Here is a 124,721-nt window from a genome sequence, read left to right as displayed (position 1 = left end):
ACCCTTGGATTTAGCACGTGTTTTATTGTGCAATTACAGGACAATCATTGTAGGGCAGAGTGAATGTTAAGGAAGCTCCATTGTGTGATGAAGAATAAGATCGAGAAAGTGAATTTGAATGAAGAGAATTGGGGATATTTTTTTTCAAATATCGGTTGATAATTTGTATAAAAACTTGTTGATTGATATTGTTGATAGTTTTATGTCTTGACTTCTTCTGTATTAACAATTATGTCTACTAATTTGCTGCTGTGAGTCGTAATACAACATTTTAAAACCTACTATGCTATTGGAAAGCTATAGATAAAGCTTTGACAGTAACACGGTATATGGCCATAGTGAATGTAGACTAAAAAGTTTAATATTTCGTTCTGGTCAATCTATAAACCTTAAAAGATATCGATGAACATAGAAAGAATAAAATAACAGAAATCTAACCTTTGTTTTAAAGTATTTAAGATCTCTTTTCTTGTCATGAGACACACAACTTTACTTTGTCTCATAGTTGACATTTTTTTAAGAATAATTATACATTTCTTTCCTGTTACTGCCACACGATAACCATCAATAACCAAGTAATAATAATAATAATAATAATTTCTTTATTTCAGGTAACAATTGACCCATAAAACAATTCCTCTTAAACAATTCTTAAAACAACTAGAAAACTTAATGAATGTCACGACAATTTGTAAAATACAATAATAAAATAATAATATCACATTAATAATAAACAATACCTAATACAAATAAATAATTTTATCAATAATTTCATTATATTAAAAGTAAAACAACTAATTACAACAACACAATGTCAAATATGATATTTAATAAAATAGATGTGCATACATATAACGGACACGTAAATTTTACTATTTAAAAATAAAAACATGTACCCAATAAAAACATAATATAAATCTAATGTATTGTTCACATACAACACACACATTCACAGAAAACATCTTCCATCGAAAGTTTTTTTTATGTATATAGGTCGGAAAACAAGCGTACGGCTCACCTGATGGTAAGCATTTACCGTAGATTATAGACGCCTGCAACACCAGAAGCATCGCAAGCGCGTTGCTGACCATATCCCCAATTCCTTCAGGAGCTCTGGTCACCTTACTCACCAGCAGGAACAATATCTACTGCTTGAAAACAGTATTATTTAGCAGTGTAGTCTTCTGTAAGGTTGAGGTACTTCCCCAGTCGGGCTGCTCCATATTTTGAGTTGGAAATTTCTGCTGTGCCCTACCTCAGTTAAATATATTTCAAAAAGCGACACCTAATGCTTTAATCCATTTTATCCATTCCATTTTATTCATTTTATCTATTGTAGTTAATCCAGTTACGCAATTATTTTGAAGTTTTTTTTAAACGTGCTCGCTCAACCAGCGTCTGGATTGAGAAAATAAAGAATTTCCTGTACAATTGTATTGACATGCGAGCAGAGGAAACGGCCATTATGACACCTATACAATACATACACGTGCTCCGCTCTGTGAGAAAGGGGTTCGATAGTAATTCAGGTGTAGACGGATGAATTGTTATAAATTACTACTATTATTATAAAACTTATGAGTTTGTTGAACGTAATTGTAAGAATATGAATTTTGGAGCTAAAATAGTAAGATGAGAACTATGGGCTATAAAACATCATACTACGACTTACATAAGCGTAGTAATGAATTTGATCTACTGCTGACCCACGGTAAACCCGTCAACGTCGGGTCGTCAACGGTTGTACACTGTTGGTTTTAAGAGATTGGAGCTAAAGTCGCTTTTCTATGTGCTGATTAGCGAATAATACCTAGTGTATTGAACAACTAGGTACCTAGAATAAATGAAACGTGTTTTTCATTTTTCCTGTATCTTTATGTTGTCTTCACATCATGCTGAAACTATTGAATAAATTTGAATGAAATTATGCCCGAAATTAACAATAAAGTCGGAAACTTTTAATTCGAATTTTCAGTACGTTTCCCAAGAGACAAAAATCAAAACATGTAATCTTAGTAGAACTATATCACACAAAAATAATACAAAATCGAAATCATTCAAAAAAAATCATGATCAAAAATAACAACACGCATTACATTACTCGTCCTCTGTTACACGGAAGTCCACAACAAACGCTTTTATTATTATACCGTTTCCATAAAATTAACTATCGCTTCATATTTATAATAAAGAGTTTTACGAGTTTCTACATCGAACTGTACTATAAATATAATACATATTCACAGGATGCAGGACTAAATCTTTATTAGAACAATGTGTTATCTTTACAAAGAAACATCGTTAAACATATTCTATAGATGCACACTAAAGATTTGATTAATCGTACAGTTAAATCCTTTGCGTCTGAGCTAGTTTTATTTATTCCTCGATACTTAAAAGTTGTTAAGTCTAAGATGTGTGTACAATTTTGCATTACTACACTCGTACGTAATTTCACTTGCTTTTTGTCAATCTAAGAGTAAGAAAAGAGCGATGTTGCAAAAGCTAAAACGATAAGGCACTACGAAATTCACTACCACGCGTTTTTTTTTGTGGGTGCTTAGTCGATGACACTTGAAAAAAATTCCTTAGCCTTGTGCGGAAAAATAAATTAGGTGAATACTCACCATTGATACGATTGTGTGCTAAAATATTGCGGACAAATCGCAAAGCACGTTAATGACGGCTGACAAGCTAATAAGCTATATGTAGGTACAGATGTTGCGGACGCCGCGGGCGTATTCGCGACACAAAAAGTAGGGTAAGACCGGGATAGTTTGACAATTTTGAAAGAGCTTTACAGTTTTATATTTAATAATTTATTATGAATAATTTCTACAAATTTTTGGGGTACTTTTTATCTTACATCACTCATTTTTGTTGACCTAACAATACCATTAATAATATAATATAATATTTGTTTCAAGACAGGCACTAATCGGAAAATAGTTTTGTGAGCTCTTAATCAAGATTATTAAATAATAAGTGACTATCGCCGAGTTGCACGAAACAAAATTAAAATTTAAGTAGAGATTAAACTAATTTAATCACAAGAATTTCATACAATTCTTGCGATTAAATTAGTTTAATCATTACTTAAATTTTAATTTCTTTTCGTGCAACTCGGCGTAAGTTACCTTTCGTCAATTTGGACTTTTCAATATCTTTTTCCCATCGCCAACCCGCATTGGAGCAGCGTGGTGGATTAGGCTCTGATGCTTCTCCTACATGGGGAAAGAGGCCTATGCCTAGTAGTGGGATATTACAGGCTGAAGCGAAGCGAATATCTTTTTATGTTAAATCTAGAACATATATTTAAAACGGTGATTTTAAAATTCAAATATTATTCTTATATTCTTGTACATGTAGAAAGAGGCCTATGCCTATATATAAATCTATTTAAAATAAAATTTCCTTTGTGATAAAAATACGTTAAAATAAATATCTTATTTTAACACATACCGAACCTAAATCGCAACCAACATCTGTTATAATTAATCTATTCTAAATCAATCAAAACACAATACTAAACCAATATGTCAATCGATTTTTGTTCCGGCCGCCATTTTTCGATTTACAAACAAACAGACGTCGCTACTGGAACATGTTTACTGTTAACTGTCACTTTACCACCCGAATCTATAATTGAGGCGATATCACATCTATCTTTGTTTAGATTTAGTGTTGGCTAATTTAATGTTAGTGCCAAAATGTTTATGTCATTATTAGAATTTGTGTTATGTTCTTTCTTTGATCGTATGTTCTTTATCTGTTACAGGTAATTGCTGATAACGTAAAAAATATTGTAAGTCTAAAACTTAGTACAGTAATTTTTCAGAAATATCGTAAATGTTAAAAAAGATTAATATGATACCATTGTATTTACATCATATTATTATTACTTTTAAATTATATAAGATTAGTAATTGTTGAGACCATGTAGTAAATATCTAGAGACTACCCCGTATTTAATATATTTTCTAATTAATAAAACACACGATAACAATTTGCAACACGGTGGTCTCATCATTTACTTAGCCTTAGATATGCTCATCCGAGAACAGAGTTTAGTTCAAAATTAACAAGCTGAATGTATTCCAAAATCAAACTGCATTAATTAAAGTCCATATTGAATTACGGATGGCGCCTTTCGGGCAAACATCACAAAGCCATTTTGTCTCTGGTCAAGTGTTACCAGACGTCTGCCCAGCGATAGACAATAATATCTTTGTGGCAACGGCTGGCCGCATAAAGCCCATTGTGGCCGAATCAATTAAACCATAATGTGGCCATTGTGAAATGTGCGCGTAACATTGTCTTAATGTATCTCACTCGTGTATCGTAAAATAATTTTTATAGTTCTATTTATGGCTGAACTGAATTTATTGGTAAGATAAGTTTCAGTAGCTTTTCGGTTTAGAATTACTTATTCAGTTGCAGCGCCTGCACGATTTATTGATTTCGTTGTGGCCGTAAAAAGCACAACGATAATGCTTTACTCAGTGACGTGTACGAAGTTATTTTAGAGAATCACCTGATGTTCAATTAAGTGGAAAGTAAACAGGGCTCGACGTCACCTGTTGATAATGACATTACGAAAAGATTGATGCTGTATCGTATTCCACTAAAACCACCGATGGACATCAAAGTGAGGGAGAAGTACATTGACACCGTTTTAGAAATTAGAATTCTAAAACATGTATTATAATGGATGCTCAAGATATGAGAAACTTTGAAGAGGCAGTCATTATTGTGAAGTAACCTAAAACCGACACATGTGTCACATATCGTCCAGGATTGCGATGCCATATGTGAAGTGAAAAAAAAGACAAAAATCTGTTGTCACTACTCCCTAAGGTACGAACAATGCCGCTTTTAAATCCAGAACATCTCGACATATTAATTTAGACTCTAAATACTCTCAGTTAAAATATTATATTGAGCAACCGTGTTTGGAATTACGGATGATTTCACAGGAACACGTCTCGCTTAAAGACGTTTTTTTGTACAACCTTCCGTAACCTTTAGCCTGTGACATGGATTGTAGATTAGGCATATTGTTGACCTTTTTGCTTCCATTTCTGTTGCACGTGGTTTTAACTTTTTGCTAATAACCATTGCAAGAGGGTCTTTGTTTTTATCGAAGATTGTACAAGATTTTGCATATGTTTAGAACGGTTGTCTAAATAACAGCCGATAGTGAGGATGTCGTTTGCGAATGTCAATTTATTTTCTCTTTAAATTCTCAGCTTGTCGACGTAGACGCGGTTGGAGATTAAGTATTAGATTTATCGGACGGCGACATTTTCTTGTCGTAATGGCAACGGAAGTTCTAATATTGGAGTATCGCATTCAGCCATGGAGGCCGTTGACAAAATTAATGTTTTATTATGAAACAATGAACAGAATGGTGTTTCTGATAAATAATGCGTTGCGGCTCGACTGAAAGATGTCCCCGGTCATAATGGCGACATCAGTCTATCGCTGACTACTGAAATGTAAACTAAAACACGTGTTTCCCAGTTAACAAATTACAGACAATGCTTGAAAAGATTCTTGTTTTGATTTTAAAAACTGAATAAACGTGGCTTTGACTATAAGTGTAAGCAATTAATAGATTTCATTAACTGCTCGTGTTCACACTCACACAGTAAGAAAATATTTTATTGACCTATTTGAATTGTCTAGATTTAAAAAAATCTGACGTCAAACTTTAATCACGTGAATCATAATTGAATAACGATATTCCTAGAAAACGTGTTCAATAACGCGTGTACATTTAAATAAACACGAATTATAATATTCGTATGTTAAATTAATACAAAATCCTATACTAATTGGGTGTGAAATATTCCATGTTCTAGGAATCATATCCATATCGGAGGATGTCTCAGATTTATGGGCAAATCTCTGAGATGTGTTACGAATAAAAATAATAGAATTGTCGTGTCTAATAATATATCGGCCGTTTCCGTTCGGCTTTTAGTTTATTTTGGTATAGACGCGAATATTATAACTCTCATTCACGAGAGTTAAGCGCGTGATTTTAATATGAAACCTCGAATTATAGTTAGTATTATCGTGTGACACAATTAGTTTCGCTAATGTTTCCATTCGATTTATTTCTTAATGGCCCCTGATTTATGAATATATTTTTGTTTCATTAAACAATATGATATATTTATGATTTTATACTAATGTGTTATCTAAAATTTGAGATCTAACTAATGTTCATGTCATTTGATTTGGTACTTCTGGAGGTACTCGTCGTAACTGAGTTATCGCAACCATTGTGAATGTGTAGACTCTGTCTTATAACTATATATATAACTATGGAAATAGCTAAAATATATTAAGCGTGCAGTTGCAACGTCGGTCAGTTGTCGTACTTTTCTAACTAAATCTGTCTAAATCTGTCTTAATATATATATATATATATATACATATATATATATATATATATATATATATATATATATATATATATATATATATATATATATATATATATTATTTAGTTAATATCGTATTGTTTGCAATAGTGAAACATTAGAACAATTAGATATTCAGGTAGTTTATACCTTGTATATTAAGCACAACAAACAATGCAAGATAATGCTTTCGATCTCGGACTACAAATACATCGATGAATTGTAACCTGAAGTGGCTTCACAGGTATTAATTCACATTCACAGGAGTATTTATTATTGTATATTACATTTTATAAATACAATATATTCAAAGTAAAATAATAAATATGTTTACGACTCTTTTTGTTTCATTTTTCTGAAGGGCTCTTATATTGTGTACTATAGTTCTACTCTTGTAAGAGTCTGTCTTGTATATCGGAATAGCAGTAAACTACAAAAGCTAATCGGAGTTTACAACCACATATCAAGTTGTATCTCAGGCTCAGTATGAGAGATTGACATAAGTCCGAACCATTTGTTGTAGTGTTAGCACAATGGTCACAGAAATGTATTCTTTTTGTTGTTTGTGTTAATTATTTTTGTTGGAAAGGAGATATCCCCGGTGTGGTACCATGGTAAGGAAACCAGTATCTGATGATGGGATCCCAGAGGAATCTAGGGAAACTCGAAAATCTGAAATAACTTTTTACTGAGTGTACCGATTTTGATGATTTTTAATTTAAACGAAAGCCGATATTTATCATGTGGTCACATTTAAATTTCATCGAGATCTGTAATACTCTGTGTGATATACCTTTTGGAGTAATCTTTGATAACGCGTATTTACTTGACTATTTTTTCGTCTACCTACGTTGTATTACTTGTCGATATAATTGAAGTCGGTTTTTTTTTTCGTTTGCCTGCAAACACAATTATTAACATTACAAAATATTTTATATTCAAATAGAGCTCTGTCATTATATCGCTGTACCTACATTTTTTTTTTTAAATTTTCATTTGAAAAATTCTTTGTGCATTTACTCTTATTTCTTGTTACTGTGCAAATAAATCTCATAATAACAACGCGGCAACATGATAAATGCTATCAGTCTACGCTCAAAAGACAAAAATCTCCGGTGTAGACTATAATTCATAAAAAAAACCAGACATAATTATCTTGGACATTGTTACTCTGATTTAGAAACAGAGTTTAATCTCGCTAGGCAAAATTTATTTCAGTTATTTTGTCATTCTAATGTTCCACGTATGAGATGTAATTGATTATCTTTTACTAATTATAAGTACCTACTAAAAGCGAAAACAGAAAAATTAACAAAATTAAACTTGAAAAGTAAATAAAAGGAATGATGAGATAAATTATATTAATGTAGAAGTTATTATAAAATCGTCAGTTGGTAATGTCACACAAAAGATGATCATTTTCAATAACATTTGATTTAAAATCGTAAATGTGAGAAAAAATGTCAAATTACCATTCTCAATCAGTCGGTCTTATCAAAACTAAGCTACTTACCATTTCATGGCCTATATTTTTACCACAAGTTTTGAGATTGGTAAAAGTTTTCTGTTTGAGGATGAGTATCCGGTGATTTGATCTGTAAAAGTAGCAGCAATGATATAATGATATTGAATTGTTAATGAGTTGGACATTGAATCTGAAATACGCTCGTAATGTTAATTTCTTTCAAGACTTTTTTGTCTATTCTTATACTCTATTGTAAAACAGTAAAGTACAATATTCAATTAAGTACATATTGGCCTAACGATGTTACATTTTATTGTATTAAAAACAAAACTTTTTAGAAAAATTATTTCTAATTAATAATTTCTAAATTGTTTGTGATAAAATGATCAAAACTCGTATTTTATCGTTTTAGAAATTAAGCAGCACGCGCAATAAAAACTTCATCCTCTAAGAATATAGGCACTTTCGCCACTGAAGCGAGATCCGAAGTGGAGTGTTTTATTGTTGGAGCAATATTTTATGGCTGGATTGTGTACAGATTTAGAATATAATGGTGCCTTCTCTCTTACGAAAGGTCGAATCGTTTTGTAAAAATTAATTTGAATTATAAATATACATTTAATAAGTATATGTTATTATATCACAGCACTGGAAAACATAGAAATCGATAACTTCTGAAGTTAATTTCGTTAAAAGTTCTTAACGAAAAAGAAATGTTTCTTACGAGAAGTAATATTTCTACTTTTTTTTAAAACGATCGTAGAAAATTTGCACAACAGTAAAAAAACAGTAGCTCTTTTTTACAATTTATATGAGTAGGTTAGGTACTATTATTCTGTCTGAAAACTATGTAAAATCATCCTTAGTATTGAAGTAGTACATGCGCGTTTCATGCGTAGTATTCAATCACACGACTGTTCTGCTATCTTTGAGATTATAACGAAACTTTTAAAGAATGGAACGTTGTTCCTCAACAGAAACGCTATTTAATGTTATTCTATCTGGATAATATTAAAATCTTAAATTAAACAAAACAAAACTGAACGTAATTTCCACACATTTGTCGTATTAATATTATAATAATTGCTAAAGATTATAATACGCTTCTTGTTTATATGATATTTGGTCATTTTTCTTTAGGGTAGCGGCTTCTGGTGTTGTCCAATGAACTCACAAAGATCAAACAGATCGACGTTTGGCTTATCCATGTGTATTTAAACACTAATTAATACCCAATCACCTATTCGAGATGCTCAATTCGACGTCATGTTTATTAGGCGTATATTTTATTAACAAGTATTCAAGTCGTCTCACGCAATTTATTTGACATCCATTATTATTTTTATTGTTGTTAAAGTATCGAATCGGACAGAGACCAACTAAATATAATGACGTTGTATATTTCGTATAAAAAACTAATAAATAAGCTTACACAACAATGACTATTGTGCTGCCGGTTGCAATCATTAGTATTGATGACGCAAATATTACAAATTTCAAAACAGACGATGAAAAAACATTAAGAGCCAATCAAGAAGCAGGGGCCTACAATGCGTCGTCCATTAAAGAAGATGTATACAAGTCGTGTAGCGTAATAAAGGGGGGAGCGGACAAAGGTGGTAAGGAACGTAATGATTCGGAAGAGAGTGGATGTACGAAGTCGTGAATGTGAGGAACGAAGCATGAATATTACAGGCGAGGCTCAATCGCAGCCGCTCCTTTGTGTCGGACAATGTGAAATGGTCAAGGACTTGATTGCGACAACAAAGGGTTGCGAGGCGTGGTAAAAATTCCAACGCCGAATTGAAATTTTGATTTACGCTGCGGTAACGTGAGATAAACAAACATTTCACGCCAGTGATCCGTGGATTACAATACCAATTATGTTGGCGGTAATATTTTACGTATAAATTTATTAAAATTTCTTGAATATAACAACAAATCTATTACAAAAATAAAATAAAACTTATCTATAGACTTCGCAAAATACGATACGTAAATTTAGTTAAAGAGAATGCTACTCTCGCCGCTAGTATCACACTTGTAAGACATTGTAGTTTATCCCAAAATATATTACCGATATAATGCGAAATCTGCTTTGTATAAACCTGACTCACACGGTTAGAGCATTGAGCGCGAGTTTAGAAGCATCAAAGTGAGATCAACGAGAATAAAGGCATCGAAGCTGGACGAGCCAAAGGGGTAGCACAATGTCGGCGAGGTCCAAACAAAAACTGACAACACAATACGGAGTGGTCTTACAACAGTGGCCGCTCATAAATCAACCTCTGACAAAAGTAACAATGGTATTGAGGGTACCTTATAAGAGATCTTAGCATTGTGTTTATTCTTTGATGTTCACTAATAAAACCTTTGATTAATATCGTATAGACGGAACCAGTTGGTATGCAAATAATAGATATAAAAGGTGGAATTCCTCGGTAGTCGTAACACACGTGCTTGGGTATGGACAAAGAGACTAATGCTTTAAATTCAAAAATATTTTGTTACACTAAATTCTTATAAGAATACGGTCACTATCGCGATATACTTATAATAGTTTGTAGTGAATATTTTTATTTTAGTTTTATTAGATTTTTACTTTGGTAAAGCTTTAGATTAGGTAAAACCGAATTTCGGGACCGTGGGGGGATGGGGGGGAGAGGGTGGGGAACGCTTCCCCTGGTACCACTATCACACCTCGGAACCCCATGGTTATGGAGATATCCATGGTTAAAGTTTTGAGGTTAGAAGAAGAATTTCGAATTTTAGAGGAACGCTTGGCTCCGGCGCTGCGGGAAGTGCAGCCCTTCCGCCCTTGCGTGCGAAAGCACGCTCACTCATGCTCCGCTCCGCAGCGGAGCCGCGGCCGCTCCTCTACGCATTCGTTCGCGCGCTTTCGCACGGCGGGCGAGGGCTGCCCTCCCTCCGCGCCTCCGCGGCACAAAAAAAACACTCTAGGGGTAGGACAGACTCAAAACTTTAACCATGGATATCTCCATAACCATGGGGTTTTGAGGTGTGACAGTGTTACCTTGTATAGATTCCCCTACACCCTCCACCCTCCACACCCAAAAACCCCATAATTCGGTTTTTCTAATTCGGTTTTACCTAATCTAGATCTTAGCCTTTACTTTTTTAACCGACTTCAAAAAAGGAGGAGTTTTCTCAATTCTATATATATTTATGTATGTTCGCGGATAACTTCGTCGCTTATGAACCTATTTTGATATATTTTTTTTTTGTTATAAAGGAAATATCCCAAGGGTGGTACCATATTATGGAAACCAGGATTTGATGATGGCATCCCAGAAAAATCGAGGGGAACCTTCGAAAATCATAGTGACGACTAGTGCGTTTGGTAGTTTTTTTGTCTACTTACGTTGTATTAGGTACTTGTCGGTGTAATTGAAGTCGTTTTTTTCTTGTTTTATGGCAAACACAATTATCAACTTATCTTTTAAAATAATTCCAGTTTTATAAAATGCCGTCTTATGCACACTAACGGTAATTGTATAAATTAAAGTAAGTTAAGTTTTATTTGCAGCTGACGTCACGTCAAATTCGACATCACGACGACAGATCTCCGTTTTGACGAAAAATTGGGAGATCTATCAGTCAATAGTAAGTTAGATGGATGCAATACTGATTTCATTCATGACAATGTGTGTAGGTGCTACCTCACGCATATCACAAAGCTTAAATATCTAATTTTTATTCTAATATATAAAAACATTGACGGTTTTATTATATGTTATATTAAGTTAAATAAATTGCACGCATGTTGTTTGCCAAAAATGACAAAAAAAAAATTAAAGTGATAAACGACGCAGGCATCTATCTACACTGTCTCAATTTAACTATGATGTGGGTCAGACGGTAGTCGATCCCTGACCTAAAGATTATATGTTATTTTTACGCCTGAACCGTTTTATTGTTTTCAATTCGTGGATATTATCTATTGAATTGTGTCTGGTAATTTAGGTTACGTTGATAAATCCGGCAAACAATATTTTATTTGGTTATAAGAAGATACTGTTGCCACCTAACCTCATTGATGTGACAAACTATTCTTACATTTATCTTTCAAATTCATATGCAACTGTAACATTATAACGACAAATTAGGGAAAAAGAAAAAACATATCTATATTGAGATTCAAACTTTTTTATTAAAACATTTTTGTGAAGGTATCGATATAAAAAATGCTTTTGCATGACAACAGTTAGTATTATCTTATAATTTATTAACAACGTCGATAACCATTCGAAAATTGGTAACTGATACCTATGTAAACAACTTTGTACTGATACACATGTAGATAATAATATACATAACATAATATCAAGGCAATTCGTCTTAATGTTATTGGATTTTTTCAATAATTTCGTTATGATATTTTAGTAGTGTTAATAATTAATAATACTTATTGGGATGTGACATAACAAAATTTTATCGATAAAACTTAAAAAAAATCTTTGATTTTTTTTTTAAATATATTTGTAGATTTTCATAAATGAACGTTATAATGAATAATAGTATTATAATTTTGATTACCTATGTAACAGAATAACTTTAATTTAACAATTTCCATATTAGCTATGATAACAATGGTCATCATTCTTCCGAATTTCTAGGTTATCGTCAATCTCCTTATTTATTTAAAAATAAACTGTTGTGTAAAGTTATCTGTCGTTAGTTTATCATATAAATATTTTGTGTTCATTATTTGTAAACTTCTCTCATTCGTAATTTTCATAACAGTAGCCTTTTGTTTTATTATCACTGTAATTCCTGTTGTTACTAGTTATTGTAATTTTATTGATAGCAACTAATACTTTGACAGTTGAAATATTGTCTCAATTTAGAATAGAATAATTTGTCTCATCGTTTGAAAATTTTCATTCATCATTCCGTACGATTCTAGGTACTTATTCCATTTCATTCTTAGATCAAAAATCAGTAATAAATATTTAGAGATATTTAACATCTAATATTCCGATAGTTTTATCTCGAACATCTGGTGATTTTTATTAAGTTCTTTTATCATTAACATGAAACAACATCCGTTTCCTCTTGCTGTGAAATCTGTCTGTTTTCTGAAATAACAGAAGAATTTGCGTTACAAACAATATTTTGATAAGCACCTTGAAATTATTTATTTTATTTTACTAGACGCTTACAATATTTAGACAAATAAAGAAACAAATTTTAATGATTTGATATTCGTTGCAATAAAGTTAAATTCCTAGACAATACTTATTCAGAAATCTTTTGATAATTTCTTCAATTTACGCTTCTATTTTGATGCATATACATAAACGTCAGATAACCTTAACGATTAAGTTCAAAGTGAATTTGGTAATCAACAAATTATTTTCTTCAAGTTGTGTCACTCAAACACAATACAAGCACAACAATTCTTGGCGAAGACTCACCAGATGACTTTTCGGCGAAACCTTCACCTAAACAAAAGATATATCCCCATCTCATTATGTAATCAACAATGTACACCCACGCGTCATATACTAGCACAATGTATGATAATGTCACTATGTAGCGTGTAGGCAATAATTTTGTTTGTCATTCGCTTTGTTTCCTCTGAAGAGCGTGCCAACATCTCGGTCTATTTGTATTTGATAATGCTAACGTTACATCAAAATTTACTAAGAGATATGAAAGTTTTCTATGGCTATAAAAATAAAGATAAAAGAATTTTTAGGTGATTATCAGCGCATGATAATATATAATATCTCTTAAAGCGCTTAAGACGAATGCCCGAATGTTTCTTTAAAATAATAAACTTCACGAGAAACGAACTTTATACGACGAATTTTATATTAATATATCTTTTAATTTACTATACTTTCAGTAATGGTTTTTAATGTGCACACAAAAAAAGTCTTCTTAAAACCCATACGTCATAATATTTCGTCTGCAAATATTGTTAAAAGATTTACTTCTTCATAAAAAACAAAAAGTATAACGAACTGTCAGCGGTAAATCACTCGGTAATAAGACATAATAAAAATAAATAATATTACTTCAATTTGGCTGCTTTGCGTTTTCTCAGTTGATTTGTTGCATTGTTTCACTGCACTTTACTCAATTGTTTCCTTTGATCTTGGACACGTTTGTGCGTAATAAAAAAAAAAAACGTTAGTAAAAATATTTTGAAATCAGAACGTTATTTTTTTTCTGAAACAAGCACAATAATACACTCAAAAATAACACGCTGTTTTTACTTATTAGTGCTTACTTTTTTGATACTCAAATCATAAACTATCTTCATTATATTAAATTAATGTATTACATCTATCAAACATTTGAAAATACGCATTAAAGCGAATGAATGTATAGAAAAATTAATGGTAATATCATTATTAGAGGTCACACAATGGCCCCCCGGTCCTTTGATGTGACAAGAGAACTAATCAATGGTTAGCAGAAAACATATTTATTTATAAGATTCTTTTTGATGTTGAAAAACCCAAATGCGGAGGCCGTGTTATCATAATTTCTAGTTATTAAATGTATCCGTTACGACTGTCAAAGAAAAATATCAATACTGAAAAAAAAACACTAATATGCATTTTAATTTAATAGAGAATAAATATTTACCTATATCAATATTAAAAATGACAGTAATTTAAATAAATTATAGAAATATAAATATAATTATTAATTATTGTCTTTAGCAAAGATAAATAAAATACTTATAACTGTTCAATTATGATAAAAAAATACTTATTTAATGTAAAATTTAATCAAAATGAGTGCGAGAATACATTCTAAGAATTAAAAAAAGAAAAATAGTTTTAAAGTAAACCTGAGTAACAATCCTAATAAGTATCTATCGAGTTGTATCGATGAATTGTGACGGATTACAGTAGAGCCCTCTTGTTTGTCGAGTCGATTATTCCGCTTCATCTCCCACTTATTGGGTCCAAACATGATCCAGTACCCCCATTCTAAAAGATATTGCACGCATTCAAAAGTCACAGTCGAAAACAGAGGTTAAAGCTCATATTAGAATCCTAATTCAAGCGTATAGCTGAAATAAAAACTACTATGGAATAATGTGCGAAAGGCTAATAAATAAATTTTAATTGAAACAGCGCTTTGATAAAATTTAATATCCTGTGACAAACACATTGAGACATTGATAAAGCGATATTCGGTCACAATTTTGCGTATTATAGGTAAAATTTGAATACATTTGGCCTCCAAGCGTAGACTAAAGCGAAAGTTCATTGTTCTATGCACAATCGGTAATGTGGAGGTGACACTTTATTTATGGCACTTGCGAAATTACACGTCACGTGTTCATTGTTTAGTTTGAATAGTGCCTTAATGTGAATGGTAAACTAGATGTTACTGTACGGTTCAAGAAAATTAATAACCGCCACCATTTGCCGCTTTACTTGCGTAACTGGGTTTGGTTGGAAATGTATGAGAGCATAGTGTGATATTTTAGTTAAGTCAATAAGAAATTACGTTAAAGTTAAATAATACATGAATATTAGAAATAACATTGGTAAACAGATACTAGATAACCTAAAGAAAACACCCTAATGATCAATACAAAGTTAATAATAAGTGTCATTTCGAAATCTCTTCATGTGAAGTACTAGTCAAAGATCCACGACCATACAAGTAACAGTTAACGATATTAACAAAACACAAAACGGTTCGTGAGAACGACAATTTAAACGTTAATAAATCCTATCTGAGCAAACACATCAAGCATTGTGCCGAGTCAATTACCATCATAAAGACCGCAACAGTTAGCACAAAAACATTAAGAGATTTAACCCAAAACGTTGTCACAAACGATGTTTAGTGAAATGTCTCAGAATTACCGCACGGCTCGACAAATAACCGCAAATTGTGATTGTGACTCCTTGAAAGGGTTAATAATGACCTGACGGCGTGGGATTGTGCTGAGACTGAATGTAATTCAGTTAGAAAGCGTAGATTGAGCTATTGTGAGTTCGTAAACAAGGTTGCGTGTGTGACACATTAATATTCAATTGTTTGTTCTGTGGAACATCATCCTTCTGATTCTGTTCTAATTATTTCTAATGTATTATAAATTGTTGACAACACTATCAATACCGTATAACTTAAATCGTATTTCTTATTACATTTTATAGCAACACCGTGATACTATCAAGGATTTCTATAATGTTCGTTTACCATTCAATGATATTTTATGGGGTAAAGACCGCGGCCCTAGCAAAGATAATACGTGTCTGACATCTAAATTATTCACAAAGGTGTAGTGGCTTTGCCGGCGACCTTATGAATTATATATCCAACATTCGATATTATTCGAAGCAAACTTTTGCTGTTTACATCTGGCAGAATATCGGCTTTCACATGAATTATTACAAAACTGTACAATTTTGACTATTTGTAGCAGTGAACAGCTATGTACTTATCTTTTATTTCTTATGACATAACATTTTCGGAGACAAAAAATATAATATATAAATAAAACATATTCATATTTGTTTATACTCGTAGTATTTAATTATGCATGACAAACAGTCGGATCTTTAATGCAGTTTTGTTCAATCTTAATTAATTACAAAACTTAAACAATTAGAATTAATTTAATAAATATTTCCATTAGTTTGTCCGGAATATCGATAAGCACGTTCTAATAAATCAAGTTTTTATTCAGTATAATGCAATCCGATTATACCATCGATTATACGTTTCCATTATTGTGTGAACTTTTTGCGTTGTTATATAAATAAAAAACAACCTTCATTATTTTCTCGAAACTTTTAAAAACCTACGAACCGTAGTATTAATTATACGTGATTAATAAAAATTAGTCATCATTCGATTTTTAAATAAATTTTAATATGAAAACGAAATAGTTATAGGAAATGAAGCAAATATAAATGACATTTTTTACATATTCTCTCAAATATTTTCTTCTTAGTAGTGAGATTTACTATGAGAAATTTCATCATGACCTTCGTAATAATTTAAACCAAAACATTACATTTTGTTTAACACATTAATAAAGCCAAGAATTCCTGTTTGCTAATAAAATATTTAACATTAAATAAACACTAATAAATGGAATCTTTTTTAATCTATTTTCTATTTTAATTTTTTTTAAGGTTTGCTGTGGTTTGGTAAAAATTCATTTTGCAAGGGTATGATAATATTAAAAAAAAAACTTTTAATACGTTATCTGTCGTATGTACGAAACTATAAATATTAAATATCGAAACATAAAGATAAGTATAGTTATGCAGCAGTAAACTAAGATGTTACAGTCAGACCCAGTTGTCGTTACGCAACAATAAGTGACCGACAACAAGGGTATACTTGATCCCCAAATTCATCTTAACCATTCCGCTTTTGTGAGCTACGAATACACAGATATGCCTGCTTTGTGTAACTTTAACTTTATAGCTTCACTTTTTTTTCTTTTTTATTTTTTTTTTTTTTTTTTTAAGTAAAAAAGTTGTAACTATACCTACATTTCAAATTTATCAACATTTAAATTTTTTATAATTAATTATTATTTTATAATAAAGTACAAGTTATACAAATAATAGTTAATGGTAATAGTTTCCGTTTAAAAATAATTTTTACGTATAGATTATCTACATAATTTCAGAATATTTTCGAAGATGTGAGCATAGAACTCTTCCTAACTTTGGTCCGAGGGATCGACGTTCGGAACGCCCCTGAGATTTGACAATAATTCTCTGTAGCTTCTCCATTCTACCGCTTCCAATGAATACGGAATTGAGACGGCATCTTGCAACACGGACAACATATTTCAATTTAGATTATTGCTTCGTCGCTAAATGCATCTTAATATAAACTTCTTGGATTATTAAACGCCTCATCCGATGGGATTCGCAAAAAACGACCTTCATTCTCAAAACACCGATCGAATAAATCAAAACAGACATGAATAATAAGTTAAATGAAATCGTATTGTGTAATTCATTCATCGACCTCCCAAAATTAACAGAGATAACGCTCACAAAGGCTCTGATTGAAAAGGGCACCTTTCACTGATTCGCTACTCTTTAATCTTCCATCGAAACAAAACTCGGGATCGTAACAGGATTGTCTGTCCGTTCATTTACTTAGCAAATTATTCTTTGTCGAACGGAAGAGAAGGCTTTGAATCCATTAATTCCCTGATGGGGTCACAAAGAGGTGGTACGAATTAAAATAATGTATTCTACAACTTCAATGGATCCCTCCGTCCGGTTCTGTTATTACAAGAATAATGTATTTAAATCAAAGTCTGCTTTCAGATGAAGATGCCTCGCTTTGTGAGTCCACCGAATAAGTGATCACGTACGGTGCCATTAGGATGTGTTTTATGTGTAAATTATAGGCTTCCATTTTAAAACTCGAATTTCAACGTCCCTGTGAACAATTTAGCTTCGTTAGAAAAGTTTTACACGGTGTTTATTGTGTGTTCAGTACGTGTTCGTATGTGACATACACTAAAACAATCCTGTACATAGCATTAGTCATTATTAATTGCAAATCCCAACGCAGAGACAACCGTATGCACAAACAGCAAATTAATCCTCACTATCAAAAAGGGTTTCGGAAACTACCCTCGGTTACCAGATAATTTAGAATATGATCACCCCATTGCCGATTATTCCGGGGCAAACATTTCGATGTATTTATTTCGGTGTTTATTTTGAAGCGTAATATGTCGTGTTCCACTTTGATGTCGTTAAATCGCTTCTGTTCTTTGTCAGACGCTCAAGGATTTACATCTATGAAGATATTCATTTAATTTTGGATTTTAATGTTGTTCCGTTTTGGTTTAATTTCCTTTGTAACATGATAGGGAGTTAGTGCTACAGAGGATTTCGCTCGAACGTATAGAATTATTGCATATGGTTGGTTGGAGTTTGTTTGGCAGTATGAATGGTTCATTATACGTAGGGATACTTTGAGCAGGGCGCAGATAATATTTGCGATGTACACCATTGTTTATGATTTGGACAATTGTTTGTGTTGCTCTGTCAAAGGATGTGCACTTGTTTGTTTTATGAGACGACAGTTACGGAAGGGGAGTTATACGCAGTATTATAAACAATGAGACATGTTTAAAGATACTTTAAAGAAAGTTACTTCAGTTTAATTCTGAGTTATCTTCATCTTCAAAGAATGTTGTGCCGCGGCCTCATCATTTAGTGAAATACTGTTTCCTCATGCTGGATCGAGAAAAATCTTCAAGTACTGCTCAGAACAAAATTTCTCTATCGAAAGCTTTCCTTTGCGGGCAACTGTGCGGAAATGTAGTGGCATCTTGACTCGAACGCGGGTACTTACTTGTATTTTCATGCTCAACTATAAACCCGCCATTTTTATTTCCACTGTTTCATTCAGAAGTGTTTTGTGCATTTTGTAAGTGGATTGCATTTGTTTCGCAATAATTTTCATTCAAAAATGTCCCATCGTAACTGAATAGAAAAACTTCATATTTTAAGCTCTTTTGATATTAAATATATTAGTTTTTTTCTTACTGAACGTTTAAAATATAAATCCGCCGTTGTAGACTTCGTTGATTCTGTGTAAAGGTTTAAATTTTGTAGTTACTCTAAAGTATTTTTGCCGGCTTAAGCCAGTTAATATAACGTCGAAGAATAACAGCAGAGCGAATTATTTTACGACTTAATATTCGAATTAAAAGTTATTAGTTTATAAGAAATATAATTAAAAATTGTAATTGTAAATGTGTATAATTATTATGCCAAAATCATCATAGTTGTAAGACCGTCGATTTTCGTAGCGTATAACGATTGTCAAAACTAAGAACTAAACAAACAAGAAAACAAAATTGTAAGAAAAAAAAAATGCGACGTGCTTCACATTACGTATATAAAGAGGAACATTCTTAAACAAAATCATATACATTTACGAGAGAATTATTAGTGGCAGTAGCAAAATACTCTGGCTGGGAAGTCTCGACAATTATTCTAAACGAGAGGGTTGATGAGTGCATTGTGTCGCGTCCTTAGGTCACTGCTGTCGAAAAGAAGACCGAAGAATTATGAGAAGAGCAGACCTGCATGAAACAACCAAGATGAAAGGAATAAAAAACTTACATGAAAAGTATTTAACGTCGACGAAAACTGCACTTTCTTTTAGACGTAGCGGATAGTTTAGACGATTAACATTTAAGAACGTCCATTAGAAAAAGATGGTTTGAAAAGATGGATGTTTATTTCATTTTTATTTTTGAAGTGGCTTTTACTAAGTTAAAATTATGATAATGTATTAAATAATTATTTTGTTATTTCAATTAAACATTTCTCTCTCATTTTTAAATGTTATCTAAAACTAATTCTCTGTAACCAAGTTGCTCTGTTGTAAATGGGAGCTGGAAATTTTCTATCAACAAACACTGTTTTCTTCGTTCTTGTAAATATATTGGAGCATAAAATGTTATATTTGTAAAATTATCAACGTTCAATTTTCTTATATTTAAGAAGAGGGAACACAATAATGTTCGCCTAATCTTTACGGTGATTGGGCATTGTTCGAGCGACATTACCGGTATTGTTTGCTGCGTAATCATAATGTCTCTTATTACCCCAACGGCGAGGGTGGCTACTTATTATGGAAATGGTTCAATGAATTTTCATGTTTTAATTTTCATGCTATTTTATTAGCTAACATCTTTCGATCTTATCATCTATTCTCCTTTTAAGAGTAGATACAGAATATAATTTGGTGTTCTTTTTTAGGTTTAACTTAATAATCATCACAACTTGAAAATTTGTAAGTAGAATTAAATTAGCGTACATCAGCGCAGAATAAACGGTGCTGTAGGTACTAACTTGTACCTACAAACTTCCCACAGCTGTGTATAAGCGAGTTAAAGCCTATATTTGTAAGTTTCTGAATATTATAACTATAATGAAAACAAAATAAAACACGGAGTATTTCCTTTGAAAAGGAAGATTTTTAAGACAAATTTGTCTCCATACAACGTAGCCTACCTACTTAGGTGACGTTGTCGCGTGCCCAATGGATAATTTCCTCCATTGTCTGTCACAAGAAAATCTTGAGTACAAAGATATTCATTACATACTGGATGTGTTATGGTACAGAAAGAAATTCAAAGCGACATATTTTTAAGAACCGGCCTTTTTTAACAAAATAGGAAACAGAGAGTCTGAAAAGGTTATTCTTTTCATGGAAATTGTCGTTCAACCCGTAGTGAAGCAGATATTAAAATTAATGTTGCAAAAGTGATAGGTTTACAGGTATCATTATAGTTTATTTATATTGCAATTTTTTTTGCTAAACAGTATTAAAAATATAAATATTAACTTTAAATATATCATTACGCCTGATAAAATTTCAATAAAGTACCTACCGATAACACAATCTTTTCTACAAAAACAAATCTAAATTGCCCGTCTTAACGATTTGAATAAAACGATGAAAATAGCACATTGAAATTCTATTTACACAGAACGCTTGGAAAATTTATTCCGTTATTGTGAATAAACTTATTATAGAAAAGAATAATCCAGTTACTGGTCCAAGAGGAAAAATACTCCGGCATTTTTCTAAGGAAGCGAGAAAAATTCGCATTCGACATTGGATTAAGAGCGCTTCACAATATTTCTAATAAAGATTTTTATTTCTTATTGTAAAATGGAAAACCTGCTTTCATTTCATTCTATTTTTTCCAATTCCATTTACTGTTTGCTATTATATTTAATATATTGTCATCATTGGTATATTTCATTAAATACTCATGAACTTAATAAGAACAAAAATAAAATTGCATCTTGAGAGAGCAAATTGTAGAAAAGAAATAGTAGGTTACCGTAATTTGTACGTGAGTCAAAATTGAATTCTACAAATCAATATCCAAGATGTCCTATAGGAAACTTAGTGCTCTTGAGGACTTATTTAAGATAGGGCGGTAGCAATTTCCTTTAACTAATAGGTTGGATGCTGACTTGGTCCATCCGTCCATCTCATACTAATTCCTAAACGGATGCACATGTTAATATATAAATTATAGATAGGCTATGTTGTCATTCCTCCGATCCACTTAGGAGATGTCGAAGGCCTTTTGATAAGATGTTTCTAAGTTTTTACGATTACGACTTTCACTCACCTCAAATTTGTTAACAGCTAACAATATTTATAATGCTTTGTCAATCTCATCAGACTTTACTGAAAAAAACTATTCACGTATAGTTACAATAAGAAAAATAAACCAACAATCCAATTTTTCGCTAATTTAACTTTGTAACAAACCTGTCAATCAATGAAATCGTAAAAATCGCAACAGTATTTGAAAAGATGATTTCTCTAACACTTCGTAAAGGGTTAGCGGTTCGTTTAACAAAACAATTTATCGTCAATTTACTAACTTCATTGTTTTCGACGTTCCCCTCGCAAATTGAAATCAGCTGTGCCCTATTGAACTCTACCCTTGTATTTTTGTAGCACGTCACAATCATAAAATCGTCATAAATATGTCTTGTTATAGAATAATTAATTTTAAATATTAACCCTCGATAACAAGCCTAATAATAAAATTTATATATTTTAATAATTATAGATGTTAATCTTGACTCAGCATTGTTGCCATAAATATACAACACAATCTTCTTTATATTGTTGAAGTTCTCGTGAAATACTAAAATTTTCATTTACAAAATGCATTCAGTTTTTTTTAGATCTTTAAAGATTTTTCAATACTCGAATATTTTCCATACTAAATAATTTCTATGCAGAAGTACTACGTTATTACTCTGAGCAACACTTCAAAATCTGAAATTGGCAACAAAATTGACTTAACAGTTTTCGCGCCAAATCGCCATATTGTTCGCCCCGCGTGTTGTCATTGTACTGTTAATAGAAAGGAAATTAATAGTTACAAACATTTAACGTCTAATAGTTATGGAAACCGTGTTGTTTTCGCAATAAGGTCGATTTTTGTTTGTTTTATTAAATTTTAGGATTGTATTTCGAAAACACTATCGAGGGATGGAGTGAATACAATTGTATACAAGAGTAAATCTATTTCGTTGTATTTCCAGTCTATTATTGTCAAGTGCAGATTGTTTATTGAATTGATATTTAGATTGTTTTTGTTGTCAATAAATGTATCAATATTGTTTCGCACAGAAAAAAATTAGAAATTCAAAATTTTTTATTACTGTGGTTAGCATTATAACTAAAACTACTTAATACTTACTACTTATACTAAGTACTTAAATATATGAATGAGACACAAAATTAGGTAGATAAATTGCTGCGTTTACTTTTTAGCATTCGTTTACAAATACTTAATAATTTTGCATATTTTTTTTAAAGATTTATTTTAAATTCCGAAATAATTAAATATAAAAATATGTATATTTAACGAATTGTTTTCAAAGCATAGTGATTACGGTATAGAACATTAGTTTATATTGATTACGTTTTGTTTATACGGTACCTAGAGGAACTAGAGGACTATGTTACTCGAGAAGAAATATCAACTAAGTCACCTACAAAGCTGAAGGAGTATGCAGTTTCTACCCTCTTTCGTCGGCCAATAACACAATTTCTAGTGTCACTGTGCTAACGGGGCTTTATTTTATTAAGGGCGGTTGCCTTTCTTGAGACTCATCGATTTTCACCGTCCCAAGAGAAATTCAATAATATAGTACTTATCTATAGAAGTATTTCCTTTGATGACTTTTTTATTTTGAACGCCATTTTAAAACAAAAACCCATGGTGATTTAAAATTATATACGCGTTCAAAGTTGGTCTATTATAGTTATTAGTGTTATAAAAATATATGACGTCTGTCGTAAAATGTCAGTAAAATTAAATACGATGCACATAATCCAATTTTAAATTAGTATTTTATTATTAACTTTACGATTTTTTTCGGACATATACAGCATAAAGTAATATGTACTTATACTTTTGAAGTGAGCAACTTTAACAAAAGCCAAAATGTTTTTACACTTATATTAGAATACAAAATGAAATCGAAGAAAGATAACAAATTCAAACCACAACAGAAAAAAAAGAAAATATTGTTAATAAATTTGTGAGGACGTGATCGTCGATTCATTTTTGAAATATATATTTTCAAAATTAAATTCTTGATTTCAAAACTTAAATTAAAGCAAAGCTTAATAATTAAATGACTTGAAATTCGTTGCTTAATTAAGACAGTAAGCAAACTAACAGACATCAAAGGACGCCAGACAGTGTCTCAACAAGAAATACATTTGTTTGAACATCCAATAAGACGATTGGGATCCCTTATGTATTGATTGGGGTAATGGCAGCACGAAACACACACTTGTGTCTACGTGTGTGTAGACTATGTGTTATTATATAAATGGAATATTATTTGAGTTGAGTATCGCTGATAGCGATATAATCAGCTGTAAAGTCAATTTAAGGAATTTAAGCGTATCAATAGTAATTTCTCATACTTTGTCGTAATTAATCAAACAAGATGAGACAATTATTTGATCTAATATATTAAATTGAATACATAAACTTTCTTACTATGCTTTAAGTTTTAAAATTGCTAAAAATTTCTCATGCGTCAAATTTTAGCTGATCACAAATCAAAGTTCTATTTTATTTCCGACACTTCCGTGGTATCCATTTAACGGACACCTTAAGTCCAAAGGAGAAGCAATTAGTACAATTAGTAAAGCCCAATTAGGTGCTTTAACGAAGCGAGTTCGCAACTAGTCGGGAGTTGGTGACAAACACGCTGACGTCCAACCTGCGATACGGATCTGATATATTTGTGTTTGTTAACAAGCCTGACAAAATTACTGGATACCTCCTGATTCGTTCATAGTTTAAGTTTATATTTAGATAACCCTTAAGATGTTTAGTTACGACTTTAGGGTGATCGATTAAGGTTACCCGAAACTAATTCACAGTCTTACTCGAATGTATCGAATTTACTTGATCCGATTTATAATGGAACATTGTGTTTGTTTCTTTTGATGATGTTAGTTAATCACTTCCTATTGACTTTGTTTCAGTTTGTTTAAACTTGTTGGTAGTGATTTAAGAATTCGTAAATACGAGGCTAATTAACGATTTTATTTGCAGAAACATGTCATCTAAAAGAAAGTCGCCACCCTCGAAATTGCAAGAAGGAGCCGCCGACACAGAAAAATCGGAAGCCGGACCAGCGAACCTGGACTTCTCCGACAACCACGAGTCAGACGACACCGACCACCAGAACTTTTACAAATTCTCACCGAGCTCCTCACCCAGATCCTCGATCAGCGAAGAAGAAGCGTACGAAGACGAACAGCCGAGCAAAAAGCAACGATTCGACCAATCATTAGACATGACAAACAACCTTCTAGTCCCATCGTCCTTTTTAAGTCTTCACCAGGTCAACGACCTCCAAACGAGAAGACGTGGTTCCTCAGAATGCAGCAGTCCCGGTGCAGAAGCGAAAGTTTTGGGGCTGTGCAATAATAACAATTCATTGTTGAATCACAATAGCGCGTTGTCGCTCGCACCACCTCATAAGCGGTCGATGGATGATGTACTGAAGAGATTAACGTCCAAAATGAATAACAGCACGATTAAAGAAGAGAAAAGGCCTACGCCCTCTACGACGCCTGTTAAACAAAACAAGTGAGTTTATTAATTAATTTATTTTTTGCACGCTAAAATAATATCTAAATCTTCGAAACTCGATTTTAAAACAGTTTTTATATGACAAAAAATATTAATTTATATCTCGTTACCATAAAAAAATAAGCATAAATTAATAACATGGCAGCAAATGTTTACATATTATGTAAAAACCACGCGTCAGTTTTCCTGCATTCGTGAACTAATTTACATAATTTCCATATTAAGCTATATTATATTTTTTACCCGACAATATTATCACAATTATTGTTAGTAAAATAAAAAGCAGTGTTTATTTGATAACCTTAGTTTGAAACTATAATATTATTTGTATTGCAATATAATAATGGAGATAATCTTTAGCCACCTTTATTGGTAATTTCCGACATAATTGATTATCAGATGTTTTGCTTTGTTCTGTTTATAAAGTGATACGGAAATCATTATTATAATAAACTCTTTTATGCTTGTTATTGAAGATAAGTCTATATATAACAATAATTTGTTGGCAAAGGTATTTTTAAAGTCACCTTCGAACTTTTTCTATTCAGCGTCTTTGAGCTTCGATATCCATAAGTATATTATCCTTTCACTCACTTCACTCACTGTATCCTTTAGTAATAAAAAATCCTACACAATAAATTGCTAATAACAATAATTATTGTTTTAAATACTGATTACGTTTATGTAAAAACCGATTCGATTAATCGTGATTCACGAATCATTCTCAAATCTATACCAAATCTTGTTCGATGTTTGGCTTTTTATTTTTGAATAAATCATTACAAAATTTACTGTCACCTAAATCGTAATAAATGTCATCACGTGTAATTACGACGCCGTGACGTAACATTAGTACCATTTTAATTACAACCTTTTACTGTCGCAACGGAACCGAAATAAAGCAAGTGTTTGACTATTCGTGCTTGGTCGTTTTCATTTAATTAGCCGTATTATGATCCATTAAAAACAATGTTAGGACCACCGCTGGTCTCTGTAAAAGTATTAAACGCGGTTTTAACTAGCTCTTTACCGTTTATGCGTTTGTCATCGGCGATAACATTAACGTTATCGTTGCTTTTTTTATGTCGTTAACTAGTAAACGTTCTGTAGCTTTTTCTAAGAGAGTCTGTACTTTTTCGACTTCTCTTTATCGATTAATTAGTCGAATTTTTTTATTAAGGCTGAATAATAATTAATTTATATTTTTGTTGAGAGAGTTTCATTATTTTTATTTCTTACATTTATATGAATAAACACAATAAATTATAATAAAATCATCAATGCTCTTGTGGGTCACTGTCACTTCGTTATATCGGATTTTGTAAGATTCTAATTATTTCTTTTTTTTTAAACATACCTGTTTGTATTAAGATCGTGCAAGAGTTGCAATTAGTATACCTATTACAATATTAATTACATTATTAATAACATTTATAAGTCGTTTAGGTGTCCCAATCGCTACTCCGTCTTGATCTATAACTGATTCTGTAGGTAAATGTTCAGAGATGGCTTATTCAAAATCTATCTTGTCTTGTTGAGCCTATCTTCGTAATAAATGATCTACTTACAATAAAATTAGAAGCAGATAATTTAATAATAGGTGATGTAAAAGGTTAAGGCGCGGTCGAACGATCGATGTAAACAGTTGTATTTACTTAGCAATATCTAATGTATTATCTTTGTAATTAATGAAACGATAATAATTATTGTTTTCGCGGATGTTTTGGTTACTATGGAATACATTGTTATGTAAATTATATAAAATATTTTTAATTAATTGTGAAAAACATCGCCAACTTTCATCGTTATAAATCTTTGGCGTCGTTTTTGTCATATTTTATGTATTATTGTAAGTATTTATTTATAGTTAATGAATTTTAGGTAGGTACATTAAAACAAACTAAATTACGTATGTAGAATACAATTAGATACAAAAATCTTGTAGCTAATATAATAAAGGCTTTCGTTGACTTATTATTACGGCACGTTGTTCGGTGGCCGATTTGCAACATGCCATTGCCGAAATCAAAACGAATTTTCAAAAAAAAAAAGTAGTCCCTGTGTAAAACAAAATTAGAAACGTATTTTTTTTAATATTCATAATATTTAGTTTGTGTTCTATCCACTAAGATACCTTTTTTCTATTATTTTTCATCAGATTATTTTAAAACTAATTTGACTATGCTATTATTACAAGTTGCTGTAGTTACGTTAACAAAAGAAAGATTGCAAGTTAATTTAACAAGGTACGTTTCGGTATTAAGACAAATGCCCGCCTTTGTCCCGCGGGTATACACTAATTAAACGCAGTGCTAATCGCCTCAGATTAAGATGTTAGGCCATAATGTGTAACAATCCATCTACGTTATGATGTGGCCGTTTTGATTGTGGTACAAGTTGTGAGTAATAGGAAAATAAAAGTTATGTAAAAATAAAAGGAAATAGTCTACATGCATCTAAAACATACACGTGATACAATTGCATCAGTTTTTTTTTTTTTTTTTTAATTTATTTATTTTATAGAATCAAACAGTACATAGTAAATTTAAAATATAGCACAAATTTAAAAATCATTACGAAACCAGTATCAAATTTTATATTCATCTCACCATATTTAATATACAAATATTTATTAAAAAAATTAAGGCTTAAAGTTTTTATCAAACATTTTTCATCTTTAGATTTTCAATGGAGTTACTTTGATAGTATTTTTCAATAATTCCGTACCTAATTAATTTAAACTTCTTAGATTAATTATAGGTACTTTCTCATTTTATATTAGATTACCAATATTTGATTTAAAGTTAATAAAACGCTAAAAGCTTATAACATAAATAAAACAGTCCATTTCCAATAACTTATAACTTACACCATACCCCAAGGCCCAAACCTTAACAATAGGCCAAACGTAATTTGTAGTGATATATTTTGAGAGCACAATGAAAATGTTACGGATAAGAAAGGCATAACATTAGTTAATATGAACATTATATTAATGATTGTTCTAAGCGATCGTTCGCTTGCGGCGCTTTTTTATTTTTAAACAATGATTTTCGAGTTATTAAGATGTCATATACATATGTGTGCTCACATTTTATAATTATGCTTTGCTAACAATAAGTATAGTATAGTAGTATAGTATAACAATAAGTAATTCGAATTTTGAATTTGAATTAAAATTAAATTATCGTTTTTTTTTTTTCGTAAAATATTTAACAAAGTTTGTAACAAGGTTTGTTAATTATTTTAAAAGAAATTTTAAAAGTATACATATTTTTTTTATCTTTTTAATAGTTGCTAACTTTGACACATTACGTAATGTTAAGTGTTAACTAAATACATTTGTTTTTAAATAACTAGGTCGGCATACAAGCGTACGGCTCACCTGATGGTAAGCGATTACCGTAGTTTATAGACGCCGATACTAGAAGCATCGCAAGCGCGTTGCCGACCCTATCCCCCCCAGGAGCTCCGGTCACCTCACTTACCAACAGGAACACAATACTGCTTGAAAACAGTATTATTTAGCTGTGGTCTTCTGTAAGGTCAAGGTACTACCCCAGTCGGGTTGCTCCATATTTCAAGCAGGAAATTTCCTGCTATGCCCTACCTCAGTTACTTGGTAAATGCGGTAACGGTCGCGAGTTTGATATCCACTCTTGATAAGTATTCGTATAGGCCGTATTATTATAAATGTTTTTGTGTACATTTCACAAAATACAAAACTTCTTTTAAACAGTATGATACGAATCAGACACAAACAGACAGACGTCTAATTGTACTAAATGTAATACCGGGAGTTTTCTGTCGGTTGTGACTGTTTATAAAAAATATTCCAGTATTACCTTCTGTATCAATAAGATAAAGTTCTCTGATTTCAACGTGCATCTTTCATGATTTTACTGTACTTACATTTTAAATATCTTCATTATTTACACAAATATATTTTCAACTTTTCCTTCAAATACCAAAGCAATTTATTATACCTAATAATAACTTCAAACAAATTGAATACCTAATAGACAAGACGTCATACAAAACAATCGACAAGGCCTCGTGACAATGTGTCTTTGTGTTCCACAATACCTTCTTACATCGTTGACAAAGTGGCATTCTGCAAAGATTTCCTACGAACAATGCTGCTCATATAATTGTCTACTACAAATAGATGTTTATATTTATTGAATACGAGTTATGGCTCGTAATATAGATATAATAGCTTGTAATATGTTTTATTTACATATGGTGAGAAAAATTGTTTATTTCATTGTAAATGGTTACTACTTACCTTTGTATATCGATGCTTTTCTTTATGTTTATTTCTGTAACTTCTTTAATATGTTTTTAACATTTCTTATATGTAGGTAAACTATTTGAAATTTTTTTTTTATTTTTTGTAATTAGTAAACTCTAAACTTAACCAGTTGTGCTGTGTGGCTACGGCACTAAAGAATTTAGCCACCCCCTCTCTTCCCGTGGGTGTCGTAAGAGGCGACTAAGGGATAACAAGGTTCCACAACCACCTTGGAACTTAAGAAGCCGACCGATGGCGGGATAACCATCCAACTGCTGGCTTTGAAATACACAGGCCGAAGACGGGCAGCAGCGTCTTCGGTGCGACAAAGCCAGCACTGCGGTCACCAACCCGCCTGCCCAGCGTGGTGACTATGGGCAAAACACATGAGTTCACGTTATTTTTGGCGTAAACTTGTGGAGGCCTATGTCCAGCAGTGGACTGTATAGGCTGTAATGATGAAACTCTAAACTTAACCAGTTACAAAATTTCTTAAACTATCAGAAAGCTATATTGTACAAATATAACTGTATCTTCCTGATTACATATATAACAACTAATAGGTATAACCTACCTTCACAAGTAGCATAGAGGCGGATAATAAGTATTTTATGACTATAATTATTATTTATTGTGTCTAAACAAATGTTACTGATTATTTTCGTTTGTCCAAAAAATTTTGTATTTATATATTACACAGTGGCATGCAAACAAACAACAAACACGTATTATTATCTTACGTGTAAGTTGATAAAAACACATTTTCATTCCCATATTAATCAAGCTAGTAGGGAAGTAGCGTATAAAATACCGCGGTCTCCACAAAGGCTCGTTGTTATCCTGTTGTGTTTTTATAGTAATCTTCACGATTACGTCTAATTACTCTTTATGTGTTCAAGAACCGTTATATTAGTGAGCGAACTGTTATTCAATTTAATTACTACATTTAAAAATAACATATTAAACATCGCGTAGACCTTATTATCGTGTACTATTTTGTCATTCCTAGATTTTCCCCTATAAAATTTTCAAAAAAAAAAATTGAATCAGTGTATAAATAATTTTTATAATTATATTTTTAATAATCGATTTTCATACAAGGCCCCCGTTATGAAAAAAAAAATGAGGAGTAAAATCTATTGAACGAATGACCTCGTTACGTTTTTGTGCGCCATCTATCGATGGTGATGATGATGGCGTTATTTGATTCGTTTATTTACCATTTTATATGGTATTTATCTTTTTCTTTGACTTGTTAGCTTTTTGTGCCTATTTAGACAGTCGAAGAACCCATAATCCTTGACCTAGTTATGAAAGTACAATTATCTATTTCAACCTATTAGGTAATTATAATTAAACTACTAATCAATTCAAGCGAAAAATCATCAAATTGTACGTAAGTCAAGTTGTACGTAACGGTTATAATTAACCTCGATATGATTCGCAATACATTTGTATTCCACATCATAAGTCTGGATACTTACTACTCACAACTTCTTAAACCATCATTTTTCCTATAAATTATATAATATTAAATCATTGCGTAACGGTCACATTGCAAAATGTCAGCTACATTTTCCCGCCTTAATAATTTGAAATTGGAATGCAGCGTTAAGCGCAACGCAGTGATTGGCTCATACAATATTCAGAGCGGCCAATCGCAACGGTTCTGTGTTGCCAGTGCATCAAAAATTCCATCTGAATATACCAGTGTGGCGAGCACTAAAAATGATAATACCGACATGGCCAGCCATACAATTTGCAATGAAGAATTCATGTAACATTACGCCTTTACATTGAGTATGTACTTTTATTGAACATACAGAATCGAATCGTCCGGTCCATTTTATTTATTGGCAATGTATGCAGTACGTTTATAGGCGATTCTACTAAAACGACTTTTATTAGATGTCCGTAGCAGATGATGTTCCAGAGTGGCGATCAACTGGCATTATAATCGTAAGTCTCGGCTGTAAACCTGGTCTACACCTAACGATATTTTAAAACGTTTAGCATATAATGTTTTAGTAGGAACTTTATGTGGTCTTATAAATGTACTGATGTCTACGGGTTGTTTAAATAGTCATGACCTATGCAAAGGTTATTGAGTGTAATTAATCGCAGTCTAGGGCTTGTTTCAGCACTTGTGGATATCGCTATTTGACGGATGAACGATACAAATAGACTGTGACAGCGGGAGCGCGATGTCCATGTTTGAGTACTTTGCGAGTCTACGTTACCGTCACAAACAATTCTGACCTTAAACTTATTTAAAATGCATTTAAAAACCGCAAACAGTAGCGAGCCCTATAAAAACAGCGACGAATGACTGGACTACCTTTTAAAATAATAATGAGTGCATTGTTGGTGGAAAGGATAGTATGGATATTCCTTTGAAACTTTTACTAATAACTTTAATAAGTGTATAAATAACATCACAAGAAAAAAGTGATAGTTAATTTGAATTGCATTTATTACCTAAATTAACTACTTATTGAATTATAAAAAAAATCATTATTCACCAGCCTATTTACTTTTGAAATATCTAAAATTTGTAGATAATAGAAGCATTTTATACTCAAACGCGGTAGAAATACAAAAGGTGTAAAAATAAAGGTAAGTCCGTATAATGCTGTGATCTGTTACGAGGGGAGAAGAAGATGGATAGCGTTGAAGCTTGCCGTTGTCTGGCGTTAAGGGATTTTTTATTGTTGCCCGCAAATTGTGTCGGCGCGACAACCCTAGCGGTGCATACTTTATGCCCTTTCACGTACTTACGATCGCGGTATTTGTTTGAGTGGTGACAGAACTGGGAATACCTTTCTCTTACAAATATTTTCTTTTTTTTTGTAATATGAAAATGTATTTTATATGCTTTGTTTATATTAATATTGTAAGCAGGAAAGATTTTTTTTTGTTTCGTTGCACTATCTAAATTATTACGGGACATAATTTAAACATTGTTTTACCAGTAGAGTGTTGTATTAAGTACGTTATCACTGAGTGTCATAAGGTATATTTTAACGGAAGAAAATGAAAACAGTCAAAAACGCGGTCCACGCGGCGAAAAGTTAGCAAGTAATCTTAGGCAAATGTTACATACTGTAAATGTTTTATGTGATCAAAGTACCAAAATACCGAATTATGATATACATTGCTATTGTGTACAGAACATGTGGTGACATTACGTTTTCACAGTGGTCCTTGCAACTAACTATTGCGCTAGCGATGGCTTGTTCGATACATGCATAATACACATACAGATGTTTGTAGTGGTCTGGACGTTGTGTCTTTATATATATGCATATTGTGTACAAAATACAAGTGATTTTATAATGTCAAGCAATGAAAAAAATATAAATTTTTGCCTCAGAAACAAAACCGATCCCCGTATCATAATTAAAATATCATCATTATACAGTTTTACAATAATTAAAAACCTCACAAAAGATACGAATAATCTTCAATTCGAGATAATTAATTGCGTCCAACGAGAATCAGGGAAGCCTCGAAAATAATAGCTTTCGATCTCATTTACTTCTTAAAGAACCATCAAAGAAAGGTAATTTCGATCGAAAAATAATATCAAAGGGAAGTTTTAAAAAGAATGAACTTGTAAGACATGTTTTTTTTTTCACAATTATGACACCGTCAGATGGGCGTGACGGGTGATATTGGACGGAGTTATTCGAGAACTTTGCACAGGTTGCTTGAAATGAGGTTGTATATATTTCTTAAGTTTTTTTTTTTTTTCGATGAGTTTCCTTGTGATATTTTGTTTGGAAATTGTGAATCGACTTGTCAATTAGAGACTATTGCCAAGTTTTTAAGATATAAGGAAATGTGTTAGGAGTATTTGTTTTAGGATTTTTTCCTGTTAATGTTATAATATAAATATATGAGAAGTATTTTGGTAATGTTTTTGATATGAGTTCTCCTAAAAAATTAAATATTTTCATTCTTTATATGAAATACTCGTGGGTTTTAAAAACCATTTTGCTCATTTCGCGTAAGGTAAAGAAAACAAACATTAATGAAATTGACCACAGTGGCCGAGAATACAATCTTTGTAATTTTTTTAAGACTAGCAAAATATTCTAAACATTTTTGTAATAACATATAATGTCATGTCGTATAGATTTTGACTTTATCATACATGCATTACTTTATCATGCATACAGTTATAAAGAATCAGTTGATTGTGTAGTGTGTACTGTATGTCGAGTAACACTACACTACTTGACAAATGCTGCATTATTTTTATACCACAGTTCCAATATATTTTCAGTATACATGATGTTGTTACCAAACACTTAAAGTTTCTAGAACACGATGTATTACGTCAAAATTCATCTCGTCGACCCCTAGCATGCATTTTAATGACGTCATCCCGTCGGTACCCTTACGAGATTTCCTTGCGCAATACGTGCCTTTGTTATTCGCTATAGATTAAGTAGTTGACTATGATTTTGTTTATTTTACAAGTTTTATCAAAAGCTTAATTTTGTTTAGCCAAATCGTCTTTTTTTGTATTGTATCTTTGTGATTTGGGAATGGTTAAATTCACAAAACAATATTGTGTTTTTTTTTTAATTTTATTGTAGAGCTATACATTTTTAAGTAGAAGATTTTTTATTATTTATAAATATCGCGAAAGGCCGAAAGTATTAATATACTTAAAATATATTATTTCTATCTTAGGTAAGATATTAAGAAACTTAATATTTATACTTACTAAAATTATATAGAGAGACTTATTTAGTTCATAACATTCTGGAGTATTAACAAAATTTAGGTTATATGTCTTTCATGGCCTGGATTGTCTGTTTATTAGAAACATCTTCAACTTTATAAATATAAAAACTATTTTGTAAACGCAAAAAAAAAGAACCAAGTAGACTAAAATCGATTCTGCAGTAACTAAATTGATATAATCGAATCGATCTCGACGAAATGGTCGCTTTATTAGTCACCCTAGACTAATAGTGTTTCGGTAGGGTGGACTACAGTACCTACCTTTTGTTTTAGTGGAAAAAGTAATTGGATTGAATTAGTAGGTTTACTGTTTCCATCGGAAACTTGTACCTAATCGATTTTTAAGTATATGTAACTTTATAAGCGTATTTGTAAGTTATGTTTATGTAGAAGTGCGACAAATCATGATTACGAAGTGATACCTAAGTGTATATCATTCACGATGACAGTTGTGGTTTGAAACATATATTGGTAATTATGAATCTATATAAATATTAGTTTCTGATCTTAAAGTTTGACCTTGTGAATCTTCCCACCATACCTCAGAGAGACCTACCGTAGACCAGAGAGACCCGTACAATCAATCCAGATTATTATCACAACTACTAGTTAATGACATTAACTCTTAGTACATAAATTTTTGACCATCCTGCTACTTAGCTGATTTGGATTTAAGCTTGTTCTTATAACTTCTAACTCCATGATCTGCTTTTGCCTAGTAGTGAACCACATATGACTATGTATTAACATAAAGTCACAATATAAACACATAAAAAAAACAATAAACGCCCTACACTAAACGACCCTTGTTGACTTGTTATTGTTTCTGTAATGATTCCATATAAACGTGACATTAATTCTTTATTCATTAAAACATTTTATTACACTTCAAGAAATATATTGTAAAGAAGAGAACAATTAGATGAATGCACTTGACATTATTGATTACAATGTCACAGAGACAACAGAAACAAGTTAACTAGATACAAGGTTGCTTCGAACATGACCCTATGAGTTATTGTTGATGTAGTTTTATCCGACTTTAAAGGTGAGGTTCTAATTTCCTTTTTTTACTTTTTTAGCCGTATTAGTTTAGTTTTAGTAGCCGCCATGATTAGTTTTTTTAATTTCTTTTTTGTCTCATTATAAGTTCTACCAAATCGATTTTCAATAAATTGTAATTTTTTTAAGTCGTATTTAAAAAATATGATTCATCATTTGATATTAATTTTATCAGCTTGCTTATTTTACGATAAGCAATAAAGTTCCAAATATTTCAAACTAACATACAGTACAGAAAACTACAGATACAACCTCTTTTATCGAAAACTATTATGGATTTCCATTTAGTGTATTACATCGTATTAAATAAAATATAAAAAAGGAAAAGAAGTTAATTATTATTAACAGGACTGAAAACAAAATTAAGACAGATTTCAAAATAAATAATTTTTTCGCGTCATACAATTATAACACAACGAATGAAGCCATAAAACTCACATAATTTAACACAAAACTACCGCATTGAACCGCAATGCAAAAACAAGGCATTTTATTCGGAAGACAATAAATAACAAGTGGCGTTCCAGTGAACAGGAAAATAAAACATTGCTTTTGATCAGGTTGTTCGTTGGGCGAGGCGTTTGTAGCGAACGATTTTTGATTACGTATACGCTCATTTAGGGTGCGAATGCGTTTCGATATTATATTTATAACAGTATTTTTCCTTTTGCTCTGTAATATTTTTTTTTTATATCATAATGATGTTTTTGTAATATGCTCCTGCCATCATTATTATTTAGTTTCTTTTCGATATATATTTAATCCTTTGCGATAGATAAATAGGTGTTTAGAGGTAGTAGAATAAATCGAAAATAACTTCCGATTATATATCAATACAGGCAATTACAGTTGTGTGTTTGATATATAATAGAATTTTTCTTTACTAAAATAAGTTAATAATTCAATAACCTACTTACTATAAAGTATATTCTTTTTACGTAAGGTTCGGTGAGTTACTTAGGTAGGTATCTAATAAAATGTTTATCTCAATTTAAAAATAATATTATACACAATACTTGTTAATTATAAAATGTTTATCTCAATTTAAAAATAATATTATACACAATACTTGTTAATTGTTGTTATTCTATACAGCGCTATTAATATACATACAAACGAAAATTCGAACTTTTAATTGATCGTTATCGCTTCGACCCTGGTGTAACAAAAAAACAAGTATAGATGTTTAACTTTTGTTTTGAACATGATAATGCATGTATCTCTTGATCTCTTCACTCCCACACGTGTGACAAACAAAGATCGATGATTTAATCTAGAGTAAAATTATTTCAAGGTTATTTTTTTGTTTTGATTGTCTAAAATTACTTTGTCAATAAAATAATTAAAGATCGCAGAACTATAATGATACCATATCTTCTCAAATATATTTATTGTTATTGTTTTTGATTTCATAGCTTTATAACTTATTAAATTAAAAGTTTAAAAATAAATTAAATGTTATTGTTGTACAAAATATTTTATCAATCAATTCTTAAAATCTTCTAGATTATTTTTGTTTGTAATAATATCATAAATAAAAAAGTGTGTGTCAGCTCTGACGCACTACTGGAGTTTACTCCTTTAGATCGACTGTTTAAATCAGGGATATTCCGGTATGGGTTATTTACCTTTATAAAACGGTACTTATCGAATCAAAATAACGGTAAGAGAATCATTCGGTAACCGAATCATATCGGTAATACAGTATCGAAATAAACCGGTAGTAGGCATAACGTTCGCGTCTTAAGTTTAAGCGGGCAATTCCCGTTCTTGTAGCTGCGCTGCGCTAGCTCGGATTGCGGTCCGAACGTACACCATATCTCTATCTCATTCGCTCCTTACTTCGGTTTTACTTAAAACTTATTTATTTGTGATAGACGACAGGCCCCGGGCGTGGCGCGAGCAAGTTTTCATCTCTTTTTCGCGTTAATGTTTACATTGCATATAACGAATAATTCAAAACAAAAAACTTAATTACTTTCATAGTTAAAGAAGCCAGTCTTATGAAAAACCAAGCATTATCAATAAAAGCAAAGGAACATTACAGATTCTTCATTTCAAACGATGGCTCACAGATTTTGTCACCCTCTGTTACTTCTCCGAATCATTTAAAACCGAAATACATAACGTTATATTTCGGTATTACAGTTTAATCGGTAACCGTTTTATTACGGTTTTGGAACCGAAATAAAACGGTAACCTTTTCAATCGGTAACCGATTCATACGGTAACCGTTTCAAACGGTTACCTTTATGAATCGGTTTGGCGAACCCTGGTTTAAATAGGCACAAAAAACTTACTAGTCTCAGAAAAAAAAAAACAATACCATATCAAATGGTAAATAAACGAATCAAATAACGCCATCTATCGGAACCCTATTGAATTCCGATAGATGGCGTTAACAAAAACGTAACGAGGTCATTCGTTCAGTAGATTTTACTCCTCATTTTTTTTTTTATACCAGGGGCCTTATATGAAAATCGAATCTAAAGGAGTACACTCCAAAATTTAACCAACCCTGTAGTATAGAGTCCTGTACAGCCCAAACAAATATTTTCAAGAGCTGGAATTAAACCCGATTATTGTTCTAAAGAATGTTATAAAGTTTGTACAATATAAGTTAAGAAGCTACAGTACCCACTACACAATATACTCGTCATAATAAATGTTGCACATTCATCGTCCGTACACGTTGCAATCTGAACGATATTTTGATGGGTAGACCCTTAATACATTGTGACAAAAAATAAGTTTCTTAATTAGCCCTCGTTACGATAATGGTAATGATTGACGGACCTGCCACTCGTTACTGGACCAGCGAAAGTGGACCCATTGTCGCTCTGACCTAAAATTTACGAATAAATCATTATAATTATATTCTCTCGCGTGGGTGGGTATTGGGAAAGTTGTGTAAATGAGTTGATTTAACAGATTTAAATATTATTTATTGTAAATTAGCGTAACGGCAGATAATATCATGGTCCACTTGTAAGTGTAATAGTTTGTGAGATCGGATGAAAGGTGGACAATGCTTGTTTTCACGCAAAATTATTGAATCGAGTACATTTTAAAAAAATCTGAATACCTCACATAGATAATCGAAACGTACACGGTTAAAAGGGAAAAACAAATGTCCGTACCTATTATACTTATAAACATTTTATTTAACATAACAAAAAAAATTATAATAATGAACTCCCTTAAATTACAAGATTATCCTATTGAATACTTTAGTTGTAAAATATTATAGTCTACATTTGGCGATGATGAATCATTCAGTCAGTCGCGACGTGCGAGATGTTCCCAAAGTATGTCTGGAGTCTGGACAAATATTATTTTAAATTAAGTAAATGAAATAATTTAAAATCATTATCGCAAAAAAGAACTAAATACAGTATTATAATATTATGTAATTATTTATTTTCATTTTATGTAATTATCTTTTTTAATATATTAGTGTTTCGTAACTGGTTTATACAGTGTCAAAATATGGTTCAGATGCTGTTACTTAATGACGCAGTAGTCAAGGAAAGTACTTATCAACTTGTAAAAGTCGCACCACTGTGGCTCGTTTAATACTACACATGGGGGACTCGATAAATGTTAAGAAGCATTTAGGCATTTTTAAGATATTTTTCTCTCGTTACTTTTATCTGGAAATAATTCAGAACTAAATCAAAAATTTACCTGCGACTGTTTTTAACATGTTAACATGTTTTATCCTTTAGCTATTTTGGCTCACAAGGGTGGAACTTAAAGTAACAACCTTTGTTGGTCGACAACGCTCTGAAGTTAGCTTCTAATGAATTATTCACAGCTTTCTAACTGTATGCTGTAATTTTGACTAGAAATGTTTCCGTGTAGATCAAAGCTTAAACTTTGATTTAGCGTGTATCTAAATATATAATTTATTGTTCTAAATTAAACCCACGAATACCCTTGTATTAATAGCAACTATTAAATTAGGTAATAATAATATTCGATTACTAATTTGTGTCAATTTAGCGATATTTGTAATTCGAATTTGTATTCTTAACGTATTGTAAAAGTTTGAATATCGTGTTTTGAGATATTCGAATTTGGAATTTTCGAACACAAAAGATTTTATAAAGGCCTTAATGAAGCTGATATTTCTCGCGTCAGTTATTATGCCGTCTCACAATGCACGAAGGTAAAAGGAACGAACGAATTGCAATATTAATTGTTTCTGATGTTGCTCGTATCGCGGACTGGAATCAAGAATGCGTATTGTCCGGCTTTATACGTTTTACGTACCAATGATTGATATAATTTAAATTCATACAGACAAGTGGATTAAAAAATTATTTTTAACTAAAATTATTTAGTATTAAATTTGGGTTATATCATTTATTTTTGGTAATTAGTGATGCGAAAAAAATCGCAACGAAATAACAAATATGGTTTAGTTTTTGCAGGTCTGTCATATACATATTATTGTTTATTTTATTTTGTGCTTTATTGTACACCACAAATAAATTACAAACAGAACAAAGCATTACAACGACTTATGACTTAGGCATTTCTTCAAGACAACCCAGACATAAAAACGAAACTTTGTATCGAAATTGGATGGGCAAGTGGTTTAGTTGTATAATACACTACACCACCTAACCTACATAAAAATTTCGGCATTCTAATATTTATAGAAAATACATTTAAAAACTAAGTGTAAAAATATAAAATATATTATATATATATCATAAACTAATAAAGTGTGTAGTAAACAATAAATGTAAATTTAAGATAAAAGTTAAGTAAAATGATAAAAAAATAAACATATAAATAAAACGAAAAAAAAAACACAAAAGACATTGCACTTTATACCACTATTTAAATCGTCTCCGTTTTATGATAGTGGTGACCCTTATGTTGCTCTTAAAGTAATAATTATTTTAAAATCAACCAAACATTTATATTATTAAAATATTCAATTCTTTTGCAGTGATAGACGAGGCGTTTTAGACGCTGCAGCACTACAGGCATTAGCTGGTGAAAGCGTCCTGGAGAAGGAACGACAGCTGTCGGAGATGATCATGCAGCTCCAAATGGTTAGGGAGCAACTTCTAGCTCAACAGGAACATAACAAGGTAAATCTTAGATGCATATTTTAATCTAGATTCAAAGGTTGGTACTAGCGTATTGTACCGTATGATATTTCAAACATTGATTAAAGAACACATAATATGGTAGGGTACAGCAGGAGATATCCTGCTCAAAATCTGGAGCAACTCGATCGGGGAAGTACCTCGATTTTACAGAAGATTACAGCTAAATAATATCGGCAAAGCACTTGCGATCGTTCTGGTGTTGCTGGCGTCTATAAGCTACGGTAATCGCTTACCGTCAGCTAAGCCGTACGCTTGTCTGCCTACCTAATTGTTTACCTGTATATACTTATAAAAAAATATCATACAATATATGCATACGGGCGATATTAAACTCTACCTTATATAGGTATATATAGAAACTACACACCATTTGTAAGCTAGGTATATACAGAAATCTATGCAAAAAAAAAAAAACAATAGCTTAGACACAAAAATTTAAAAATTATTTCGAGAGACTTAATATTAAACTTTATTTAAAAAAATTGTATTTAATTATATCGTGCAACTATGTTTTTATTTTTTTACATGACTAGACGTTAAGTCTTACCATACGAAATGATACATGTTACTTTTTAGAAAGAAAACAAAAAGAAGTAAAATTATTTAAATTAAATTTAAAAAGAGTGCAACCCTATCCAAAGTTTTCCTGCAACAAAGTCTCTTACAACAGAACCGAGACGCGACAAAGTTAATTTGAGGAAAGGGTAGACAAAAACAGTTCGGAAATTAGAATTTCAAAAGACTTTTACTTTGTTTTATTTTCTTGTTTACTAATACACTTTTAAAAGACTTTGTTACCTTATTTTAACAAGCGATTTTTTCATTGATAATAATCTCATTTTTATAACATCGTATAAAATAAATATTAAATTATCCAGTTTTTTTTTTGTCAGGTATTTTGAATAATATTTACGTAAAGATTTTTAACAAAAAAATTCAGTGTCTTTTTATATTGATAGAATATTTAATAAATATCATATTAACAACAATTAAGGTCGCAACACTGCGAATATTAAAGTCTATCAGACGTAATAATCTTAACCATCAATTGAAAGAAATAACATAGCAAACCCATTTTTTGTTTGAATTACAGTTTAGTCACATATAACATAGAAATGTTAGCCCTTTTTCTTTGTAGCACATTTGTTTCGACCTTTACAAAGGGAAACTATTTCCATACAAGTGTCTACAAAAGGCAGCATCAATGGGGGTTGTATTCAAATCTTTGTCCGTGACCTTGCATTTTAAAGAGCCGTCTGGACATTGAGGGGAGCTTATCAGAGCTCGACAAGAAACAACAAGGTGTTTCTTGATATTCTTTACACCTGGTTGTTGCGACATCTTATTTTACTTGGAATTTTATCTAACTCTTATAAGATTATATTGGATTTTGGATGAATGTGATTATTTAGTAACACTATTTACACACCAATATAAAATAGTAAAAATAAATACAATTTAAAACAATGAATTTGCATCAATTTCAAAGGCTTATCGCTTACGTATCAGTATCTTCCATGCAACTAAAATTTAATAGTTAAAATTGAATTGCAGAGTTTAATAATTAAAATTTAATTCTTAATTGAGCAAGAAATTATTACTATTCACATTTTAATATACCTACCTGACTAATGATAATATACAATTATTGCATGTTACTTAAGATATTAAATCATCATATACTAATTATAAGATTACACTATGTTCACGAAAACGTATCGCAATATTCTATCATCGCAAAATAGTTACGCAACACACTGAAAGCCAATTTCTAATTTGCCGATTAATTTTAACAGATCACTTAGCTAAACGTGTTTTTAATCACCCAGTGTTTCATCACCACACAATCCGCATTGCAAAAAAAATATGTCTAAATAACGAATCATAGATTCATCAATTTAAACGCTACTCATGAAGCATAAAAGCCGGGTAAAAAAGGCTCATACAAAAATATCTGATTGCAAATAGTGCCTATTGATTTTGAGCACATTGAACGTGCAATTTGTCTTTAATTCGGATTCAGATACAATAGTAATGAAAATCCTTTCATCTCAAATCAATTTCATGAATACGTGTGTGTACGGTATGGTTGTGTTAGGGCGCCAGCCGACTGCAACAAAGACACTCTCATACTAATGAATCAGCGATAAAAACTCGAACAACTCTCGATCACATGCCCTCTATTATAGGGCTGCCGATAAGTGAAGTAGTTTTTGTATTACGCCGTAGATTAGATATTTTAATAGAATTTACTCACGACTTATTTTGTTGCTTCCAACTGGCTGTGTCTTTCGATAATACGGTGGTATTTTAAAATGTATTTGTAATTAAGTTCCATGTTATTAGGACTATCGTAGGTTTATGCTTGATTTAAGACTGTCTTCGATAAAAATTACTTGCAATTCTTATATATATGAACAAAATACAAACGCGTAGAGTCGATATTTAGGTAATAAGTGGGTAATTAATAATAAACCTACATAATTTAAGTATTAACATATTTTTGCTAGAAAATTCCTCAATGTGGATTAGTGATCGAGTCAGCCCTGCAATTGTTGACTGTACAGATTGAAGAGGCCCGCCATAGATGCGCAAATGGGTGCGGGTAATGGCTGCCTCGCGTTCGTATTCGCGCTTTTTTTTTTAAATACAGAACGTCCCTTTGTTGACTCCGTTCCGGATCCATTCCGAATAGGCGCGTTCGATACTGGCTGACTTTTTTTTCTTTTTCTCATCGACGTTTGTTGTTTTCTGTCTTTCTGCCAGACGGGTTTGTTTAGAAACATTCGATTGGGTTCGATTGGTTTGCGAATGACTCGTGTATATGATACACTATGCTTAATATTTTTTTTTTTAACTATATTATATAGCCTTCTGCAGAAAGCTAAGTTACATTTTATTTACAGACAATACGTTTTATTTGTCAGTTACAAAAATTAGCAAGTACATTTTACTTGCTAGGTAATAAATTTCAATTTTACATAAACAATTGATTTATTAACAACAAAGTTTTTAACACCGCGCTTAAAAAAAGTTTGGTTCATTTAACACGGACCGGCAAAGGTAATCTTACAACACTTCATCCATTCAAGTCAATGCACCCAAATACGGGCAATACCAAAACAGAAGTAACGATTTATTTTTATCCGTCTGCAAAGGCACTCATTCGAATTAAATATCCGTACATAAATAGAGTGCGTCGATAACATAAAACACCCCACATTATGCCTCCCTACAGACGGCCAGACAAACGGAAATATGAAAATGAAACGTCGAAACGGAAAAACGCATCAAACACCCGCAACGCTCGACAGCTGGACAAAAAGTGAACAGAGAAACACACGCTTAATTCGCAAAAAGCCCGTTTGATGTCGCTAATTGACAATCAGTCGAGGGATCCATCTCATTGGTCCGCTTCCTCGTTCCGTTTTTAAAAATTAAAGACAAAATAAATTAACGGGGTGGGCATTTTTTTCTTTGTTTTTAGTGATAGGTACATACGTATCGTTTGGATTTCAGTCTGCGGACGGATTTCGTTTTCAACAATGTGCACAGTAAAATTTCTGGACGAGTAAAATATATTTTGTAAATATATGACGAATCTCAAACAAGTAAATTAATCCAAAGTATTTAAAATTACTCTACATCCTATACCTACCTACGGGAGGAAAGAATTTTTCCATCAGTGGGATATTCTTAACTTATCAAGGTCAAGGCATTTCAAAAGGAAAAAATTACTTTCCGTGTTTATTACCTAATAAAGCTGAATCGTCTGCCAAGTAGGAGAATAGATTGTTCTATAAATTATGAATAGAACAATTGCTATAAAAAGTAGAAACCCATATATGTTCTAAGGAACAATAGTAGGTACAGCAGATTATAATATAGTTATCGTAGAGTATCTACTGAAGCAATTCTTCAAAATTACAACTAGGATATGATTAAAATGTACGAAAATATACCACGTACAAATAATCAAGGGATCAATCAAGTTCTTTTTACCGCTTTAAAGTTTGTGACTATTGTTTCACTGATAAATGTTGTAACGTAATTTTTTATAGCCTAATGTATAATCTTTCTGAATAAAAACACGTTAATAGAGAGACTCGTCTTAACTTAATATAAAACAATAATAAAACAAACAACTAATTTTCAAATTTGTAATATTATACGTACATTAGCGCTAATATATGGTCCTAATCTCTAACCTTGACAAGAAAATAAATTCTAATGCGACTGATACTTGGTTTTTATATCAAAGTAAGTTATAATTTTGACGATTAATAGTTAGTCGTTATAAAACTTGCATTATGGAAATATTAGAATAAGAAATACAACAAAAAATCATTAAGAGGCATATATAGGTAGGTATATGTACTTATATCGAAGGTGACGAAAAAAGTTAAAAAGCAGCTTAGGGATATAACTCCGCAGGTATTATCATACGTATTTCATCAGCCTTGCCTTAAAAGAGAGTCGTACCGACATAAATTAGTCCAAATACGCTCCGAGTTAGTTGAATATATAAACAAAAAAAAAAGTTAACATTTATACATTAAATTACATATTTCAACTCGAAAATGCATTTCCCTAAGTATGTTGATGTTAAAAAAATGTTGTAAAAAATCTTTTTAAGTCGGTAACCACTCGTAGTTCGTAATGTTGGTGATATTGACATAAAATAATTTTCCCAACGCATCCATACTTCGCGTCGCGGTGTCAAAACATAAGCGCACTACACTTAACCAACTTGTCACTTACATTAAAAGGTCCGCTAAAATCGTATATGTCAACGAGGTGCATTTAAATATTCCTCTGAAACGCAAAAAAAAACCAGGGGTAACCGCCAGACCAATTAGTTTGTGAAAGAAACCGACGGTCACGTGACAACGTTTTGATTTAAAAAACTTTAAATATTTAAAAAAATGGCATCCGCTTCGCAAACACGTGACGGCGACATCGGATTTGAATAATCTCTTTTTATGTCTAAATCTTTTGAATGTCTGAGCATAGTTGCATCATCTCAAATAGTTAAAAAAAGAAAATATATTTAATATGTAATATATAAATATATATAACTATATATAAATATATATTAGCGATAAATCATGTCGCGACAATTATAATCGCTTCCCTAATCATGCATCGAATGACCTATTTGAATCTAGACATGATCTCATATTCGCTGTTTGTAAATCAGGCCTACGCTTACACCAATCCATTTCCTATCCCGATCATAACTCTATTTATACCTACATTACTCGACCCATTGTTTTCCCAATGATAACAACCGAATCGAATTATTGGCTGCATTGTAGTAGATCCACGTTCACGGTAATATAGACTTTATAGCTAAAAAATCACGGGCGCTTACTGTGAAAATCGCACGAGTAACTTTCACTAGGGCAGTACAGTTTATCGTGGTGGGGATAACAATTGTCTATTGTCGATGCCTATCTCTTTTGCGCATCGCTAGCAAGCGTCTTTGTTAGACGGAGAAGCGAGTATATCCCGTCTCATTTTCACACAATGATCGGTGGAAATGGGCGCGCCTTTGTTGTCGAGTTTTCTTCTATTCGTTGAGTTTATCTGCGCATGTCTTTTAAATTATCGGAAACTAGTGGTTGTGTAAAGATAGGGTTTTTAACGGTTACAGAAGTGGATTTAACGATCTTTTATCGAACGATATCATTGAACTAACATAACTTGTTTTATTTTCATACTATTTCTAGGTTTTTCTCCGACTGGTTTGTCGAAGAACTTAGATTGCATTAAATTTTGCAATAAGCGTCTGCATTCTTCCGTATAAATTTCGCAGTTGCCTCAGCGGTAAGTGACGTATTATTTTATTCCAATTACTGCCTCGGTTTATTGAACTTAAAGAAACGCGTTTAAGTATGAGAAAGCATATATGGAGAAAAACTTATGTAATTTTTACAAAAAAAAAAATCTAAAAAATTAAATCGTGATCAGTATTATGTAGGTAGATACCTAGTATAGATTTAAAAAAAAAAACAACAATTAAAACTTACAAACACGTCCTCTCATAAAAAAGGAACAATAACTATTTCAATTCTATTCAAATTTAATACATTAAAATAAGCCAGTTTCTCGATATAACATTAAAAGAGATAGCGCACATCACTGTAAATTAACCTACCTATCTAGTAATAATATTTAATATTGGAACTCGTCTGCATTTAAAATTCTAGCTAAGATTAATCTTCAAATCGTGCTTTTAATTTGTGCAGAGCGTGTAAGTGGTTATTTTAAATACGTAAATATTGAATGATGTATGGTTTAGAGTGAACTGCATCGAATGGGAACAGGCCTAATAGTGCTGTCAAACAACTTGTCGCTATACCATTCGACCGTTCACAGTATGAGATTAATTATTATGTGGTACTCTAGTGACTTCGCATGTACTTAACGAGAGATGCTTGTATAACAGATTATATTATATAAATCTACTTTTTTAATCTGTGGATAATTGATTCGCTCTAACCATGAATAAACAAAAAAAGAAGATGATGAAAAAAGTTAGTAAATATTTGTGTATAATGATTGAGTAACAAACACTCATAACAATATTTTTTAAATGTTTATATGGTACCTACTTAATTTTACAGATTATGTTTTAAAACTTCTCAGGCCGATTTTTCAGTCAGTAAATATGTTTTAACACATAACATACTCGTGACCATACCAGAAGTGTCAGAGAAGTCATGTAGGCTAAATTAATTCTAAACGGTAGAATATTTTAATTGAACTTTTTATGATTACAGCAGAAGCATCGCAAGCGTGTCCTTGACCCTACCCCCAGTCCTCCTCAGGAGCTCTGGTCATCTTACTCACCACAGGAACACAACACTGCTTGAAAGCAGTACGTATTATTTAGCTGTGATCTTCTGTAAGATCGAGCAACTTCCCCAGTTGGGCTACTCCAGATTTTGAGGAGGATATTTCCTGCTGTGGCCTACCTCAGTTTAAGTACAGTAAATTAAATCATTTATGTAGCATCACGAGTATTTTAGTAAGAACGTTTTCGAATCTTAATAAATAGAAATTAATCACACAGTACGCGCGAATATATTAAAGAACATTGTTCTAAGTATAGCGATACTATTTTTAAATGATCTGTTTCAATGAAACGTCGACGTGGGCCGCTCTATAAATACCTACACACAGCAATTTCTAATAGCTAGTTACGAAGCAAATCTTGGACTTCCTTTACGATTTCACCTTTGTCGCTAACTGCTAAGTTAATGGGCTCTAATCTATACGAGCTATGCCTTGTGATTGCATTCCATAGGACTTTTGAAATTATAAATGTTTTTATATCTCTCAACGTCTGTAATGCTTTTAATAAACCTTTTTAGTATATTGATTCGCGTTTCTAGTTTTAGTTCGGGTTGTTTACTTACACGTACGCAGTCTTAAGTGTGCTTTATATTGGGAATAGGTAAGCATATCGAAACAGTTGTAAAAAGTAAATTGACTTTGAGGGTTTTAAGTTTTATCTATTAATGCTATGGTTTTTTTTAAAAATAAAGCATTGAAATTGTGATGATTGTATAATCTTTGTTAAGAAAAAAAATGAAATAGAAAAGACTTCTCAAAGCTTTGGACAGGACTTGGGAAAGCTTAGGACAGAGGCGTCAGACATCAGGAACCGCGTTCTTTGCAAATGTAATTCTTATTGCAGGTAGTGAAGGAGACCTTTAAGAAAATCATATTTCTGCCTCTTTGTGGGGGCAGGTGTGGGGCGGGAGTTTCATAATTAAATAGTATACGCTTAGTTACGCGGACAAGTCGTGAAAAGTTTTGTAAGGAAAATTCCGAATCGCGCTACGAGTAACGTCATAGCTATTACTAATTTAACAGTTTGTTTTATTATTTCAAAGCTAATTAAGAGCATCTCGAAGTATGACTCGAATATTTAAATACTAGATTGATTAACTGTTCTATAGACATAGTTTCAATTTGACAACCTATTTTCTTTGACCTACCTTTTTCGTTGTTTCGTGAATTTCTTCAGACTACGTCACGTATGGAAAGAATAAAAACAAATATAATATGCTTCTGTGTAGAATATTAATGAGGCATCTGAAAAATCCTTTCACGTCGAGGGTAGGCAACAAAAACCGAAGTTGGAAAGCAAATTAACCTTTCCACAGAACGAAACTCATTTACCGATACAAAACAAGCCGAACCAATAGAGTTGCCTGAATCGGAAAATAGGTACCGGATGAAAAGAAAATCTGAAACCGGTACCAAATCAACACTGAAACCCGGTTCTTTGTCAGTATTCAGAGAGCACACAAATGCTTTTCTTGGCCGGCTTTCACAGTTTTCTATGGGGGCAATAAATGTTCCCACGGACACAATGAGCCGGGAAGGCAAGGAGGACGGTGAAAAGATGGGAATGTGGGCCGCGCTCCCGGGCAAGTAGGGATGATGCGGAATTTTCTTTTGTCGATTTTCTTAGACGAATTTTTTCTCTTTTAAGATTAGTCTTCTTCTCAATTTTTATATATAAATAAAGAAGTTAAGGAAAAGTAAATTATTAAATAAGAACAAAGATGACCTATATAACACAATATATATATTATTAATATTTTTAGTAACTTTACATTTACAACCTTATCAATCAGATTTTATATTTTACATCTATATTTTTATTAGAGTTAAAAGTTTAAGAAATGAATCGTGAAATCGTATTATATCAACAAAGATCATACATAAATGTGTAATTATATTTTTTTAAATACATTAACTAATTTGATATTTTTTTAAATAAAATTAAATTCGAATTTTGAATAATATAATTACACAATTCCAATTGATTTCTTATCTTAATAAACCGGTTAAAATAAATTCATAAATATGTTTTTATTTTATATAGCTTTATTTATTTTTTATTTTTATTTAATTCTTATGGGAAATAAGTACATCACTAGACTCCGTGCTACCGTCACTTTCCAATTATTTTGCGAGCTTTCTTCGCCACAATCCCCGTTGAAAGCGAAACAAAACAGAGTCTGGTTTTAAGGAATTATGTGCTTTGTCCGCGAGTAAATGAGAAGATCGCTTAGGTCTCCTTTTCTAACAACTTGCGATTAATTTATTTAATAAGTTGTTGCTGAATAGACCGCCAGCAGCGCTGGGATGAATCGTACTTTCAATTATCCTTTTTTATATATTTTTATATACAAAAGTTTTGTGTTTTGATCTCGACTTAAGTATTTTTCTTGTAGATTTTTTTTAAGGTATCTTGTAAAACGCGTTTAGAATTGAATAGCGTCATAACTAGAAATAGGGATTCTTAAAAGCTGTCAAAGTACTAAGCATAAAAATAATTTCAACACAAAATACGTATATATAAAATAAACTAAAATTACAAGCTTAACAAAATCTTAAGTAATGATTGTTTTGGTGTACTTTTTGTCAGTTATTCACGAACGGAATGAGTGAATGCCTAATCATTTCTTTTTCACAAATTCATCAAAATAATGCACGAAACGTGACCTCATGCAACGTCTCGGGACGAGCATTTGTCTTACGGTGATGTTCAACAAACTGATTTACAAACGTAAGACAAGACTATCATAAAATGAATTCTTAAAATACCTAATGAATAATACTTTACAAAAATGTAAATAACAACACTTCATTAATATAAAGTCATTATATTGCTTTATAAAATTTTGAATAAAGCAATTCTATTAAGAGAGTACGAAAACCAATCTTAAGTTTAGTTTTGAATTATTACGCAAAGTTTGTTCAAAATTAACGCAATAAACGTGTATTCGAAATAAAGTCGCGTAAGTATAAAACGTTGTTTCAACTTTATTCTTCATTTAACAAAAATATTACTCTAAAAGTTATATAATTAAACTCTTAGTATCAATCAAGTTTGTATTTAAAGAAAATGTAATTACAAAATAATATTTTCAATCAATCGAGCTTCTAAAAATTTGAATATTTATTATACTTTGACTTCTTGCACATAACCTACACCGTCAATATATCATCTCCTTTGCCCTAAGGTTGCCTGGAAGAGATTGCTCTTAAGCAATAAGGCCGCCTTTTGTACATTTTTTTTTTCTACAAATTATTGCTAATGTTGCTTGCTTATTTTATTTGTATGGTGTACAATAAAGTGTTAAATAAATAATAAATAAATAAATAAATCTGTTCAATAATGGTCAGTCGGGAAAAATCTATTTAAAAGACAAAATTGTCTTTAATGCGTATTTGTTATAATATTCACATAACATTTTTTTTTTATATTTTAATTATATTATATTACTTTAATATACATTAAATTTATAATTATTTTGAAAATAATGAAATGAGATATTTTTTAAAAGTACTTTTTGTAATTTTATTACTTAACATTGCTTAGTTACTTAAAAATTAACTTTGCCTTTGAATGTTTTCTTTTTAAACGTTGTTGTTTTTAATTAAATTATAATATTACGAAAGTTTTTTAAACATATCGCGGAACAATTGTTTTCAACTAACCTTAAGATTAATTTATATTTATTAAAAGAATGTACTTCGGAACTTTAACATTGACCGCGTTTAAAGTTAAAAATTAATTATGAAATAATTTATTTAAGATATGTTGTTTTTATTTATGTTTAAATAAAACTTAAGTCACGTAGACTGCGTGTTATTTTAACTTGTCGTATCCAGATATGGTAACCATGTGTATGCACTAGACGATACTACAAAACACTGCGATATAAACAATTTTTTAAAGAAGATTAAATTTCTCATTTCTTCCTAGTACATTCTTAAATCTTAACTCAGGTGGTAACTGTACAGTAACTATAATACATTTTTCTGAATGACGTTTCAAAAATGCTTTTGAAGCCTACTAAAAGAAAAGAATAAAGAAAATTTTATTGTTTTTTCTTCATAGTAATAGTGATAGTAACTCTATAAAATGTAAGTTAAATTTTTGTTTTAATATAGTCAATGTTAAAGCGAAAAGCTCTGTATGAATCACTAGCATACACTCTGCTTCTATTTCCAAAACAAACAAAAAAATAAATAAATAGTAATCAACTGTTTTTCGTTTTGTCCAAACAACGTTCATAGTTTTAGAGCTCAGGTGCAATGACTAAAGGACTAAGCGGTCGGTCTACTATGTGTGTATTCATACTCCTGTGTATGTGTCCATCGTTCTGTATGTGTATTGGATTGTGTGTTTGTGTACAATGTATTCTACAAGTTCAGGACTACAAAAAGTACCCAGTCTACTGTGTTCGTATGCACGTATTGTATGAGCGCAATGCTAGAAATCACTGAAAACAAAAAGCGTATATACTCGTAAGGGGTACTTATATTGATGTTCTAGACTGGAAAGGCTTTTTTAAATTTTTTCGCCTTATTCATTCGATAACATTAAAATGTTTAAAATTTGTTTGTTTTTAACAATTGATCATATTATGTGTATGATAACAAGATTAACATTCAAAATTTCTTCGTTAAAATTACTTTTGAGTCGTCGTTTTACAAAAGATAATGTAAAGTTACCGTCCGTTCGGAATATAGATTATCCTGAGAAGAATCGGTAGAGTACTCAACTGTTAGGTACTGTTTAAAAATTGTCAATACTGTACTTAAGTACACATTAGCCAGTCATACGTTTAGTATGACTTATATCAATATGATTTTATTATGTACATATTCCTATAACATAATCTTACATTAATTATGTCTGAAAATATACTTAATTAGGGGGGAGATTTTAGACTAAAAGATAGGTCTATTCACAAGAGCAAAGCGGTGATCGTTCTACAGATATAATTGCACGATGTTTGATGCATTTAAAGAAAATATCTTACGAATATCAATGCTAAGAAATACATGCAAGGTCACGGACAATACATGAAATTTAAATGTATGTTATATGTTTTAAATACACATACGAATAATATGGTATATATAAAAAAACAACGATATTTAAATTTCGTGTCGGTCTTGTAACATAAATTTTTATTGCCAGACTGAAAAATGAATACCAATACACGAAAAAAACTAGCAATAAATAGTCTGCACGCATTTATTGCACTTAATGTAAAGTAAGATATTAATATAAATTGTTCACACCAAATATCACATCAAAGTATGATATTTTGTTGAAAATATTATTGTTTTTTTTTTATTCGTTCGAAGCAGTCAATTCCTGTCAAATATTCACGTCCGGGAAAAATAAACTTGTCAGAAATGCTTCGTTACAAAGAGAACAACAGGTTCGAGTTAATGTGGGACATGCTACAAGCTGTCAGCGGCTAATGATCAATTATTTTTGAATTTTTACTCTTCACAATTTTTTTTTTATTTTGTTACATATTTTGCGGTGTCACCGCGGCATGTGTCATGAATACCTACAGTTGAAAAATATATAGGAATTAGAATTCTAGAGTCTACAGATTTCTTTGTCAAAGTATTTAGTTTTATACCTACTTAATATGTCAACAATTGTTCAAAGTCGACCGAGTAGCCCTAATTTGTATGGCTGTAGATACCTATCTACTTACAAAAAAAAACTACATAGGTACACATACCAAAATGAAATCCAAATATTATTGTTTAATAATACATTTTGAACATAATTTAATATTCACGACTGCTTGTAACACAACAAATAATTAAAACCGTAACAAAAGATAATTAAAAACAAAATTCAACAAACTCGTACTTACATAAATTTATTTAAATATAGTTTAGATTTAAATAAAATATTATCTGTTTGTTTAACATGTTTCTTAAAATATAAAAATATTAGAATCGCTATCCTTTTACCTCTCGGAGCACAATAGCGCCATTTGGCGGGTGAGCTCGTAGATCTGTCGTCAGTGGTCACTGAAATTTCCCCATACCGCGCCCATTAGCGTAATAGATGTCAGATGTGATCGGTAATCTGTGGTTATTCAGATGTTTTTGGTAAATTTATTGTAGCTTAGATTTTTATTCAATTATATTTTAATTTGTATTTATTATTATCGAGGCAATTTAAAAGCAATTGTTTTTATAAATACGAGAGAAACCGTTTGGATTTACTTAATATTCGATCAGATAGATTGTAATCTCGGTACACTCATATCTATCTTCGATATCTAAAATCCATTTAGTACCTACAAGCTAGTATCTACTAATTGGAAAGAATTAATTATTAATTATTTTTTATATTACCACATTACAAACTAGTCTACTCGTAATTAAATATGTCTTAAAAAGTTAATTAAAACGACAAAATTAAAAAAACCTAAGAGTACATTACAATTTAATATTAATGTAATGGAAAAATATAAATTAAATATAGCAAAAATCGTAAATAACTTCTTTTATCCCGACGTCGTCGCCTCAGCGTCAATAACCTTACGTTTGTCATCGCACCTATCCACTGCATACCAAAATTCTAAGAGAAATAGGTTTTTATACGCTCCGGACAGATTTATCGTTATCTCGGACTATTGTGACTGGAATATTATTATTACGTTTGTATCCCATTTGTTTTTAGAATTCCCAGTCGCCGCTCGCAATATGATATATTTTCATTAGACGCATTATGATTCGTGTCCCATTAATGTAATCGTGATTATAATTGTAATTACAATTGAATGTAGTATAACATTTTTTTTATCTTATGTAATGTGTATATGTTTAACTTTGTCTTACTAATACATTATGATCCTCCATAATATTATATGCCTGATATTATTTTGAACTCATTTTACATTAAACTTAGCTTTTAATGTAAAATGAGTTCACATATCAATGAAAAAAAAAATGATAAGTTCTCTTTCGTCATCTGCCTCCTTTATAGTCTCTATAAAAATCCTTGTTTTATCTCAGCTACATGATATCCTAACGATCAGATATACCGTTACATTAATAGGCCTTACGTACAAAGTAATCCAGAAGATTAAATTCTCGTATTTCTGTTATCTCTTAACAAATCGAATGTCCGTTTACTTGGATAAACGTTTTTATAGGACGGTCCTTTGGCGTTTCGTTTTTATAACGTGTTTTATATAAACGTTACTATATTTTTATTTCTAAATGAAATAAAATAATGATCGTAAATTTATGTTTTGTTTGCATTTGATATCATTAAAATATATTTTGATGTTATTTATTAATGATAAATAAAATATGAAGCATTCGTTATTTATGTTATCACGATTAAGTCATTAAATATTTATTAAATTTCAATCAAAAGACATTTGAATTTTCGACGTTCGATTTAGATGCACAAGTCCGAACAGCTGCGGAATCTAGAAAAATATATGTGACGTAAACAAACAAAAATATACACCAATAAAAATAAATACAAACAAAATACACATAAATTAAAATTTAAGAATGAATTCAACATACGTACGTACACACTATCGAGATAAAAGCGTCAACGAAATTTTTACTTAACATTGAAAAATGCGATACCCTTTGCTGAAACCGTCTCTCGCGCAGTAAATTAAAAATGATAAAATCGTGATTTTTTTTATGGAAAAATAACCATAGAGGTTAAAATTGTCCTTTTATGTTGTATTATGTAATCCGATGATTCGTATTCTTATGTAACTTAACCTTTATGTGTATTTTTAACCCAGATATGTATGTGTAATTTTATGAGCTAATTATATGAGCTTTTTTTAACGAGAATTCGTAATGACTGCGGTTTATCAATGAAGTAAAAATAAGATACTTTATATATCTATATAATTTTGGAATTTTACAATACTATTACAATAAAAACACAAAAATTAAAACTTTATGAAGTAAGTGCTTATATATATACATACGCTTCAGCCTGTAATATCCCACTACTGGGCATAGGCCTCTTTCTCCATGTAGGAGAAGGATCAGAGCTTAATCCACCACGCTGCTCCAATGCGTGTTGGCGGATATATTCCCTACTGTGAGTAACGATCGCTATCAGGTGTACATGATATATATATAATTGTGGTATATATTTTTTTCTATATATTTAAATATGAAAATCCAGCTATACACTGTTCACATTCTAACCTTTACTTAAAAATTTATTGTTTAACATTGAATTCTTAAATTAGAAAAGGATACAAAGATCTCTAATAAAGTAATTTATGATTTTTAAAATAAATATTTGCGGTAAAAATTTTAAAATCTAAATGAAAATAAAAATGTAATTAATCATTAATTTTCTCGACAAGTCATTAAAGAGGAGACAGTGTGACGATACAATCAATATCCGCTGTTGACGCGGAGGTAGTCTAGAGATCTCATCATTACATTGTGTACGTCTAGAGGTGTGCCTTTGATCTCACCGGTGGAATAGGGTTGTCATTTTGTCATATGGATATTACTCGAATTATTGAATAATAAATTAATAATAAAAGAAGGTAGTTAAAAATCATATGTAATATAATAGTAAGAAATTAGAATTTTTATGTATTTTACAGAAACAGAGATATTTAATATTTGAAAGAAATCATTCGATTTTTGAAAATACATGTATTGATTTTTTGTACATGCAATTCGTTTTAAGCCATAAAAATGCGCTTCCTAACAAGTTACAACAACAATATTGTTTTTACTCAAAAACGGAAAAAAAACTGGCTCCAAGTTCATCGACAAAATTAAATTAATGTTTAAAATTAAAATTAATGATTCATTTTAATTTGTATAGACAACTTAAATAATTAGGTGAAAAAACAGTCAAGTAAATATTCGTTATTAAAGATCACTCTAAAAATAGTCATCAAGTCTCAATCAAATTTAAATGGGACCACAAAACAGGCATCAGCTTTCGATTAAAATAAGACACATCAAAAAATACGATTTGAGAACCTTCTCCTTTTTTAAAAGTCGGTTGATAACGACATAAGTTACTTTTAACTGACTTCAAAAAAGGAGGAGGTTACTCAATTCGACCGACGATTTTTTTTATGTATGTTCGGGGATACCTTCGTCTTTTATGGACCGATTTTGATAATTCTTTTTTTGTTGGAAAGGAGATATTCCTGGTGTAGTGCCATGATAAGGAAACCAGGATCTGGTGATGGGATCTCAGAGAAATTGAGGGAAACTCGAAAATCCATATAACTTTTTACTGGGTGTACTGATTTTGATAATTTTTAATGTAATTGAAAGCCGATGTTTATCATGTAGTTACATTTAAATTTCATCGAGATCTGATTACAACTTTTGGAGTAATCTTTGAGAATGCGTATTTACTTGATTAATTTTTCGTCTACCTACGTTGTATTACTTGTCGATATAATTGAAGGCGGTTTTTTTCGTTTGCCTGCAAACACAATTATTGTATGCAATTTTCATATTAATTAAATAGGTAATTATAATTACGTCTAACGCCATCCCTATCGCACACAGAGTAGCTTAACTCAGAGTTTACATAGCCATCATTCAAATGTATGAAGTCGCTATTTACGTTTGACCAGAGCACTCATTACGGATTGTTATTGGAATAATAAAGAGATACATATCCTCTAGATGTTAGATCGTAACGTATTTCCGAGTATTCCTTACGATTGCGAAACGCGATCGCTTTATTCTCGTTTCCGCGAACAGGCACTTCTGTTGTTGTTTACTTTTCTGTGTTTATGTGAACTAGTTTTGTATGAAGTTTTGATATGATGTTTGGATTTAGAATAAAAAAAGATATTTTTTAATTTTGATTATTATAACATGTAATAGGAACTTTCTATATTTATTAAGTACTTTCGATGTGTGTGTGTGTCTGTATGTGTATGTGTGTGTGTCTTTGGTTTATGCATAAATCGTGTACGTGTTTATTTTTATAACTTAATGGACTCAACAGACAGTCTTTCATGCAAACTGTGAAAAAAATTAAATAATCGTCACTTTTCCTGATTTTTTTTTTACCCAATTTGAAATAAAGTATGAGTAATCTAAAAAAAAATGCGAATCGGTCTAGCAGTTCTGGAGTTTCCCTCCTAACTACAAATTAATTATTCATTTTAATTTGTATAGATTATTTTAATTTTTCAATCATCAATCAATCAATAATTACAGCCTATACAGTCCACTGCTGGACATATGCCTCCACAAGTTTACGCCAAAAATAACGTGAACTCATGTGTTTTGCCCATAGTCACCACGCTGGGCAGGCGGGTTGGTGACCGCAGGGCTAGCTTTGTCGCACCAAAGACGCTGCTGCCCTTCTTCAGCCTTGTGTATTTCAAAGCCAGCAGTTCGATGGTTATCCCACCACCGATCGGTTTTTTAAGTTCCAAGGTGGTAGCGGAACTGTGTTATCCCTTAGTCGCCTCTTACGACACCCACGGGAAGAGAGGGGGTGGCTAAATTCTTTAGTACCGTAGCCACACAGTACAATTTAATTTTTAAATTTCATTCATTAATATTGTCATACAATAATAACAGGGCGATAAAATTTTATCGACAATAGCAAAAAACTGCTAATTGTGTAATCAGAACGAATATTATCATAAATCTGTTTCATCGCCATTTTCAATCAAACGTTTGCTTTCCGGCGACAAAGGACTACGTTTAATAAATTAAAACTGCACAAAACTGAATTATATTTAGTTTCAGACTTCAATAAAAATAAACCATTGAAGTTATTAAACAAAAGTTCAATTGAAATTGTTTTTATGTATTAAATTTAGTTAATTGAATATATAAACGATATTCCGAAATCTATACAAATATTATAAAGCTATAGAGTTTGTTTGTTTGAACTCGCTAATCTCAGGAACTACTGATTCAAAATGAAAAATTATTTTCGTGTTAAATAGTCTATTTACAGAAGAAGGCTATAGGCCATATACCTTAGTAGATTTTTTCCTGAAATTAACCCGGATAACACCTCAGGGCACAGCTAGTCATTAATATAAAACATAACGATTACATATTTAGCGATAAAAGAGAACATATGCGAGATAAAAAAGGAAAAACAAAATTAATAAACTACGACCATTAAATGAACACTATAAAAACTTTTTGAAGGCAACCTCCCGTTTGCTGCTTACATTTGAAAAGCAACTTCTGCCAAAAGAGCGGCGCCACGACAAAGTGCCTTAAATTTTTTAATTGCGAGTCGCCTTATGATTATTATGCGTCTTTGTGCATTCACAAGGCAACATGTGTGGAGGCTTTACTGAGTAATGCGCGAACAACCTTCGTCTGAGGTGCAAGACATAAGCGGAAGCGGACGATTTGATACACTTACTTAAAATAATTTTAAAATATTTATATTTAAATTATAATGTAGGTACTTTAGTTAAGAGATACATGATTACATCTATGAAGGAAAAAAATATGTGATGAAATAACATACTTTTAAAAAATAGATTTTAAAACTGTTTATTCAAAATTTATAAGCATGCTAAGTAAATTAACATATTTAATAATTCCACGTACTCACATTTATATATACAACGTACCTGTGCTTAAAAATTTAATAACAATTACAAAATCATCGCAACTTTGTACCACAAAAACCTCCTTTCAGTGTCTGTCATTATGAACGTTATCATTAAAAAAATATAATTATGATCTATTTATTTTTAATCTGTGTTTCCCGCAGCGTGCGCCGCCGGTCAGCGGTCTCACCCTAGCGTTAGAATTTAATAGCGTCGCTCCTTACACCCTGTATGTGGACGTAACAAGATGCTTTTGAGTCTACATAATATTATAATATTATGCTCATTAGTGGGCATTTATTCAAGTTTGTCCACAGACTCTTATTATGCGCTGTGCGACTTTTATTTCTGAATCGGTTGTAAAACGACTTTTAATGGTGAATTGCCGTGTTGCCGTTTCACGAGTTAGTTTACTTCGTTTAATGCATATATAAACAAATTATTAGGTAATTACAATTATTTATTTATTTATTTATTTTAATTCTACTAATATAAATAGCAACCCCTTTGCCAGTTCGATTCGCACTCGGGATGGATATTTGTGTTAGTAAAAATACTTCGTCCCCGCTTTGATGCCTTGTTGTCCTATGAGTAACATTGCCCCGATTGTTACTCATAGTAGGACATATCCACCAACCCGAAGTAAGCAGCGTGGTGAATTAAGCTCCAATCCTTCTCCTACATGGAGAATGAGGCATATGCCCAGCAGTAGGATATTACAGGTTGAATCGTAATATAAATGCAACGTCTTGTACTGTTTTTAATATTTTACGTAAAATGACTGAAACATTACAATGAAAATTAGTACCGTATTAGGCACATAGGGAGATGAAAATCCAGGAAAATACAAGGCTTATTGTTAATACGATGTTTATAAAATATCGAAGATCGGAAAGCGCAACAAAACATAATTTATATATCAATCGATGAATCCGTGACATATAAATGAACAGAATTTTTATTTGGCTAAATTCTATTAGTCATATTCTCATTAAAGTTCGTTAACAAAATATTAATTTTATTTTTATATATATATATATATATTTTTTTTTGTTTCAGACATAGTCCATATCTTAATGTTAGTATTACAAAAACAACTTATATCTAATGTTAGTAAATCAATATATCATTTATTCAAATAATCAATAAATCAATATATAAATTAATGTTAACTGACTGATTTATAAACAGATTAACCGTGTTAAGAGTCATATGTTTTAAAAAAGTTCCTTTATCGTATGAACCTCATTAGAGATAACATGATAATCAATATGAATTTTCTGAATTTTTATAGAACACTGATTGGATCCTATAAAGAGAATTTATTGCATTTTGTTTTTGTTTAGTGTTTTTTTATACAAAGGTTTAAAAAATATATTATAAATAGGTAAAAATCAAAAATCGCTTTTATTTAATGGTTAACGTTCGATATTTAATCGCAATGGAGTCATTTATGTTTTAGATTTTAATCATAAGCCAATACCTAAATATTCATGTTTATACAATAATAATTATAATAATGCGTGCTTTACTTAAAACACCTGTGACCTTGAACGTTATATTAAATAGATACATAACAGCATATGTGAATAAACACGTTGTCTAGCAGCTGTTCTGATGAAAAGGTGGTGCTGGAGATCGCCGTCAAAGTCCAAGGTGGTTATGTTCATGAAATGTCAAGTTCATTATTTCTAACAAATCATGGCAGGATAGAAACGACCATAAAAAATACATACAAACTTTTCATATAACAGTGTCCACTAGGATACTTTGTATACATGCCATATTAATAGTAAGTAGGTATTTGTCAGACCAAACCAGACCAAACATATGTCTAGGAAAAAAATTACCCTGTATGGCTTTCCAACCAGAAAGTTGTAGCGTAACAAACAGTTGCGACGTCTGTATCAACGCGTTATCATCTTATAAACAAAACAATACATTTATGACATCTCTTTAATGACAGTGAAGACTGGTGATTCCTTAAAAAAAAAATTGTAAACAAGTTATGATTATTAATTTATATTAATAATTTATAATTATAATAATAATTAATAATTTATGATTGTAATAATAATTAATAATTTATGATTATAATTGATAGCTTCATCCGTTAGTTTGTGGTTAAACGGATGTTTTAGAATTTCTCTAAAATGGCAGGTTTTTCCTAATCACCACAAATAGTAGAAATGATTGTAATTAATTTTGACGAACAACTGGCTAGTTTGCCTTGTAAGATAAAAAAATATAACATAGAAAATTCTAATAGTGGCTCACCTACTTTTACATCGTTCAATCTTTTAATGATTCTCATTTGTAATTGCTCTGAAGAATTGTGTAATTACTAACTGGAATTATGTGTACAACAGAGTCTAAGGAAACACATATACATAAATGTTATTTAGTCTTTAAATCTCGATTTAAAAGTGTCAATTAATCTGAGTAGGTACATTGGTATAAGAAATGTTATATAAATAAAAACAATTAGCCAAAATGTATTCAACATTTTTTTCTTCAAATTTCGTATATAATTTCCGAAAGACTGCACTAAACTGGATAATAATTATTTTTTGTATTCCTTATTATTAGGACAACCTTTGTGTGAAAGAAAATTAAAAAAAAAATTGAAATATTAACAAAAAACACTATCGAGTAAGGTTTGTAATCTTGAATAACACAAAAATTGAAATAAAGTAAAATAAAAAAAAAAACTAAAATAAAGTCCTGTAAATTATTGCCATGAAAACTACAGTTCAAACTGGCTAATCATAAAAATAATCCGATAAAATTGGGTCGGAGTATCTTCTAGACCAGTGCCCAATACGGATTGCCACAAACATAATACTGTAACGCATTCTAAGATATTTGACTCATTTGAAACTTTAATTACACCTGTTTCCATTCACTCTTTAAGGCAACTTATGATAATTTATACATATTACAATAAAATTAAAGCACTTGATTGTTGCCCCTGATAATCTTGGATTGGATTGATTACTTTTATTGCGTTAGAAAGCTTGCTTATTAAGAAAAGTTGTAGGCTATATTGTATCACGTAACGATTTATAAGACCGGAACAGCGGAAAAATAGTAGTAACGTTACATCGCAAATAATTTATATATACGAGTATATATATAATCAAGTATATTAATTAGCTTGTCACTTCGATGTTTAAAAACTCAAATCTTCCAAATTTGTAAGGACTCAATTAAAACCCTGATAATATAATCTAACCTTAGTAAAACTGAAAAATGCTTAAAGCGCTATAACATAAAGGTGTTATATAATAAAAAAGCTGTTTGTATTTTTAATCTCTTAATCGAAATAATTACTACTAATACATTATATAAATAATTAAGCATTATTAAAAATAAACTAAAATGTTATTGGATGTCCGAAATAAAAATAAAGATTAACAAAAATATAACGTGTAATGTTTACAATATCTCCAATAACACTAAACGTCATGTTATTTTATAAAACACTCTGCCTTTATTAAGGTAATTTCAATAAGCGTCTATCGTTAGATTTCTTTACACATCCAATTCTAATAAATAATATATTCAATCGCGACAAAATGTTAACGACTGACATCTGTAAAATATTATCATATTGACAACAAATCCAAGTATATTAGAACCGAAAATCTAATTACGAATTTATCTTCTTATAAAGGCGGACCTACTACAGCGTTATGACTATCAAAAAAGTATACACTATTCAATTTCAATTAACAATACACACCATATTGATCTTAGATTTATTTATTATAAGGTTCATAATTGTGTACTTGATTATTTTTAAGTGTGTCAATAAAATATTCAAATGGAGACAGTAAAAGAATAAACGTTAGTAATGACCCGTTCACACTAGACTGTCGCATGATCCCACACTTAGCATCACTATTGCATAGTTATGCTTCTTTCCACTTCATAATCTAATGAGCTATGCCCATTAATATCTACTAAAGATATGGAAAATATCCCATAAGTCATTGTATAATAAATTTTTTGTAATGTATCAGGTTGTTTTGTGTTGTGTCGTGCGGTTGGAACAGTTTGTTTCTTTGATTTATGTAATTATTATTAATGAATAATATTGTGTTATTGGTTCTGTCAATTTTAATTAAACAATTAAATATTTGCTTATGATTCTTACTTAATCACGATTTTAAATCATTAATCTACATATGTCTTACGGTATTCATATCATAAATACCTACTTTGATTTATTAAAATTTTTTATAAATTTAATTAATTTTTAAATAAAAATATTTATGTTTTCCACTAGATATTTAATTTATAAAATAAGCTTTAATCATAAGATGAACACAATGTATTTGGTTTATTTTTATTTACGACATAATGTAGAAAACGAAACTCTTACTGCTGTATCAGATAGAATTTGTAAATAAATTGCATATAAGCGTAAGTACAGTAACTTATTAGGTATCTATATCTATAATGAGAAGAAAATCACTGAAATATCGACGATGAAAATAATCATTGTCACGATGGCACTTAATACTGACAAAATAGCACTTATGTAAAATTGAATACAGTAAAAAGTATCAAGAGAAAGGGTATCAAGCTACTATTTACTCATATCACTGTCACATTACTTAAAATGTTTATTTTTATTACATCTTTTAAACATGTATTAAATTTACTATGTAAATTAATAGAATCAAAACAAAATATAATAGGTAAATTTGTAGTCAAATTATTGTCTTAATTGACATTTTATTTGTAATATAAACATAATAAGGATAAAAGAAAGAAAATAGCGATCAAGTTTTTAATTCCATTTGTTAATGTATAATTTCCATTACATATTAAATTAAAACCCATATTACGTAACCAACGCATATTATCTATAAGAATCTCAAGTAATATATCAGCCTATCCACCGTGAACCGTTTAAGTTAATGCCTCAAAGAACCCAAAAGAGATGTTATCACAAAAGCGGTAGTTTAAAAAAAATATCGTTAATAGACGCTGAAAAGAAATGTTTCCTATCACAATCAACGTTAAATACTAAAACGTGATTAATTGATATATTAACTATGAATTATTTGTGTACGTTTTTTAAATATCCACACCTGGTTTGAATAAATTAATTCTGTAGACGGACAAAGCCGGGTTAACCTCGCAGGTGACATACGGCAGGTGAAAATTGTTTTGAAATGGATTTTATTGTAATAGTTTTGTAATCGACTGAGCGTTTTGCACCTTATCTTTTTGAGTATTTTAAGAGGGATTAATTATATAATGAGTTTTAGGAGATCCGGTGTTTTAATTGACATTAAAAAGAGGTTTTCAATGTGATTTGCGAGGTGTTTTTTTTAATATGTATGTAGATAAATTAACGATGATGAAAATAGTGGATGAGAAAGTTTTTGTTTGTAGTTTTTATTTCTCGTATCGTACAAGAGATACTAATTTAGAACAAATATAAATTAAACTAAATATTAACTAATTAAATACTCCTAATTTTTAGTTATCACTCGCGTTACTACCAAATACACGATACAACAAAATATATACGGTCCAATTGAGTAACCTCCTCTGTTTTTGAAGTCAGCTAAAAAATTAAATTACTTTATATTTAACGCTCCTTTTTGTATATAAAAGCGGAAAACGATAATTAATATTTAACAAGATCGATACTAAGACAATTAGATTCTAATAACAAATACAATGTTACAATACAAACAGGGCATCGCTTTACATAATCTGTAAAACCATATTCAAAGGCTTTACATAAGTATTCAAAGGCTGTCTTTTCAGTTGTCCGTCCGTCTGTCAACAACAATAGGAAAGACAAAACATGGGATATTTTCCCATATGGGCGCACAATGAGTCTTTGTGAACGCGCATATCTTTACAAATCGCGGCGTATTCCGCTTTCATTATTGTTTTCTCTCGTCTTAGCCTTTTTAGATTTCCTTTGACTGATTGTTGACTACGATCAATTACCTACGACTTAGGTACTTCTTAATATATGGGATCTATATATCTACAGAATAAATTATATTACAAGTTATATAATAAGATTTGTTATCTATGTCAGTGGGTATTTACATAAAAGCGGAAATTTATATTATCGAATATAGATATTGATTGAATACTAAAATTCGCATTATGACGCGCCTTGTTTAATTTGAATGAAGCATAGCTCCTTAGAATTTTTTTGATAAAACGATACGAATGATACGGTAGATATAAGTGAATAGGTCTGGTCAGTTAAAATATTTCACATATAAAGAAAGATCCATATTATTTATACATAAGATTTACTATTAATAATTAGTGTGTATTTAGAAAAACAAATTAAAATCACACATGTACATAATCATGTTATAGCTTTTAAAAAGACATTAAAATATAACTGATTAAAATTATATAAATTATAGCTTCATTATAGCTTCATTAATAACGTTTAATATTAAAAAATCACTCATAGATAATAATTGAAAAATATATTTTAACATATGAAAGGGTTAACGGTTGGTAGGTGTTAAATTACGATTATATTCGTTCCTGTCGTAATTGACTTTTATAAACGGGTTTTAACATGAAATAAAAATAATTGTGAATCTTCTTTCGATATAATTAAGTTAATCGAAAACCGAGTTAATCTGTGGGTAGTGTTAATTGATTCTTATGGTGGTAACCTTACTTTAATTGATTCTTCAAGCTGCTTTTAATATCAGTGTCCATTTCATACTTTCGATGTACAATGTCTATATAATGTAGTTTTTATGTTCCATCGATTGTTCTGGAATAACAGTGTTTTTTGAATAAAGTCTAAAGTAAAAATAGCATTAATCATAAATTGTATCATCAATTTGTTATTGAGACATTCAAAATTATTTTCCAGAATTATTTTTTGACAAATTTAGTCACATTGCCAAGTCGTATCACAAAAATAAGAAAATAGAAATAATTAAACATATAATTTTTTTCCGAAACTTAGTGGTAATAATAGATTTAAATAAAACCCCAAATATAATTAATTATTTATCCAATAGGTACACGACATATGTAAAGATGAAGAAACTCGTATAACATACACTCGTTGTGCAGCCGGAGATGTGGATAACGCTATTTGACGGATGACAGTATCCAACAGATAAAAGTTTTGGACATATTTTTCTTTTTTGTCATCGAATCTAACATCCGTTGCTTATTAATTGAGGAGAAATAGGTCCTGATAGCCTATTGTACCTCCTGCTGTTAAAATCTGTTTGCAACTTATTTACAGGATAAACTTTATCCACAACATGTGGCAAATACCAAAATAAATTATTCTTTACTTCATCTATAGGTACCTAATTATACGTACAAGTTAAATCATTGTCATTTATCTTAGCCTCATGAGAATTTCGCAAATATTTGCAAAATGCTTTTTGTTCTTTTAAATACATTTAATGATTCCGCCGACGCCTGCCACAACAATGCGTTGCCATCGACAAAGCGAGCCGAGCGTAGACGAACGACCTTTTTGTCTCGACCATAGACAAAAGGGCTTTCATTCGCGAGACAATGACTCGTCTTTACCTCATTTATCATACAGGCAGGTTACTTTCATCGAGTAATTACAATGTCGTCGAGTCCTCGGACATAGAGACCTGGTGATATTAATTACAATCCTTGGCACTCATTTCTTCACCCGCAATAAAGTATTTATCATCAAAACTCCGTGGGCCGTTCCATTCCATAAACACAAATCTGCGTCAGTCCAACCGTCATAACTACTAAACAAAACATTAAATCAAGAATTATGGACGCGATCGAGTATCATGTAATGTTCTCGGGACTAGCGCTGGAATAATTAGTGGACGACGATGACATTTAAACGATAAAAGCCATTCTATTAATTCAAAAAAAGGAATGCCATTTAAAAAAGTAAGCGTTTGAAAAAGAACAAACACCACTGAAATAAGATCTCGAACCTTAGTTTTATTTTTGGTGTGTCGCGTTGTCTTCGAACCGGTTTCCGTTTCTGGGTCCCACATCATTCGAATTACGAGCTAACATTAAGTGGAGGAGACATTAGTGCGTCAAGATAATAATTCCTAGAATCACGTTACAAGCGTTACAAGGTGAGAAATGGTACAAAACTTGAAATTGGTAATTAGAGGTCCAGTTGTCCCATTCCGGCGAACGTAGAATGCGTCACTTGTTCACATATTTTTTAAGAATTTCCACAGTGTTCGGGTTTCATTATAGTAATAACTATTTCGGCTATTCCGTGGATATGTAAAACGATACAGGAATGATTTGTTCAATAAATTAAAGCGATTAAGTATAATTCTAAACTGTTTCTGTTGTCCAACTATTTCTGAGAACATCTCGGCCGAATAAGTGTCCGTAAGTTAATGAAAGTTATGGAGTGAACAAAAAAGAGGATTTATCTATTACATATGCAATGTAGATAGATAGCATATTACAGAAGCGAACGAGTCAAACATTTTTTTTAAATGGAATTCTACGTTTTATAATTGAAAAAACAAAAGATGGCGCACGAGGCGGCAAAGCAAAGGCAAAGGGATCTGCAGCGAGTCGGAAGCCGTTTAAAGCGATTGAAGCGCTCAAGCTGAGGGACGCTGTATTGCCGTTGTTCCTAGAGGGCACTTGTGCGCTAATTGTTTGCGGAAAGGGTTCGTCAAGTATTGTTTATGAGTTTATATGGTTAACAAAAATATTGCGCTGTCAATTTTATATTTTAATCAACTTTTAAAACGGTGGTTAACATAAATTCCGATGTAAAAGTTCAGAGCGGATTTAATCAGATATGAAGTCCTAAACCTTTTTTGACGTACTAAACATATTTAATATTAGTTATATATAGCGCTATATTTATTAACTCACACATCACACACACACACAAATCAGCCTATCGCAGTCCACTACTGGACATAGACCTCCACAAGTTCGAGCCAAAAATGGCGTGAACTGATGTGTTTTGCCCATAGTCACCACATTGGGCAGGCACCGCCCGGTTGGTAACCGCAGGGCTGGCTTTGTCGCACCGAAGACGCTGCTGCCCGTCTTCGGCCTGTGTATTTCAAAGCCATTTACTAACTAATACATAGGTATTTCAAAGAAAAATATAGATTTTACTTTGAAAACAACATACACTTCTAACTCAAAAATAACATCTAAAACCAAATATGTCGATCCTGAACGTTCTAGAGCCTTCAAAATTACCAAATTTAAAATTATTTGTAGCACTAGAAGATATTATAAAATATAAAAATAAAACTATTGAAATAATAAAATATTTTATTTTATCAATTAGGTAGGTTATTAATACTAAACAAATGACACAGCTGATTATAGATAAGAAACCATACTTCTTTATTTTTATCCCTATTGTATCTCAACAGGAATACGCATAGCACTTTGAGATTATAAATTTTTCTGCCAACTCTCCCCCAATGCGCATTTCATGCAATTTTTCTCTAATTAAAATTATTCCGATTGTCGTTCTGTACGCGTCTGTTGTGGTCCGCGACGCGTGCCATTTTGAGTCCACTCGTGCTTTTTAGTGCCCATGTTTACCCTTGCCTTACCCGTATAATAGAATTGACTTTACGAGAGAGGAATATTGTGGTTTTATATGCGTATGAAGTTTCACGATTTCAGATCATTTTCTTGAATTCTTAATTATGTTGTATTGTCTTTGTTCATTGACAAATTAAATTAAGCTACAATTTTTAATATCATATCAAAAATCGACCGTTCCACCAGGGATCGAACCTGCATCTCCGACTGACCGTGTTGGTGCTTAAGCTAATTAAGCTATGGAACGATAGATCGACATTTTTGATATGATGATTTTATATACGATTTTGATGTTTACAGTTTGGTAACTTTTAGAACGTCCTCTGAGATTTACTATTAAGTCTTCTCCTACGTGGTGAAAAGGCCTATGCCCAGCAATGGGATGTTACAGGCTGAAACTATACTATTAATTATTACTACTTTTCCACAAAAATACGTCTTCGAAGGGTATTTTTAAATTATCACCTATGACTCCGCATTATAATCATAAACATTTTCAGATTAGATACATTTTCCATATTTTTGTTTCAACGTTTTCAAAGTATAAGTTCTACCTTCTATTTCATACGGTTACGGAATGTAAATGACTTCGTCCAATAATCGATGGTTTCCTTAATTGCATAACTAGTGGCAAATATATAAAAAAATAAGCGTGTCATTTTTATATGCATTGAAGCCTTCTACACCTTTTTTAATATTTTGTGTCTTATATCACCTGTAAAACTAAATTTACTGTTAAGTTTTAATAACCAAAAATTGATTATTAGTAATTAGTTTCTTAATTGGGACATAAATATACCAATAAATATAAATTTAATTTTACAAAGAAAAATTGGTGTAAGTCCAACGATGATGTATTTATACAGAAAATAGATGAATATTAGTACATTCAGAAATATATCATTAATCTTAAAGAAGATTTACTTCATCGTTCACATATTAATTAAGCAAACTTGATAAACAAAATTTTCAAACAGAAAAAAAAAACTGCAAACCAAACATTCTCTTTGAAACCTTATCTATAACTTTCGTCACATTAGCGAAAAAAATATATTTCGCATATTGTATACGTGTGACGTCAGAAATCACAGATAAGATAGACAAATCGGGTCCGGATGACTGCGCGTTTCGCTAATGACGGAAAAAATCTTGCGTCAGAATGACGCGGGGAGACAAAAAGGGGACAAAAATGTTTTAAAAAAGGGGATGAAAGGACCCTTTGTGGCCAATCGTGCGGTCCGATGTTTTGTTTGATTTTTCTCACGTTGGGGTGTTTTGATGGTGAATTGATTGGGATTGATGATTGCTTGTTATATTTGACTATCGATTGTTGGAACTATAGTTTGTTAGTTTGTAAAGTTTTTGCGTGCTTATATGCTTATAAGTGCTAGACTAAAATTAATTAATATCTCCTTAAAATCGAAATGTTAGATTAAATAAAAAAATAATAATTATCTTTACATAGTAATTAATATATCTTTTAAACATTATATAACATTAGAAATGTTATAATATATACCTACTGTGTGTGTTAAGGCTTTTATAATTATTATTTTATATAATTATTGCTTTTAAAGAGGCTTATTGACAGGCATTAGCAATAAAACATTGCAGTTTCTAAATATCTATATATAGACTATATCGTAGATACATACATTTATAATAAAATTAAAGCTTAACGATAAATAAATATGCGAACAAAACCACATGGATTATGTAGTTAGTTTTAAATCAAACTTTCTATATTAGGAAAAAATATTCTTTGGACGTCTTTATGTCAAACAACTCAACGCCTGTCATGTAATAAAATATTTTAGATTTGTTTATTGAAGACTGTTTTATTAAAATCGTTACACTTAATAAATACACTTTATTAATTAATATAAAACGTCAGTATAATTAATTTAATAAGTCAAAATCGATTAGCATTTTAAACATCAACCGAGTTTATTTTAAATAATTTTCTAATTATAATAAGATTAACGGTTGCGGCCTGTCAAAAAGTTTAGCACCTTTGAAATTTGTAGCACTATATAGAGCTGTGTCAACTTTATACGTCTCTACTCGTAGGCTTGTTATTTAAACTACATGTAAGTAAAAACATTAATACATAACCTAAATCTGATAAATTAAATAAACTAAAGTTCGAAAGTTAGCTGAAAAAATGGAAGTGAAACTGTAAAAGCTTCGAAGCTTGATCAAATACATTAGTAAAACATGGATATGAAATTTGACCAATTTTAATAAATTTTAAATCTTAAAATATCAAAATATTACTGCGCAAGTGCCTAGAAGATAATAGACATCATATTATACTCATACTGGTGTATTATGTGACAGTCTTGTCACAATTTGTATACAACATTAATCCGCTTAAAGAATAACGCTACCTATCTCCGTTACTCCTCATAAAACATCACACGCGCGACAAGGACAGAGAAACGTGTTTATCAATAGGGGGTTAAAATCGTAGGCATCATCAAGCTTATTACCGTATTCCATTAACCATCCCCAAGCAAAAGGCAACAGAAGGAGCAGTTTTGTTTAAACAGATAAGAAATCTCTTTGACAATTTGTGCTTATTCAAATAAGCCAGCCCCCGACACATAATAGGTTAATTTTAACGAAACATAATATACGGTGCTATCTGCGCAAGGTTGATCTGTTTCACGCTTCACTGGATTGTTTGCCTTATAATTTAGCGTGTTGAGTCTTAACTCGAACTTTAGAAGGCTTTTGATCTTTTATGTAGAGGCGTTGCAGATGTAGTGTTTTATGTATGTTTATTATAATTGCGAAAATTTTGCTAAATTTAATTAAAAGATTTTTATTATTTTTACACGTAAAAAATTGAATCGTATTTGTTGTAACTGATAATTATCCGCCAACCCGCATGGGAGCAATGTGGTGCATTAAACACCGACCCTTTCCCTATATGGGGAAAGAGACCTATGCCCAGCAGTGGGATATTACAGGCTGAAGCGTAAGCGTTACTGATAATTACTTGATAAGATCTGAATTAAATCATTGACTAAACTTCATCTTAATCTTAAACTTATAAATATATCGTAGGTTACAAGATAAAAACCGCGTAGCACATCTAAAGCACTTATAAATAGTAGTAAATTTATCACTAATTATGTAAATATATGCAATAATAGAAGGTACCTCTACATGTCCGCTTTTGAAATATATGTTTTATCTTTGTATTAGATAACATCCGACCTGATAAGTATCAAAGTTCTAACACGTGCTAATATATCTCTAACTCTCTACTAATATTATTAATATATATTATATATTTTTATTTAAATATATTTTTTGAATGATTGTAATAGATAAACTTACTGGAGAGATTTAAAAAATTCTTTCACCAATAGAATTTACGTTATCATTGAGCGACATATAAAAATTATACAAAAAAAAATCTTAACAACCTCAGTCCTGCACCTAATAACCGCAAGCAAATATCTAAGAACATAATAAAGTTATATATCAAGTACATTTGCATTGAACATGCGACAATTGACTTTCCACCATTCCCAATGATCCATTTAAATTATAAGAGACAGCGCTCGGACCAACCGGGCTTAAATAAACAAGTGTTGGGGACGAAAAAGACCAACGAACTCAAAATTAACGAAACTGATTACATACCAGTTCCAAAGCGTCGGGGTCCTTGTTTGTGACCGATTCTTTTCATTTGTCTACCTATGTGTATGTATTTACTTTAAAATTTTAACCCTCCTGAATATTAAGTTGTGTTGTTTAACTCATGGTATATAGAGTATTGTGTACATACGTACATATGTACCTAATTAAATTCGTATTTTTTTATTTGATTACTCTAACAAATACTACTCGCTTTTATTATTTATTTTTATATAGGCTGAGCCGTATGCTTGTATGGTCGGCATAAAAGCATACGACTCACCTGATGGTAAGCGATTACCGTAGCGTATAGACGTGTGCAACATTAGAAGCATCGCAAGCACATTGCTGAACCTACCCCCAACTTTGCCCAGGAGCTCTAGTCACCTTACTCAGCACAGGAACACATCACTACTAGGAATCACTATAATTTAGCTGTGTCCTTCTATAAGGGTACGTCTCCAGTCAGGCTGCTTCAGATTTTGAGCAGGATGTTACCTACTGTGCCCTACTTCAAAAATATATCTGAATTTATCAACCACGAAAGGGGATTTAAAAATTAGAGAACTTTTGCGCATTAAAGATTTGTTTATTTAACCATGCTATTTAAAATGCATTTTTTTTTCACGAATTAAAACAGAAATTTACCGATGTGTTATATTTTAAAAATATATATTCAATAGAAAAAAATAGACACTTAATTGTACTTTATAATTCGTTGTCAATTCAAATAAAGAAAATGTTTTTAAGGTTAAAGTAAATTTACTCAAAAATTAAATAAAAAAGTTTCATTATGTTTATTTTTTAATAATTTTCATAAAACATAAATCTAAGTAACGTACCTATACATATTATACTTGTGTGTGTAAGTTGTAACATAAATACAAAGATATTCGTTATTAATTCCGAATTCAAATACAAATCGGCACGTAAGTCGATTCAAAGCGTTTGTCAAATTACCAAAACCCACCCCATGACTTGTTGGCAAATTCCAATTTCATCTTTAAAATCGCTACTGATTGTCTGTTTACATTTGCCTGCTTGTTTTGAATTTAAAGACGGGAACTTAGGCCTGTGATGTCTTTCTGTTGAGGTAAGGGCGCTTGTACATTAGCGACACTGCTGTTTTAATTAAAAAATATATTTTCAGTAAATAATCAAATATATGTAGTAATGTGTACATGATCGATTTCAAATACAATTAAATAAATGAACTAAATATTACTTTAAAATGTTTGATGTTCTTTTTATTATTTAATTTTATAAAAGGTTTTCATGGTCATAATAGCGTTTATTATTGAATTATTGGAAAGTCCTCTACCTATGTCTCTGTACTTGTAAATATCTTTTGCAGATTATTATTTTACATTATTTTACATATAAAATACATGTTTCAAATTCTTCCTATATAATTTCCAGCAATTCTTTTAGTTTACTAAAGATTGGCCAATTTCGTTAAAACATATGTAAATGTACATTTATAAGTATATGAAAAGAAAAATTAAGTTATATAAACAATACCAATTAGTACTTATCAATACTTCACCCAATTTGACTCAAAATAAGATATGTCTCACGTTTGTCAACTCCATATACAAAGTCGTATTGAATACAACTGAATCCAGAGACCATCATAAAATGGTTACATTATTAGCATACAGTAAATAATCGTTACTTGAATCAAAACGCGACGAAAATGTTCAGAACTGATTGCACAGATAAGTAGCTTTGCAAATTAGGCGGCCATGTTTATGTGTTATCTGTCAAACCGATTTTAAATTAAGGCTTTACTTTGAAATTTACTTTTTTTGCTATATTAAAATTTAAAAAAAATTGAATTTAAATTTCGAAAATGCTGAAATCGAATACGATCTCATTTTGTTTTTCGATACAAATCTGGGTGATAATTGTATGTTTTTTTAGCTTATATTGGGGTGACATTTTGAAGTGGTTTTAAATTAGCAAAGTAGTTTGGTAAAGATAAGATACTTAAAATACTTTAGTATAAGAAACTACTTAATAATAAAAGTATCAATTAGAAATAGAATAGTTCTAGTTATTGCAGCTATTGCCACAAGAAAACGGATCTAAAGATATCGTTTGATCACATTAGTAGATACTCCTAGATACTCATACCCCATTGACATTTATTTTTTTAAATTTGATTTGGACTCTTAAGTATTTACTTCATTATCTTCGTAAATAAAATACAAGCGACTTACACACCTTACATGGGTATATCTATCAAAATATCGTAGTAAAAATTTAACAAAAACGAAAAAAAAAACGGTATCAACAAAAACAGTCAATTTCTTAATTAATATATGGCCCAACATTTTCCCCGGTACGAAGACAACTTACTTGTATAAAGAAAATCACTTAAAGATTAAAGAACCCTCGATACGATGTCCACTTGCATAAATTATTGTACCGAAGTCTATCAAAGAGATAGACTCTTTTGTGAAGGAATGAATCGAGAAAATTAATTTGGGATATTTTTTTTTTTTTTTTGAGATCCATTATAAACGATATTATGAAAGATGATGAATCTGTATTGACATTTTTTTCTTTTGATGTTAAAATTTGAAATAATAACGTACCTATTTGTCTTTGAAATTGTGTCTTTACATTCCCTTTATTTTCATAATGGAGTATTAATTGATTTTTAAAAATAGGTCTCTTAGAAAACGATGTGTTATTTTTATTTGACATCTGTTTAAATGTGATCAATATTATTTGCTGTCATTTAAATATTTTAAGAATATTTTAGCATAATTTAATTATTATTATGTAAATGTAACTCTTGTTTGTTTTTTAATTAAGTTATTCACACCTACGTCTTCTTTATATCTCTTTAAACCCGAATGCACAAAAAAGAAGGTTGTGTTTTACTCTCTATTTACGAATAGGTATTAAATGTCCATCTCTTTGTTTTTTCATAAATCCTGAAAGAGAAAAATAAATACCGATAAACACAATAAATATGTTGGTATGGTCATTGAAACTTTAAAAATATTTTTTCTACCAAAGTTTAATGGGTTAAAAAATAGTAACTATTGTATTAGGTTAATTTAGAAATGAGATAATTAAAATTTAATAATCAACAATATCATTACATATAACCATAAAATGTCAACATTTATCTAATTGAAAGTCTACACTTTTGCTATTAATCCACTAATAATCCTCTCTGCGTATCAATGGTTCCACTACGCAGTCGGCGAGGCAAACACAATGGAGGTTACATAGCAATCCTGAAGGGATAATATGCTATACTGATTCAAATACAACGGTACTACGATGTACGCTATTTTCTGAGTTATTTATTTTAAGTTACTTTAATAGTTTATATATTTAACTCTAATATTTTGATCCTCAACAACATACTTATTTATTATAGTACACATAATATTTACACTGCTTAATACAAAAATGTGAATATCAATCAAAACAGGTCATTTTCGGAAGCATTTCACCCCAAAAGATGTGTTGATGACGCGTTGGCGCAACGGTCACTGCATGTTGCGCTAGCAGTCGTGGGTTCGATCCCCGCACTTGACAAACCTTCGTATTGGCTATACAGATGTTTGTCGTGGTCTGGGCATTTGTGCTTGTGTATTGTGTGTGTTTCCGGACCCCCGATACAGGAGAAAATCCTACTGGGGGCCGTTGAGTGTAGAGATTTTATTTATTTATAAAAAAAGGTTATTAAGCAAAAAAAAAAAACAGTATTTACTTATGATTTTAAAATAAATTTAAAGCTATAATTACTTTTAAATTTTGTAATAGGTAGATATCTTAGACATATTATATATTGTTTTGGTAAATTTTTTTGCTACCTCTTCATGTAAGCAATACAAATCGTTATTAAACTTAAATATGAGACAGCGAAGGTATATAATTATAACTCAATAATATAACCCATTATATGTATATGCAAAAATCATTATATTATATGCAAATGCTTGCAAATTGAAAGTAATCGGTTATTATAATCTAAAATTAACTGTTAATCTTCAAAGCGTATATCTGGAAAATAACATTTTAACTTTTCAATCGAGTTCCATAGAATCCGGTATTAATGATCCACAATGGATCTTCCATTGCGGTGCAAATTCAGTTACGCACAGAGACACGGGAAGAAAAGGTTTATATAAGTAATAATTTATTTAAAATACGACCTAAGTCACCTCCCATTAAGGTCGCATTCGCCTAACCCGTTCCCGACGGTTACATCAAAGACAGTTAACTCAGGATGTGGATTGGAATTCCTGATCTGACTAGTAATAAACTTGCTTCAACTTTAAAGAGATTTCAAAAGAACGAATAAAGAAAGCGAAGATGTTTTTATTAAAATCGCTCCGGACGGAAGAAAGGGGGAATTTTTTAAAGTGACACTCGTCCAATATCGTTTTTTTTTTTCACCAAAGATGGCCGACAAATCTCAATCTTTATTGGGTTTTAAATTTGGAAACGCCGTAATGATAGTACGCTTTGCATACATTGTACGATTGTTACCTCGTTCGCGAAATTAATGATATTAAAGACGGCATGTAACATTCGTTTAACGAGAATACATTAGCGGTGTCGTGTTTTTATTTGTAGCTTTCGATAATATATTTCGTATTTTACGATTCCATAGTCGTGATACGCAAATGTTCACGATGTATTTTGTCACAGGATGATTTTTCTTTTTTTTTTTTTCTTTTTTCCTGAACTTCTTAATTTCAATTGCTCATTTGTTTGCTAATCAGTGAAAACGTTTAAGGGGTAGTAATATCTATTAAATATAAATAAATTAGGTAATTTATAAACCACATGGATTTTTTGAAAATACTCTTAAGCGATTAAAAGATTTTTTTAATTTCTTGCTTATTTACAATTTTTCTTGATATCATCTTTTCCTGAAAATGTCCTGATATCATATCTGAATAATTTATTAAAATTACGAAAAAATACAAGAATATTTTAAATGTTATTATAATTTTTTTTATTATGCATATAAAGGCTACTAAATATTTAAAAATAAATAAATGGGATGAAAAAAAAAAAAAACTCCTGGAAAAGATACGACTCAAAAAATCCCCAACAATCCCACAATTCGTAGATGTTTCAACAAATACAAAAAAAAAGAATTTCTAATAGACAATGCGAATGTTTAGTTACAAAAGTATTTAGATCCGTCTTAACATTGAACAGCATACTGTGTTTGTTATTTCATTAAGTGTTCAGATACCGGTACATTTATTGTGATTCCCGCCAGTACATCACAAAGAATGTTTATATTAAAACCGAGTGGCGGGTTTTCGGTATTTTTCAGCCGTACCGTATAACCGTCTGTCTATTAGTTAAGTACTCGTACCTCTCGATTCGGGATTGTATTGAAATAAATATTTACGTTTGACCGAACATTGTTGCCAGTGAAATGTTAATATCTTTGTAAATAGACGCACGTGGCTGGTTCGTATTGTATCTTTATATAGATCATCGGTATCTATTAAATTAACGTTTCAATTTTCAACTCGAAATTATATTAGTAGCTTGTGTCCGCAGGTCCTCGTATTTCTTGATACTTACACTTGTAAGAAGCAAGAAAGCTTCCAGAACCAACATGTTTCTTTACAATCCTTAACGAAGATTATTAAGAGCAACTTATAATTTTGTTAGGTATCGTTTAACTGTACTACTCGTATTAATTATTTTAATATTCTTTTATTAGGAAGTTACGCTATCCATAGGCCGCATAATTATGCTGAATGAAATCCGCAAATATTCATAACAGCGGAGAGTAGCTTATGTCGTTTTTAATAACCTATCTCTGGTTTTGCTTACTATCGATAGGTTTTTGACACAGTTTGTATGAAGCGTACGTCAAAATTCTAGCAAGTAAATTTAGAGATAAATAGAATATCGAAACTGGTCGTTAAATATCAATATGGGTTGAAGCTCAAAATACGTCTAGTATTTTATAATATTAGCAATTTAATTTCAGCGGAAATTATAAAATCTACACAAATACGAAAAACATTTTCTATTTAAAAACACTAAAATTAGAATTTTCTTAAAAATTACGTATATACGTAAGAAGTTATACTTCATTGGCTAGCTAACTTCACTTTGCTAACTTCTTCTTCGTTGACTAGCTAACATCAGAGTGTCGGGTTTTTCATTATTTTTTCCTTACGCGCCCAAAGAATTGTAACTTAAAAAATCTACACATCACTCAGGCTTCTGATACAGAATTGTGTAACAGCACACATTGTATTCACTATTTCACCCTACTGGGAGCAGTTGAATATGAGGCGTTTAAGAGCAAGCCATTGCTTTAGTAATCCAAATGTACCTACGTAATATTTACAAATCGAGTCACTTTGCCTGAAAGCTCTTACTGGAGCTGAAGACAGACGGCTATCACAAAAAACTGTATCGACGTACATCAATCTGGCTTCACACTCATCTCGCTTTGTTTATAAGAGAAAATAATAACTTCGTCGATTGACAATGATGCTTTTATATAAAACCACTTAAAAGTTAAAAAAATTAAAATAGTTTTGTTAAAGATCATAGTAGGTAATTGGTGGTAAAGCTTTGATGGACTTGGTACTGTTCGTTTATTTTAACGTATTATTTCTATGTATATATATTCTATGTATATAGGTATACGTTTGTTTACCAAACAAAAAAAATGTGAAATAGAAACGTCAGTTGGTCTCTATTACTATAAAATAAATTATTTACCTACTTGATCTCTGACGGTACCTAATGTAGCCGTAACATTAAAAGATTCACCTAATAGATTTTAATATATTTAAAAGGTTTTTTTCAAAAATGTTTGAAAAACCTTGTTACCTAATAACGTTCTATCATGCGAGATACTTACATTAAAAGTTTAGAATTGATTTTAGCAAATGAGAATGTACAACACAACGCGAGTCTCATCAATTATAAATACAGTATATTTAGGAACACTGAATCCACTTTTAAAGTACGCTACTTTAAGAATTTTCATCGAAAAATTAAAAGTTGCGTTCCAGACAGTTTGAGCTATAATTGGAGGAGCCTCGAGTTAACCATCCGGACAAGGATAACAAGTTATCTGGGTAACAAGCAAGCTATCCGGGTAATAGCGAGCTGCCCGGGTAACAAGAGAGCTGTTATCCAGCTTGTAACGAGCCTAAGACGCATAACGATGCGACTGAGCAAAAGTGGAAGGCCTTTGTGATTTCAGTTAGGATTTTTCCATGAAATTAGTAACGGGGAGAGTTTGTTAAGCATGTAATAGGAATTTTGAGAAACATAAAGACAATTGCCCAGCTGTGGGTAACCTTGGTTGCATAAGATACATTTATAGGCACTGAAAGTTACTCTGCTTATATCGTACATATTAAGGCCTAAACTTATGAAATAGTGATTCTATTTATTTTTACGCTCTAAAAAAACTTCATTATAAAACTTTCTTTATAAAATATATGTTTACTATAGTAGGTAATATAAATATTTAGTACTACTACGAGTACAACTAAAATTTCGAATGAGTATGTAAGCCTTTGCATTTGAAACTTATCGTGTTCCGTACATTCTGATGAACTCGAAAAATCATTTGATGTAACGCAATTTTGGTAATTTTTTTTTTGCGAAATACTGAATTGAGTATATAATGCAGATTTTTTATTTCTGATACAAAACTATGTGATACCTATGTATGCCTGTAGCAGTTATTTTAGTATAACATACTTCAACTGTCTGTCTGAAAATTAAATATATTTTATTCGAAGTTAGCGAAAAACCACTGTCACTATTACTTTTCCCTTGTTACGTCTATTTCACAGGAGATTAGGACGTGTCCATTAGCGACAAAGGACAGGTGTTGCGTCGGTGTGCGCTAAGCTTTATTAATCTTTTCTCTTATGGAGGTTTCGCACTTTTGTGGAATCAGCTCTATTGATGTGGACAAAGCGGGAGAAATCTTAGTTTTATGTTTCACAGGGGTCGTTCTATTAATGTATTATACTTGTAAGAGGGAATGTAGTTTTAGTTTTGATTAGATGTATTTATAAATTAATCTTTAAAACGATTGTACACTACTGTTCTACAGCATCCAATTTGTAACAGTTGTTGTTGTTTGCAGATCGGAGATAGAGTAACACGACATTTAGTAACTAAAAATATTTGTAAATAAATGAAACTTTTACAAATATGTATAGGTATATCCCAATAAATAATTTCCTCTATGACAATTTTAAAAACGTAAAAATCGAATATTTCTAAAGTTTTCCGGAATAAAAAAAAACCTACCTACATTAAATACTCATATCATAACCACCAACTCGCACTGCCCAGCGTGTGACTATTGTCAACAGACATGAGTTCACGCCATTTTTGGCGCGAACTTGTAGAGGCCTATGGCCACCAGTGGACTGCGATGAAGTAAGAGTGTGAGTGAATGATCACAATATTACTTAAAAACAGAAATACAAATGTCTTTAGGTAATAGCTTGTGTTAATACCTCAATATAAAACCCGAATTTCAAAATCCATAGTTACAATGTTAATAACATCAATGCGCTCAAACCGCCAATTAAATAACGATACGCGTATAATTTCACGATCGACCCAAACAAAATAAATATAAATAAGCCTATTAGTTGTAAAAACAACGTAGCCGAGCGTATCAGGTTGAATAAATAAAGAGACGATAAACAAAGGCAACCCCAAAGCCGAAGGGACGCTTACAGACCAACTCCCGCGAGAAGGCAACCCCCTTCCTCAACCCACTTCCAGTAAACCCCGACCCCCGAGACCCCCTCCTGTCTTGCCTCTTTGGTTCTTACCAACCCGGATGCTCGTCCCACTTCAACTTTTCTTTTATTCCTTACGTACTCTTATGTTTATTTTTGTTTTCCGTTAGACAGCGGAAATAATAGCGTTGCTTTTGTACGGACAATTTTAATTTGTTTGGGTATTATATTTCGTTACGAAGATTACCTTAGACCTTGTGTATATCTGTTTTATTTAGAGGCAGGATGAGTTTATAAATTATATAAAAACGTTACTGCATTACCTATATAAAACATAAGAAAAAGACACGATTTTGTAACCAAAGATACTCGTATACCTAGTCATAATAAAACCTTAAAGAAGGAATGTTCATTTTAACAATACGAAAAATTCTTAAACTTTGATTTTATGTACGTATAATAAGACTTATCTTCTATATTTCTATTGTGAGTTAATCTAGCGTCGTCTCGAGTTATCCACATTACTCTTAACATTTTCAAGATTTGTTGGCGATGATGTTGGCGGGGCGTCATTATGTGTCTGCATTCAATCTTACAATTTACCTCGTTTTAGACAAACCAGCCTCGTTATAATGGAACCGCGGATCGCGAATGGGCACTCGTTTTTAATTATAAATCCTCTTTCCGAAGATGAAAATTATTTTTAAAGTCTACGAGTATTTATTACACGTGACGCATGCGTGATTTGTTATAATATTTTCGTTGTAAACACTTATTTTATTTAAATTATTATCGCTTTTGATCTTTAGCGAATGTGTTTGTATAATTGTTTGAAATACATCGTTCATTGCTAACTGACTTCAAAAAAAGTGCTTATGTGATTGACCCGTATATTTTTGAATGAGTTTCTATGTTACGTAAAAATTCTCAAAAACTATTAATCTCATTTGTATATAGTTTTCTGTTTGAGTTGTATCAAATTTATAACTTTTTTATTGTTAGGTACTTGTTCAGGAACTGTTATATTTTTATTTTTGTAATATTTTTAATAAAATGAATAGTGTTAGCAACTTGATTGAACATTTTTTTCTTTGTATATTTTTTACTAGCTCTATCCCGCGGTATCACCTGCGTTAATTTTAGGTAAAAAATGTACTTAAATATTTTGTAGACTATATATGTATATAAAGCCTTCCTCGGTAAATGCACTATCCAACACAAAAATAATTTTTTAATTCAAACCAGTAGTTCCTGAGATTAGCGTGTTCAAACAAACGAAACTCTTCAGCTTTATAATATCAGTATAGATTTAAAAACCCCTTATCTTTGGATATGATATGTCAGATATATGAGTGCCTAAGTATATCTAAAACTTTTATGAATTACCAGTATATAAATATAGTAAATTTGACCCAAATAATATAAAAAACTTCCAACAACTTCCTTTTGTTCGTAATAGACAATGTTGATCGTAAAGCCAAGGCCGGATGTTCGGAAATCTTCTGCTATTGATTATGACAGAACTATCGTTTGAAAGTTCCGTGTGATGTAGCGAGGGCTTAATTGTTGATTTACTGTTTGTCTTCACAGTCCACTGACAGGACAAGCGATAAAATTTACAAGAAAAAACGTCTTGGCGTGGCTAAAATACAATAATTTTATTAATTTGTTATTTATATTGAAATATATGTTTTTTTTTTTTATTACATGTATGATATTTTATTTTAAATCAGTATATTAAGCACTTTAAGTTTTTTTGTTAGTATAAAAATTTTATTTAAATTTTTGAAATATGTTCGTAATTTTTATAAAAATAAGAGTCATGTATCATCATGTTTATTTATAAGATAAAAAAAAATATATAAAGAAGAGTTAATTATTAGAAGTAGGGTCTTGTTATTACGCCCTTGTTAGTTCAAAAGTGCAAACAATCAAGTTTGAACACTCAAAAAGACAAAAGTTCCTACGGGCCATCGTTATTGTATTAAAAGGAAGGCTAGAAGTGGCATGGAACGTTTCTTATATGAAGTACTATATAACAAAAAAAAATTGTCATAATATTAAAAAAGAAATATTAAAAGTAAATAAATAAAAATTAAAGCTATACTTATGACACATATCTAGACAAAATTTTCTTAGTATTGTATCTTTCTGACTTAGACTATGTTTTATTTTAATAAGAATTAGTTATTGCCTGAGAGTTTAGGGAAATCCGATTTTTTCAGTGTCTTTATTCGAGCGATTAAAACACGTAAGTATAATAATAATAAATACCTACGTTAAACGACTACCTGAAGATTAATCTCCAATTAATTAAATTTACCTAAATACAATAAAAAGAAAAATCTGTATAGAAAGATCTATAATTTGCTTACATAGTACATACCTTAAAGATCAATGGCATTTTCACAAGACCTCATGATCTATGGTTGACTGACATTCAAAAATTGAGTAGCCCCCAACCGCGTGCGGTTATTTAGAATTAGCGTGGTGATTTCGCCGCACGACGCCCCGACACGTGCCAATGACTTTTGTATGACAGAAGTACTTCAAAGACACAAAAAGCTCAATAATATCCATTGATGAATAGAAAATTACATTCTTATAGGTATGGGGTTTGCGTCCTTAATAGTGATTTTGAGTTTGGAAGTTTGTTTTACTTTTATTAATTTGTGGGAGGAATTTATATTTGAATGATGAAGTTATATGTATGTTATTTATAACTTAATTATATTATATCCACTACTAAAAATTTACTGATATCAGTAACGTTATAGCATATGACCTCTCAGTACATAAAAGACCACGCGAAATTAGTCCAAAACAATAGCTATGTCTAATCACAACACGTCAATGCGAACAAAATTACAAAATTACAACAACCATGACATTCATGCGTCCATGTATCTTCCATTCAAGGCTTTCTATTTTATTCAAAATAAGACTTAATAAGCTCGATAAAACGTGGGGAGTCCTCACAATACCAGAACGCATAATCACCGGACCGATTCGCGATAAGATCGACTAAAAATCGCGAATCACCTCTCACAAAGTAAACTCCCGTGGCGATCCCGAGCTTGTTTGCGGACAAGTTGCACGATCGGTCTGACAGTTTAATTGGCGGTTGTCAAAATGTTTGTTGCAGTAACACTGATTGTTATTTTCACTGCTATCTTCTTGTTTATGAAATTTATTGTAATTATTGTTGTATTAGTATTTTTTGAAATATTGTTTTGGTTTATACTATTTTAATTTTATAATTTGTGATTTAAGAAGAAGCAATAAAGTAATTAAATTAAATTTGAGGTTTCATATCACGTCGAAACTCATAGTTAAAATTTATAGTTAGTCCTAAAGTCAATTGTTGTATCATTGAATTTAATTTCAAAATTTTATATAGCAATAAAATAGCTATTAGCTTTGCTTAGTAATAATTTATAACATATACGATATTGTATGTTTTGTAAGTGCAACGAATGCAGGTCTTTTGTAAAGGTATATCAAAACTTATCTCCCGATCCATCGAAGCTCAGATAAAAACAAGTCATGCTATTGCAAGTTGGCGAATGTAATAATTAATTCAAAGCATTATTGTGCAATCTGTTCTCGATATTAAAACGCATTTTAGAGTACGAATCGAAATGAATAGAGACGCTTTTTTAGTTCTTATAACAAATATTTTATTGGTATTTATATCTACATAATTGAAAAACTTACATAACTTTTGCGTCGTTATTTGTCAAATATAATGGATTTTTTTTTTAATAAAACTGTAATTACTTATAAATTTTTCAATGAGTATTTGTTGGAATTCATAATTTGGAAATCTTAGGATTGTGTCAAGCGTGTACTAAAGTACATTCCTTGAATTTACTTCATGTCTGGTTTAAGATTTCTGTAAGACAAGAATTATGTAAGTATCTAGAAATATTTTATTAAGTACGTTAAAAAAATCCACTTTTTTATTCTTACATTGCTGATAAAAAAGACAATATCTATTTTTTATTATGAGTTCGTATATTATATACTTTATTGCACTAAAAATAATGTACAGAAAAATTATGCATAAAGTTGATGGCAAAGGTGGACTTATCTCTAGAAGAGATCTCTTCCAGTCAACCAATGGTCATGAGAGAGAGTGTCATATAGCGGGGAACACAGTGCAAGAATTAATAACGTAATAGCTAAAGAACTGTAATTACATACTTACAGGTATAAATACATACACTTACATAGATACATATAGATATCATACATATACATATACACACACTACTTACATACATACATATATACACATACATACGTACACACATAAATACAAATATATGATATAATATTATAGGTAATTATATACTTACATATTCATTAAGTAGATGATTGTAAATTGAGTTGAGAAATAAAATGCTGCTTTAATTTACGTTTGAAGGAAACAAGGGAAGGACTCTTTTGTATGTATATATATATGTATTATATGTATGTATTGTATGTATGTATTGTATGTATATATATATATATATATGTATGTATATTCCCCAAACTAGGTTTAATTAAAATCATTTAGGCATTTATACGTAAAATATTACAAATAGATTTAATTTCACACCTACTACTACTTAGGTAAGAGATTTAATGTAACACAATTTATGTTTGTCGACCTACATTTCGAATGCATATAATAAAACGAAATACGAATCGCTACTCTAAAGGTTCCGTATCTCGGTCTGTGCATTAGCGGTTCAATTTGATATGTCATCATACCGCCTGCTCGCCGCTCCGCTGCGCTTTGTGCATCCCCGCGAGACAATTGTTATCCCCTTTATCGCCCTTTATTCAAATTATCAACACATCAACGTAATACGTATTAATGGTGCCGACCATAAATAAAACCATAATCCTCTTAACTGATGTTGTACATTTGTAATTCTTCCAAGATTTCAGGTTTTTATTCAACAAATCGTCGTATCCTACGAAAAAGGGCGCAATGGCGGTAATGGCTTTTTATTTTTATTGCTTATTTGAAAACTACGGCTCATTGTACACCAGATAGAGTTATTAAATCATAAAAACAAATGCTCTAAGTACTTACAATTATAAGTTTAAAAAAAAGACACAACTGCGTTTTCTAAAATTAACCGACGAAAAAGGTCACAAAGTTCACTGTGGCTTTTGTCGTCGTCAGAATTACGAGCGGGGAGAGAGCGGGGTGAGGCGTTCGCGCCAATGTGTCATTTTTGAGCGGACTAGCATCTCGTGAGCTCGCGCTTCACCTTTGTGTTTTATTGTAGTATAGAGAAAAGTTTAAAGACACTTTGTAGTCGTTTTAATAGTTGTTCACTATGAAAAGACGAGGTAAAACATTAGTGAATATAGCACTGAAAAAAAAAACCGCGTCTGTCAAGAAAATCGAGAAACATAAACAAAGTAAGTATATAAAACGTTTTCAAATCAATGTTGATATTCAAGTGTTTTAAACAAGCAATATTTATTTTTGGCTGTAAATAATGTACTTAACATAATTGAAAATCGAATAGTTTTTTGATTATGTTAGAAATTTGAGTTATTTATTATTCTATGTAAAACAAATTGTTGCTTTTTGCGGCGATAATTGTCATTCCGCCGAAAAAAGCCACTAATGCATTTATGTCTTTGTTCCACGGAATTGTCGTAGCTAAAATCTTAATCGCACCCCGTTTCTAAACGCTTTTGTGGCTTTATTCTTCAAACATATATATTTTTAAATTTATTTTTATTTTAACCTTTAGTTTGCATGAAATAAAAAGCCTTAGTTATAATAATCTACACTTATATTATAAAGAGGAAAGATTTGATTGTTTGTTTGTATGTTTTTTAGAATTTAATTGGTTCCGAAACTATTGGACCTATTTAATTCATAATTCTTTATTTGCCAGAAAACAGTCAAAAAATATTCTTTCACCTAGGTAAAGGAAGCAAATATTTTTCTTAGTAGCCTATTTTGTAAAATGCTTCGCTCGCATGAAATTTGGTTATACCGTGGCTAAAAAAGCTACCCTTCGCCAATATCAAGACATTGTTAATTCAAACTTTAATATTGCTTTCTATATTCCTAAGAAGGACCAGTGCGACAAATGTCACTCTTTTAAAAATATTAAAGAACCGACGGAGCAACAAAAAATTGATCATGAAAAGCATATAAAGTACAAAAATTTGGCGAGATCTCTAAAAGAAATTGATAAACGTGAAGCCGAAAATTCTGACGGCAAAACGCTTGCCGCTTGTTTTGATATGCAGAAAATATTGACTTGTCCACATGGTGATGTCAGCATTTTGTATTATAAGCGAAAATTAAACCTTTACAATTTCACAGTATATGATATGGCTCAAAAAGTTGGATTTTGTTACATGTGGACAGAAATAAATGACAAAAAGGGAGCCAATGAAATAAGTAGCGGACTTATGCTTTTTATCCAACCAATAATAAATAAGGGTACGAAACATTTTAAGTTTTGGTCAGACAACTACTCTGGGCAAAATCGGAACCGCGTTGTTTTTGCATTATATCAATATCTGGTGGCTTAATATGATATTGAAAGTATAACCCATAGATTTCTAGAAGTCGGACACACCCAAAATGAAGGTGATAGTGTTCATTCAGTGATTGAGGGCGTTACAAAGAAAAGGACAATATATATACACCTGATCAGTGGTTTAACCTAATAAGATGGGCAAAAACTACAGGAGAACCATATAGAGTCAAAGAAATGACAATAAATGATATAATAGACTGTCGTTCTTTGTTAAAAGGAAAAAAACTGGAAGAAAAACGATGACGGAGAAAAAGTTGAATGGACAAAAGTGAAAGGTATTTATGTGAGTAAAGAAAATATAAACGTCATAAAATATAAATATCAACTAGATGAAGAATATAAAGTCATTACAACAATAAAAAGAAAAGTAAGAGGGAAAGCTAATGATATGGCAAATAGTATAAAACCCGTAAATTCTGAAGTTTTAAAAATAAAGTGTGATAAATACACCGATTTAAAAAGCTTGTGTCAAAGTAACATAATACCGGAAGAATTTCAACAGTATTTTAAATCATTGCCTTAAAATCAATCGATAGATAATACAAACAAGAGCGATGATGATATCGATTCTGAACGTGACCAATAACTAATTTTATAATTAATTTTATGAGTATCAGATACCTCTTTGAAATGCTGTTGAATTTTATATCCAAGAAAGTTTTAATAAATTTGTAGTTAATTAGTAAATAAATACTTGATCTCAAATGTAATAATTGTTTTACTTTTTGTTTTTTGTCTGCAATTTTTTTCAAAAATATTAAATTTTATTAGGTACGTATTCAATCAGTTATTTTTAATTTATTTTAAAATTGTAAATCTAGAAATAACAAAAATTTTCTGTGTGTCCGTCTGTAAAATTTTCACGCACTTTTAAACTGCACAACCAATTTAAGATAAATTTTTAATGAATATTTTATAGGCAGTGCAATAATGTTACAAACATAATAAATAAAAACAAAATTTAATTTTGGAATTATTTATTTATTTATTTATTTGATTCATTTATGACGGCCTTATCGCTAAAGCAGCGATTTCTTCCAGGCAACCTTTGGGCAGAGGACTAGAATTGATTGTTATTGGGGATAGGGGCGCAAAATAAGTGCTATCAGTCATAAACATAAGTATATATTATATATATTCATACATACACATATACATACATATACATACAAATACACCTACACAAATACACACATATACACGTACACAAATACCTACATAAAGACATAATAATTTGATAACAAAGAAAAATACATACACAGAGAAAAAATTAATTGATAAACGAATAAATAAGTAAAAAATAAAAATAATATAATATTACGATGACAAGTACATTGCCTTAGTTAGCCTCTTGAATGATTCCAATGTTTGAGCTCGTCTTATAGTTAGCGGCAACGAATTCCAGAGACGACAGGCTTCAACAGTGAAAGATTTAGAGTAAAAGGTTGAAGAATTATATGGAATCTTTAGGATGAGGTTATTATCAGAGCGGAGAGATCTTTCGTGAGTATCACTAAGAAATTCGAAACGGGTTTTTAGATAGGAAGGTGTTAGAGGATTAAATAGGATTGAGTAAAGGAGAGACAGAATGTGAGTATTCCTGCGAAGTCGGATAGGTAGCCACTTGAGCTGTTTGCGAAATTCTGAAACATGGTCATATTTACGTAAACCAAATATGAACCGAATACAGAGATTTTGTAAGCGCTCAAGTTTATTTAATTGTTCTTCATTTAAATTAACAAAACTAGTATCAGCATAGTCAAGAATCGGTAAAAGGAGAGTCTGTGCAAGCATAATTTTAGTGGGAATGGGAAGAAAGTTGCTTAACCTTCTCAGAGACCCAATTGCTGCAAACAGTTTTTTGCTTATAAAGTTTATTTGGTGTATCCAAGATAGGTGTTTGTCAAAAAAAATACCAAGATTTTTCACTTGATCGCTTATCGGTATACGTATATTACATTATTATATTATTGCTTGATCGAAATTGTTAAAAAGCCACTAATGCTCTTACGACCTTGAATTTTCCCCCGAAAAAAGGCGTAACGTCCTTTAATTTTATTCCGTTACAATTTTATACCACGAATAAAGACATAACCAACAAATTTAGCTAAAATATTGAATATAGAGATTTGCAAGTAATTTTATAAGAATTATATATAATTTTCCTTGTATTTCAAATTCATATTTTTTTTACAATTGTATTGCTTTACAAATCAGACGATAAAAACCTCCTCCTGAAAAGTTAGCGTTTTGTAATTGTGTCTTTATTCGTAGGATACGACGAAATAATCAGCGTCGAGTACCTAATAATAATCAATCCGAACAAAATCGAAACGGTGGGCCAGAGTGATATATCTAGGAATGAGGACATGTCAACCAATGACAGTAAATATTATGATTTCATCCAAGATCTTGCATCTCTTACGTCAATGTGACGTCCGTTTTATTATACAGCGTTCGACGTATTTTCACCAAATCCGTTCCTTGAACAAAGCAGTTCGACCTAAATTCAATAGCAGTTAGGATTAAAATCGTTTTAGATGTACGAAAAAAATTAGTAACAACCCATTTTGATATTCTCGCTGGGTGTATAAATTATATCATGGCATTTCCGGTCTTCATCTCTGATCTCTTTGTCAGCTCCTACAACGACTTCACCTCCTTCAAGTAAAATGGGTTTGATCTATGTTTATAACAGAACTTCTATTTCATCTTAATCACCGACAAACGGCTTCACTGCTTTGACAATAGGTTAATAGCGATTTATTGGAAGCTCAAAATATTAGTGTACCATCTTGAAATGTTAGGAAGTGTAATCTCATAAGCGGTTGCATTATTGTACGAAACTCATGTTAGACTGCCAAGGACAAAATGACAGATGGTGTGTATTTGCCCAGGCTAATTATAGCAGTGGCCTTCTTTATTGATCGGATATCAGCGCATACGCTCAACACGTAACGTAAGATCATGGCTAATGAATTCCATCAATCGTTGATCCACGCGGAAATGATAACACTTAATCCTTAATGTGAACAAACTAACATTCGTGTATGTTTCAGTTCCCCACAGATCAGTCATTTCACCTGCGTATTGATTGTCGAACCACAGTTACTCAGCTCCATCAAAAATCGAACCTTTATATCATATCTTACATTAATAGCATTATCAAAATGTTGTCCAAACGATGAAACGACGGACCGCTATAAAACATAAGCATCAATTGCTAGGACATCTCCACGGAGCTATTAAATAAAAGTCTTTTCACATTAGATAAATCGCGTTCGTTATTCGGGAACATCTGTCCCTTGCCGATTACAGCCATACATTATGCTCGGTTTGTTGTTTTTAATAAAAAGTTTAATCCGTTCGGTTATGACGGCAATTTGTCTGGCAGATGGAAAAACTTGGTCGATTACCAGTGGCGCTCCGGCCTCCAGTATCGGTATCGGTAGCTATTACAACCGCATCACGCTTTTTATTTGCGTGATTATGTCATGCTTATTTATGTATACGCTTCTGTCTTCCATTAGCGCTTTTTCTTTTTATCTCCTTCGACTATATTTCACTTAAGCGCGTCGTGTCACAGGATCTTTTAAGCGAAATGAAAGTGCTTTGTAGTCTCCGATATCTTTCGTTGACTGTAATGTCGGAAATTCGAGTCATCGAGTAATTTCGATTTCATCACGTTATAATATTGTAGCCAACAATTCCAACCATTAACAATTCAATACTGTCTTAATGAAGAGCTGATAAAATGTATATTGTGATGTCCGTCAAGGGACATGAGTAATTAATCGCAGTTTTCTTTTTTCGGTACGGCTTTATGGTTTCAAAGATTTAGTGGGCGTCCCCCGGGTGATTTGTGCACACAACTTAGCACTCTTTGTCACGGCAGGCGCTTAAGCGTGTAATATATCTTGAGGGACAAATATCGCGAAGAAAGATCTCTCATTTAAGCGATGTTCAAAAGTATTGCGACTCGTAAACTGTTTATTCTTATAGTATTGTTACTTCGCTTTGAAGTGGATTTTTTTTTATTTTAAGGAATGAAAATACTAAAAATTTACGTACATATGTATTGAAGCCAATAACACTTTCTTGTAGATATTATTGTAATTCTTATATTATGTATTAAGCAATATCTTTAATCACAATTTTTTTTTCACAGAATATGGGCACGGTGTCAGCGGAAATGGAACTGCAGAGACTTCAGCAGGAACACCTCAGAAGACAGGAGATGGTGAGGCGTGGACACTCCTTATACCCTGGACCTCCACTTGGGCTTCTTCCACTATTAGAGCAGATGCGACCGCAACCACCCCCACCATCAAATGTAAGTAATTTTGAAAAAAGTAAAGTATAATATGAAAAGAAAGACATAGAAATAAAATAGATTTTTTTAAAAAATTAACTATTGCTAATAAAGCAATTTAAAGCGAGTGATATGTTTTTCATCTACAAATTAAATTGTACATAACTTAACAGCCATTGTATCAATTTATTTTAATAAAGAATAAGAAGGAGAATGTATTTTTGGAAGACTTTAATCCCCATAATAATGGAAGTTATTGACAAAGACAAGCACATCTATAGACGAATCTGTCTACTGTTGAGTCAAAGCACTATATTTGATACTTTGTAACTTCTTGATAATTGCGAAAGAATGGCTTCCTAAAGGCAAAAGCTTTGCGATAAAATAATTAAATTCTTTATAGTAGTTACATAGATTTATAAATTTCTTATTAATTAAATATTTGAGACAAAAAAAAATCTATCAGTTACGTAACTAAAATCGTGTTTTAGTTGAAAACGACTCCAATTACACGAGTAACGAAATAATTATTTGTAATTTGTTTCGTAAGCCGCTCTCATACATATATTGTATAGCCTTAAATGTCAAGAGTTCGTTTTATTCTATTGGTGCTTCGACAGTTAATATTTTGCTTATTTATCTTAAAATTAAAATTAAAATAGTCAATTATATTCCATTTTATGGGTAACTAGACAAGCTATCTGATTTAACACATTAGTGGTTGTCTATGATAAAACTATTATAAAACCTACCCTCCTAAACACAGGCTTTCTAACGAGAAAAAGAAGTTGGTTCAAACTAGTTAAAGTATAAATCAGGAGCTGATAGGTCTGAAAGTTTTTCATTCATACAATTAAATTCTTATGCATTTAGACGTCTAGGTAATAGGTACAATGTACATAGTGGTTTATCCTGCGATTCCACTTTACGTTTTGTTACGTCACATAGCTAAGCTGTCATCCAAAACTAAAGATCTATATAAAAATTCAAGTCAATCGGTTAAAGATATATGCTTCAAAATTGTGTCGCAAGATTCCAGTGTAATAAACATACATACTTACATACATTGCAAGCTTTTAATAAAACGTAACAAATAACAAAAAATTGCAACAGATCAGAATTGTTTTTTGTTGTTAACGCTAAAGTGTATTAGCAAATATCCTGTCCTCGTTTGACTTACAATTTATTAATATAAATGTTCTTTAAATGTTATTTTACATAATATAATAATATTATGTAAAATATTATATTCATAGTCACTCGTTCTAATTTAATTATATCATCGATCTTATTTAAATTAAAATTGTTTGAATTAAATTCGCTCATTTCAAACCATTGTAAAAAAATACCAAAATATGCAATTTGATAAACCTTAATTAAATATAGAAAAATTTCTAATTATACACAAGCTATAAACAAACTTAACGGTTTTAATATAACCGGTAATGAATTAAAACTTCCTGTGTACACACAATATATTATTATATTATTTAAAAAAAAAGATTTATCGATAACACCATGCGTAATACCATAAAAACGAAAATAATATTCTTTAAAACGAAAGTTGCTTCGAAGTTATTAAATAAAACCGGTGTATCTTATGTAAAATTATAATTAGAAGATTCGAAACGTCATGAATCATTTCTCATCCAGTTTTTGGATTGTAAACATTTCATTTGATGTTAATTGAGGCAATATCCGTAGCAATAATAAACTATTGCATTATCAAATAGACGATTCAAGCAAACATGTCAAGTACTTTACAACGTCGCTAGATGTAGATACTAATATTCGAATTTGAATGATTCAATTAAATTATACATACATATCTTATAATAAAAAATTTAGGTTTAATAAAAAATTAAAAATACAAAAAATAATAATTATAAATATTTACACAATTTAAAATACATGTATTATCATTTAACGAAAGCTATCAATGTTCCTTAATATTTAAATAGTATTTCATTCTATTTTTTACATAAAAATATTAAAAAAATAAAATAATTAAAACAATATTGATATTTAATATAATATATTTTATATAACATAAGCAATGCAATGTTTTTCGTATTCGAAATTCCTTCAACCCGCTTATGTTTATTTTAAAGTTTTAATGAAGCATCATAATTTTTGGCATCTCATTTATCATAAACATCTAGGTCAGTTTGCAAATTTTGGAGCCGGTTCAATTAAACAACTACTGTCAACAATTCCAACACCCACTGGATATTTCAAGTGTATTATCACTTTTACCACAAAATTCCATCACACATAATTATGCAACCCTTAAGAATTTATCAAGATTTTTTCCTCAATACTTATAACACATTGATCAAAATTACATTAGTGAGTTAGCATACAGCTATCATAATGGAATTTACGGCTTTTCCCGTTATTACAAATATTCCCATATATTTACGGTTGGTGTACCATTAAATGCCATACCATGCTTGTAATCTCAGTAATATTTATGATATTTAGTATATATCGTATGTTTACTTATATTATATTATTTTCAATTTCCCTTTTTAACCGACTTCAAAAAAGGAGGAGGTTACTCAATTCGACCGTATATATGTTTTTTTTATGTATGTTCGGGGATAACTCCGTCGTTTATGGACCGATTTCGATAATTCTTTTTTTGTTGGAAAGGAGATATCCCTAGTTTGGTACTCTGATAAGGAAACTAGTATCTGATGATGGAATCCCAGAGAAATCGAGGGAAACTCTCGAAAATCCGCATACCTTTTTACTGGGTTTACCGATTTTGATGATTTTTAATTTAATCGAAAGCCGATGTTTATCATATGGTCACATTTAAATTTCATCGAGATCTGATTACAACTTTTGGAGTAATCTTTGATAATGCGTATTTACTTGACTTTTTTTTTTTGTCTACCTAAGTTGTATTACTTGTCGATATAATTGAAGTCGGTTTTTCTTCGTTTGTCTGCAAACACAATTATCTTTGTACATTTCCTATTCGCTGCTACTATATCATGTCCGATGCCCAAAGGCTATCTAGAAGAAATTACTCTTGGGGTGATGAAACCTCTTTTGTGCATTTTTTTACGCATAATTACTGTTTACTTATAATGTGGTGTACAATAAATATTATTATTATTATTATTACTCATTGCTTCCAGGTACATAATTATTATAATTATTTACTCTTAAACCAATTTTTTTTTCATTAATATTTTAGGTGGTGCCAACGCCAACATGGCCGGCGACAGCTCAGCTCGCACAGCTGACAGCTAGCGCCCGGTCCTCCCCACCACAAGACCCCGATGCGCCTTTAAATCTTAGCAAGCAACGATCACCGTCACCCGCCCAACCCATGATGCTCCCGAGATTCGTACCATATCCGCCGATGGAAGACAATAGTCCATATATGAAGAAGGATGATGACTACAATTCACAGTGCAACTGTAAGTAGCTATAACTCATGAATATTGTAAAATAGACATATCTATAAATCTTGATTGACACAGTTTCATCCGCGTTAAAATTTAGGGCTTCTGTCCTCTACTGTACAATTAGAATTTACAATCATTGATTATGTTTTGTGTTTGTTTGTCTCATTGTAAGATTTTTTTAAAACATTCATACTTTTTAGATCAACGAGAGGTGAAGTTACAAACTAAATATTTACAGATTTTATTACCTGGACTAGCTGTGCCGGTGACTTCGTCCGCGTGGAATTTAACAAAAAGTTATTTTTCAGTTTGCAGAGTTATAAAATAAATAAATTTCTAAAATAAAAGTAGCCCAGGCTACTCCATATTACATCAGCTATCTGTTAGTCACAATCGGTCCAGCCGTTTCAGAGATTAGCCGAAAAAAACAGACAGACAGACAGACAAAAATTATAAAAATTGTTATTTTGGTATATGTACCGTGTATACATACAGACATAATTTATATGCATTTAGTAAAAAGCGGTTATTTTAATATTACAAACAGACACCTCAATTTTATTTATTCGTATAGATTTCACCTTAAAGTAATGATTAGTATTTTTAAGTACTTAATTGAAAAAGTAAGTTCGGTTTGAAGACGTCTACAAATGGTCTGCTTTATGAATCACGTAACGATCATTATTACGCTCGCTGACGTCACAGACGCGCAAACGATCCAAAAATATGGGGACGGCTGTATTATCAAATCATTTATTAACTATACGGATGGGCGTATACATATCTCCGTCAGAAATAAAAGTGGACAAGGTCTCGTGGATCAGACGTCTACTTATAATTCATAGCTAGAAAATCGCTGTCAACGATTGTGGCTTATACTTGAAAAACCGCATCATGCTTGTTGGTTGACGTTTATATGGTTACGGTTCCACGACTATCGGTAGCGACGTGAGGGCTTATAGCCTGATATCCGTGGGTTTAAGATATTATACAAATAAAATTGATACAAAGAAATGAGAACAGTTCAAAACCAAAGTTTAGAAGAAGTGTGTGTGTGTGTATGCAATTCACACACGGCAGAACTAAAACTTCTGAAAAGTAGCCTACAAGTTTTTTTTTTCACTGAGAATATAAAATACTGTGTAATGTATTCTATCTAATTCTCTTCTATACATTTGTGTTTGTTTTTTATCTTGACGCATTTTCGTTTCATCGAGTTTCAAATCACGACGATCATAACGAAGTTTCACTTCAATAACATACATTATCTACAAAAGTAAATAATTGAATTTCTGTAATTATAACCGATAATTATAAAAAATTGTAATCTAATGAATTACATTAATTTCAGTGTATTTACGATAGTAAAATCATTGTGAATTTGATGTCAATTGTACACAATTTAAACGTAAAATTTGTATGTATTTTGTGTCGTGTGGTACATGTACCTATAATTTATTGTGCATGTTATATATGGGTATTACACCTATGTGCACTTGGGCATATCTACACATAGCTACGATACAATTCGAACATAATAAAATTGCAAGTACATACAAGTGAGTGAGAACATATTGGTAATGCCTACAATAACAGTTCACAATTCGAAATTTCATAACATGACCGACTCGTAGCTCCAGTTGTCAACCTATCCATTGAATCAATATTAATATCACAAATTCGCAAAGCATTACGCAACTGTACGAACGAAAATAAACAAGGAATTAGATAAATAGTCGTTTTAGAAGCGAAATGTGAAAACTAAGAAATGTTCCGTGTCGCCGCCAAACATTTTGATAGTCAGAGTTTAATTGCTAAATATAATTAATCCAGATGCGACGTAAAACTGTTATGATGCGGGAAACAGTCTATGTAGGTCAGGTTGGTTGAGGGAAGACAGTTTCAAGCGACACCTGCTGATGCGCGGTCCACTACAACACGACATTGCTTAAGTGAAGTTTTGTTACACCGTGATGACACTACCGGTGTGTCAAAGCAAGGTATGTCGTAATATTGAAATGGCAGATATGTAGAAGATTTTATGATCCTTAAAGATATTTTTTCGTATATATTATATATTATGTAACCACTCAATAATTTATTGTGAGTACGTATGTAGTATAAAAACTAATTGTTTTTTTATTTAATTTTAATATTATAACTATCATTACGAATTTGCAAATAAAAAGAATAGTTAATACACTATATCTTAAAGTAATCACTTAATTTTACTCAATTTATAAAAATTAAATTTTATTCATAAATCACAAATATTCATTAAATAATAAAATCTATCATTAAAATTCGAAGGAGTTATTGATTTTAAATAACCTATACCTACATTAAATTAAATAAAACTACAAAGCCTTATAAAACCATTGTGAATAAGTATTTTGTACTTAAAATTACGGATAAAGCATTCTAAAGAGTTTTTGTATACTATTTAATGTAAATTATGATGCGAATAAATTTAATAGTGTACACTTTAAATAGTTGGCGATGTCCCAAACCAAGATGGTTACAAAGTGCGGTATCGTTTGGTTTCCTTTAAAACAAGAGAATTGCAAGAAATATGGAATAGATGGCGCTCGACGTAAGCTTCCGCCCTTCGTTGATCTCCGAGTGTACATGTACGTGAAAAAGTGTTATAAAAATATACATGCAAAAATATCACTTAATCAATTTCTTTCATGATACATTTATCGATGAAGTTCAGATCAAATTTCATAGATTTTAAATCATTTTCAAATAAAAAAAAAAAAAAAACATCGGTGTCATCCTATTTTTTTTTGATTTATCAAAATTTGATTTATCGGCCTATTTTATGAAAAAGATAATTTAAAAGAAAAAAAAAACACTTACAGCCAACCTATTTTGTGTCGAATTAATTTTATAACGGACTAGCTGTACCCTGCGCACGTTGCTACACTTTTTTATTTTATTTTTACTTTTTTTTATTTTTTCGATCTTACTAAATCAGAAACCTTTGTGCGCTCATGCACACAACTTTGCTGAAGATCATGACATGATCAAATGCATATTTTACGATTCTATAAAGGATATACAGACAAATATTCATTTTTATAGATATAGATATTTGCATACCTTATTAATTCGTTTTCAGTCAGTCGCATTAAATTATATAACAAAGAAAACGTGTCAAAGTAGAGACCGCATCCAACATATTTTCGCATTTACAAATCTCATTCATTTCACGCCAGTACATTATGTTTTGGAATCGTGTATCACGCGAATCGTCCAATGTAGGATGTTATAAATTATTTAACAGCGTGTCAAATTAATTCGAGGAATGCGTAGACTTTGAGAGGTCGAAGTTTCCGTACGACAGGGCTTATTAATTGTACGGACACTTGTTTGCGAATCCGTCAAGCGAAATGTTAAGCGGATGTGTCTTGTAATATGGCCTACATTGGCCTCTATTTTCGAACTAGGGTTTCTTTTATAACTTTTAATCGTGATTATTTAATTTAATCAAGTATGTTTTTATGGAGTAGTTAAATTTTACTTTTTCAAAGTTAACTTTTCAACTATCTAGATTCTAGTGCAAACGATATATGTATATAAATATATTTTTAAAAGTTACTTCGAATTTCGTTATTTACATAAACTAAGATCAGCATCGTTATTTAGAAAAACGTCAGGAAAAATAGTGATTTATGAGTTTTGTTCGTAAGAATGTTTGAGACAGTGACAGAATAATCCAGCTTAAAATGTAAAATGAAAATTCCATATCTCACTCGGCCCAACCGAAAAGCAACTAGTTCAGAATAGATCCATTCTTAATCTTTGTTTAACGATTGTTTTACAGCCGGCATTCACTGTTCGCGATAATTTACGACGTAGCTTAGCGAGGCATCCGATTGAATTCTTTGTAAGAGCCTGACGTCCACTATTACGTGTAACTTACTCCATTCAAAATAAGGACTAAAGTCCAATCACAAACGTGACCCTAAACAGTTTCTGCTACAATAGTTTGAGCTAAAATATAGTTAGGAAGTAAAATTTAAATTGTTTGTGTTGTTACCGTTTTATGATATCGTTCGTAAACTTTTGTAAATATTTTCGAAAGGCTTCCGTATTAAGCCATTAAGATAACTAAATAGTAATTGCTACATTTCTACGTTGTAGTTTTGCTAAATTTAGGTCAAATGTCATTCTTTAAATTTTATTCTGTAATGTTTACAAAACGTACTTATTGATTTTTTCTTTTCAGCTTCATCTTGGGCTCAGTCTCCTCCAGAAGAAGCAGAGAAGGCTAAACTGATCCGTCAGCCAAAGCGCGACGAAGCCGGTAAACCGCATATCAAAAGACCCATGAATGCTTTTATGGTTTGGGCAAAGGACGAGCGCCGTAAGATTCTAAAGGCTTGTCCAGATATGCATAACTCTAACATATCGAAGATTCTCGGTGCGAGATGGAAGGCCATGTCTAATGCAGAGAAACAGCCATATTATGAAGAACAGTCAAGACTATCAAAGCTACATATGGAAAAGCATCCTGATTATAGGTAAGGGTATTTAAGTTTCTTCAGTTTACTCGTGTATACGATGAATGATCCGTATCGATATAAGTTACTTACAAAAGTAGTACTAACAAGTGGACTGTAAGTCTTAAATAAATAAAATTATTATTATTATTATTATTATAAGTATGATAACGCACCTAGCGTCACTAACATGCCATGCGAACTATTTTTACGTAACTTGTAAATATTATTATTTTATTATCTAATTTCTACTTTAAAATTATTTCCAGGTACCGACCAAGACCGAAGCGAACATGCATAGTAGATGGGAAAAAGATGCGGATATCGGAATACAAGAATCTAATGCGTACACGCAGACAAGAGATGAGACAGCTTTGGTGCAGAGATGGGGGAAGCGAACTGAACTTTCTCCCCTCTTTGTCAAGTCCGGGGCCGTCTAACTCATCCCCTCCACCCAATGGTGGTAACTACATGAATCCAGGTTTCTCTCCTCCAATGTCACCAAGAGAGGAAGATTGAGGTACGGCGCGCGGCTGGCCCTACCCGCACGCCGCGCCCCTTCCCCTGCCCCCTTCTCACCACCCCTGGTAAACTTCAGAAACTTCTCGAATAAACGAGAAGAATAGAGGAATCTCATTAGTAGCGTGCGGACTAGACGTCTACTTTACATGAGATTTTAAAGGCTAATACCGACGTTCGATGCCAGTGTCGCTCAGATCTCTCGTTTATACAAATGTCTAATTATTATTGAGATTATTCCATTAGTGAATTAAGATCGAGTAATTTAATCATGTAAACGTTTCGGTTTTTGGATAAGTAGGTGGCGTTCAGAAATCGTTTGGACTGTGCCAGAATTGTATCTACTAGTGATTAGACGATTAGAAAAGTGTACATAATAAGTTATATTGTTATATTTCATCAAATTTCAATGTAAATATTTGATAAACCTTTGTAGATATGTATGCACGTAATCGATGTTCGGCTAAAGCTATCTGTAGTAGTTAAGTTCTAAATTAGAAATAGGTTTAACAGTTTTTAAGTATTAGAAACGGGAGTTTAATTTTGTGTGGCCATGTGTAAATCTTAGTTAAAATATCTTTTCGTAGTTTATATGTAAGATCTTAATTGTATCAAACCAAAAATTTGAAGCGGAATGCTTGAAAATTTAAGTGTTTTGAACACAAGCTGTCGCACAACCAGTGATAACTATGAAGCATAATAGAAGTATAAATAAAATAAATCATAATACTCATTAGCGGAAATTTGTACTTTAAACAACCTATATTTAGTGAGTAAAAAATATTATGTCACAACTTCGATGCTTTGTAACTCATAATAATTATCTATTAAAATATTTATGTAGTCTGTACCAACCAGTGTTGAAAACAAGATGGTTGTCAATTCGGAGATTGTCAATTTACTTTAAAAAAATAAAAAAGGTTTTATATAAATCTATATATTCCCAGTTTCTATTTCAAATAGACCCACCGAAATGTGGGGAAAATAAATATTATTAAAATCAAATATTCGCTTTATCAAATCGTGCAATTTATTAGTAGATGTAGGATAAGGTGTAGTTGACAGATATCTGCATAATATAGTTATAGAGAAACAAAGTTGTATAGATTTTAGTGTTAATACAGGTAGAAGGGAGCGATGTCGTTAATTGCCATTTTTTATTTGTTATTTATTTTTCTAATTGTATTTTCTTGTTTTCTTTTTTTGAACTGATGGCGAGTGCATACCTTTATTTTTTTTTCTACATATAGTCGTAATAATTTATTTATTACAATTTGACTGTTGCCATTTCTTTCCCGAATACTATCTTGAAAATTTTTGTACATACCCATTCTTAGAAATATGTGTGTGCTCGCCTTTATATTGTATGCCAGTAATATTATGTAATCGACGTGAATAGCTGTAGAGGAATAAGCGTAAATAAATTATTGTGTACGTGACTTAATCGAATATGTAGCGTGTACTTCTTAGTAAATGTGTAAGGGTTTAGAAAGTGACGTTAAATTATTTATTCTTATGTTGATTCCCATTGTACATACGCGATATATTGATGTGAACGTTAGTTTGTTTATTTTATAATGATCGATACTTAATATGCGAATCGCATAGATCTCGGTCGATTTTTTTTTATTTGTATTTATTATCTGTTTACAGACAAATTGAAAAAAATTCGGATCTGACATTTCGTTTTACGAATTAGTTTTTCTGTTTTACGAAGGTAACGTATATATTTTTTTAATTTTTATTGTACTTACTAAAAATTATGTGTTGTTATTATTTCTTATGGTTTTTTACCTAAATTATTTTTCACAATGAGATTATTTCGTTAAAGTTTTCACTAAGTACACAAATACGTAGATAGACTTAGGTTTTAATACCTAGTTGATATAAACCAGGACACATGATTCAAAAATTGTGCCAAAACCCAAAAGTTTAATAAAAAGTAATTATACAAAAATAAATCTTGTTTTATTTTTTTAATATCTTTTATTTTTAAGTCATATATTTTAAGACGTGGCGTAGCGCGGTATTTTTCATCAATTCATTTAATTTTTTACCAAATTAATGTAACACCATTGCAAGCATAATTTTCATTATCATCATTAACCGACTGTAATAAAGGTTCTCAGATATGCTGTATTCTTAATGTGTATTATATTGCGGACGCGGTTTAGAATTAGATATTTTCTTGTCAATTGAAAAAATATTATTTAATTAATTATCTAATTAATTTAATATATTATTTAATTTAAAAATTCTTGACCATCATTCAATTAAAAAAAAAATCATTTTACCAACACTCGATTTAAAAAAAATGGTGCACCCAATAAAGTTCTGAGGTAGCACATTAAAATTACATCGAATTGAGATCCTCCTCCTTTTGTGGAAGTCGCTTAAAAAGGACATTAGGTTTTAAACATTATATTAGTGTGTCCCTAGCTGGGGCAGAGGGCGTTCACAGTGGGCGTCCACATGTCCATCCCAAGCGGTCCAGAGCGTCTCGCTTGATCTCACTCCAGGTTTTACCGACGGGTCGCTACGTCAACGATTGTCCCTTTTAAACATTATGTTTGCAAAAAAAGAAAGATTTGAGCTTGTGATTGTTGAAATTTCGCCTGTTTTAGGCATTATAAAAAAACTTTTTTGGTGTACCTACCTAAATAAACTTTATTTTAATGGGTATTGTACCATGGAGAGATGTAAGTTAGGTTATAACCTTTTAACGTTGAGTTATAAATTATAAAATGAACTACGTATTAACACTACAGAAATAGCTAATTATAAATATTATTAGAAAATTTATAATTAGCTACCTATATATATTATTGATGACCATTTTACTCAATATCACACCAAGGTTATGATAGTCAAATGGCTCATAATACTTACTTTCGACGACGTTAGCACAGCACCGATTGGTTGCATTAGCGGTTGCGCGTTCGATCCCCACAAAAACATGCCATGATGTAAGAGTTTTTTTTTTATATAAACACCAGTCTCGGATGGCTAACATCTTTAATTATTAACTAAGTCGACGACGCGTTGGCGCAACAATCACTGTTTTGTAGCTGTTGCGGGTTCGATCCCCGCACACGACAAACATTTGTAGTGGCCATACAGATGTTTGTCGTGGTCTGGCTGTTTTTGCTGTCCTTGTGGGTCTCCCCGCCGTGCCTCGAAGAGCACGCTAAGCCATCGGTCCCGGTTGTTTTCATGTACACCTGATAGCGAATGTTACTCATAGTAGGCAATATATCCGCCACCCGCATTGGAGCAGCGTGGTGGATTTAGCTCTGATCCTTCTCCTACATGGGGAAAGAGGCCTGTGTCCAACCGTAGGATATTACCGGCTAAAGCGAGCGAAGCCAAGTTTCGAGTATTTCATACAAGTGACCTGAATTAACAGACTGCAAACGTGAATTTTTGAGTTCAGGTAAAAGCTAATACTTATAGGTTTAAATAAGCGCAAAAACGCATTGGAGCAACCTGAAGGTTTAAAATTTACAACGCCCAACGCTCAACAGCTTAATATTTACAACCAACCTTTACTTTAGTTAGTGCGGTTTGCCTGATGGTAAGCGGTTACCGTAGCCTGTTGACACCTCCAATGCCAATTTTTTTTTGCCAATCAATAGACGACTTTAAACCCTCGACAATCCCCAGTAATTATGGCTGCCCCACTCACTACAGGAACACAAAACTACTTGAGATAATTGTTATTAGTTGTGATCTTAGTTCAGAATTGATCGATGAAAATAAAACTTTGTTTTTTTATATAATGGTATAATAATAAATATTATATTAGCTGTTACAACTGATATGGCTACAATTTTCTATTATACATATTACAAAAATATAACATGTTTATTTACACACCGAACTTATGAGAAAATGTATCTAGTACGTTACTCTAATAAATCAGTTACAAGATTTTTTGGTACATGTCAATAATACAATTATTAAAATTCACATGATTTTTTACACATAGTACACGTGTCACGAGTATAATTAAACATAGAAAGATTTAGTTAGTCATATGCAAAAATACTGCATAGCTCTGCAATAATACAAAAATATACATATACTGATTGAGTTTAAGATTATAAGTTTTTTTTTTGGTTATAGTTAGCCAAACGTTGTATAGTTATAGACATTAGTTTACAAGCTTAAGTTTTAATTACATTACATTAGCGTTCGTTCTCATTATGTTTTACACAAAATGTATACAGTAAAATTTTACTCCAATGGATGTAAATCCTGGATATTTTTTTACACTTTCTATAATATTCAAAATTTACGATTTGTTCGAAATAGAGTTGAATTGTTTGTTACTCAACAAATGAAACTTATTTTTTTTAAATAACGAACACATACAAACAGACTCCTCCCACATTCATCATCAACCAATCACGAGCATTCGTTTCTGTTTCTTATCTTTCATGCAAAAGGTCTTGTTTCATTATTTGACAAAAAGCCAATAAAAACATTTAAAATAATGCGTGTCAATAATAAATTATGCGAATTATCGTTTATATTACTAGTATAGAACTAGTGTTCTTGTTTAGAAATTTGGTTCACAATTTTATAAATGTAAAAACATGATCTAACCTATTGTAAGATCACTTTTAATGGGGTTTTTTTTTAAATACATATTTAGCAATAAAGTGTGTTGTTGTTTTTTTTTTTATAAAGTTATTTTTAAAAAGATGATTTGGTCACAAAACTTCATTGCATAAATATCTTAAAACTATATGAATAATTTACTATCAATAACACTATTACAGAGATAAGTAAAACATAATTACAAGACTAATATTCTTATTGCTGAAATTTTTGTAGGTATATAAAAATGGTTTCATTTCGATTTCATTATAAACTGTTTTATTACCATTAAAAATACATTACAAAGCTGTCATACATAACCATTATGTTATCAATGACAATGACTGATCCTATAATAATGCGATCGCAATATAAACGCGATACTGGCAATAAAAAAAAAACACACTACACTAAAGGAATAACTATACAGTAGTATATATAAAAAAACAATATACCAGAATAACATTAAAACTTATTTGCACTATAGTTCTCCATTTCTAATAAAACTAAAAACATGAGTCAATGAGTCAGGACTTATAAAACTTATAAATTAATTAAAATTAAATATTACTTTACTATTTATAGTTTCAATAAAATTAAATACAAAAATAATTATTAAATAAGATTGTGCTAAATTCAATTTAGTTAAAAAAAATAATATTTGAAAATATTTTTATAAAATTATAAACTTAATAAATAAAAACGTAATGGCACATATTCAGCTGAATAAAAATTGTGTTTTGTTTTAATGAAAAAAATTTTCCTTAATAATATTATTTAACATTTTAAAAAACTACATAATTGCGCAATCATTATTATATCTAATTATCGCTAAAAGTTGTATGAAAAAGTATTCAATTTATAACAAACATTATATGAAAAAAAATGGTTCATCACATCAGGCAAAATCTATTTAAAAAAAAATACAATGCCTAATAATTGGTTGTTGGCACAACTTAAATTATATAAATAATAATTTCTTTTAAGTTTATTGGATCAAAGGCATAGTAAAAAGGTTGTTTAAAAATATTTAAAAAATTTGTGACAGATAACTTGTATTATCTTACGTTACTTTTTTTTTAAATAATTGTAGAAACGAAAAATGCATAATACACTACATGAAAAGTTAAATATCTAAGCTTGATTTCATTTTTAATCAGTGATAAATTTCTACGTCATTTCATTTTCCTTGAGATATACTTGTAATAGTTGAGTTACTAATACTGTCATCTAATTATTATTTATTAGTAATAAAGGAAGTATATACTGCCGCTGTTACATAAGCCATACATCTATTTATCGTAGTACAGGACCCTTATCCTTCCGTTAAGTGTAAGACGTTTATTATTATTTAATCGAAATGTTTTGAAATTTAAGTTAAAAAAAATGGCACTTGTAAATTCAGGCTCAACTCTTACTTCCAAAATTTTATGTTCAAGTTTTTCATTTGTTATGCAATGTTAATAATCGCAGGGTGGTCCAGCACAAAAATTTCGGGGTGAAATTTCACCCTTAAATGTATAAAAAGGATAGCTCAGTTAAAAAAAGGATAAGAACGAATTAATTTCTGTTGAATATAATAGTCCTATTGATTTTTATTTCAAAAAACCCAATAAATGAGATAGCATATATTGTTATTATATATAATTGTAACTTTTTTAAAAATTTAGACTAGATTAATAATTCGCAATAATTACATTAATACCATTTCATATAAATCAGTAAATATTTTACCAAACAATCCAAAATTGTATACACTGATAAAATAAATACTCACAGATGATGATGGATAATTAAGAAATCATTTAACCGAACACGAAGGGCACAGTTTAATTTTATTTAAATTTAAACAAGCACCATGGAAAATGTGGCCACACTTAAAAACCCATAAACCGCCATCTTCGATTAAAACTTCATTACGTAATGGTAACCCACAAAGTGAGCAGTCTGTTATGTCCGCCATTGTCAAAGACATTAAGATTTGGTTTAAAATTGTATTTTCTGTCAGTTCACATTCATTTGGAGAAAGTGTTTCGTATATTTCATTTAAGCCCCAATTCGGTGATAAAGCTGCGACATTTATGGGCAAAGCTGTATTTTTTATTGTTCCGTCTGATGCGCTAAGGAGTATTTTATTTATCTGTAAATTAAATTATATAAAATTATATTTTTACGGTATTAAACGATATTTTTGTAGTCGGGACAAATCAATTACATTACAATGTTAAATATAGGATTATTGGTGAAGTTAATATATATTGTATTTATTGGCACGTATATTGGGCGCTCGACGACAGAGTGGGGATCGCTATTCACAGGGGTCGCAAATAGAAATTATTATATAACGCATACAAAAATAAATAAAATGTGAAAATCTAAAGTATTTGCTGCTTCAGCCTATAATATCCCACTGCTGGGCATAAGCCTCTTTCCCCATGTAGGAGAAGCGTCAAAGCTTAATTCCACCACGCTGCTCCAATGCGGGTTGGCGGATATATTGCCTATATAGGCAATATATCAGGTGTACATGATAACAACCGGGACCAACAGTTTAACGTGCTCTCTGAGACACGGTGGGGAGACCCACAAGGACTGTAGAAACACCCAGACCACAGCAAGCATCTGTATGGCCAACCGCCAGTGCAATTGCCAAAGGATTTATTCTGTACTTATCATCCTCATCATCATTATCATTACAGCCTATCACAGTCCACTGCTGGACATAGGCAAGTGGCGTGAACTCATGTGTTTTTCCCATAGTCACCACGCTGGGCAGACGGGTTGGTGACCGCAAGGGCTGCCTTCGGTCTGTGTATTTCAAAGCCAACAGTTGGATGGATATCCCGCCATCGGTGAACTGAACTGGAACTGTGTTATCCCTTAATCGCCTCTTACGACACCCACGGGAAGAGAGGGGGTGGCTATATTCTTCATTGCCGTAACCACACAGCATTATTATATCCATACAATAATGAAGTAAAGTTGAAGAACAGCTCAATATCCGTGTGAAAAAATACGTAAAAACCAACTATTCAAATTAAGTTTTAAAATCGTATCTTCAAAATTGGTCAATATACCGTTGGGCGTTTTAATGTGTTTAAATATATATTTTCAGTAGAAACCATACATGTTTGAAGCTAATACGTATCAAACGAGTTTAATTGTTTTTAGTAAATAAAGAGACACAAACAAAATTTTTGGTCAATAAATTTTTTGCAACATAAATTATTAGCACCACGTTAACAGGTATAAGTTGTGTTCCAATCAGACACATTAAGACAATTCTACAATGGACTTCTACATTGGACTCTCATACCATTCAGATGGAATGAAAAAAATATATAAAAAATGCTCACCTCATCCCGGGTATCTTTGAAATCATAGGAACTGTAAATTGTGTCAACCAATGGGTTCGTTATGGTTCCATCACATTTCTCATACAGAACGACAAGCAAGCAGGAGTGATAAAACTTCATTGTCAAAGCACCCGTTTCGATCAAGTTCGCGTGCCTTTTCATTAATTTTATAGCATTTCTACCTCCAACCGACTTTATCACCATCGAACCTAAATTATCCCAACTTAGCATATCTTTAACAGATATGTGCTCAAACCTTTTGTTACAATTTAAACACATGTTAGCATATAATGTTGCATATAACTGTATGGCTCTCTCCCATGTTTCAAATGTGAATTGAGGTAGAAAAGAATGCAGGAGACTCTCATCTAGCATTTGTAAAAGTATTCTCAAAACGTTGATCAAGTCTTCATTTCTACGTAAGTACAATATTTTTCTCCACAAATAAGGCATTCGTTTGCAAACTTCATAACATTGATCCTTCGTCTGACTCGACCATTGCTGTTCTATAAATTCATCTATTAATTCAGAGAATACTGGCATCTGACTTGTTCTTATATACGGAAGCGGAAAACCACATTCACAACCTATATTCGAATGTTTCTGAGTTTTAATATTGACAGCGATACAAGAATCTACAAAGTATTTATATAATACTTCATCGTCTATTATTAAATTTATTAAATCGTATTTATTTTCCGAATTGTTAAGGTAAGTTAGAAATATGTTATTTGGTACGAATTTCGATTCATCTAAAGCCTCTATAGATATACAGTATTTTTCTAATAACAACATTAGGTCGTATATTTCGTTAATGTTTTTAGCGTAGTCGTCGATTATAGAGTTTAAATTTGTTTCAGTTTCTTTGTTAACTAGGCTCAGTCTAGAATATTGGTACAACATTTTGCATATTTTATCCCTTTCCAAATTATTATTGTCAATTTCTATAACGCTTTGACTAGATTCTCTGAAAATTATATCGTCCTCTATAACTAAAGGAGCATCGTCGATTTTAAAATCATCGCGTGGAATCCATTTTGGGTACTTTTCGTTTTCTTCTAAAGGGCTATCCTGTATTATTTCACTTTTGTCGATGCTTAAATGCTTCATTTTCTCTTCGAAATCTTCCCATTTCTCTCTCAATATTTTTTTACTTGAATTTAATTTATCCGATACCGTTTCACTGATACCTTTTAAAGTCTGTAAAGCTTCTGGCGTTATTTGTCCAAATAAATTATCATCACCACTTTTCGATTGAATGTTTTCGTCTAAAATAGTTTGAGTTTGATATGTGTTATCTACAACATAAATACCAGACTTTAATTGGGTAGCATCAGCCGATTTTAATTTATCGAATTTCTCTATAACATTTTCTAATACCATCATAGTATCATTATCAACTATTTTATCTCTTAAACCACCTAATATATGCAATTTAGGTGATAAATCATTTGTTAGAAGATATTCTTTAAAAAAGGCACACAGTTTAGCACACAACCGAAATTTACTATCTGCGTAGCATTTCACTAAAAACTTATCTAATTTCATAAACCTTAAGCTGACGAGAGTGCCGTTTGATAGCCAAACATACACCATATCGTTGTATATCCTACAATCAACAATATTGTTGTACGCATCATACCAAACTGTGTCATCTAGGCTTTGAACATTTAAGAAATATAAGGAGTTTCTACTGTAAGCGAATATAGCACCATTGAGGCTGTATATTCTAGAAAAGTTAATAGACTGTCCATCAACAGGATTATTTACACTTTCGAATTTGAAATTCTCGTTTTCATACATCTCTTGCGACATCAACGTCATAGGATTTTTAGCCAAAACTTGTTTAAACTGATGTGTTCTTCTAACCATACCATCAATCGTAGCTTCCCATAGCCTTGATGATGGCCGGGCACAATAAATAACAGTATTAGAAAATTCATCACCAACAACAAATCCAGCGTCATCATCGACAATGTTATATTTTTTAACTTCTGTAAAATCGTGCGTTGAATTTTCTACTGTACCATTACTGAGGGATTTCTGAATGTTGGCAAAGCATGCTCCAAATTCACCATCTCTTAGTTTATGCCCTATCTGTCTGTACTGTTCTTGTACTGTATTACAAATATAACATCTTGTTAAAGTTGATACTAATAGCATACATTCTTTCGCTTCGAGTTGACAGATACGTGAATCTAAGCTCATAATAATCTGGGTGGAACTCTGGAACATTCTTTTCGCCTGAAATTATTAGATGATTAAATAGTGTATCTGATATATATCTATAACCAATTATATAGTTGTTTATTTTTATAATCAATAGTAGTGTCAGAATAACAATTTCTTGACACGAAATAGTTTTTACTATATAAACTTATACTACTGTAAGTTAGGATCCTAGATCCAGTAAGAATCACGACAAAAATACGACATTAGTTTTAAAGTAAAACTTCTTTACTTTGGTGAATGCGTGACGAGAGCGTTACGAAAAGTGTGATCGGGCGAGGCGAACCGTAGTTGAGAGGAAGATATAAGTTAGTGAAGACAGAAAGAGAATTACGTTTCGTAAGTTTTACTTCAGTCGTGTGGTCTAAAGCACACAAGTTTTTTTCATAACAAGACTCATATCGTTTCTTATGATGTAAACTCTTACAAGTTATCTTCTTAGATACTACTATAAGGAAATAAAAGTACTCACAATAAAACTCTTTAATTGTAGAATAGAAACCTTTCCAGTATCGTCACCAGTGAATAGCATATTTCTACTCCACGTCATGGCTGTAACTTCGTTTCCTTGATGTTCCTTTGATGACGTTGTAGAATAACTACCACTCAACGATTGTTCACATTCTGTCACTGTGACAAATCCTTTCCCATTCGCAAAACCTATTTGTTTCTCATCTGAAGATATGGCCAAACGAGTGATTGGACCATCCTGAAATCAGTAAATAAATATTTATAGCATACAAACCCGGTTGTCTATTCCTAAGGTAAGCAACTTAATGCTTGTGTTAAAATAGGTAGAGATAAATAGCCAGCTGATACAGCTACATATTTTTTATTTCAATAAATACATATATCACACACAGACTTGAGTCGGGAATTGAACCCACAACCCGGAGCAGAAAACTTGCAAAATGCGCCAACGGACTAGTCATTACACATAGGCAATGCTATTTATTATTATTAAATTAAATATTAATTTAAATTCATGAAAAAGTATTTGTAGAAAGTTTATATTAATATTTTGAAGTTTATTTTACCTAAAAAACATACATGAATTAGTACACATATACTAATGTTATTTTATGTTTATATAGGTATTTTAAAGTGGACATGATATAACATTAAACTCCAACAATGCTTTTGAAACTCAACAAAAGGTGACATATAATTTTTTACATTATTATAATGCAAAAATCTTATTTATAAAAAACCTCACAAAAGGACAATTATATAACAATCTCAATGTTCGTTATAGACATTTCAATTGTATGCACTAAACAGAAAAACTCTAAGGGTCTATTTTACAGTGTTTGATAATCAATTCTGCACATAAGAATTGCCATTGAGAACACAAAAATTTCTTATATAAATTGGAATTTGACTGTGAAAAAGAGAAACAACATAAACTTTTATCTGTTGTTTATCGTCATACATTAGATATCTTTAACGTCAACGTTTTCTTATTTTCGCTATGAAAATATAATACTAACCTTGCTTGGTATAAGTTGTATAAATTCACAAGGCCATCTGTTAAACACATATATGCCTCCACTCGTTGCTCCAAATGCTATTAACGATTTTGATATATCAAAGCAGGTATACTGGAAAACATGAAATCAACAATTTCTCATAAAATAATTATAGTCTCTATATTATCTATCTCGATATTCTCCTGTATGTGTGGTCTGGAATAGTATACGTACAAATGCCCAGACCACGGCATACATCCGTATGGCCAATGCAAATGTTTGCCATATAAAAGCACTGGACCTGCAACTGCAGAGCAACAGATAGTATGCCATGTCTTACAAACCTGCGCCAAACCGTCGTCAATTTTTTGAATTTTAAAAGCTTATTATTTATTTGAGGCAACTATCCCTTTTGACTTAACTTGTCAAGTTTTAGGAATATGTATAAAAAAAACAATATGGTAGGCAAAAACAAAGTTTATTTTAATCTGAATGTACACTTCACACAATCACTTGGGGTTTGGGAATACATATTATGAGTAGCGATTGCTATCAAGTATCAGGCTTAACATGCTCTAGAAGGCACTGTCAGGAGACCAACATGGTAAGACACCCAGACCGGAAACAAATATTTGTACTAATAAACACCTCGATGCTGTGTTTCGGGTCTATATGGCACACTCACTACTATACCAGAATGGTTGTACAATTTTTATATGATTGTATTTATTAAAAACCTAATATGATCAAAGTGGTTCTCAGTTATAATATATGTAGGAATTCAAGATAATCATTATCTCATATTAAGAAGAAAATAAGTGACAATGCTGTGTGGTTACGGGAGTAAGAATATAGCAACCCCCTCTCTTCCTGTGGGGGTCATAAGAGGCGATTAAGGGATAACGGAGTGCTACTACCACCTTAGAACTTGAAAAGCCGACTGATGGCGGGATAACCATCCATCTGCTAGCTTTGAAATACACAGGCCGAAGACAGGCAGCAGCGTCTTCGGTGCGACAAAGCCAGCCCTGCGGTCACCAATTCGCCTGACCAACTTGGTGACTTATGGGCAAAACACATGAATTCACACCATTTTTGATGCCAACTTGTGGAGGCCTATGTCCAGCAGTGGACTGTATTATTTTTTCAAAATTACAATTTGACAAAGCAGTTTTAGTCAAAAGCATTAAAATCTTAATTAATAAAAGCGGGTTATTACGAAAATGCTATGTCACAACTTCATAACATATATTTGAAAATAAAAAATATTATTTAATTCTACACCAAGGAACTCTACAACTTTTAAACTTTTCTGAAACTTTTTAAGTACATTATGTGTTTAAGGGACAAAAGTAAATAGTAAGTTATATGATTTTTATATACAGATGGTGTCAGATGGTTTGATGTTCTCCTATAACACATAACATACCTTCTAGCTACCAGTTATAGAAATCAGGTTTTGTCATAAACAATATTACTACTTTACTTTTCATACTTATATGTTATTTAAGAATGTAAACCATGACTCACCCTTAGCACTATTACTATATTAGTACGAAAATGTGGTAATTGAAAGCTATATATAGACGACTACCAGAACGTGGGATCTATTATAATAAATCAGAAATGTATCGTTCTTAATAATTTTTCTTAGTTGAAATTCTAACATATTTCAAAATTAAAATAAGATTATAATTAATTATTGAATTATTATCATGAAAACAAAAATAAATTAACTTGATTACTTAAAACTTTCAATATAATAACTTAACTTTAATTTACATATAAATTAATGAACTTTAAATTAAAACATATATTCACTTTTAAATTGATTAGATTGGGTTATGTTCGCATTATTTACGTACAATATTTCATAAATAATACGAATAAAAATATTTTGAATAGGTGCCAAATATTTCATTAAAACTAACCTTTATGCGTTGTATATTTTTGATGGGATAATTTATTGTTTCAGTAATGTCAGCTACCTGTTGTAACATATACGGCGGTATTGTGAGACAAGACATCTTAAAAGCACATCTTATGAAACAGTTACTATCACAAAAATAGTCTGCTTTTACGCTGCTCTCACAAAATAAACATTGAGGACTGAATGAATGAATCTGACTTTGATTTATTGATTTGACAGTGATGTGCAGAAATGTCAATTGAAAAATACACAGACTACGGAGAATAGAGAAAAAGAGAACCATCTTTGAATAGTTTTAATGACGGTCGAAACGCGTCCATAAAAGTTACGATAATAATATAATAGCTAAAGATGAATTTAAAGTTATATTTCTATAACAGGTGATGCATTAGCAAAGTAATTAATTAAACAAAAATAATTTAAATTAAAAAAAGTAAAGCTTCGCAACATAAAAAAAACTTTTGTTGTAGTACTAAAATTTTTGTAAATTTAAAACGTCAGCTATTTTAAAAACTCAAAAATTGAAAAAAAATTGCAAATAAATTTTAAACATTTGAACTCAGCACGCTAATTGCGTTGACAACAACTAATTCCATAATATCGTAGTTATTCTTTCGCCATTCTACTTTTTCATCTAATTATGTTTTTTGTTCATATAGGTATGTGAGGCGTTTATTTATTTATGTTTAACTAGCGCCCCGCCCTGGTTTCGCACGGGTGCAATGCTGATCCTAAATTTAATACAGAATGTCTTTATTTATAGTGTGAAGCTAGCTTATGACATGGTTATTAACATAATAACAACAACATTCAAATATGCGTCGTTTGATTACACGTTGTTACAGAATGCGTTGAAGAAATAAAGGTTCACTGCTCGTTTCCCGTGGTAGCGTAATAATATGTAGCCTCTATGTTGACCCGACTTCTTAATAATATTCGTGAGAGTCCCAACACCGTTGTTCTTACAACACACACTCAGACACACAACACACAAACACAAATAGAACAAAACCGTGTCCAACAAGTCACTCAGCGGGACAACATCACAGCTCCGCGGATGTCTCCTGGCCGAACTCTTCTGGGCCAAATAACTAGGACCATGTCTTCCTCACTGCAGAACCTATTCACGAATAGAGCCAACCAAAATGCACCTCCGCAACCGACTCAGAGCAGGATGACACAATCCTCGCCCAGAGAAGTGGATGAAAGTGGAGAAGTTGGTATTAGGACCAGATGCGTGGATTATTCATGGACAGCGAAACGGAGAGGATGGGGATAAGCTTCTGTCGCTCCGAAGAACGCAATCAGCTGGCGATTTCGCCGGGGCTCGCCTTACTGATAAACGGTAGCACCCAAAAGACAAGCATAAAGCGCACAAAAATCACAGCGCTAGCGTTAAGAGCAGGAGGGCGACCCGACCTATCGTTTACTGAGGTTGAAAAACAAAGAGATCGCACTTTTTGAATAGGGAGAGACGTCCGCCTTCGCGCAGTCCAACTTGTGGCTACAGCGGTTGGGCGAGATCTCCGGGGGAATCCCCGGAAGAATCAGTGTCGACTCGATGAGAGTCGGTTATGATAGAGGCAACGTATCGGATAGGTACGGTTGCCTAATGGCTTCTCAGAACAGTGAGGTCATTGTTTACGAAGACAGGGGGGAGGATCTTGGTTACTTAAGACCGAAATCCAAAACACCTTCATCCCCTGCATTGCCGACTGTCAGCTAACCCGGACCTAGCGGCTCGGAGCGCCTACAACTAAAGATCGAGAGCTAGAAGGTTGAAGAACGCAAGGCAAGGGCCGCACCTGAGTCTAAGCTGAGCTCGATGTCATTGGCGACCTTTATCCATGCAACCATCTCTCCGAAGCAAGGTAAGCTCCCGCATCACCCCTCTCCCAAAAAGGCTGGACAGGGATAGCGACTATCGGGGGCGCTGAGCGGGTTCACCAAAGACGACAGTCCGAGGCACCCGGAGGCGTCACAGGCCGCTCGAACTAGGGCCGACATGGGATAAGTAGAACCACCAAGACTTCGACCTGCGTCCACACCGTTTCAACATGCGGAGAACGCCCTAATTGAGTTCCTGACCATAATAAAGGCAAACCGCGAGGTAAGCCTGGCCACCTGCAAAAATATCATGCAGGCCTACCAGTACGATCACCAAAAGTTACTGGAGGTGGAACTCGAGGAAGCCGAAGCAGCCATATACAACAGCGAAATCCGACAAATACTTAAGGGCAAGATGTCGAGTAGGTATATGGCTGCATATAACATCACAGCAGGTTTCGTGAGCGCGATCGAGTCTGAGGGGAGTGACGAGGAGCAACAAACCTTCGACACACCTGAAGGGGACCCAGTGGTGGTAGTGGCCAGATGCACGAAAGTAATGCTAGGGGACCGGATGCTGCGGATGGCGAAAACCATCTCGGGCGACCGGGAAGCCGGTTTACCGTCCGTTACCTAGGGTCTACCATCGCTGGAGTGGATAAACGGTGTACCGGGATGCGGCAAGACAACTCGCATAGTCAGGGACTTCGATGAGGACATGGAGGTCGTGATTACGACCACAGTCGAGGTGGCCAAAGACCTAAAGGAAAAACTGGCACACCGCTATGGCAACAAGGCCAAGCAAAAGGTGCGGCACTATGGCATCCGTGCTGGTAAATGGTTTCCGTAAAGGCTCAAAAATCAAACCCCTAACGGTGGACGAAGCCCTCATGAACCATTTTGGAGCCATAGTAATGGCCGCCCAACAATCAGGAGCAGAGAAGGTAGTCCTCATTGGAGATATAAATCAGCTGCCGTACATCGACAGGGACAACCTGTTCGAAATGCGATACCGCAGACCAACCCTGTTAACAACCATCTCATGTGAGTTGTCATGTACGCATCGTAACCCCAAAGACGTCGCTTTTGCCATCAGTGAGGTTTACAAGACCGTGTACAGCTCAAGCACAAAGATCCGATCTTTGCAAGTAGAGAGCCTCACGGGCGCGCGCATTCCTGTAGGAAGAGACCGGACCTTGTACCTGGTCTTTACGCAAGAGGAGAAGAGATTGCTGACTGACCAGGGATACGGGTCCGGCGAGGGATCGCGCGTCTTAACGATCCATGAGGCGCAGAGCCAGACCTAGGAGTGTACATGTCATAATAACTTCTCCCAATTATTTTATTTATTTTTGATAAATTTTGTATATTTAAAATAACTAGCTTAGTTTAAATAAGTAGTAATTTACTCGAAGTGCCAAATTTGTAATAAGTATTCATAAAAGGAATACCCAAAAGATAAATTGTGTTCGTCGGCTGTCATCGTACAGGTAACGAACTCGAGATTTAAATTGTATCTTTGTCATTGTAATTTCTTTCCTTGATCTTTTCATAGATTGTTGAGTATAATACATTGTCCACACAACCTGTACATACGTTAGAGATTGTTACATTTATCTAAATTCTTAAACATAAAAAATAAAAATGATGACTCGTGGATCCAAGGCGCGCCAGGCGGAGGAACAACTCCAGCTGGCGCTCCAGGAGCTAAAGACATACAGGGTACAGTGTGAGCAATTACTAAGGGAGAGAGACGAAAATGAGAAGGAGTTGGAGAAGATTTTCAAAAAAAATACAGAATTAAAAAAACAAATGTCACAAATGTATACTGAATATACTAATGTAAAAAATGAAAATGAAAATCTTCTCAAAATAGTCAATGGGTTTGACCAGTGCAGAGATGAGTATGAGGAAACCCTCAAATTCAACAGTGAATTGAAACATCAGCTGCATGAGGCAAATAAACAAGTTATTCAGCTTAAAAATATAAACCATAGTCTAACAGCCTCTCAAACCCAGTGTCTATACAATGAATTGGTTGAAAACGCACCAAACTTAGTGTCTTCTGTCTCAAACTTGAAAAATAATATTAGTGTAATAGATTTAACCAGTGATGACTCGAACACTACCATCCCTATGCCAAGTAAAAATAAATTAAAAAAATATATCAAAATTAATAAACTCATCAAAAAATGTCACAAATTCTTAAAAACAAAAAATATTTATAAAAAGTATAATAATATTTGTAAAGAGAAAATAGAAATTAAAACAAAAATGATATCATACTGTCAAGAAATTAATATATTAAAAAAAGACTATGAGGCGGATGTTAGCTCACTGCAGTCTGAGATTGGAAATTTAAAGCATAGTTTAGAAATATTAACATCTAAATACAGTACTGCTCAGAAAGAAATTGCTGAACACATATCTGCCATGGATGACCTGGTGAAACTTGGCAACAATAACCTCGAGCGTTTTGACTCTTTTATTAATTATCATAATTGCGAATGCCACATTTCAGCCTCCGGTCCAACAGGGCAGATAGATACTAGCTTAACTAGTGAATCCCTTACTCGGCCTGCGGGGACTCACACCGACCCCAAATATTATAATGTACAACTACCTGTACATTCCATATCTATTCCTGAGGAAAAAAATAAAATAAAAATTTACAGTGATGAGTTAGGAAAAGGTATGGGAGTATTATTGAGTGATTTTTGTGTGGGCCAGCGAGTAATCAATCATTGCATGCCCGGAGCCACTTATAATCAAATAGTAAATAGCATTTTGAGTGAGGCTCACTGTCCCAACACAACTATTATTTTATTAATTGGGAGAAGGGGTAATGTAAACAAACACCTAATGGAAAACATTTTAAATAGATTGAATCAGTTAAATATAAATAAAATTTTATTGTTTACACTACCTTATTTAGCTAAATTGCCACAGGAAAATAGGTTAAGATATGACATTAATAATCTAATGCACACAATAACTACTTGTAAGTATTTAAATGTAAATATTAAAAAAAGTAACAAAATTGATGTTATTGACATAAATAATTTATGGAACAATAATAATTATATGTTGACATATAGTAGGCTGAGCCTACCATTTTTCTTTAAACGACAGATAGCATCTGTGCTATCATATTATATACAAACAGACATAGCCAATAATCTGGTTACTTTGATATCTGCTCATATTGAGCAAAACTGTAATATGACATTTTCTGACGTGGAATCCGTTCCAAATAATAATTTAAATTAATTATTAAGACAACAGAGGAAACCTCTAGCATATTAATAATCCATGACATTAAATCAGATAAATGTCATAATAATTTGGTAAGGAAAGCCCACAGTTGTAAAAATTTATATACTGTAAACCTGGTGCACCAAAATATACAGGGCATGCTAGGTAAAGATCTTGAACTGGAGTTATTTATGAATGGTGAAAATATCAATATTTTATGTTTAACAGAACACTGGCTCTCTATTTCCCAGTCCATATTTAACTTCAGCGGTCACCAGGTAGCTAGTATGTTCAACAGAGAAAAAGCTATACGCGGTGGCTCTTTAATAATTGTAAGTAAACTTTTTAAATATAAAGAACGTAAAGACATTGTGAGCCTCTCTGTTGAGCAAACTATTGAATTAGCCTGCGTAGAGCTTGAGCACTTCATTGTTGTATGCGTATACAGACCTCCTAGTGGGTTATATGAGTACTTTGAGAAAGTATTGGAAGAAGTTTTGTTAAAATCAAATAATTCTAATAAGGCTATTGTTGTATGTGGGGATTTTAATATTGATTTATTAGATAATTCTAATATAAGTCTGAGATTTAAGTCTATGCTTCTATCATATAACCTACATAACTTATTTACTGAACCCACTAGAATCACTGCTACTAGTGCTACATGTATTGACAACATATTTACAAACTGTAAACCTTATTCTAAAGCTATTATTAATAAGTTAAGCTCAGACCATTGTGGCCAGTTAGCTTCCTTTTCTTATTCTTTAAATGTCAACAAAAATATTTTAAAAAAGACCTTTGTACCTATAAGTGCTACACGTGTGGAGAAGTTTAGAGGTAGTATTGTGGCAAAACTTCCTTATTTATCATACATTAATGACCCTAACTACTTATATAACTCTTTATTTAAATTAGTAAAAACTGAATTTTCTACAATATTCACTTCAAAAACAGTCAATTCAGGGGGTCTCTTGACATTTGGTGAATGGGCAACTACTGGCATATACAAGAGCAGGCAAAGGCTTTATGAATTGTACAGTGAAAAAGCCTATAATCATAGTGTATCGTTTGCTTCTTTTGTAAGTGCCTACTCAAAAATGTTTAGAAGAGTATGTTCCATGGCAAAATCCTTGTATATTAAAGACAAAATAAGAAATGCGCATAATAAAATTAAAATGACATGGAACATAATTGCTTGTGAAAGTGGAAGAGTCACAGATCGCAGCTTCGATTTTAAGTTAAATGTCAATGATAAATTTGTTACCTCAGACCGAGAAGTTGCATCTGAGTTTGAAAAATTTTTCACTGACATTCCGCTTTCTACAACGCAATCACTTAATTCGTCTCCAGGCATTGCCGAATTTTTGCTAAAGAAAAACGTTAAAGAATGTAATGTAATATTTACATTTAAACCTGTAAACCCCAAAGATATAATAATAGCCTTCAGAAGCCTGGACGTCAAGAAAACAGCTGATCTATGGGGTTTATCTGTAAAAGTCGTTAGTTCGATAATTGATGTTGTCGCACCTCATCTAGCTACTATATTTAATGGCTGTATAGAACATGGTGTGTTTCCTGATCTAATGAAACACAGTAAAGTAATTCCTATTTTTAAATCAGGCAGTACCCTAGATCCTAATAATTTCAGACCAATTTCAGTACTCCCAACATTTAGTAAAATTTTTGAAAAAATCATCCTCGGGCAAATGTTATCGCATTTTAATGCACACAATCTACTACATAAGAAACAGTTTGGTTTTACAAAAGGTCGCTCCACAACAGATGCTAGTGTTGAGCTAATTAAAAATATTTTTGAGGCATGGGAGAGGTCGCAGGATGCTCTTGGGATATTCTGTGACTTATCCAAGGCCTTTGATTGTGTGCACCATGAGACGTTGATCAGGAAACTGCATCATTATGGGATTAGAGATAAGGCACTCGACCTCCTGAATTCCTATTTGAATAATAGAATACAGAGGGTTGATATAAATGGTAAGAGATCTCCTGGGGCTCCTCTGGATATGGGGGTTCCACAGGGCTCTATCCTTGGCCCATTTCTCTTCCTTATTTACATAAATGATTTGCCATTTTTTGTACAGGACAAGCATGAGATAGTATTGTTCGCTGATGACACTTCACTTATTTTTAAGGTGAAACGTAATTTACTTATATACGACGATGTAAACGATGCTCTCTCAAAGGTTGTCTACTGGTTTGATTCAAATAATTTATTATTAAATAAAAAAAAAACAAAATTAATAAAATTCACGACACCTAATGTTAAACTTGTTGATAATGGTGTAGAATTGGGAGGAGAGATGTTAAAACCGGTGGAGTCCACTAAATTCCTAGGCATCACTATAGATTCGAAATTGCGGTGGGATCTTCATATTGAGGGGATAGCGAATAGGCTCAGCTCTGCAGCGTTCGCGGTTAAAAAAATTAGACTTATTACTGACGTAGATACAGCTCGCGTAGTATATTTTAGTTATTTCCATAGCATTATGTCATATGGAATCTTATTATGGGGAAATGCAGCTACTGTCAATACTATTTTTGTCCTGCAGAAAAGAGCTATTCGTGCAATTTATAGTTTAGGCCCTAGAGTATCATTAAGAGATAAGTTTAAAGAAATAAAAATATTGACTGTTGCTTCTCAATATGTGTACGAAAATGTTATGTATGTTCATAAAAATATACACGAATTTCCCAGGAATTGCGACATGCATAGCATTAATACTAGGAACAAACATAAACTTGCAGTGCCTGTAACTCGCTTACGCCGAGTCAGTAATTCCTTTTATGGACAATGTATACGCTTATACAACAGGCTCCCAGAAAACGTTCAAAAAGCTTCTATTGCTAAATTTAAAAAAATTGTGAAAAAACGATTGTGTAGTAAAGGATATTATTCGATTAATGATTTTCTAGAAGACAGTACGCCTTGGGAATGATGTGATCGCTTCCAGGCTATTTCAACTTATAAAATTATTGTTCAATTCGATTTGCTTTGGGAAAAAAAAAAAAAACATTACTGTAAAAAAAAAAAAATATGATATTAGTCCCGCTGAGTTTCTTCCGCCAGTTCTTCTCAGGTCAGAGGCTTCTTCTTTCCGAACTGGTAGTAGACTCATGACGTTCAGTAAGAAATTGTAATAATTTTATGCTGAATAAAATATTTTGAATTTGAATTTGAATTTGAATATGAGGACGTCATTGTCCTCCAGACGAAGACAAGGAGGCTCAAGATCCACAACAGCGTCTCGCACGCTGTTGTCGCGGTGACTAGGCACACCAACACCTGTGTCTATTACACCGACGACCGTGACGACGCAATTGGTCGCTTTGTGGCGAAGGCAGCGGAAATTACTAAAAAAGACATCCCGAGCACAGCCTCAGGATGGCGATTCACCACAGGGATGCCGCCGTCATTGAGGGTATGCTCGAAATGTTAAAACGTGTTGAGGTGTGAAGACAACACTACAGAATTAGTATATTATAATAAATTGTAGCACACCTTATTTGTAAGAATAAATTGTAATTTAGGTAAGGAAAAAACATAGGACAAAGGAAAAAAGTTACTAGTAATGACTATAAGTGTACATATATTATAGATAGCAAGTAATTATATAAACATAGATAATAATAATAATAATAATAATGACAATAATAATTAAAGTAAGGCGCAATATAATTCTATGTCTTTTTGCGTGTAAGATATCAATTAAGTTTAGCATAATTTTGGTCGGTGGACTCACGTCTGCATTAGGGATACTACGAATAAGATTGAATAATTAGTTCTCTAATGTAAGCTGCAGTAGTGTAACAAGTAAACGATCAGTGATAAAACTAAAAATCGGAATAACAAAAGCACGGGCACTATAAGCCTGTGGACATAACTTTATATATTAAAAAAAAATCGAAGTAAATCCATGCGGTACTTTTTGAGTTTAACCCGGACTTACATACAGACAAACAAACAAAAATTCTAAAAACTATATTTTTGGCTTCGGTATCGACTGTAGATCACACCCCAAGTATTCTTTAAAAAAATATTCAATTTACAGTTTTGACTTTCCTACCATTTAATTATATGTATAGATTATGGCTTTCAGTCTTGGTAAGTCACACAAAAAAGTGTGTGTGTCAGCTCCGACACCCGACTGAAGTTTACTCCTTCAGATCTACTGTCTAAATAGGCACAAAATAAGCTTATTAGTCTAAGAAAACGATTGATAGCACATAAATTAAATGGTAAATAAATGAATAAAATAACGCCATCTATCGATGATACGTTACGACATGATGGCGTTATAAGAAAATGCCATTACGCCTTTAGACTTTACGCGATAAATGGAGTTACGAAAAACGTAACGAGGTCATATGTTCAGTAGGTAGATTTTACTCCTTATATTTTTTTCATACCGGGGGCATTATATGAAAATCGATTCTTAAGAAGTAAACTCCAATAAACTCCAATTATTCGAATCGGTAAAGTAAATGCTAAATGGAATCGGGAATCGGTATAGTAAATGGTAAAATAGTATTCTCAGCGTCATTGAGCGTCGGCGTCTCTGAGCATCAGCGTCAGTTATTTCGCCCGATTTCACTCTCCATATTATTATTTTTTTCACTGTCACAGGCCATTTCGTTTTCCAAAGATTCAAACATTAAATTTCATTATCGTTTTTGATAATAATGATTCATATTAGTATTTGAAAAAGTATTTAAGCATAATATTAACATAATTTTATACAGGATCGGGTTAACGGCTTCTCTATCTTCTTATGCTTATTTTATATCATCTAAGGCTGCAAGGATTGTAAAATGTACAAAAATGTCCATTTATTCAATTAACAATATAAGGTTAATCAAAACTTATTTCGTCAAATTTTATGTGTTTGAATCTCGAATTCCTAAGAATCTTGGGAATCATTCGACTTGAGTACATTTAATTCAGTTTTATTAAATATATATTAAATAATAATGATTACAAATATTGACTTAACATATAGTTTTAATGACATTAGTTAAAATTTATGTAATTATGAAGTAAATGTTAAATTTGAATAACTCAAACTGTAGTCGACAGTAAATGTAATTATTGTTGTTGTTCAAATCACTACGTATTTAAAATAATAATATTTTTTTATAAATATTTTTATAATAAAAATAATACATTAATGTTATAATACGTTAGTGTTAAAATAATTACATATTAAAATATTATAATAAAAAAAGCATTAAAATAATTATAAATTAAACTTTTTAAAATTTAATATGTAATTCTTAAAAAATAATAATGTTGATCTCTGTATTTTTTTTACATAATTATTAAAAATTATTTTTATCAATTTTTAATATTTTTCTTAAATTGTTGTTAAGGTACATTATGTAAGCATAATTGGTTAAAACAAGTATTTACCTACTATTCCAATTAAACTAAAGCCACAACAAAAATTATTTAGATGACAAGGACAATAATGATAAAATTAATTTAGGTAGGATAATGAATTATTAATGATTAATGAA

At 31.6% G+C, this 124,721-nt stretch overlaps 2 protein-coding genes across 2 annotated transcripts; one reads left to right on the top strand and one right to left on the bottom strand.

Moving 5' to 3' along the window:
- Positions 1-25,022: 25,022 nt before the first annotated feature.
- Positions 25,023-100,518, top strand: LOC123662928 (transcription factor Sox-6). Its single transcript, XM_045597695.1, has 6 exons — positions 25,023-25,558; positions 40,636-40,780; positions 91,926-92,090; positions 95,278-95,503; positions 99,726-100,020; positions 100,269-100,518. The coding sequence occupies exons 1-6, from the start codon at positions 25,023-25,025 to the stop codon at positions 100,516-100,518; spliced, it is 1,617 nt and encodes a 538-aa protein (XP_045453651.1).
- A 6,162-nt stretch (positions 100,519-106,680) lies between these two features.
- Positions 106,681-114,318, bottom strand: LOC123662830 (Hermansky-Pudlak syndrome 5 protein homolog). Its single transcript, XM_045597623.1, has 5 exons — positions 114,106-114,318; positions 112,196-112,306; positions 111,178-111,414; positions 108,477-110,720; positions 106,681-107,260 (listed from the first exon to the last, which is right to left on the bottom strand). The coding sequence occupies exons 1-5, from the start codon at positions 114,199-114,201 to the stop codon at positions 106,922-106,924; spliced, it is 3,027 nt and encodes a 1,008-aa protein (XP_045453579.1). The 5' UTR covers positions 114,202-114,318; the 3' UTR covers positions 106,681-106,921.
- Positions 114,319-124,721: the final 10,403 nt, after the last annotated feature.

Source organism: Melitaea cinxia, chromosome 19 (genome assembly GCF_905220565.1).
Source record: "Melitaea cinxia chromosome 19, ilMelCinx1.1, whole genome shotgun sequence".
NCBI lineage: Eukaryota > Metazoa > Arthropoda > Insecta > Lepidoptera > Nymphalidae > Melitaea > Melitaea cinxia.
Note: the sequence above shows the minus strand (reverse complement) of the source record. Positions and strands in the feature narration are given on the sequence as shown.

Coding starts and splice junctions, on each gene's coding strand:
- LOC123662928 (XM_045597695.1), top strand. CDS start 25,023: ATGTCATCTAAAAGAAAGTCGCCACCCTCGAAATTGCAAGAAGGAGCC. Junction 25,559..40,635: donor ACGCCTGTTAAACAAAACAA/GTGAGTTTATTA, acceptor ATTCTTTTGCAG/TGATAGACGAGGCGTTTTAG. Junction 40,781..91,925: donor CTCAACAGGAACATAACAAG/GTAAATCTTAGA, acceptor TTTTTTTCACAG/AATATGGGCACGGTGTCAGC.
- LOC123662830 (XM_045597623.1), bottom strand. CDS start 114,201: ATGTCTTGTCTCACAATACCGCCGTATATGTTACAACAGGTAGCTGAC. Junction 111,415..112,195: donor TACAACTTATACCAAGCAAG/GTTAGTATTATA, acceptor TACTGATTTCAG/GATGGTCCAATCACTCGTTT. Junction 107,261..108,476: donor TCAAAGATACCCGGGATGAG/GTGAGCATTTTT, acceptor TTTAATTTACAG/ATAAATAAAATACTCCTTAG.